Raw genomic sequence first — 144,179 nt, 5'->3', positions numbered from 1 at the left:
GCCGGTGGAAGATGAATATGTGTTTGTTTTTCTAATTTTAGCTCTATCTGCAATTGGCACTTTTCATGCTGTAAGCAAATTTTCCTAACAAGTGCAACATGTAACCTGGCCTATGTCCGCAAGGAGACATCAGATCTGTAAAACTCATGGGTTTTTGTTATTCGCTGATCCGGGGGAACATGAATGTGTGTTTGTTTTTTGTATTTGAGCTCTATCTGCAACGGGCACTTTTCATGCGATATTTCTCCTTACAAATGCAACATAGAACCTGGCCTATCTCCGCAAGGAGACATCAGATTTGCAAAACTCATGGTTTTCTGTTCTTCGTTGAGCCGGGGGAAGATGAATATGTGTTTGTTTTTCGTATTTCAGCTCTATCTGCAATGGGCACTTTTCATGCTATAAGCAATTTTTCCTAACAAATGCAACATATAACCTGGCCTATCTCCGCAAGGAGACATCAGATCTGCAAAACGCATGGTTTTTTGTTCTTCGCTCAGCCGGGGGAAGATGAATATGTGTTTGTTTTTTGAATTTGAGCTCTATCTGCAACGGGCACTTTTCATGCGATAAGCAATTTCTCCTTACAAATGCAACATATGACCTGGGCTATCTCCGCAAGGAGACATCAGATCTGCAAACCTCATGGGTTTTTGTTTTTTGGTGAACCGGGGGAAGATGAATATGTGTTTGCTTTTCGAATATGAGATCTATCTGCAATGGGCAATTTTCATGCTATAAGGAATTTCTCCTTACAAATGCAATATATGACCTGGGCTATCTCCGCAAAGAGACCTCAGATCTGCAAAACTCATGGTTTTCTGTTCTTCGCTGCACCCGGGGAACATGAATATGTGTTTGCTTTTCGAATTTGAGCTCTATCTGCAATGGGCAATTTTCATGCTGTAAGCAATTTTTCCTAACAAATGCAACATAGAACCTGGCCAATCTCCGCAAGGAGACATCAGATCTGCAAAACTCATGGTTTTTTGTTCTTCGCTGCACCCGGGGAACATGAATATGTGTTTGCTTTTCGAATTTGAGCTTGTTCTGCAATGGGCACTTTTCATGCAATAAGCAATTTCTCCTAACTAATGCAATATATAACCTGGCCTATCTCCGGAAGGAGACATCAGATCTGCAAAACTCAAGTTTTTTTGTTCTTCGCTGAGCCCGGGGAACATGAATATGTGTTTGCTTTTCGAATTTGAGGTCTATCTGCAATGGTCACTTTTCATGCTATAAGCAATTTTTTCTAACAAATGCAACATATAACCTGGCCTATCTCCGCAAGGAGACATCAGATCTGCAAAACGCATGGTTTTTTGTTCTTCGCTCAGCCGGGGGAAGATGAATGTGTTTGTTTTTCGAATTTGAGCTCTATCTGCAATGGGCAATTTTCATGCGATAAGCAATTTCTCCTTACAAATGCAACATATGACCTGGCCTATCTTCGCAAGGAGACCTCAGATCTGCAAAACTCATGTTTTTTTGTTCTTCGCTGAGCCCGGGGAACATGAATATGTGTTTGATTTTCGAATATGAGGTCTATCTGCAATGGGCACTTTTCATGCTATAAGCAATTTTTCCTAACAAATGCAACATATAACCTGGCCTATCTCTGCAAGGAGACATCAGATCTGCAAACCTCATGGGTTTTTGTTTTTCGGTGAACCGGGGGAACATGAATAAGTGTTTGGTTTTCTAATTTGAGCTCTATCTGCAACGGGCACTTTTCATGCGATAAGCAATTTCTCCTTAGAAACGCAACATATGACCTGGGCTATCTTCGCAAGGAGACCTCAGATCTGAAAAACTCATGTTTTTTTGTTCTTCGCTGAGCCCGGGGAACATGAATATGTGTTTGCTTTTCGAATATGAGGTCTATCTGCAATGGGCACTTTTCATGCTATAAGCAATTTTTTCTAACAAATGCAACATATAACCTGGCCTATCTCCGCAAGGAGACATCAGATCTGCAAAACTCATGGTTTTCTCTTCTTAGCTGAGCCGGGGGAAGATGAATACGTGTTTGTTTTTCGAATTTGAGCTCTATCTGCAATGGGCAATTTTCATGCTATAAGGAATTTCTCCTTACAAATGCAATATATGACCTGGGCTATCTCCGCAAAGAGACCTCAGATCTGCAAAACTCATGGTTTTCTGTTCTTCGCTGCACCCGGGGAACATGAATATGTGTTTGCTTTTCGAATTTGAGCTCTATCTGCAATGGGCAATTTTCATGCTGTAAGCAATTTTTCCTAACAAATGCAACATAGAACCTGGCCAATCTCCGCAAGGAGACATCAGATCTGCAAAACTCATGGTTTTTTGTTCTTCGCTGCACCCGGGGAACATGAATATGTGTTTGCTTTTCGAATTTGAGCTTGTTCTGCAATGGGCACTTTTCATGCAATAAGCAATTTCTCCTAACTAATGCAATATATAACCTGGCCTATCTCCGGAAGGAGACATCAGATCTGCAAAACTCAAGTTTTTTTGTTCTTCGCTGAGCCCGGGGAACATGAATATGTGTTTGCTTTTCGAATTTGAGGTCTATCTGCAATGGTCACTTTTCATGCTATAAGCAATTTTTTCTAACAAATGCAACATATAACCTGGCCTATCTCCGCAAGGAGACATCAGATCTTGAAAACTCATGGTTTTTTGTTCTTCGCTGCAGCCGGGGAACATGAATATGTGTTTGCTTTTCGAATTTGAGCTTGTTCTGCAATGGGCACTTTTCATGCAATAAGCAATTTCTCCTAACTAATGCAATATATAACCTGGCCTATCTCCGGAAGGAGACATCAGATCTGCAAAACTCAAGGTTTTTTGTTCTTCGCTGAGCCCGGGGAACATGAATATGTGTTTGCTTTTCGAATTTGAGGTATATCTGCAATGGTCACTTTTCATGCAATAAGTAATTTTTTCTAACAAATGCAACATATAACCTGGCCTATCTCCGCAAGGAGACATCAGATCTGCAAAACGCATGGTTTTTTGTTCTTCGCTCAGCCGGGGGAAGATGAATGTGTTTGTTTTTCGAATTTGAGCTCTATCTGCAATGGGCACTTTTCATGCTGTAAGGAATTTCTCCTTACAAATGCAACATATGACGTGGGCTATCTCCGCAAGGAGACATCAGATCTGCAAACCTCATGGGTTTTTGTTTTTCGGTGAACAGGGGGAACATGAATAAGTGTTTGGTTTTCTAATTTGAGCTCTATCTGTAACGGGCACTTTTCATGCAATAAGCAATTTTCCTAACAAATGCAACATAGAACCTGGGCTATCTCCGCAAGGAGACATCAGATCTGCAAAACTCATGTTTTTTTGTTCTTTGCTGCACCCGGGGAACATGAATATGTGTTTGCTTTTCGAATTTGAGCTCTATCTGCAATGGGCACTTTTCATGCTGTAAGCAAATTTTCCTAACAAATGCAACATATAACCTGGCCTATGTCCGTAAGGAGATATCAGATCTGCGAAACTCATGGGTTTATGGTCTTCACTGAGCCGGGGGAATATGAATAAGTGTTTGGTTTTCTAATTTGAGCTCTATCTGCAATGGGCAATTTTCATGCTATAAGGAATTTCTCCTTACAAATGCAACATATGACCTGGCCTGTCTCCGCAAGGAGACATCAGATCTGCAAAACGCATGGTCTTTTGTTCTTCGCTCAGCCGGGGGAAGATGAATGTGTTTGTTTTTCGAATTTGAGCTCTATCTGCAAAGGGCACTTTTCATGCTGTAAGGAATTTCTCGTTACAAATGCAACATATGACTTGGGCTATCTCCGCAAGGAGACATCAGATCTGCAAACCTCATGGGTTTTTGCTTTTTGGTGAACCGGGGGAAGATGAATATGTGTTTGCTTTTCGAATATGAGCTCTATCTGCAACGGGCACTTTTCATGCAATAAGCAATTTCTCCTAACTAATGCAACATATAACCTGTGACAGCTTCGCAAGGAGACCTCAGATCTGCAAAACTCATGGTTTTCTCTTCTTAGCTGAGCTGGGGGAAGATGAATACGTGTTTGTTTTTCGAATTTGAGCTCTATCTGCAATGGGCAATTTTCATGCGATAAGCAATTTCTCCTTACAAATGCAACATATGACCTGGGCTATCTTCGCAAGGAGACCTCAGATCAACAAAACTCATGTTTTTTTGTTCTTCGCTGAGCCCGGGGAACATGAATATGTGTTTGCTTTTCGAATATGAGGTCTATCTGCAATGGGCACTTTTCATGCTATAAGCAATTTTTCCTAACAAATGCAACATATAACCTGGCCTATCTCTGCAAGGATACATCAGATCTGCAAAACTCATGTTTTTTTGTTCTTCGCTGAGCCGGTGGAAGATAAATATGTGTTTGTTTTTTCGAATTTGAGCTCTATCTGCAATTGGCACTTTTCATGCTGTAAGCAAATTTTCCTAAGAAATGCAACATATGACGTGGGCTATCTCCGCAAGGAGACATCAGATCTGCAAACCTCATGGGTTTTTGTTTTTCGGTGAACCGGGGGACACATGAATAAGTGTTTGGTTTTCTAATTTGAGCTCTATCTGAAACGGGCACTTTTCATGCGATAAGCAATTTCTCCTTAGAAACGCAACATATGACCTGGGCTATCTTCGCAAGGAGACCTCAGATCTGAAAAACTCATGTTTTTTTGTTCTTCGCTGAGCCCGGGGAACATGAATATGTGTTTGCTTTTCGAATATGAGGTCTATCTGCAATGGGCACTTTTCATGCTATAAGCAATTTTTTCTAACAAATGCAACATATAACCTGGCCTATCTCCGCAAGGAGACATCAGATCTGCAAAACTCATGGTTTTGTCTTCTTAGCTGAGCCGGGGGAAGATGAATACGTGTTTGTTTTTCGAATTTGAGCTCTATCTGCAATGGGCAATTTTCATGCTATAAGGAATTTCTCCTTACAAATGCAATATATGACCTGGGCTATCTCCGCAAAGAGACCTCAGATCTGCAAAACTCATGGTTTTCGGTTCTTCGCTGCACCCAGGGAACATGAATATGTGTTTGCTTTTCGAATTTGAGCTTGTTCTGCAATGGGCACTTTTCATGCAATAAGCAATTTCTCCTAACTAATGCAATATATAACCTGGCCTATCTCCGGAAGGAGACATCAGATCTGCAAAACTCAAGTTTTTTTGTTCTTCGCTGAGCCCGGGGAACATGAATATGTGTTTGCTTTTCGAATTTGAGGTCTATCTGCAATGGTAACTTTTCATGCTATAAGCAATTTTTTCTAACAAATGCAACATATAACCTGGCCTATCTCCGCAAGGAGACATCAGATCTGCAAAACGCATGGTTTTTTGTTCTTCGCTCAGCCGGGGGAAGATGAATGTGTTTGTTTTTGGAATTTGAGCTCTATCTGCAATGGGCACTTTTCATGCTGTAAGGAATTTCTCCTTACAAATGCAACATATGACGTGGGCTATCTCCGCAAGGAGACATCAGATCTGCAAACCTTATGGGTTTTTGTTTTTCGGTGAACCGGGGGAACATGAATAAGTGTTTGGTTTTCTAATTTGAGCTCTATCTGTAACGGGCACTTTTCATGCAATAAGCAATTTCTCCTAACTAATGCAACATATAACCTGTGCCATCTTCGCAAGGAGACCTCAGATCTGCAAAACTCATGTTTTTTTGTTCTTTGCTGAACCCGGGGAACATGAATATGTGTTTGCTTTTCAAATATGAGGTCTATCTGCAATGGGCACTTTTCACGCTATAAGCAATTTTTCCTAACAAATGCAACATATAACCTGGCCTATCTCCGCAAGGAGACATCAGATCTGCAAAACACATGGTTTTTTGTTCTTCGCTCATCCGGGGGAAGATGAATGTGTTTGTTTTTCGAATTTCTATCTGCAATGGGCACTTTTCATGCTGTAAGCAAATTTTCCTAACAAATGCAACATATAACCTGGCCTATGTCCGCAAGGAGACATCAGATCTGCGAAACTCATGGGTTTATGTTCTTCGCTGAGCCGGGGGAACATGAATAAGTGTTTGGTTTTCTAATTTGAGCTCTATCTGCAACGGGCACTTTTCATGCAATAAGCAATTTCTCCTAACTAATGCAACATATAACCTGGCCTATCTCCGCAAGGAGACATCAGATCTGCAAACCTCATGGGTTTTTGTTCTTCGCTGAGCCGGGGGAACATGAATATGTGTTTGTTTTTTGAATTTGAGCTCTATCTGCAACGGGCACTTTTCATGCGATAAGCAATTTCTCCTTACAAATGCAACATATGACCTGGGCTATCTTCGCAAGGAGACCTCAGATCTCCAAAACTCATGTTTTTTTGTTCTTCGCTGAGCCCGGGGAACATGAATATGTGTTTGCTTTTCGAATATGAGGTCTATCTGCAATGGGCACTTTTCATGCTATAAGCAATTTTTTCTAACAAATGCAACATATAACCTGGCCTGTCTCCGCAAGGAGACATCAGATCTGCAAAACGCATGGTCTTTTGTTCTTCGCTCAGCCGGGGGAAGATGAATGTGTTTGTTTTTCGAATTTGAGCTCTATCTGTAATGGGCACTTTTCATGCTGTAAGGAATTTCTCCTTACAAATGCAACATATGACTTGGGCTATCTCCGCAAGGAGACATCAGATCTGCAAACCTCATGGGTTTTTGTTTTTTGGTGAACCGGGGGAAGATGAATATGTGTTTGCTTTTCGAATATGAGATCTATCTGCAATGGGCACTTTTCATGCTGTAAGGAATTTCTCCTTACAAATGCAACATATGACTTGGGCTATCTCCGCAAGGAGACATCAGATCTGCAAACCTCATGGGTTTTTGTTTTTTGGTGAACCGGGGGAAGATGAATATGTCTTTGCTTTTCAAATATGAGCTCTATCTGCAACGGGCACTTTTCATGCAATAAGCAATTTCTCCTAACTAATGCAACATATAACCTGTGCCAGCTTCGCAAGGAGACCTCAGATCTGCAAAACTCATGGTTTTCTCTTCTTAGCTGAGCTGGGGGAAGATGAATACGTGTTTGTTTTTCGAATTTGAGCTCTATCTGCAATGGGCAATTTTCATGCGATAAGCAATTTCTCCTTACAAATGCAACATATGACCTGGCCTATCTTCGCAAGGAGACCTCAGATCTGCAAAACTCATGTTTTTTTGTTCTTCGCTGAGCCCGGGGAACATGAATATGTGTTTGCTTTTCGAATATGAGGTCTATCTGCAATGGGCACTTTTCATGCTATAAGCAATTTTTCCTAACAAATGCAACATATAACCTGGCCTATCTCTGCAAGGAGACATCAGATCTGCAAACCTCATGGGTTTTTGTTTTTCGGTGAACCGGGGGAACATGAATAAGTGTTTGGTTTTCTAATTTGAGCTCTATCTGCAACGGGCACTTTTCATGCGATAAGCAATTTCTCCTTAGAAACGCAACATATGACCTGGGCTATCTTCGCAAGGAGACCTCAGATCTGAAAAACTCATGTTTTTTTGTTCTTCGCTGAGCCCGGGGAACATGAATATGTGTTTGCTTTTCGAATATGAGGTCTATCTGCAATGGGCACTTTTCATGCTATAAGCATTTTTTTCTAACAAATGCAACATATAACCTGGCCTATCTCCGCAAGGAGACATCAGATCTGCAAAACTCATGGTTTTCTCTTCTTAGCTGAGCCGGGGGAAGATGAATACGTGTTTGTTTTTCGAATTTGAGCTCTATCTGCAATGGGCAATTTTCATGCTATAAGGAATTTCTCCTTACAAATGCAATATATGACCTGGGCTATCTCCGCAAAGAGACCTCAGATCTGCAAAACTCATGGTTTTCTGTTCTTCGCTGCACCCGGGGAACATGAATATGTGTTTGCTTTTCGAATTTGAGCTCTATCTGCAATGGGCAATTTTCATGCTGTAAGCAATTTTTCCTAACAAATGCAACATAGAACCTGGCCAATCTCCGCAAGGAGACATCAGATCTGCAAAACTCATGGTTTTTTGTTCTTCGCTGCACCCGGGGAACATGAATATGTGTTTGCTTTTCGAATTTGAGCTTGTTCTGCAATGGGCACTTTTCATGCAATAAGCAATTTCTCCTAACTAATGCAATATATAACCTGGCCTATCTCCGGAAGGAGACATCAGATCTGCAAAACTCAAGTTTTTTTGTTCTTCGCTGAGCCCAGGGAACATGAATATGTGTTTGCTTTTCAAATATGAGGTCTATCTGCAATGGGCACTTTTCATGCTATAAGCAATTTTTTCTAACAAATGCAACATATAACCTGGCCTATCTCCGCAAGGAGACATCAGATCTGCAAAACGCATGGTTTTTTGTTCTTCGCTCAGCCGGGGGAAGATGAATGTGTTTGTTTTTCGAATTTCTATCTGCAATGGGCAACTTTTCATGCTGTAAGCAATTTTTCCTAACAAATGCAACATAGAACCTGGCCAATCTCCGCAAGGAGACATCAGATCTGCAAAACTCATGGTTTTTTGTTCTTCGCTTCACCCGGGGAACATGAATATGTGTTTGCTTTTCGAATTTGAGCTTGTTCTGCAATGGGCACTTTTCATGCAATAAGCAATTTCTCCTAACTAATGCAATATATAACCTGGCCTATCTCCGGAAGGAGACATCAGATCTGCAAAACTCAAGTTTTTTTGTTCTTCGCTGAGCCCGGGGAACATGAATATGTGTTTGCTTTTCGAATTTGAGGTCTATCTGCAATGGTCACTTTTCATGCTATAAGCAATTTTTTCTAACAAATGCAACATATAACCTGGCCTATCTCCGCAAGGAGACATCAGATCTGCAAAACGCATGGTTTTTTGTTCTTCGCTCAACCGGGGGAAGATGAATGTGTTTGTTTTTCGAATTTGAGCTCTATCTGCAATGGGCACTTTTCATGCAATAAGCAATTTTCCTAACAAATGCAACATAGAACCTGGGCTATCTCCGCAAGGAGACACCAGATCTGAAAAACTCATGTTTTTTTGTTCTTTGCTGCACCCGGGGAACATGAATATGTGTTTGCTTTTCGAATTTGAGCTCTATCTGCAACGGGCACTTTTCATGCTGTAAGCAAATTTTCCTAACAAATGCAACATATAACCTGGCCTATGTCCGCAAGGAGATATCAGATCTGCGAAACTCATGGGTTTATGGTCTTCACTGAGCCGGGGGAACATGAATAAGTGTTTGGTTTTCTAATTTGAGCTCTATCTGCAATGGGCAATTTTCATGCTATAAGGAATTTCTCCTTACAAATGCAACATATGACCTGGGCTGTCTCCGCAATGAGACATCAGATCTGCAAAACGCATGGTCTTTTGTTCTTCGCTCAGCCGGGGGAAGATGAATGTGTTTGTTTTTCGAATATGAGGTCTATCTGCAATGGGCACTTTTCATGCTATAAGCAATTTTTTCTAACAAATGCAACATATAACCTGGCCTATCTCCGCAAGGAGACATCAGATCTGCAAAACTCATGGTTTTCTCTTCTTAGCTGAGCCGGGGGAAGATGAATACGTGTTTGTTTTTCGAATTTGAGCTCTATCTGCAATGGGCAATTTTCATGCTATAAGGAATTTCTCCTTACAAATGCAATATATGACCTGGGCTATCTCCGCAAAGAGACCTCAGATCTGCAAAACTCATGGTTTTCTGTTCTTCGCTGCACCCGGGGAACATGAATATGTGTTTGCTTTTCGAATTTGAGCTCTATCTGCAATGGGCAATTTTCATGCTGTAAGCAATTTTTCCTAACAAATGCAACATAGAACCTGGCCAATCTCTGCAAGGAGACATCAGATCTGCAAAACTCATGGTTTTTTGTTCTTCGCTGCACCCGGGGAACATGAATACGTGTTTGTTTTTCGAATTTGAGCTCTATCTGCAATGGGCAATTTTCATGCGATAAGCAATTTCTCCTTACAAATGCAACATATGACCTGGCCTATCTTCGCAAGGAGACCTCAGATCTGCAAACCTCATGGGTTTTTGTTTTTCGGTGAACCGCGGGAACATGAATAAGTGTTTGGTTTTCTAATTTGAGCTCTATCTGCAACGGGCACTTTTCATGCGATAAGCAATTTCTCCTTAGAAACGCAATATATGACCTGGGCTATCTCCGCAAAGAGACCTCAGATCTGCAAAACTCATGGTTTTCTGTTCTTCGCTGCACCCGGGGAACATGAATATGTGTTTGCTTTTCGAATTTGAGCTCTATCTGCAATGGGCAATTTTCATGCTATAAGCAATTTTTCCTAACAAATGCAACATATAACCTGGCCTATCTCTGCAAGGAGACATCAGATCTGCAAACCTCATGGGTTTTTGTTTTTCGGTGAACCGGGGGAACATGAATAAGTGTTTGGTTTTCTAATTTGAGCTCTATCTGCAACGGGCACTTTTCATGCGATAAGCAATTTCTCCTTAGAAACGCAACATATGACCTGGGCTATCTTCGCAAGGAGACCTCAGATCTGAAAAACTCATGTTTTTTTGTTCTTCGCTGAGCCCGGGGAACATGAATATGTGTTTGCTTTTCGAATATGAGGTCTATCTGCAATGGGCACTTTTCATGCTATAAGCAATTTTTTCTAACAAATGCAACATATAACCTGGCCTATCTCCGCAAGGAGACATCAGATCTGCAAAACTCATGGTTTTCTCTTCTTAGCTGAGCCGGGGGAAGATGAATACGTGTTTGTTTTTCGAATTTGAGCTCTATCTGCAATGGGCAATTTTCATGCTATAAGGAATTTCTCCTTACAAATGCAATATATGACCTGGGCTATCTCCGCAAAGAGACCTCAGATCTGCAAAACTCATGGTTTTCTGTTCTTCGCTGCACCCAGGGAACATGAATATGTGTTTGCTTTTCGAATTTGAGCTCTATCTGCAATGGGCAATTTTCATGCTGCAAGCAATTTTTCCTAACAAATGCAACATAGAACCTGGCCAATCTCTGCAAGGAGACATCAGATCTGCAAAACTCATGGTTTTTTGTTCTTCGCTGCACCCGGGGAACATGAATATGTGTTTGCTTTTCGAATTTGAGCTTGTTCTGCAATGGGCACTTTTCATGCAATAAGCAATTTCTCCTAACTAATGCAATATATAACCTGGCCTATCTCCAGAAGGAGACATCGGATCTGCAAAACTCAAGTTTTTTTGTTCTTCGCTGAGCCCGGGGAACATGAATATGTGTTTGCTTTTCGAATTTGAGGTCTATCTGCAATGGTCACTTTTCATGCTATAAGCAATTTTTTCTAACAAATGCAACATATAACCTGGCCTATCTCCGCAAGGAGACATCAGATCTGCAAAACGCATGGTTTTTTGTTCTTCGCTCAGCCGGGGGAAGATGAATGTGTTTGTTTTTCAAATTTGAGCTCTATCTGCAATGGGCAATTTTCATGCTGTAAGCAATTTTTCCTAACAAATGCAACATAGAACCTGGCCAATCTCCGCAAGGAGACATCAGATCTGCAAAACTCATGGTTTTTTGTTCTTCGCTGCACCCGGGGAACATGAATATGTGTTTGCTTTTCGAATTTGAGCTTGTTCTGCAATGGGCACTTTTCATGCAATAAGCAATTTCTCCTAACTAATGCAATATATAACCTGGCCTATCTCCGGAAGGAGACATCAGATCTGCAAAACTCAAGTTTTTTTGTTCTTCGCTGAGCCCGGGGAACATGAATATGTGTTTGCTTTTCGAATTTGAGGTCTATCTGCAATGCTCACTTTTCATGCTATAAGCAATTTTTTCTAACAAATGCAACATATAACCTGGCCTATCTCCGCAAGGAGACATCAGATCTGCAAAACGCATTGTTTTTTGTTCTTCGCTCAGCCGGGGGAAGATGAATGTGTTTGTTTTTCGAATTTGAGCTCTATCTGCAATGGGCACTTTTCATGCTGTAAGGAATTTCTCCTTACAAATGCAACATATGACGTGGGCTATCTCCGCAAGGAGACATCAGATCTGCAAACCTCATGGGTTTTTGTTTTTCGGTGAACCGGGGGAACATGAATAAGTGTTTGGTTTTCTAATTTGAGCTCTATCTGTAACAGGCACTTTTCATGCAATAAGCAATTTTCCTAACAAATGCAACATAGAACCTGGGCTATCTCCGCAAGGAGACACCAGATCTGAAAAACTCATGTTTTTTTGTTCTTTGCTGCACCCGGGGAACATGAATATGTGTTTGCTTTTCGAATTTGAGCTCTATCTGCAATGGGCACTTTTCATGCTGTAAGCAAATTTTCCTAACAAATGCAACATATAACGTGGCCTATGTCCGCAAGGAGATATCAGATCTGCGAAACTCATGGGTTTATGGTCTTCACTGAGCCGGGGGAACATGAATAAGTGTTTGGTTTTCTAATTTGAGCTCTATCTGCAATGGGCAATTTTCATGCTATAAGGAATTTCTCCTTACAAATGCAACATATGACCTGGGCTGTCTCCGCAAGGAGACATCAGATCTGCAAAACGCATGGTCTTTTGTTCTTCGCTCAGCCGGGGGAAGATGAATGTGTTTGTTTTTCGAATATGAGGGCTATCTGCAATGGGCACTTTTCATGCTATAAGCAATTTTTTCTAACAAATGCAACATATAACCTGGCCTATCTCCGCAAGGAGACATCAGATCTGCAAAACTCATGGTTTTCTCTTCTTAGCTGAGCCGGGGGAAGATGAATACGTGTTTGTTTTTCGAATTTGAGCTCTATCTGCAATGGGCAATTTTCATGCTATAAGGAATTTCTCCTTACAAATGCAATATATGACCTGGGCTATCTCCGCAAGGAGACATCAGATCTGCAAAACTCATGGTTTTCTGTTCTTCGCTGCACCCGGGGAACATGAATATGTGTTTGCTTTTCGAATTTGAGCTCTATCTGCAATGGGCAATTTTCATGCTGTAAGCAATTTTTCCTAACAAATGCAACATAGAACCTGGCCAATCTCTGCAAGGAGACATCAGATCTGCAAAACTCATGGTTTTTTGTTCTTCGCTGCACCCGGGGAACATGAATATGTGTTTGCTTTTCGAATTTGAGCTTGTTCTGCAATGGGCACTTTTCATGCAATAAGCAATTTCTCCTAACTAATGCAATATATAACCTGGCCTATCTCCAGAAGGAGACTTCAGATCTGCAAAACTCAAGTTTTTTTGTTCTTCGCTGAGCCCGGGGAACATGAATATGTGTTTGCTTTTCGAATTTGAGGTCTATCTGCAATGGTCACTTTTCATGCTATAAGCAATTTTTTCTAACAAATGCAACATATAACCTGGCCTATCTCCGCAAGGAGACATCAGATCTGCAAAACGCATGGTTTTTTGTTCTTCGCTCAGCCGGGGGAAGATGAATGTGTTTGTTTTTCAAATTTGAGCTCTATCTGCAATGGGCAATTTTCATGCTGTAAGCAATTTTTCCTAACAAATGCAACATAGAACCTGGCCAATCTCCGCAAGGAGACATCAGATCTGCAAAACTCATGGTTTTTTGTTCTTCGCTGCACCCGGGGAACATGAATATGTGTTTGCTTTTCGAATTTGAGCTTGTTCTGCAATGGGCACTTTTCATGCAATAAGCAATTTCTCCTAACTAATGCAATATATAACCTGGCCTATCTCCGGAAGGAGACATCAGATCTGCAAAACTCAAGTTTTTTTGTTCTTCGCTGAGCCCGGGGAACATGAATATGTGTTTGCTTTTCGAATTTGAGGTCTATCTGCAATGGTCACTTTTCATGCTATAAGCAATTTTTTCTAACAAATGCAACATATAACCCGGCCTATCTCTGCAAGGAGACATCAGATCTGCAAAACGCATGGTTTTTTGTTCTTCGCTCAGCCGGGGGAAGATGAATGTGTTTGTTTTTCGAATTTGAGCTCTATCTGCAATGGGCACTTTTCATGCTGTAAGGAATTTCTCCTTACAAATGCAACATATGACGTGGGCTATCTCCGCAAGGAGACATCAGATCTGCAAACCTCATGGGTTTTTGTTTTTCGGTGAACCGGAGGAACATGAATAAGTGTTTGGTTTTCTAATTTGAGCTCTATCTGCAACAGGCACTTTTCATGCAATAAGCAATTTTCCTAACAAATGCAACATAGAACCTGGGCTATCTCCGCAAGGAGACACCAGATCTGAAAAACTCATGTTTTTTTGTTCTTTGCTGCACCCGGGGAACATGAATATGTGTTTGCTTTTCGAATTTGAGCTCTATCTGCAATGGGCACTTTTCATGCTGTAAGCAAATTTTCCTAACAAATGCAACATATAACCTGGCCTATGTCCGCAAGGAGATATCAGATCTGCGAAACTCATGGGTTTATGGTAATCACTGAGCCGGGGGAACATGAATAAGTGTTTGGTTTTCTAATTTGAGCTCTATCTGCAATGGGCAATTTTCATGCTATAAGGAATTTCTCCTTACAAATGCAACATATGACCTGGGCTGTCTCCGCAAGGAGACATCAGATCTGCAAAACGCATGGTCTTTTGTTCTTCGCTCAGCCGGGGGAAGATGAATGTGTTTGTTTTTCGAATATGAGGTCTATCTGCAATGGGCACTTTTCATGCTATAAGGAATTTCTCCTTACAAATGCAATATATGACCTGGGCTATCTCCGCAAAGAGACCTCAGATCTGCAAAACTCATGGTTTTCTGTTCTTCGCTGCACCCGGGGAACATGAATATGTGTTTGCTTTTTGAATTTGAGCTCTATCTGCAATGGGCAATTTTCATGCTGTAAGCAATTTTTCCTAACAAATGCAACATAGAACCTGGCCAATCTCCGCAAGGAGACATCAGATCTGCAAAACTCATGGTTTTTTGTTCTTCGCTGCACCCGGGGAACATGAATATGTGTTTGCTTTTCGAATTTGAGCTTGTTCTGCAATGGGCACTTTTCATGCAATAAGCAATTTCTCCTAACTAATGCAATATATAACCTGGCCTATCTCCGGAAGGAGACATCAGATCTGCAAAACTCAAGTTTTTTTGTTCTTCGCTGATCCCGGGGAACATGAATATGTGTTTGCTTTTCGAATTTGAGGTCTATCTGCAATGGTCACTTTTCATGCTATAAGCAATTTTTTCTAACAAATGCAACATATAACCTGGCCTATCTCCGCAAGGAGACATCAGATCTGCAAAACGCATGGTTTTTTGTTCTTCGCTCAGCCGGGGGAAGATGAATGTGTTTGTTTTTCGAATTTGAGCTCTATCTGCAATGGGCACTTTTCATGCTGTAAGGAATTTCTCCTTACAAATGCAACATATGACGTGGGCTATCTCCGCAAGGAGACATCAGATCTGCAAACCTCATGGGTTTTTGTTTTTCGGTGAACCGGGGTAACATGAATAAGTGTTTGGTTTTCTAATTTGAGCTCTATCTGTAACGGGCACTTTTCATGCAATAAGCAATTTTCCTAACAAATGCAACATAGAACCTGGGCTATCTCCGCAAGGAGACACCAGATCTGAAAAACTCATGTTTTTTTGTTCTTTGCTGCACCCGGGGAATATGAATATGTGTTTGCTTTTCGAATTTGAGCTCTATCTGCAATGGGCACTTTTCATGCTGTAAGCAAATTTTCCTAACAAATGCAACATATAACCTGGCCTATGTCCGCAAGGAGATATCAGATCTGCGAAACTCATGGGTTTATGGTCTTCACTGAGCCGGGGAAACATGAATAAGTGTTTGGTTTTCTAATTTGAGCTCTATCTGCAATGGGCAATTTTCATGCTATAAGGAATTTCTCCTTACAAATGCAACATATGACCTGGCCTGTCTCCGCAAGGAGACATCAGATCTGCAAAACGCATGGTCTTTTGTTCTTCGCTCAGCCGGGGGAAGATGAATGTGTTTGTTTTTCGAATTTGAGCTCTATCTGCAATGGGCACTTTTCATGCTGTAAGGAATTTCTCCTTACAAATGCAACATATGACTTGGGCTATCTCCGCAAGGAGACATCAGATCTGCAAACCTCATGGGTTTTTGCTTTTTGGTGAACCGGGGGAAGATGAATATGTGTTTGCTTTTCGAATATGAGCTCTATCTGCAACGGGCACTTTTCATGCAATAAGCAATTTCTCCTAACTAATGCAACATATAACCTGTGCCAGCTTCGCAAGGAGACCTCAGATCTGCAAAACTCATGGTTTTCTCTTCTTAGCTGAGCTGGGGGAAGATGAATACGTGTTTGTTTTTCGAATTTGAGCTCTATCTGCAATGGGCAATTTTCATGCGATAAGCAATTTCTCCTTACAAATGCAACATATGACCTGGGCTATCTTCGCAAGGAGACCTCAGATCAACAAAACTCATGTTTTTTTGTTCTTCGCTGAGCCCAGGGAACATGAATATGTGTTTGCTTTTCAAATATGAGGTCTATCTGCAATGGGCACTTTTCATGCTATAAGCAATTTTTCCTAACAAATGCAACATATAACCTGGCCTATCTCTGCAAGGATACATCAGATCTGCAAAACTCATGTTTTTTTGTTCTTCGCTGAGCCGGTGGAAGATAAATATGTGTTTGTTTTTTCGAATTTGAGCTCTATCTGCAATTGGCACTTTTCATGCTGTAAGCAAATTTTCCTAACAAATGCAACATATGACGTGGGCTATCTCCGCAAGGAGACATCAGATCTGCAAACCTCATGGGTTTTTGTTTTTCGGTGAACCGGGGGACACATGAATAAGTGTTTGGTTTTCTAATTTGAGCTCTATCTGCAACGGGCACTTTTCATGCGATAAGCAATTTCTCCTTAGAAACGCAACATATGACCTGGGCTATCTTCGCAAGGAGACCTCAGATCTGCAAAACTCATGGTTTTCTCTTCTTAGCTGAGCCGGGGGAAGATGAATACGTGTTTGTTTTTCGAATTTGAGCTCTATCTGCAATGGGCAATTTTCATGCTATAAGGAATTTCTCCTTACAAATGCAATATATGACCTGGGCTATCTCCGCAAAGAGACCTCAGATCTGCAAAACTCATGGTTTTCTGTTCTTCGCTGCACCCGGGGAACATGAATATGTGTTTGCTTTTCGAATTTGAGCTCTATCTGCAATGGGCACTTTTCATGCTGTAAGGAATTTCTCCTTACAAATGCAACATATGACGTGGGCTATCTCCGCAAGGAGACATCAGATCTGCAAACCTCATGGGTTTTTGTTTTTCGGTGAACCGGAGGAACATGAATAAGTGTTTGGTTTTCTAATTTGAGCTCTATCTGTAACAGGCACTTTTCATGCAATAAGCAATTTTCCTAACAAATGCAACATAGAACCTGGGCTATCTCCGCAAGGAGACACCAGATCTGAAAAACTCATGTTTTTTTGTTCTTTGCTGCACCCGGGGAACATGAATATGTGTTTGCTTTTCGAATTTGAGCTCTATCTGCAATGGGCACTTTTCATGCTGTAAGCAAATTTTCCTAACAAATGCAACATATAACCTGGCCTATGTCCGCAAGGAGATATCAGATCTGCGAAACTCATGGGTTTATGGTCTTCACTGAGCCGGGGGAACATGAATAAGTGTTTGGTTTTCTAATTTGAGCTCTATCTGCAATGGGCAATTTTCATGCTATAAGGAATTTCTCCTTACAAATGCAACATATGACCTGGGCTGTCTCCGCAAGGAGACATCAGATCTGCAAAACGCATGGTCTTTTGTTCTTCGCTCAGCCGGGGGAAGATGAATGTGTTTGTTTTTCGAATATGAGGTCTATCTGCAATGGGCACTTTTCATGCTATAAGCAATTTTTTCTAACAAATGCAACATATAACCTGGCCTATCTCCGCAAGGAGACATCAGATCTGCAAAACTCATGGTTTTCTCTTCTTAGCTGAGCCGGGGGAAGATGAATACGTGTTTGTTTTTCGAATTTGAGCTCTATCTGCAATGGGCAATTTTCATGCTATAAGGAATTTCTCCTTGCAAATGCAATATATGACCTGGGCTATCTCCGCAAAGAGACCTCAGATCTGCAAAACTCATGGTTTTCTGTTCTTCGCTGCACCCGGGGAACATGAATATGTGTTTGCTTTTCGAATTTGAGCTCTATCTGCAATGGGCAATTTTCATGCTGTAAGCAATTTTTCCTAACAAATGCAACATAGAACCTGGCCAATCTCCGCAAGGAGACATCAGATCTGCAAAACTCATGGTTTTTTGTTCTTCGCTGCACCCGGGGAACATGAATATGTGTTTGCTTTTCGAATTTGAGCTTGTTCTGCAATGGGCACTTTTCATGCAATAAGCAATTTCTCCTAACTAATGCAATATATAACCTGGCCTATCTCCGGAAGGAGACATCAGATCTGCAAAACTGAAGTTTTTTTGTTCTTCGCTGAGCCCGGGGAACATGAATATGTGTTTGCTTTTCGAATTTGAGGTCTATCTGCAATGGTCACTTTTCATGCTATAAGCAATTTTTTCTAACAAATGCAACATATAACCTGGCCTATCTCCGCAAGGAGACATCAGATCTGCAAAACGCATGGTTTTTTGTTCTTCGCTCAGCCGGGGGAAGATGAATGTGTTTGTTTTTCGAATTTGAGCTCTATCTGCAATGGGCAATTTTCATGCTGTAAGCAATTTTTCCTAACAAATGCAACATAGAACCTGGCCAATCTCCGCAAGGAGACATCAGATCTGCAAAACTCATGGTTTTTTGTTCTTCGCTGCACCCGGGGAACATGAATATGTGTTTGCTTTTCGAATTTGAGCTTGTTCTGCAATGGGCACTTTTCATGCAATAAGCAATTTCTCCTAACTAATGCAATATATAACCTGGCCTATCTCCGGAAGGAGACATCAGATCTGCAAAACTCAAGTTTTTTTGTTCTTCGCTGAGCCCGGGGAACATGAATATGTGTTTGCTTTTCGAATTTGAGGTCTATCTGCAATGGTCACTTTTCATGCTATAAGCAATTTTTTCTAACAAATGCAACATATAACCTGGCCTATCTCCGCAAGGAGACATCAGATCTGCAAAACGCATGGTTTTTTGTTCTTCGCTCAGCCGGGGGAAGATGAATGTGTTTGTTTTTCGAATTTGAGCTCTATCTGCAATGGGCACTTTTCATGCTGTAAGGAATTTCTCCTTACAAATGCAACATATGACGTGGGCTATCTCCGCAAGGAGACATCAGATCTGCAAACCTCATGGGTTTTTGTTTTTCGGTGAACCGGGGGAACATGAATAAGTGTTTGGTTTTCTAATTTGAGCTCTATCTGTAACGGGCACTTTTCATGCAATAAGCAATTTTCCTAACAAATGCAACATAGAACCTGGGCTATCTCCGCAAGGAGACTCCAGATCTGAAAAACTCATGTTTTTTTGTTCTTTGCTGCACCCGGGGAACATGAATATGTGTTTGCTTTTCGAATTTGAGCTCTATCTGCAATGGGCACTTTTCATGCTGTAAGCAAATTTTCCTAACAAATGCAACATATAACCTGGCCTATGTCCGCAAGGAGATATCAGATCTGCGAAACTCATGGGTTTATGGTCTTCACTGAGCCGGGGGAACATGAATAAGTGTTTGGTTTTCTAATTTGAGCTCTATCTGCAATGGGCAATTTTCATGCTATAAGGAATTTCTCCTTACAAATACAACATATGACATGGCCTGTCTCCGCAAGGAGACATCAGATCTGCAAAACGCATGGTCTTTTGTTCTTCGCTCAGCCGGGGGAAGATGAATGTGTTTGTTTTTCGAATTTGAGCTCTATCTGCAATGGGCACTTTTCATGCTGTAAGGAATTTCTCCTTACAAATGCAACATATGACTTGGGCTATCTCCGCAAGGAGACATCAGATCTGCAAACCTCATGGGTTTTTGCTTTTTGGTGAACCGGGGGAAGATGAATATGTGTTTGCTTTTCGAATATGAGCTCTATCTGCAACGGGCACTTTTCATGCAATAAGCAATTTCTCCTAACTAATGCAACATATAACCTGTGCCAGCTTCGCAAGGAGACCTCAGATCTGCAAAACTCATGGTTTTCTCTTCTTAGCTGAGCTGGGGGAAGATGAATACGTGTTTGTTTTTCGAATTTGAGCTCTATCTGCAATGGGCAATTTTCATGCGATAAGCAATTTCTCCTTACAAATGCAACATATGACCTGGGCTATCTTCGCAAGGAGACCTCAGATCAACAAAACTCATGTTTTTTTGTTCTTCGCTGAGCCCAGGGAACATGAATATGTGTTTGCTTTTTGAATATGAGGTCTATCTGCAATGGGCACTTTTCATGCTATAAGCAATTTTTCCTAACAAATGCAACATATAACCTGGCCTATCTCTGCAAGGATACATCAGATCTGCAAAACTCATGTTTTTTTGTTCTTCGCTGAGCCGGTGGAAGATAAATATGTGTTTGTTTTTTCGAATTTGAGCTCTATCTGCAATTGGCACTTTTCATGCTGTAAGCAAATTTTCCTAAGAAATGCAACATATGACGTGGGCTATCTCCGCAAGGAGACATCAGATCTGCAAACCTCATGGGTTTTTGTTTTTCGGTGAACCGGGGGACACATGAATAAGTGTTTGGTTTTCTAATTTGAGCTCTATCTGCAACGGGCACTTTTCATGCGATAAGCAATTTCTCCTTAGAAACGCAACATATGACCTGGGCTATCTTCGCAAGGAGACCTCAGATCTGAAAAACTCATGTTTTTTTGTTCTTCGCTGAGCCCGGGGAACATGAATATGTGTTTGCTTTTCGAATATGAGGTCTATCTGCAATGGGCACTTTTCATGCTATAAGCAATTTTTTCTAACAAATGCAACATATAACCTGGCCTATCTCCGCAAGGAGACATCAGATCTGCAAAACTCATGGTTTTCTCTTCTTAGCTGAGCCGGGGGAAGATGAATACGTGTTTGTTTTTCGAATTTGAGCTCTATCTGCAATGGGCAATTTTCATGCTATAAGGAATTTCTCCTTACAAATGCAATATATGACCTGGGCTATCTCCGCAAAGAGACCTCAGATCTGCAAAACTCATGGTTTTCTGTTCTTCGCTGCACCCGGGGAACATGAATATGTGTTTGCTTTTCGAATTTGAGCTCTATCTGCAATGGGCAATTTTCATGCTGTAAGCAATTTTTCCTAACAAATGCAACATAGAACCTGGCCAATCTCCGCAAGGAGACATCAGATCTGCAAAACTCATGGTTTTTTGTTCTTCGCTGCACCCGGGGAACATGAATATGTGTTTGCTTTTCGAATTTGAGCTTGTTCTGCAATGGGCACTTTTCATGCAATAAGCAATTTCTCCTAACTAATGCAATATATAACCTGGCCTATCTCCGGAAGGAGACATCAGATCTGCAAAACTCAAGTTTTTTTGTTCTTCGCTGAGCCCGGGGAACATGAATATGTGTTTGCTTTTCGAATTTGAGGTCTATCTGCAATGGGCACTTTTCATGCTATAAGCAATTTTTCCTAACAAATGCAACATATAACCTGGCCTATCTCTGCAAGGATACATCAGATCTGCAAAACTCATGTTTTTTTGTTCTTCGCTGAGCCGGTGGAAGATAAATATGTGGTGTTTTTTTTCGAATTTGAGCTCTATCTGCAATTGGCACTTTTCATGCTGTAAGCAAATTTTCCTAACAAATGCAACATATGACGTGGGCTATCTCCGCAAGGAGACATCAGATCTGCAAACCTCATGGGTTTTTGTTTTTCGGTGAACCGGGGGACACATGAATAAGTGTTTGGTTTTCTAATTTGAGCTCTATCTGCAACGGGCACTTTTCATGCGATAAGCAATTTCTCCTTAGAAACGCAACATATGACCTGGGCTATCTTCGCAAGGAGACCTCAGATCTGAAAAACTCATGTTTTTTTGTTCTTCGCTGAGCCCGGGGAACATGAATATGTGTTTGCTTTTCGAATATGAGGTCTATCTGCAATGGGCACTTTTCATGCTATAAGCAATTTTTTCTAACAAATGCAACATATAACCTGGCCTATCTCCGCAAGGAGACATCAGATCTGCAAAACTCATGGTTTTCTCTTCTTAGCTGAGCCGGGGGAAGATGAATACGTGTTTGTTTTTCGAATTTGAGCTCTATCTGCAATGGGCAATTTTCATGCTATAAGGAATTTCTCCTTACAAATGCAATATATGACCTGGGCTATCTCCGCAAAGAGACCTCAGATCTGCAAAACTCATGGTTTTCTGTTCTTCGCTGCACCCGGGGAACATGAATATGTGTTTGCTTTTCGAATTTGAGCTCTATCTGCAATGGGCAATTTTCATGCTGTAAGCAATTTTTCCTAACAAATGCAACATAGAACCTGGCCAATCTCCGCAAGGAGACATCAGATCTGCAAAACTCATGGTTTTTTGTTCTTCGCTGCACCCGGGGAACATGAATATGTGTTTGCTTTTCGAATTTGAGCTTGTTCTGCAATGGGCACTTTTCATGCAATAAGCAATTTCTCCTAACTAATGCAATATATAACCTGGCCTATCTCCGGAAGGAGACATCAGATCTGCAAAACTCAAGTTTTTTTGTTCTTCGCTGAGCCCGGGGAACATGAATATGTGTTTGCTTTTCGAATTTGAGGTCTATCTGCAATGGTCACTTTTCATGCTATAAGCAATTTTTCCTAACAAATGCAACATATAACCTGGCCTATCTCCGTAAGGAGACATCAGATCTGCAAAACGCATGGTTTTTTGTTCTTCGCTCAGCCGGGGGAAGATGAATGTGTTTGTTTTTGGAATTTGAGCTCTATCTGCAATGGGCACTTTTCATGCTGTAAGGAATTTCTCCTTACAAATGCAACATATGACGTGGGCTATCTCCGCAAGGAGACATCAGATCTGCAAACCTTATGGGTTTTTGTTTTTCGGTGAACCGGGGGAACATGAATAAGTGTTTGGTTTTCTAATTTGAGCTCTATCTGTTACGGGCACTTTTCATGCAATAAGCAATTTCTCCTAACTAATGCAACATATAACCTGTGCCATCTTCGCAAGGAGACCTCAGATCTGCAAAACTCATGGTTTTTTGTTCTTTGCTGAACCCGGGGAACATGAATATGTGTTTGCTTTTCAAATATGAGGTCTATCTGCAATGGGCACTTTTCACGCTATAAGCAATTTTTCCTAACAAATGCAACATATAACCTGGCCTATCTCCGCAAGGAGACATCAGATCTGCAAAACACATGTTTTTTTGTTCTTCGCTCATCCGGGGGAAGATGAATGTGTTTGTTTTTCGAATTTCTATCTGCAATGGGCACTTTTCATGCTGTAAGCAAATTTTCCTAACAAATGCAACATATAACCTGGCCTATGTCCGCAAGGAGACATCAGATCTGCGAAACTCATGGGTTTATGTTCTTCGCTGAGCCGGGGGAAGATGAATAAGTGTTTGGTTTTCTAATTTGAGCTCTATCTGCAACGGGCACTTTTCATGCAATAAGCAATTTCTCCTAACTAATGCAACATATAACCTGGGCCATCTTCGCAAGGAGACCTCAGATCTCCAAAACTCATGGTTTTCTCTTCTTAGCTGAGCCGGGGGAAGATGAATACGTGTTTGTTTTTCGAATTTGAGCTCTATCTGCAATGGGCAATTTTCATGCTGTAAGCAATTTTTCCTAACAAATGCAACATAGAACCTGGCCTATCTCCGCAAGGATACATCAGTTGTGCAAAACTCATGGTTTTTTGTTCTTCGCTGAGCCCGGGGAACATGAATATGTGTTTGCTTTTCGAATTTGAGCTCTATCTGCAATGGGCACTTTTCATCCTATAAGCAATTTTTCCTAACAAATGCAACATATAACCTGGCCTGTCTCCGCAAGGAGACATCAGATCTGCAAAACGCATGGGTTTTTGTTCTTCGCTGAGCCGGGGGAACATGAATATGTGTTTGTTTTTTGAATTTGAGCTCTATCTGCAACGGGCACTTTTCATGCGATAAGCAATTTCTCCTTACAAATGCAACATATGACCTGGGCTATCTTCGCAAGGAGACCTCAGATCTCCAAAACTCATGTTTTTTTGTTCTTTGCTGAGCCCGGGGAACATGAATATGTGTTTGCTTTTCGAATATGAGGTCTATCTGCAATGGTCACTTTTCATGCTATAAGCAATTTTTTCTAACAAATGCAACATATAACCTGGCCTGTCTCCGCAAGGAGACATCAGATCTGCAAAACGCATGGTCTTTTGTTCTTCGCTCAGCCGGGGGAAGATGAATGTGTTTGTTTTTCGAATTTGAGCTCTATCTACAATGGGCACTTTTCATGCTGTAAGGAATTTCTCCTTACAAATGCAACATATGACGTGGGCTATCTCCGCAAGGAGACATCAGATCTGCAAACCTCATGGGTTTTTGTTTTTCGGTGAACCGGGGGAACATGAATAAGTGTTTGGTTTTCTAATTTGAGCTCTATCTGCAACGGGCACTTTTCATGCAATAAGCAATTTCTCCTAACTAATGCAACATATAACCTGTGCCATCTTCGCAAGGAGACCTCAGATCTGCAAAACTCAAGGTTTTTTGTTCTTTGCTGAACCCGGGGAACATGAATATGTGTTTGCTTTTCAAATATGAGGTCTATCTGCAATGGGCACTTTTCATGCTATAAGCAATTTTTCCTAACAAATGCAACATATAACCTGGCCTATCTCCGCAAGGAGATATCAGATCTGCAAAACTCATGGTTTTTTGTTCTTCGCTGAGGCGGTGGAAGATGAATATGCGTTTATTTTTTCAAATTTGAGCTCTATCTGCAATTGGCACTTTTCATCCTATAAGCAATTTTTCCTAACAAATGCAACATATAACCTGGCCTATGTCCGCAAGGAGACATCAGATCTGCAAAACTCATGGGTTTTTGTTCTTCGCTGAGCCGGGGGAACATGAATATGTGTTTGTTTTTTGAATTTGAGCTCTATCTGCAACGGGCACTTTTCATGCGATAAGCAATTTCTCCTTACAAATGCAACATATGACCTGGGCTATCTTCGCAAGGAGACCTCAGATCTCCAAAACTCATGTTTTTTTGTTCTTCGCTGAGCCCGGGGAACATGAATATGTGTTTGCTTTTCGAATATGAGGTCTATCTGCAATGGTCACTTTTCTTGCTATAAGCAATTTTTTCTAACATATGCAACATATAACCTGGCCTATCTCCGCAAGGAGACATCAGATCTGCAAAACGCATGGTCTTTTGTTCTTCGCTCAGCCGGGGGAAGATGAATGTGTTTGTTTTTCGAATTTGAGCTCTATCTGCAATGGGCACTTTTCATGCTGTAAGGAATTTCTCCTTACAAATGCAACATATGACGTGGGCTATCTCCGCAAGGAGACATCAGATCTGCAAACCTCATGGGTTTTTGTTTTTTGGTGAACCGGGGGAACATGAATAAGTGTTTGGTTTTCTAATTTGAGCTCTATCTGCAACGGGCACTTTTCATGCAATAAGCAATTTCTCCTAACTAATGCAACATATAACCTGTGCCATCTTCGCAAGGAGACCTCAGATCTGCAAAACTCATGGTTTTCCCTTCTTAGCTGAGCCGGGGGAAGATGAATACGTGTTTGTTTTTCGAATTTGAGCTCTATCTGCAATGGGCACTTTTCATGCTGTAAGCAATTTTTCCTAACAAATGCAACATAGAACCTGGGCTATCTCCACAAGGAGACATCAGATCTGCAAAACTCACGGTTTTTTGTTTTTCGCTGCACCTGGGGAACATGAATATGTGTTTGTTTTTTGAATTTGAGCTCTATCTGTAACAGGCACTTTTCATGCAATAAACAATTTCTCCTAACAAATGCAACACATAAACTGTGCTATCTTCGCAAGGAGACCTCAGATCTGCAAAACTCAAGGTTTTTTGTTCTTCGCTGATCCCGGGGAACATGAATATGTGTTTGCTTTTCGAATTTGAGGTCTATCTGCAACGGGCACTTTTCATGCAATAAGCAATTTTTCCTAACAAATGCAACATATAACCTGGCCTAGCTCTGCAAGGATATATCAGATCTGCAAAACACATGGTTTTTTGTTCTTCGCTGAGCCGGTGGAAGATGAATATGTGTTTGTTTTTTCGAATTTGAGCTCTATCTGCGATTGGCACTTTTCATGCTGTAAGCAAATTGTCCTAACAAATGCAACATATAACCTGGCCTATGTCCGCAAGGAGACATCAGATCTGCAAAACTCATGGGTTTTTGTTCTTCGCTGAGCCGGGGGAACATGAATATGTGTTTGTTTTTTGAATTTGAGCTCTTTCTGCAACGGGCACTTTTCATGCGATAAGCAATTTCTCCTTACAAATGCAACATATGACCTGGGCTATCTTCGCAAGGAGACCTCAGATCTCCAAAACTCATGTTTTTTTGTTCTTCGCTGAGCCCAGGGAACATGAATATGTGTTTGCTTTTCGAATATGAGGTCTATCTGCAATGGTCACTTTTCATGCTATAAGCAATTTTTTCTAACAAATGCAACATATAACCTGGCCTATCTCCGCAAGGAGACATCAGATCTGCAAAACGCATGGTCTTTTGTTCTTCACTCAGCCGGGGGAAGATGAATGTGTTTGTTTTTCGAATTTGAGCTCTATCTGCAATGGGCACTTTTCATGCTGTAAGGAATTTCTCCTTACAAATGCAACATATGACGTGGGCTATCTCCGCAAGGAGACATCAGATCTGCAAACCTCATGGGTTTTTGTTTTTCGGTGAACCGGGGGAACATGAATAAGTGTTTGGTTTTCTAATTTGAGCTCTATCTGCAACGGGCACTTTTCATGCAATAAGCAATTTCTCCTAACTAATGCAACATATAACCTGTGCCATCTTCGCAAGGAGACCTCAGATCTGCAAAACTCATGGTTTTCTCTTCTTAGCTGAGCTGGGGGAAGATGAATACGTGTTTGTTTTTCGAATTTGAGCTCTATCTGCAATGGGCAATTTTCATGCGATAAGCAATTTCTCCTTACAAATGCAACATATGACCTGGGCTATCTTCGCAAGGAGACCTCAGATCAACAAAACTAATGTTTTTTTGTTCTTCGCTGAGCCCAGGGAACATGAATATGTGTTTGCTTTTTGAATATGAGGTCTATCTGCAATGGGCACTTTTCATGCTATAAGCAATTTTTCCTAACAAATGCAACATATAACCTGGCCTATCTCTGCAAGGATACATCAGATCTGCAAAACTCATGTTTTTTTGTTCTTCGCTGAGCCGGTGGAAGATAAATATGTGTTTGTTTTTTCGAATTTGAGCTCTATCTGCAATTGGCACTTTTCATGCTGTAAGCAAATTTTCCTAAGAAATGCAACATATGACGTGGGCTATCTCCGCAAGGAGACATCAGATCTGCAAACCTCATGGGTTTTTGTTTTTCGGTGAACCGGTGGACACATGAATAAGTGTTTGGTTTTCTAATTTGAGCTCTATCTGCAACGGGCACTTTTCATGCGATAAGCAATTTCTCCTTAGAAACGCAACATATGACCTGGGCTATCTTCGCAAGGAGACCTCAGATCTGAAAAACTCATGTTTTTTTGTTCTTCGCTGAGCCCGGGGAACATGAATATGTGTTTGCTTTTCGAATATGAGGTCTATCTGCAATGGGCACTTTTCATGCTATAAGCAATTTTTTCTAACAAATGCAACATATAACCTGGCCTATCTCCGCAAGGAGACATCAGATCTGCAAAACTCATGGTTTTCTCTTCTTAGCTGAGCCGGGGGAAGATGAATACGTGTTTGTTTTTCGAATTTGAGCTCTATCTGCAATGGGCAATTTTCATGCTATAAGGAATTTCTCCTTACAAATGCAATATATGACCTGGGCTATCTCCGCAAAGAGACCTCAGATCTGCAAAACTCATGGTTTTCTGTTCTTCGCTGCACCCGGGGAACATGAATATGTGTTTGCTTTTCGAATTTGAGCTCTATCTGCAATGGGCAATTTTCATGCTGTAAGCAATTTTTCCTAACAAATGCAACATAGAACCTGGCCAATCTCCGCAAGGAGACATCAGATCTGCAAAACTCATGGTTTTTTGTTCTTCGCTGCACCCGGGGAACATGAATATGTGTTTGCTTTTCGAATTTGAGCTTGTTCTGCAATGGGCACTTTTCATGCAATAAGCAATTTCTCCTAACTAATGCAATATATAACCTGGCCTATCTCCGGAAGGAGACATCAGATCTGCAAAACTCAAGTTTTTTTGTTCTTCGCTGAGCCCGGGGAACATGAATATGTGTTTGCTTTTCGAATTTGAGGTCTATCTGCAATGGGCACTTTTCATGCTATAAGCAATTTTTCCTAACAAATGCAACATATAACCTGGCCTATCTCTGCAAGGATACATCAGATCTGCAAAACTCATGTTTTTTTGTTCTTCGCTGAGCCGGTGGAAGATAAATATGTGGTGTTTTTTTTCGAATTTGAGCTCTATCTGCAATTGGCACTTTTCATGCTGTAAGCAAATTTTCCTAACAAATGCAACATATGACGTGGGCTATCTCCGCAAGGAGACATCAGATCTGCAAACCTCATGGGTTTTTGTTTTTCGGTGAACCGGGGGACACATGAATAAGTGTTTGGTTTTCTAATTTGAGCTCTATCTGCAACGGGCACTTTTCATGCGATAAGCAATTTCTCCTTAGAAACGCAACATATGACCTGGGCTATCTTCGCAAGGAGACCTCAGATCTGAAAAACTCATGTTTTTTTGTTCTTCGCTGAGCCCGGGGAACATGAATATGTGTTTGCTTTTCGAATATGAGGTCTATCTGCAATGGGCACTTTTCATGCTATAAGCAATTTTTTCTAACAAATGCAACATATAACCTGGCCTATCTCCGCAAGGAGACATCAGATCTGCAAAACTCATGGTTTTCTCTTCTTAGCTGAGCCGGGGGAAGATGAATACGTGTTTGTTTTTCGAATTTGAGCTCTATCTGCAATGGGCAATTTTCATGCTATAAGGAATTTCTCCTTACAAATGCAATATATGACCTGGGCTATCTCCGCAAAGAGACCTCAGATCTGCAAAACTCATGGTTTTCTGTTCTTCGCTGCACCCGGGGAACATGAATATGTGTTTGCTTTTCGAATTTGAGCTCTATCTGCAATGGGCAATTTTCATGCTGTAAGCAATTTTTCCTAACAAATGCAACATAGAACCTGGCCAATCTCCGCAAGGAGACATCAGATCTGCAAAACTCATGGTTTTTTGTTCTTCGCTGCACCCGGGGAACATGAATATGTGTTTGCTTTTCGAATTTGAGCTTGTTCTGCAATGGGCACTTTTCATGCAATAAGCAATTTCTCCTAACTAATGCAATATATAACCTGGCCTATCTCCGGAAGGAGACATCAGATCTGCAAAACTCAAGTTTTTTTGTTCTTCGCTGAGCCCGGGGAACATGAATATGTGTTTGCTTTTCGAATTTGAGGTCTATCTGCAATGGTCACTTTTCATGCTATAAGCAATTTTTCCTAACAAATGCAACATATAACCTGGCCTATCTCCGTAAGGAGACATCAGATCTGCAAAACGCATGGTTTTTTGTTCTTCGCTCAGCCGGGGGAAGATGAATGTGTTTGTTTTTGGAATTTGAGCTCTATCTGCAATGGGCACTTTTCATGCTGTAAGGAATTTCTCCTTACAAATGCAACATATGACGTGGGCTATCTCCGCAAGGAGACATCAGATCTGCAAACCTTATGGGTTTTTGTTTTTCGGTGAACCGGGGGAACATGAATAAGTGTTTGGTTTTCTAATTTGAGCTCTATCTGTTACGGGCACTTTTCATGCAATAAGCAATTTCTCCTAACTAATGCAACATATAACCTGTGCCATCTTCGCAAGGAGACCTCAGATCTGCAAAACTCATGGTTTTTTGTTCTTTGCTGAACCCGGGGAACATGAATATGTGTTTGCTTTTCAAATATGAGGTCTATCTGCAATGGGCACTTTTCACGCTATAAGCAATTTTTCCTAACAAATGCAACATATAACCTGGCCTATCTCCGCAAGGAGACATCAGATCTGCAAAACACATGTTTTTTTGTTCTTCGCTCATCCGGGGGAAGATGAATGTGTTTGTTTTTCGAATTTCTATCTGCAATGGGCACTTTTCATGCTGTAAGCAAATTTTCCTAACAAATGCAACATATAACCTGGCCTATGTCCGCAAGGAGACATCAGATCTGCGAAACTCATGGGTTTATGTTCTTCGCTGAGCCGGGGGAAGATGAATAAGTGTTTGGTTTTCTAATTTGAGCTCTATCTGCAACGGGCACTTTTCATGCAATAAGCAATTTCTCCTAACTAATGCAACATATAACCTGGGCCATCTTCGCAAGGAGACCTCAGATCTCCAAAACTCATGGTTTTCTCTTCTTAGCTGAGCCGGGGGAAGATGAATACGTGTTTGTTTTTCGAATTTGAGCTCTATCTGCAATGGGCAATTTTCATGCTGTAAGCAATTTTTCCTAACAAATGCAACATAGAACCTGGCCTATCTCCGCAAGGATACATCAGTTGTGCAAAACTCATGGTTTTTTGTTCTTCGCTGAGCCCGGGGAACATGAATATGTGTTTGCTTTTCGAATTTGAGCTCTATCTGCAATGGGCACTTTTCATCCTATAAGCAATTTTTCCTAACAAATGCAACATATAACCTGGCCTGTCTCCGCAAGGAGACATCAGATCTGCAAAACGCATGGGTTTTTGTTCTTCGCTGAGCCGGGGGAACATGAATATGTGTTTGTTTTTTGAATTTGAGCTCTATCTGCAACGGGCACTTTTCATGCGATAAGCAATTTCTCCTTACAAATGCAACATATGACCTGGGCTATCTTCGCAAGGAGACCTCAGATCTCCAAAACTCATGTTTTTTTGTTCTTTGCTGAGCCCGGGGAACATGAATATGTGTTTGCTTTTCGAATATGAGGTCTATCTGCAATGGTCACTTTTCATGCTATAAGCAATTTTTTCTAACAAATGCAACATATAACCTGGCCTGTCTCCGCAAGGAGACATCAGATCTGCAAAACGCATGGTCTTTTGTTCTTCGCTCAGCCGGGGGAAGATGAATGTGTTTGTTTTTCGAATTTGAGCTCTATCTACAATGGGCACTTTTCATGCTGTAAGGAATTTCTCCTTACAAATGCAACATATGACGTGGGCTATCTCCGCAAGGAGACATCAGATCTGCAAACCTCATGGGTTTTTGTTTTTCGGTGAACCGGGGGAACATGAATAAGTGTTTGGTTTTCTAATTTGAGCTCTATCTGCAACGGGCACTTTTCATGCAATAAGCAATTTCTCCTAACTAATGCAACATATAACCTGTGCCATCTTCGCAAGGAGACCTCAGATCTGCAAAACTCAAGGTTTTTTGTTCTTTGCTGAACCCGGGGAACATGAATATGTGTTTGCTTTTCAAATATGAGGTCTATCTGCAATGGGCACTTTTCATGCTATAAGCAATTTTTCCTAACAAATGCAACATATAACCTGGCCTATCTCCGCAAGGAGATATCAGATCTGCAAAACTCATGGTTTTTTGTTCTTCGCTGAGGCGGTGGAAGATGAATATGCGTTTATTTTTTCAAATTTGAGCTCTATCTGCAATTGGCACTTTTCATCCTATAAGCAATTTTTCCTAACAAATGCAACATATAACCTGGCCTATGTCCGCAAGGAGACATCAGATCTGCAAAACTCATGGGTTTTTGTTCTTCGCTGAGCCGGGGGAACATGAATATGTGTTTGTTTTTTGAATTTGAGCTCTATCTGCAACGGGCACTTTTCATGCGATAAGCAATTTCTCCTTACAAATGCAACATATGACCTGGGCTATCTTCGCAAGGAGACCTCAGATCTCCAAAACTCATGTTTTTTTGTTCTTCGCTGAGCCCGGGGAACATGAATATGTGTTTGCTTTTCGAATATGAGGTCTATCTGCAATGGTCACTTTTCTTGCTATAAGCAATTTTTTCTAACATATGCAACATATAACCTGGCCTATCTCCGCAAGGAGACATCAGATCTGCAAAACGCATGGTCTTTTGTTCTTCGCTCAGCCGGGGGAAGATGAATGTGTTTGTTTTTCGAATTTGAGCTCTATCTGCAATGGGCACTTTTCATGCTGTAAGGAATTTCTCCTTACAAATGCAACATATGACGTGGGCTATCTCCGCAAGGAGACATCAGATCTGCAAACCTCATGGGTTTTTGTTTTTTGGTGAACCGGGGGAACATGAATAAGTGTTTGGTTTTCTAATTTGAGCTCTATCTGCAACGGGCACTTTTCATGCAATAAGCAATTTCTCCTAACTAATGCAACATATAACCTGTGCCATCTTCGCAAGGAGACCTCAGATCTGCAAAACTCATGGTTTTCCCTTCTTAGCTGAGCCGGGGGAAGATGAATACGTGTTTGTTTTTCGAATTTGAGCTCTATCTGCAATGGGCACTTTTCATGCTGTAAGCAATTTTTCCTAACAAATGCAACATAGAACCTGGGCTATCTCCACAAGGAGACATCAGATCTGCAAAACTCACGGTTTTTTGTTTTTCGCTGCACCTGGGGAACATGAATATGTGTTTGTTTTTTGAATTTGAGCTCTATCTGTAACAGGCACTTTTCATGCAATAAACAATTTCTCCTAACAAATGCAACACATAAACTGTGCTATCTTCGCAAGGAGACCTCAGATCTGCAAAACTCAAGGTTTTTTGTTCTTCGCTGATCCCGGGGAACATGAATATGTGTTTGCTTTTCGAATTTGAGGTCTATCTGCAACGGGCACTTTTCATGCAATAAGCAATTTTTCCTAACAAATGCAACATATAACCTGGCCTAGCTCTGCAAGGATATATCAGATCTGCAAAACACATGGTTTTTTGTTCTTCGCTGAGCCGGTGGAAGATGAATATGTGTTTGTTTTTTCGAATTTGAGCTCTATCTGCAATTGGCACTTTTCATGCTGTAAGCAAATTGTCCTAACAAATGCAACATATAACCTGGCCTATGTCCGCAAGGAGACATCAGATCTGCAAAACTCATGGGTTTTTGTTCTTCGCTGAGCCGGGGGAACATGAATATGTGTTTGTTTTTTGAATTTGAGCTCTTTCTGCAACGGGCACTTTTCATGCGATAAGCAATTTCTCCTTACAAATGCAACATATGACCTGGGCTATCTTCGCAAGGAGACCTCAGATCTCCAAAACTCATGTTTTTTTGTTCTTCGCTGAGCCCAGGGAACATGAATATGTGTTTGCTTTTCGAATATGAGGTCTATCTGCAATGGTCACTTTTCATGCTATAAGCAATTTTTTCTAACAAATGCAACATATAACCTGGCCTATCTCCGCAAGGAGACATCAGATCTGCAAAACGCATGGTCTTTTGTTCTTCACTCAGCCGGGGGAAGATGAATGTGTTTGTTTTTCGAATTTGAGCTCTATCTGCAATGGGCACTTTTCATGCTGTAAGGAATTTCTCCTTACAAATGCAACATATGACGTGGGCTATCTCCGCAAGGAGACATCAGATCTGCAAACCTCATGGGTTTTTGTTTTTCGGTGAACCGGGGGAACATGAATAAGTGTTTGGTTTTCTAATTTGAGCTCTATCTGCAACGGGCACTTTTCATGCAATAAGCAATTTCTCCTAACTAATGCAACATATAACCTGTGCCATCTTCGCAAGGAGACCTCAGATCTGCAAAACTCATGGTTTTCTCTTCTTAGCTGAGCCGGGGGAAGATGAATGTGTTTGTTTTTCGAATTTGAGCTCTATCTGCAATGGGCAATTTTCATGCTATAAGGAATTTCTCCTTACAAATGCAACATATGACCTGGGCTATCACCGCAAGGAGACCTCAGATCTGCAAAACTCATGGTTTTCTGTTCTTTGCTGCACCCGGGGAACATGAATATGTGTTTGCTTTTCGAATTTGAGCTCTATCTGCAATGGGCACTTTTCATGCTGTAAGCAATTTTTCCTAACAAATGCAACATAGAACCTGGCCTATCTCCGCAAGGAGACATCAGATCTGCAAAACTCATGGTTTTTTGTTCTTCGCTGCACCCGGGGGAACATGAATATGTGTTTGTTTTTTGAATTTGAGCTTGTTCTGCAATGGGCACTTTTCATGCAATTAGCAATTTCTCCTAACTAATGCAACATATGACCTGGGCTATCTTCGCAAGGAGACATCAGATCTGCAAAACGCATGGTTTTTTGTTCTTCGCTCAGCCGGGGGAAGATGAATGTGTTTGTTTTTCGAATTTGAGCTCTATCTGCAATTGGCACTTTTCATGCTATAAGGAAGTTCTCCTTACAAATGCAACATATAACCTGGCCTATCTCCGCAAAGAGACCTCAGATCTGCAAAACTCATGGTTTTCTGTTCTTCGCTGCACCCGGGGAACATGAATATGTGTTTGCTTTTCGAATTTGAGCTCTATCTGCAATGGGCAATTTTCATGCTGTAAGCAATTTTTCCTAACAAATGCAACATAGAACCTGGCCAATCTCTGCAAGGAGACATCAGATCTGCAAAACTCATGGTTTTTTGTTCTTCGCTGCACCCGGGGAACATGAATATGTGTTTGTTTTTTGAATTTGAGCTCTATCTGCAATGGGCACTTTTCATGCGATAAGCAATTTCTCCTTAGAAACGCAACATATGACCTGGGCTATCTTCGCAAGGAGACCTCAGATCTGGAAAAACTCATGTTTTTTTGTTCTTCGCTGAGCCCGGGGAACATGAATATGTGTTTGCTTTTCGAATATGAGGTCTATCTGCAATGGGCACTTTTCATGCTATAAGCACTTTTTTCTAACAAATGCAACATATAACCTGGCCTATCTCCGCAAGGAGACATCAGATCTGCAAAACGCATGGTTTTTTGTTCTTCGCTCATCCGGGGGAAGGTGAATGTGTTTGTTTTTCGAATTTCTATCTGCAATGGGCACTTTTCATGCTGTAAGGAATTTCTCCTTACAAATGCAACATATGACGTGGGCTATCTCCGCAAGGAGACATCAGATCTGCAAACCTGATGGGTTTTTGTTTTTCGGTGAACCGGGGGAACATGAATAAGTGTTTGCTTTTCGAATTTGAGCTCTATCTGCAACGGACACTTTTCATGCAATAAGCAATTTCTTCTAACTAATGCAACATATAACCTGTGCCATCTTCGCAAGGAGACCTCAGATCTGCAAAACTCATGGTTTTCTCTTCTTAGCTGAGCCGGGGGAAGATGAATACGTGTTTGTTTTTCGAATTTGAGCTCTATCTGCAATGGGCAATTTTCATGCTATAAGGAATTTCTCCTTACAAATGCAACATATGACCTGGGCTATCTCCGCAAGGAGACATCAGATTTGGAAAACTCATGGTTTTCTGTTGTTCGCTGCACCCGGGGAACATGAATATGTGTGCTTTTCGAAATTGAGTTCTATCTGCAATGGGCACTTTTCATGCTGTAAGCAATTTTTCCTAACAAATGCAACATAGAACCTGGGCTATCTCCGCAAGGAGACATCAGATCTGCAAAACTAATGGTTTTTTGTTCTTCGCTGCACCCGGGGAACATGAATATGTGTTTGTTTTTTGAATTTGAGGTCTATCTGTAACAGGCACTTTTCATGCAATAAGCAATTTCTCCTAACAAATGCAACATATAACCTGTGCTATCTTTGCAAGGAGACCTCAGATCTGCAAAACTCAAGGTTTTTTGTTCTTCGCTGAGCCCGGGGAACATGAATATGTGTTTGCTTTTCGAATTTGAGGTCTATCTGCAACGGGCACTTTTCATGCAATAAGCAATTTTTCCTAACTAATGCAACATATAACCTGTGCCATCTTCGCAAGGAGACCTCAGATCTGCAAAACTCATGGTTTTCTCTTCTTAGCTGAGCCGGGGGAAGATGAATATGTGTTTGTTTTTCGAATTTGAGCTCTATCTGCAATGGGCAATTTACATGCTATAAGGAATTTCTCCTTACAAATGCAACATATGACCTGGGCTATCTCCGCAAGGAAACATCAGATCTGCAAAACTCATGGTTTTCTGTTCTTCGCTGCATCCGGGGAACATGAATATGTGTTTGCTTTTCGAATTTGAGCTCTATCTGCAATGGGCACTTTTCATGCTGTAAGCAATTTTTCCTAACAAATGCAACATAGAACCTGGGCTATCTCCGCAAGGAGACATCAGATCTGCAAAACTCATGGTTTTTTGTTTTTCGCTGAGCGCGGGGAACATGAATATATGTTTGCTTTTCGAATTTGAGCTTGATCTGCAATGGGCACTGTTCATGCTATAAGCAATTTTTCCTAACAAATGCAACATAGAACCTGGCCTATCTCCGCAAGGAGACATCAGATCTGCAAAACTCATGGTTTTTTGTTCTTCGCTGCACCCGGGGAACATGAATATGTGTTTGTTTTTTTGAATTTGAGCTCTATGTGTAACAGGCACTTTTCATGCAATAAGCAATTTCTCCTAACAAATGGAACATATGACCTGGGCTATCTTCGCAAGGAGACATCAGATCTGCAAAACGCATGGTTTTTTGTTCTTCGCTCAGCCGGGGGAAGATGAATGTGTTTGTTTTTCGAATTTGAGCTCTATCTGCAATGGGCACTTTTCATGCAATAAGCAATTTCTCCTAACAAATGCAACATATAACCTGTGCTATCTTCGCAAGGGGACCTCAGATCTGCAAAAGTCATGGTTTTTTGTTTTTCGCTGAGCGCGGGGAACATGAATATGTGTTTGCTTTTCGAATTTGAGCTTGATCTGCAATGGGCACTTTTCATGCTATAAGCAATTTTTCCTAACAAATGCAACATATAACCTGTGCTATCTTCGGAAGGAGAACTCAGATCTGCAAAACTTATGGTTTTTTGTTCATCGCTGAGCCGGGGGAACATGAATATGTGTTTGTTTTTTGAAGTTGAGCTCTATCTGCAATGGGCACTTTTCATGCAATAAGGAATTTCTCCTACCAAATGCAACATATAACCTGGGCTGTCTCTACAAGGAGACATCAGATCTGCAAAACTCTTGTTTTTTTGTTCTTCGCTGAGAGAAGCTGTGGAGCCGATTGCCATCCGAACCATCATTTGAACCAGCAAAGCCACAACCCACTGCCAAAAAGACCACCGGTTGCTTTATCTCTGGGAAGGAGAATGTCGGAGAATGGCACCACAGAATTCCATTCGAAGAATCCCCAGCAGAAGTCAGACCGAGCACCAGCCGGAAAATCAAGGAAGTCACCAGCCAAGCCACAAGAGCCAGCTAGGAAAGGTACTGAGGTTTTTAGCAGAGATTTTGGACGAGCTACTGCGTCACCGACCCACAGACTGTGCAATTGAAATTAGGCCAGGAGTAAAGCTCCCAAAACCCAGACTGTATTCTATGAGCCCCGAGGAACTACAAGAAATGCAGAAATTCAGACAAAAATATGGAGTGGGGTTTCATCGAACCAGCTTCCCCTAAGAAAGTAGCAGCCCCAGTCCTATTTAGGGAGAAAAAGGATGGCACCTTGCACTTGTGTGTGGAGTACTGTGCTTTGAATGCAAAGCTATCTGTACCCTCTTCCCCCCAAGAAAGATATGTTGTCCCACATATCAAAGGGGAGAATTTTCACCAAACTGGACTTAAGGGAAGCTTACTACTGCATTAGAATCAAACAAGGGGATGAATGGAAAACCACCTTCAACTGCCCTATGGGATCTACAAGTTTAAAGTCCTGCCATTCAGGCTGCAGGTAGCTCCCGCAGTTTTCATGCAATTGATCAACAATGTACTGAGGGAGCACCTATACAAGGGGGTCTTAGTCTATTTGGGTGACATCCTTATTTTTACAGAAACTAAGGATGAACATATAAAGTTAGTTAGAGCAGTTTTGAGAAAACTGCAAGTCGCCCGCCTCTATGCAAAGCTATCGAAATACAAATTCCACAAGGAAAAGATAGATTATTTAGGCTACTGCATATCACCCGAGGGCATCGAGATGGATCCTGAAAAAATTTGGGCGGTATTAGAATGGGCGCCACCCCGCACGAGAAAGCAATTACAAAGCTTCCTGGGGTTCACCAACTTGTACTGTCAATTCATCCCTTCCTTTGCCAAGATAGCTTTTCCCATTACGAACTTGTTAAAATAAAAGGGGGAGGCTTGATCAAACCTAGCCAGCTGTTAAATTGGACAATGGAATGCCAAGCTGCATTTGAAAGACTAAAGAGGCCAGTCTTAAAACATCCTGATCCAGACAAGCCATTCATGATTCAAGTGGATGCCAGCGACGTGGCCGTAGGGGCTGTGTTACTGCAAGAAAATGACAAGGGGGCATTACAGCTCTGTGCATACACATCCAGAAAACTTTGACATGAAACAACAATGGGCGGTATGGGAAAAGGAGGCGTACGCTGTGAGGTTGGTGCTCCTTACGTGGCAGCATTTTTTGGAAGGGAATAAAATTCACCCCCAAACAGGCCTGGTGGTCACAACATTTCCACTATTTCACTTTCATGATCAAACACTTGCTGGGGGAAAAGAACTTCCTGGCGGACACTCTATCCCACATGCCTCAATATAACAGTGCTCGACTCACCATTTCCAAATTGCTCGTGCCTGAGATGCAAATGTAACAAGTAACCACCAGGGCACAAGCAAAGTTAAAACAGCTGCTAGACAGCCAAGCAGGGATTGAATTCAGGAAAGCTTTAGAAACTGATGAATGGTTCCACAGCGACAAGAACCTATGCACAATCACAGATGGATTACCCTGGGTGGGAGAGAAACTGTATATTCCAAAAACCCAAAGGATTAATTTTATGCCATGACACCAAGCCAGCAGGTTACTTCGGGTTCGTGAAAACATTGCACTTAATCAAAAGGCAATTCTGGTGGCCATCCATGAAAAAAAAAACATTGAAAGCTATGTGGCCAGTTACCCAACCTGCACAGCTGCCAAAAGACTACAAGGGAAATCACCTGAATTACTGCAACCAGTGGCAAGCCCCTCAGCACCATGGAGAGGAATCTCCATGGATTTCATAGTGGAACTACCCGAAAGCAACGGAAACACTGTCATCTGTGTGGTCATGGACTTATTCTCTAAACAAGTACACTTCATCCCTTGCCCACAGATCCCCACCATTAAAGCCTTAGCAAAGCTGTTTGTTCAACACGGTTACAGACTGCATGGGGCCCCGCAACACATAATATCAGATAGGGGGGGTACAATTAACATCTGACTTTTGGAAGGAGTTTTTGTCCCTTTTGGGGAGCATCCAGGGGCTGTCATCTAGTCATCATCCTCAGACAAATGGGGCAATGGAATGTTCTAACTCAGTACTTGAACAATATTTAAGATGCTTTAGAAATTTCCAACAGACAAACTGGACAGATCTGTTCCCTTTCGCAGAGGTGGCATAAACAATGCTGTCCACTCCAGCACAGGCTACACACCATTTCAAGTAGCCACTGGCCAGAGCTTCAATCCCATGCCAGAATTAACTCCCACTGAACCAGCCATCTGGTCACTGAAGGAATGGATCGCACAATTAAGAAATACCTGGCCACTGGTTAGAAATGCATTAGATGAGGCCAGACAAGCTTATAAGTCACAAGCAGATAAGAAGAGTCGAACCAAAACCATTTGCTGTGGGGAAAATGGTGTACCTTTCCACAAAATACCTAAAATCTTTACAACCATCCAAATAGCTAGGACCAAAATATGTGGACCATTCTGAATAAAAAAATCACAAATCCAGTAACAGTAAAATTAGAATTACCAAAAACACTCAGACAAATTCACCCAATTTTCCACTGCAGCCTATTAAAGCGAGAGCAGCAGTCACCCTTATGACCAACCATTCCTCCACCACATCCTCCCATAATGGTCGAGGGGGAACAACATTTTAAAATAAAAGATATCCTAGATTCCAGAAAATACCAAGGTGCAATCCAATAGTAGTAGCATGGAAGCACCTCCCTTCCTCCCAAAATGAGTGGGTTCACAAACGGCACATTAGAGCTCCCAAACTTCATCCCGTGTTTGCTTTACTTTGTAATGTTTAAGGTTAATGCAAAAATATGTATGACTATCTATATGGATTTATCCTCAATGATTATTTACCTATATATATTTGATATGTATTTATAAATTTATATATATTTAGTTTATTAGCTTTGTCAAAGTTAGTTATAGTTAGTTATAATGGACTTGATGCAGTCTATAAAATTTTTGCTGCAGTTTACATCTTTTGCATACATTGGAACAGATATTTATTCCACATAATACATTTGTTGCATGCAAATAATATGATGTGATTTGCTTCATTTGTATGATATCATCAGCAAAATTTAAATACCCAACTATCTAGGTCAATGCTTTATTGAGCGTATTACACAAGAGTTCATTAGTTTTTCAAAATATTTTCTCTTAAGAGTGGGAAGTACTCTTCCTGCTAAAAGTCACATATTCCTTGTGGTAGCTATTTGACAGTAATTTCATGAATCATCTGTATTTTCATAACTTAAAATGTTTTGAAAAGATCTTATTCCTAAATGGGTAAAAACAAATTATTTAAGTCTTATTTCTTTAATTCTTTAATTCTGTGCCGCTGGGGGGGGGAAAGCCCTAATAAGCAGGCATATACATAGAATGAAGGCTACTGCTAAGCACATTTGATTTGTGCTTATATTGTAAGCCGCCCTGAGTCTTCGGAGAAGGGCGGGATATAAATGGGATTAAAAAAAAAATTCCCTTCCCACATTCTCTGCATAATTTTTTTAAAAATATTGTATACATTTAGAAAGACACAGAGAGGAAATTGGTTTCAAAATGGATTTTTAATAGAAAGATAGCATCTTTCCCTTCATTCTTTTTAATTTATTTCAACAACTTGAAGATATGAGCCAGAATTACTTTTCAATTCATGCAAGGGCTGGAATGAAATATTGAAGAGAGACGTCCTCATGAAGCAAGATGAAATGAACAATTCTCTTACTTACAATATCTGCAAGACACAAATCCATATTTTAAAAAATAACAAAACCCAATGTGAAGCATAAAATGTGTCAAGTGCTTCCTATTCAATAAAGAGTGCGTATGACTTATGACTGTAACTGGAACCAGAAATCTGGTCATAAGTCATAATAGTAATAAATCAAAGCAAGCATGTAATTGGAAGTAATTTCCTGACATTTCTACAGGAGTGGGACAACTCGCCGTGGCCAATTCACCACGGGCCAACTTGCCGCAGCACAATTCAATTATTTAACATACTTTGAAAAATAATTTAATTTTTGTTATTCACATTTCATATTGTCCCTCATTTTGCATCCTTTCTTTAATAATAATAACAGAATAACATACTTGGAAGGGATCTTGTAGGTTATCTAGTCCAACCTCCCGCCCAATTCTGACATATGGCAGTCCAGTCTCTTCTTGAAAGCTTCCAGTGATGAAACCCGCATAACAACTGAGGGCAAACTGTTCTATTGGTTGATTGTTCTGTCAGAAAAATTCTCCTTATTTCTAGGTTAAATCTCTCCTTATTCAGTTTCTATTCATTATTCCTTGTCTCATCTTCAGGTGCTCTGGAAAACAGGTTGATCCCCTCTGCTCTGTGATAGCCCCTCAAATATTGGAACATTGCTATCATGTCTCCCCTGGTCCTTCTCTTCACTAGACTAGCCATGCCCAGTTCCTGTAACCATTGTTCATACATTTTAGCCTCTAGTCCGCTAATCATCTTTGTTGCTCTTCTCTGCACTTTTTCTAGTGTCTTAACATCTTTTTTATAGTGTGGAGACCAAAACTGGTTGCAGTTGTAGTCTTACTAAGACTTTATAGAGTGGCATTAGTACCTCACATGATCTTGATTGAACCCCTCTGTTAATGCAACTTAGGACTGCATTGGCTTTTTTTGGCTGCCGCCGCATAGTTGACTCATACTGTATTTAATTAATTGTCCACTAAGACTCCAAGACACACTCAGTTACTGCTATTAAACCTTGTTTCACCCAATCTATATGTGTATTTTTGGTTTTTCTTACCTAAGTGTAAGCCTTTACTTTACATTGAACTTAATTTTGTTAGATCGGGCTCAGTGTTTATCAAGATCCATCTGCATCTTGAGCCTATCATCTAGTATTCCTTCCAGCTTAGTATAATCTCCAAATTTGATAAGTTCCCCTTCTATTCCCTCAACTAAGTCCTTTATGAAGATGTTGAAGAGTACTGGGCCTAGGACAGAACCTTTTTTAAAAAAAATCCCATTTATATCCCGCCCTTCTCCGAAGACTCAGAGCGGGTTACAATCTAAAGCACAAATCAATGTGCTTAGCAATAGCCTTCATTCTATGTATATGCCTGCTTATTAGGGCTTTCGCCCCCCCAAGCAGCATTATTACAAAGTCAGCTTATTGCCCCCAACAATCTGGGTCCTCATTTTACCTACCTCGGAAGGATGGAAGGCTGAGTCAACCTTGAGCCTGGTGGGACTCGAACCTGCACTAATTGCAGGCAGCTGGTGTTACTTAAAGAGGCATTAGCCCACTGCTCCACCAAGGCTCAGAACCTTGTGGTTTCCCACTGCTTACTTCCCTCCATGTAGATATAGTACCATTAAGGACTACTTATTGAGTACAGTTTGTCAGCCTGTTACAAATCCATCTGTTGGTGACCTATCCCACTTTTTTCTAGATTTCCAAGACGTAGGTTGTAGTCTAATTAATTATTTTATTTCACTATTTCTTCAATATTAATGAAAGGCTCCAATATTATATATAATTATATCTACCTAGATAATTAAACTGATTAAAAGACTAGCCAGAAAGGTACACTTACTACATAGTGCTTTTGTAGGGTTGACTTGCTGTCCTGCAAGGAGCTGGAGAAGTCTCTTAATGTCAATGCGTGCCTCAGCCATATTCATAGGGTCTCTTTCCGGAGTAGAATTTTGAGAATCATCCCAAGATACTAAAATTCAAAACAGAAAGTATTTTTTGTTATCTATACCCAGACTTGTAAGGTTAGCTCTAAAGAAATTCCACAAAGTTTAAAACATTATAATTAGCACCTCCTGAGATAAGAGCAACCTGGAAATAACCAAGTAGCTAATAAAGGTAGTCCTTAACTTATGACCACAATTCAGCCCAAAATTTATGTTAAGTGAGACATTTATTAAATGTATTTTGCCTCACTTTATGACCTTTCTTGCCACAGTTATTAAGTGAATCATTCCAGTTGTTAAGTTAGTAACATGATTGTTAGGTGAATCTGGCTTTCCCATTGATTTTACTTTTCAGTAGGTCACAAAAACTGTTCACGTGACCCAGGATCACTGCAACTGTCATAAATATGAATCAGTTGCCAAGCATCTGAACCATGGGGTTGCTGCAACAGTTGTGAGAAAAATAGTAATAAGTCACTTTTCTCAGTGCTGCTGTAACTTTGAATGGTCACTAAAGAAGAGCCTTGGTGGAGCAGTAGGCTAATGCCTCCTTAAGTAACACCAGCTGCCTGCAATTAGTGCAGGTTCGCATCCCACCAGGCTCAAGGTTGACTCAGCCTTCCATCCTTCCGAGGTAGGTAAAATGAGGACCCAGATTGTTGGGGGCAATTAAGCTGACCTTGTAATAATGCCGTTTGGGGTGTGTGTGAAAGCCCTAATAAGCAGGCATATACATAGAATGAAGGCTACTGCTAAGCTTGTAAGCCGCCCTGAGTCTTCGGAGAAGGGCGGGATATAAATGGAATTAAAATAATAAAAAATAAAAAATAAATGAACAGTTGTAAGTCGAGGACTACCTGTACTTCTCACAACAATTCTATTGTTCAATAGTAGTAACTGTGAGAGGGATATTGTAGTCCTAGTGGTCAATCATTAAAAATGAGCCAACAGTGTGCTGCAGCTGCCAAAAGAGCCAACACAGTGCTAGGCTGCATTAACAGAGGGATAGAATCAAGATCACGTGAAGCGTTAATACCACTTTACAATGCCTTGGTAAGGCCACACTGCATCCAGTTTTGGTTACCACGATGTAAAAAATATGTTGATACTCTAAAAAGAATACAGAGAAGAGCAACAAAGATGATTGGGGACTGGAGGCTAAAATATATAAGGAATGGTTGCTGGAATATGTCTAGTTTAGTGAAGAGAAGGACTAGGGGTGACATGATAGCAGTGTTCCAATATCTCAGGGGTTGCCATTCTCCAAAGCACCTGAAGGTAGGACAAGAAGCAACGGATGGAAACTAATCAAACAGAGAAGCAACCTAGAACTAATGAGAAATTTCCTGACAGGACAATTAGTGGAACAACCTGCCTCTAGAAGTTGTGAATACTCCAGCACTGGAAGTTTTTAAAAAGAGACTGGACAGCCATTTGCCTGAAATGATATAGGGTTTCCTGCCTGAGCAGGGGATTGGACTAGATGACCTTCAAGGTCCCTTCCAACTATTATTATTATTATTATTATTATTATTATTATTATTATTATTATTATTATTATTATTATTACATATTGTATGATAAATGGAAATGATGGATACAAGTCAATTATCTAGCTCAGGCAACTTAAACATTTTTGCAAGATGAGAGAAGAAAATAGCTAAAATCAAGTTGTCACAACACATATTCTAAGGGGACTCTTTTCTATCTTTAACTCAAACTCTACTCTCTCTATAATTCTGGATTCTGCCATGCTCCTGAAGGGGAGCGGGGAAAGCGCTGGGGTTTATTGCTGTTTTCTTTCTATCGCTATAGTGTAACATTTTGCTGTTTCTGCATATTTTCCCTGAGAACTATCTCTCCCCTTGATGTCAGCTAAAAAGGGGGGGGGGGGAGAAGAAAGTAATGCGCCTCCGGCACTAGTTTATCTCTGCATTTGGAAAGGGAGGTGTGAAAGCCGACATAACATTGCTGCAAGCCTGAGACAGCCTGGTGTTATCAGCTCACTCCCACAACGGACTTAACACCTGGGGATTGGCCCATGTGAACTGACTGGATGAACTTTGGAGTGGGTTAGGGTTAGCCCTTACCTGGGGACTTAGTAAACCATGTCAGACACTGAAATAGAGAGAGAGGAACCTGCTGCAGTGGGGGAACCCTCCTGCTGGGCAGACCTCTGTAAACAATCCTATATCGGATCCTCAAGCTCTTCGGAAGAGGAGGTGGTGACAGAATGCTGCCAAGGCTAGGTGGTTGATGGGCATTGGGAAGAAGGACGACTGGGAGAAGAAGGCTAGAAAGGTGACACTCAGATGGGGCAGTCACCAACCAGGCTGGAGGGAGGAAATGGAAAGTTCCCTCCATCTTAGCGAGGATGAGGAGGATCGCTCAGGGCATTCCATCTGGATGCTGGAACAGGCAATCGGCATGATGAACATAGACTTTGACTCCATGAAGGAGGAGAAAGCCGAACGCTACTGAGGCACCATCCACCTGGGATGCAGCAAAAAAGGAAATGGGGAGGGGGAGCCTGAACCCAAGGTTCCAGACCCATCCAATGGAAACATCGAACCTGCTGCAGTCGCCGCTGCTGCAGCCACCCCTTGTGGCATGGAAGCCACAGACAAAGATGGGAGATGACACAAATGCTCCATCCAGAAGTTCCTGCCACTAGACGTGAAGTTCTGTGGAGAGCCACAATGCCTGGGATTCTTCCTAACCCAGGTAGTAAACTACATGGAGGAATACGGTTGAGACATCCCCACCGACCGAGTCAGAATTCACATCGTGCAAGCCGCCCTTGATAGCATTGCAGTAGATTGGGTCGTAGATCTCCACGACTCTGACGCCCCAGACTTACTGAATTTCAACCAATTCGTGTTCTCCCTCAGGCGCAGGTTTGAAGACCCACTGTCTGACTGGAAAGCTCAAGAGTAAATAAAGACGGTGAAGCAAGGCAGACGGCCGGTGGCCAAATACACCCAAGAATTCCAAATCCTGGCCAGCAAACTGAACTAGCCAGAGGACATCTTGCTTAGCCATTTGAAAGATGGCATAAACTACAACCTCTGCCTTCCTCAGGGAACCCTCACCAGCTGCAAGATTGGTACGTCTTAACCAAGGAAGCCGTGATTGACTTAGCCAAAAGGCAAAACAGAGGAGGGAGACCATGGAGAAAGTCGCTGCCAGAGCCAACCCGCAAGACAGCAAAGCAGCCATCGACCTCCAAAAGAACCACCAGGTGCTTCAAATGTGCCATGGAAGGGCATTGTGCTGCCAAATGCCCCAGACCGGACCCCGGCCAGGAAGTCCAGAAAACAACCAGTGAAGCCAAAGGAGACAGCCATGAAAAGCACGGAGACCACTGAGTTCCCCGCCTCCACTCAGTGAGGAAAGGAACTCCGGCCTACACAGCAGGAGCATCCAACTCATCCGATGACAACTCCGAGGGTGAACCCCTGATAAATGGACCCATAGCGCCCCTCACCAGAACAGTAACTCTGCTAGCCTGCACCATGCCCGAAGCTGTAGAGGTTAGGGCATTAATAGACTCTGGGTGCACCCGCTGCCTTATCAGCCCAACACTAGTGGGAATTTAGAAATATCGGTGAGGAGGCTGAAGAAAACAATTTCCTTCAGTCAATTGGATGGGTCCATAGCAGCTTCAACTCACCCTGGGGGACCACATACAGACTGTAACGTTCCTGGTAATCCCTGACATGGAATGTCCCATAATCCTAGGCATGGCATGGCTAGCCAAATGGAACCTACGGGTAGACTGGAGAATGGCAGAATGTAGATTCCCAAAAGGGGAATCGATCAAAGAAACAGTTCAGCCTCAATCAGGGGGGACCCTGACCGAGAAAGCTGCAAATGGGGGAGGGAGAAGGAATTACTCGAGATCCTGGAGGAGTACAGAGAAGTTTCTAGCAAAGAGAAATCTGATGAATTGCCGCTGCATCGGCGCACGTATTGTGCAACAGAGATCAGACCCAGTGCAAAACTTCCAAAACCTAGATTATATGAGCCCACAGTAATTGGAAAAAATTTATTATTTATTTATTTATTGAATTTGTATACTGCCGTATTCCCGTAGGACTCAGGGTGGTTTACAGAGCATTTAAAACCATGAAATACAAAAATTAAAATCAATTAAAACAATTAAATTAAATTAAAGCCCCAAGAGTAAATCTAAAACCCAGTTAAATTAACAACCCCACAGTCTGGACCAAACAGATCAAAGAGCCAAGTTTTCAGGTCCCGGCAAAATGAGTGAAGGTTGGGGGCAGTCCTAAGATCCATGGGTAGTTGGTTCCATAGGGCAGGCGCACCCACAGAGAACGCCCTTCCCCTGGGAATAACCCGCCGGCATTCCTTAACCGGTGGTACCCTGAGAAGGCCATCCCTGTGGGGACGCACAGGATGATGGGAAGATGATGCCGGCAGCAGGTGTTCCCTTAGATAGTCTGGACCCAAGCCATTTAGGGCTTTATAGGTCATTACCCGCACCTTGAATCTCACCCGGAGGGCAACCGGAATCCAATGTAGCTCACGGAGAAGAGGTGTTACACGGGAGTATCAGGAAGCTCCCATCAAAACTCGCGTAGCTGAATTCTGCACCAGTTGAAGCCTTCGGGTGGTCCTCAAGGGCAGTCCCATGTAGAAGGCATTGCAGTAGTCTAACCGGGAGGTCACGAGCGCATGAGTGACTGTACGTAGAGCATCTCGGTCCATATAGGGACGCAACTGGCGCACCAGGAGAATCTGGGCAAAAGCTCCCCTGGTCACGGCTCCTATATGATCTTCCAAACTGAGCTGTGAATCCAGGAGGATGCCCAAGTTGCGAGCCCTATCAATGGGGCGTAATACCTCATCCCCTATTGTTAATGATGGAGAAGGCTGGTCAGCCCGAGATGCCGGTATGAACAGCCACTCAGTCTTGTCAGGATTGAGACGAAGCCTGTTTCTCCCCATCCAAACCTGGACTGCCTCCAGGCAATGGGACATCATGGCAAGGGCATTACTGGGTTGATTCGGGGTGGAAAGAAAAAGTTGGGTATCATCAGCATACTGGTGATACCCCATCCCGAAACCACGAATGAGCTCACCCAGCGGCTTCATGTAGATGTTGAACAGGAGGGGAGAGAGGACCGACCCCTGAGGGACTCCACAAACAAGAGATCTCGGGGTGGACCTCTGTCCTCCCGTCAACACTGACTGCAAGTGGCCCAGGAGGTAGGAGGAGAACCACTGTAAAACGGTGCCTCCCACTCCCAGCCCCCTGAGACGCCGCAGTAGGATACCATGGTCGATGGTATCAAAAGCTGCTGAGAGGTCTAATAGGACTAGGATAGAGGAACAACCCCTGTCCCGAGCCCACCAGAGATCATTCACCAGTGCGACCAATGCCGTCTCCGTGCTATGCCCGGGTCTGAAACCTGATTGGTACGGGTCGAGATAATCAGTTTCCTCCAGGAACAGAGGAAGCTGATGCGCTACCACACTCTCAACAACCTTCGCCAAAAAGTGAAGGTTGGAGACAGGACGATAGTTATTCAAAATTGCCAAGTCCAGGGTGGGCTTCTTGAGGAGGGGCATCACCACCACCTCTTTCAAGGCGGCAGGGAAAACACCCTTGATCGAAGAAGCAGTTATTACTGCCTGGAACCAGCCTTGTGTCTTCTCCCGGGCTGCATAAACCAGCCAGGAGAGGCACGGGTCCAATAAACAGGTGGTAGAGCTCAGCCTCCTCATGATCCTGTCCACCTCATCAGGAGTCATAGGATCGAACTCAGTCCAGATAACACTCTCAAGACCGCTCGATTCCTCCCTGTCAGACTGTCCAGTCAGAGTCCAGGCCGGCCCGAATCTGAGCAAATTTATCCGCAAGATGACAACTGAACTCCTTGGCCTGCCCCTGCAAGGGATCCTCCCTCTTCTCCAGATGAAGGAGGGAGCGAGTAACCCGAAACAGGGCGGCCGGGCGATTATCTGCGGATGCAATGAGGGCAGCGAAGTAATTAGACTTCGCCGTCCTCATTGCAGCGAGATAAGACCTTGTAAAGGCTCTTAGCCGCAATCGGTCAGGTTCAGATCAGCTGGATCTCCAACAGCACTTTAGACCCCGTCTCCGATGTTTCATCTCCCGGAGCTCCGAAGAAAACCATGGAGCCCACCGGGATCTGCGTCGGGTTAGGGGTCGCAAGGGGACAACACGATTGAGCACCTCAGTGGCAGCCCTTTCCCAGGCATCCACTAAAGCGTCGGCTGAGCTGTGAGTGAGGGAGATAGGAACAGACCCAAGCGCCATCTGGAACCGATCAGGGTCCATTAGGTGCCTGGGGCAGAACCACCTGGTCGGTTCCGCAGCCCAGTGGTGGGGGATGACATAGCGGAAGACCAGCTGCAGGAGATAATGATCGGACCATGACAGCGGGACAATAGTTGGTAAGCCCCCTCCCAGATCATCCAACCATTGTCTAGTTAAGAAAACCAGGTCGAGAGTGTGATCCCCCCATAAGTCGGACCCTGAATTACTTGAGTCAGGTCCATGGCCGTCATGGAGGCCATGAACTCCCAAGCTAACTCTGACGATACTCCCAGAGAAGGCAGGTTGAAGTCACTGAGAACAATGAGTCTGGGGAACTCCACCGTCAACCCTGAGAGGGTGTCAAGCAGCTCGGGCAGGGCTGTTGCCACACAGCTGGGCACCAGTTATGTTAGCAACAGGCCAAACTGAGCCTGAGGGCCACATCTCAAGAGGAGGGACTCATTCCCGCCTATCTGTACAACGGTGGTCTCCCTCGGACATAAAGTCTCCCGAATAACCACCACCACTCCACCACCCCTGCCCTGAGCCCGCGGCCAGTGTAGTACACAGAAACCCGTAGGGCACAACTCAATCAGAGGGACACCGCCCTCTGGGCCCAACCAGGTCTCTGTAATGCATGCCAGATCCGCGTGTTCCTCCTCGATCAGATCACAGATGAGGGGAGCCTTGTTCGCAACAGATCTGGCATTAAAATACACAAGCCTGAGCCCAGGGTCCTGATCCCCATCAATCCCGGATAAAAGGGGGCCAACCGGAGGGTCGGAGCACGCCATTGCTCGAAGACAGCAGGGGCATGATCCCAGATGTCGATACGGCCCTCCGTGTAACTGCCTGCTGCCATTCCCCATCATTGTGGGGATTTGCAACCCCACCCCAGTACTAATGGAACCAAAAGTCCGTGCCCCCAACCCCATCTCACCGGGAACCGTTATAGGCCCAGACTGACAGCCAGCTGGAGAAACACAGCCCAATTCCCTCCCCTCCCTACCATTCTCCCCCTCCCTAACCCTTTAAAATAACTGGCTAAAAAACATACCAGGAGCCTCTTAATAAATTTACACCAGAGGCCCCTATCTAAGCCCAACCACCTCTTGGGGTCCCAACAATTGGGCCCGTCCTTAAGGGAAGTAAGGGACATGGCAATAGGTCATATCCAGGAGGGAGGAGCCCCCCTGAAAGCAAATAAGTCCATGCTAGAGTACTGAATACGGGTCATGTATAGTAAAAAACCGCATAGGGCAATAAAACCAAATGGATAGTTAGATGACAATAATGATGTTAAATTAAGTCCAGAATATATCTCAGTCCACCAATTCAGTTCAACTCGGCTCTCACCTGAGTCAGCCAGGCAGAGCAACAGCAGCGGCTCTCTCACCGCCACTGAGGGAACCTACCTATGGTGGACTGAGCCCAAAGTACCGGGAAAAACCTATCCCACTGATCTCTCACATCAGTGGGTGGTTGATGACCAATCCAGACCACCCTCTCACCACAGACTGATCCTGGGACCATGCCGGACTGGCAATGGGAAGCCATAGGGGCAGGGACAAATGTTCATATTCTGCCCTTCTCCAACCAACCGGGCATTAAGGAGACAGTCTTGCATATCAAGACAGTGTAAGTCAGCCAATCTAGGGGGCTAAAACCAGGCCCCTCCCAACCAAGCAAAGTATGAAGGCCATGCCACGGAGAGTTCACAAGCCATCTAGAAGGGAATCTCTGCGCCATTGAAAATGGCGCCCACCCGCTTTTCATATCTCCGTGGTGCAGAAAAGTGCCCAGCAGCAATTCAAATGGCAAGGCCACGCCTCTAACGATCTTCAGGCCGGCAGGAAATGGCAGCCTCTAAGCTGTTAAAAACGGCACCTGTCTGCTGATTACATGTTCGTGGTCTAGGAAAGCATCTGGCAGCAGTTCAGACGGCCAGGTCTCCACGCCACTCCAGGAAACCGCCCACTATTGCTGTCTCCATAATGCAAAGCGCCCGGAACGTCGTCGGCAGTTCAAACAGCACGGCCAGGCCTCGGCCGATCTTCAGGCCGGAGAGATTTTCAAGGGGGAGAGGAGAGCCTCCGCGCCGCTGAAAGTGGTGCCCAGCGTTTGCTAGCATCTCCAACCCTCTATCGGGTCACTACGCCGTGGTTGGGCCTCCCAAATATCCCATTTGGGGCCCATCGCAGAGAGCACGGAGCTCAGAAAACAACCGTCACCATCTTGGGCAAAAAAAAAAATGCAGAAATTCATAGACAAAAACTTAGAAAGGGGGTTCATTCAGCCAGCAAAGCCAAAGATGGCCACCCCTGTATTATTTTGAGAGAAAAAAGATGGAACTCTTCACTTCTACATAGATTATAGGGCTTTGAACACCATTTGTTGTTAGCTGCGAAGTCGTGTCCGACTCATCGCGACCCTATGGACAACATTCCTCCAGGCCTTCCTGTCTTCTACCATCTTCTGGAGTCCATTTAAGCTCACGCCTACTGCTTCTGTGACTCCATCCAGCCACCTCATTCTCTGTCGTCCCCTTCTTCTATTGCCCTCGATCTTTCCCAGCATTAGGCTCTTCTCCAGTGAGTCCTTCCTTCTCATTAGGTGGCCAAAGTATTTGAGTTTTAGCTTCAGGATCTGGCCTTCTAAAGAGCAGTCAGGATTGATCTCCTCTAGGACTGACCGGTTTGATCGCCTTGCAGTCCAAGGGACTCGCAGGAGTCTTCTCCAGCACCATAGTTCAAAGGCCTCAATTCTTTGGTGCTCAGCCTTTCTTATGGTCCAACTTTCACTGCCATACATTGCAACTGGGAAGACCATAGCCTTGACTATACGCACTTTTGTTGACAGGGTGATGTCTCTGCTTTTTAGTGTGCTGTCTAGATTTGCCATGGCTTTCCTTCCCAGGAGCAAGCGTCTTTTAATTTCTTGGCTACAGTCCCCATCTGCAGTGATCTTGGAGCCCAGGAAAACAAAATCTGTCACTACCTCCATTTCTTCCCCATCTATTTGCCAGGAATTGAGAGGGCCAGATGCCATGATCTTGGTTTTCTTAATGTTAAGTTTCAACCCAAGTTTTGCACTCTCCTTCTTCACCCGCAACAAGAGGCTCTTTAGTTCTTCTTCACTTTCTGCCATTAGAGTGGTATCATCTGCGTATCTTAGGTTGTTGATATTTCTTCCAGCAATCTTAATTCCAACTTTTGATTCATCTAGCCCTGCCTTTCTCATGATGTGCTCTGCATATAAGTTAAATAGGCAGGGCGACAGTATACAGCCTTGCCGGACTCCTTTCCCAATTTTGAACCAATCAGTGGTTCCGTGTCCAGTTCTCACTGTTGCTTCTTGACCCGCATATAGGTTTCTCAAGAGACAAATAAGATGGTCTGGTACTCCCATCTCTTTAAGAACTTGCCATAGTTTGTTATGATCCACACAATCAAAGGCTTTAGCATAGTCAATGAAGCAGAAGTAGATGTTTTTCTGGAACTCCCTAGCTTTCTCCATGATCCAGCGTATGTTAGCAATTTGATCTCTAGTTCCTCTGCCTCTTCGAAATCCTGCCTGTACTTCTGGTAGTTCTCGATCCACATACTGCTGAAGTCTAGCTTGTAGGATTTTAAGCATGACTTTACTAGCATGAGAAATGAGTGCAATGGTGCGATAGTTTGAACATTCTTTGGCACTGCCTTTCTTTGGAATTGGAATGTAAACTGATCTTTTCCAATCCTGTGGCCACTGTTGAGTTTTCCAAATTTGCTGGCAAATTGAGTGTAGCACTTTTACTGCATCGTCTTTTAAGATTTTGAATAGCTCAGCTGGAATACTGTCACCTCCACTAGCTTTGTTGTTGCTCAGCTTTTCTAAGGCCCACTTCACTTCACATTCTAGGATGTCTGGCTCGAGGTCAGTGACCACCTCATTGTGATTATCTGGGACGTTAAGCTCATTCTTGTATAGTTCTTCTGTGTAATTTTGCCACCTCTTCTTAATCTCTTCTGCCTCTGTTAGGTCCCTGCCATTTTGGTCCTTTATCATGCCCATTTTTGCATGGAATGTTCCCTTCATCTCTCCAATTTTCTTGAAAAGATCTCTGGTCCTCCCTATTCTATTGTTTTCTTCTATTTCTTTGCACTGTTCATTTAAGAAGGCATTCTTATCTCTTCTAGCTATTCTCTGGAATTCTGCATTCAATTGGGCATATCTATGTTTTTCTCCCTTGCCTTTCGCTTTCCTCCTTTCCTCAGCTATTTGCAAAGCTTCCTCAGACAGCCATTTTGCTTTCTTGCATTTCTTTTTCTTTGGGATGGTTTTGGTTGCTACCTGTTGTACAATGTCGCGAACCTCTGTCCATAGTTCTTCAGGCACTCTGTCTATCAGATCTAATTCCTTAAATCTATTTGTCACTTCTACTGTATATTCAACAGGGATATGATTTAATTCATACCTGAGTGGCCTAGTGCTTTTCCCTACTTTCTTCAGTTTAAGCATAAGCGAAAGCAATCTATACCCTCTCCCCCTCATGAAGGACATGCTATCTCACCTTTCAAAGGGGAAGATTTTCACCAAACTAGACCTCAGGGAAGCATACTACCAAATTAGAATTAAGGAAGGAGACGAGTGAAAAACTACTTTTAATTGTCCCTTAGGGTGCTACCAATTCCGAGTTCTACCCTTTGGGTTACAGGGAGCCCCTGCTGTATTCATGCACCTAATAAATGACATACTAAGGGAGCAACTATACAAGGGCGTGCTTGTTTACCTGGATGACATCCTTATATTTACAGAGACCATGGATGAACATGTCAAACTGGTCAGGGCAGACCTACACAAACTGTGAGCATCCCACCTCTATGCCAAACTTTTAAAGTGTGAATTTCATAAGGACAAAATAGACTACCTGGGATACCACATATCTCCAGAGGGCATAGAAATGGACCCTGAGAAATTCCAGACAGTGTTAGAATGGGCGCCACCCCGCACGAGAAAGCAGTTGCAGAGCTTCCTGGGTTTTGCTAACTTCTATTGGCAGTTTATTCGCTCTTTTGCCCAAATAGACTTAAAAAGCTGTTTTCAGTGGAGCCGGTCCTAAGGCACCTTGACATCAACAAGCCTTTCCTGATTCAGGCAGATGCCAGCGATGTAGCAGTGGGAGCGATACTGTTACAAGAAAACGACCAAGGGGCATTACAGCCATGCACGAACATATCAAGTAAACTCACCGAAACTGAGCAAAGGTGGGCGGTCTGGAAAAAGGAGGCATATGCAGTGCGCTGGGCTCTTTTCACACGGCGGCACTTTTTGGAAGGGAACAAAATTCCTTTCCAAGTGTGGACCAACCACAAGAACCTGGAGGCACTAACGACACCCAGAAAACTGGTTCAATTTTCACATTGAAACATCTGCCAGGGGAAAAAGATTTCCTGGCAGATGCATTATCCAGAATGCCACAGTATAATAGCACTCGGGCTAGTGTAACAAAACTGCTCATGCTATAAATGCAACTGGCAGCAGAAGTAACTACCCGAGCACAAGCTAAACTACAAAAACTGCTAGGGAGCCAAGTGGGAATTGAATTCAGAAAAGCACTGGAAACTGATGAATGGTTCCTAGGATATAAGAGCTTGTGCACTATCACAAATGGCCTACCCTAGGTGGGAGAAAAACTATATATACCCAAAAGTCAGAGACTAGTATTCATCCAACTTTGCCACGACTCAAAATCAGCAGGGCATTTTGGGTTTGTCAAAACATTACATCTAGTTAAAATGCAATTTTGGTGGCTATCAATAAAAAATGACATTGAAAGCTATGTAGCCAGCTACCCAATTTGTGCATCAGCAAAAAGATTACAAGGGAAATCACCTAGGCTGCTACAGCCTTAGAAGGAAATTTCTGTGGACTTTATAGTGGAGCTACCAGAGAGCAATGGAAACACTGTCATCTGGGTCGTAATGTACCTGTTCTCAAAGCAACTGCTCAAAAATCCCTACAGCAAAATTCCTACTAGTGAAACTAATTGTTCAACATATCTATCGCTTATAAGGAGCCCCAGAGTGCATCATATCAGACAGAGGAGTGCAATTCACGTTGGGATTTTGGAAGGAGTTTCTGCCTCTTTTAGGGACCATTCAGGAACTGTCATCTAGTCATCATCTGCAAATGAATGGTGGGACTGAACGGTCGAACTCAGTACTAGAACAATAAGGTAAAGGTAAAGGTAAAGGTTCCCCCGCACATGCATGCTAGTCGTTTTCGACTCTAGGGGCCGGTGCTCACCTCCGTTTCAAAGCCGAAGAGCCAGCGCTTGTCCGAGGACGTCTCCGTGGTCATGTGGCCGGCATGACTAGACGCCAAAGGCGCACGGAACGCTGTTACCTTCCCACCGTAGTGGTCCCTATTTCTCTACTTGCATTTTTATGTGCTTTCGAACTGCTAGGTTGGCAGAAGCTGGGACGACTAAGAGGCGCTCACTCTGCTACGCGGCACTCGGGATTCGACCCGCCAAACTGCCGACCTTCCGATCGACAAGCTCAGCGTCCTAACCCACTGAGCCACCACGTCCCTGTGAACAATATCTTTATTAATTACCAGCAGACCAACTGGACTGACCTCCTCCCATTGCCAAGGTTGCCTACAACAATGTCGTTCACTCCAGCATGGGCTACACTCCGTTCCAAGTAGCCACAGGGCAAAGTTTTAACCCAATGCCAGAATTTTCCCCTGCAGAACCTGCCATCCTCTTGTTGAAAGAGTGGATCGCACAACTAAAGAACACCTGGCCAGTAGTTAGGAAAGCCTTGGATGAGGCTAGACAAGCATAAGACCCAAGCAGACAAAAAGAGAGTTGAGCCAAAACCTTTTACAGTAGAGGAAATGGTTTACCTATCCACTAAGTACCTAACCATCTATATAACCCTATAACCATCTAAGAAACCTGGACCCAAATATGTAGGACCTTTTCCCATCATTAGAATTATAAACCCAGTAACAGTGGAATTAGAACTCCCAAAATCCCTCAGGCAAATCCACCCAATCTTCCACTCCAGCCTTTTAAAGCACGAGCAACAGTCACTATTAAGACCAGCTGCTGCTCCCCTCATTATGGTAGAAGGGGAACAACATTTCAAAATTAATGAAATCTTAAGACTCAAGGAAATACCGTGGTTCCACACAATACCTAGTGGCATGGAAACACCTCCCATCCTCCCAAAACGAGTGGGTTCATAAACACATTAAAGCTCCTAACCTGCTTAAGATTTCACACTGAATACCTGAACAAGCCTGATTAACCTATGCATATTGTCTCTGCAGGTGGATCTCTCTCTTTTTTAAGGGAGGCAGGATGTCAGAACCCATATTCTAAGGGGACTCTTTTCTATCTTTAACTCAAACTCTACTCTCTCTATAATTCTGGGTTCTGCCATGCTCCTGGAAGGGAGGGGGGAAAGCGCTGGGGTTTATTGCTCTGTTTTCCTTCTACACTGTAACACTTTGATGTTTCTGCATATTTCCCCTGTGAACTATCTCTCCCCTTGATGTCAGCTAGTAAGGGGGGTGGAAGAAGAAAGGAATATGCCTCCGGCACTGGTTTATCTTCGTGTTTGGATGGGAAGGTGTGAAAGTCAACATAACATCACTGCAACCCTGAGACAGCCTGGCGTTATCAGTTCTTTCCCACAATGGACTTAAAACCTGGGGATTGGCTGATGTGAACTGACCAGATGAACTTTGGGGTGGGGTTTGCTTAGGATGCTTTTAAACTATTGATCTGAGTGGGAAACTGTTTCCATGAGTTCTGCTTTCTTAGGATGAGGTTTTGAGGTGGGCCCTGACAGATGCTTTGTCCTGTCTCTGTTTTCTCTTGTTTTTGGGTCAGGCATTATTTCAGCAGACATAAAATCCAGAATGTTTCAATGGTTCTAAGTTTTGAATGTAACAAAATCTGACCAGGACAAACGCTGGTTTCCAGAGGTTAGGATAGAGCCCAAAGAGCGACTTAAGGAAACGTAAAGCCATGGGCTTCCCTGAATGCTAAAAGGGGACAGAGTAAGCCACCTGAGGAAGAAGCAGAGGTGGAAAACTGTTGCAGGGTGATTGGTTTCACACACTAGCATCCGGAAACAAAACTTCACAGGTGGCCCAGAGGAGCCTTGGTTACCAAGGTCGCACCCACTTGCACAAAGCAGCAGCCCATGTGGGCTGCTTCCGTCCAAGCCGGGAAAGGGAGAAAGGCGGCTTATGGTAACATCCTTTGCTTCACCAGGTGCTTAAGTCTTCCTTCCTTCCTTCCTTCCTTCCTTCCTTCCTTCCTTCCTTCCTTCCTTCCCTCCCTCCCTCTCTTCCTGCAGTGATTGCTGGTCTGAACTTTCTTACTCCCTGCATCGGCCTATGTCTCCCTTCTCTGTTTTAGAAATGGCAGCCCCATTTTCTGCCACTTTCCTCCCAGCAGAAGGGAAGAAAGGAAGGATGCCTTGTATGGAAGGATGCTAAGCTCCAGGAAAACTACAGCAGCTGGAGCTGGGTGGGGAAGGCCAGGCTCCCCTTCCATGATGGTTCTGCAAAGCCTTTGAAAAGTGGGTCTGCTTCACACAGGATTGGCCTCAGCACCCACTTTGGACAGCAAACAGATGAGCTTTGCTTTTTTCTCCAGGAGACCCTTTGAAATTGTCCCCCCCCTTCGCTTTTCTGTCTTAAAATCCAGAGCAGACACGTTTTCCTCTTGATCAGCTGAGGATATTGTAGCTACCAGTATGATTTTTGTAAGAAGCTGATTGTACTGATATGTGTGAGTCCAGCCCCCTTGGCACGGGCCAGCCCTGCGGGAAGCAGATCCACTTCTCAAGGGATCTGAACCATCAGGAAAAAGAACCCTGGCCTTCATCTCCTTGCCCAGCTCCAGCTGGTATAGTTTTCCTGGAGCTTAGCATCTTTCCATAAGAAGCGCCTTTCTTTTCCTTTCTCTGGAAGAAAACAGGGCCATTTCCAGAATGGAGAAGGAAGAGTGGGCCGATGCAAGGCAGCAAGAAAGTGCGGACCAGCAATTATTACAGAGGGAAGGAAGGAAGGAAGGAAGGAAGGAAGGAAGGAAGGAAGGAAGGAAGGAAGGAAGGAAGGCAGGCAGGCTTAAAGACACCTGGGGAGGTGAAGGAGCTACCATAAGCTTGGAAGGGAAATGAAAAGGAAGAGGCGGGCAGGCAGCTGGGTCATTGAATTGGTGGGAAGAGGTCACTGAGCAGGGAGCATAATGCAAACACAAGAAATACAAAATAATCCAACTTCAAAAGAGCTGATTTTAACAAACTCAGAGAGAACCTAGGAAAGATTCCAAGGATGAAAATCCTAAAGGGGAAAACAACCCAAGAAGCATGGGAAACTCTGAAAAATGCAATCATAAAAGCCCAGTTCAGCACAATACCACTGAAAAAAAAACAAGAAAGTCAAGAAGAAACCAGCATGGCTGCACAAAGTTCTCTCTGATAAACTGAAAGATAAAAAGGACAAATACAAAAAATGGAAAAAGGTGCACATAATTAAGGCTGATTATTAGCGGACAACCAGAACATGCAAAGATGAACTCAGGAAAGCAAAGACTCAGAATGAACAAAGACTTGAAACAGAAATCAAGGATAATAAAAAAAATTCTTTCAATATATTAATAACAAAAGAAGCCAAGGAAACTGTAGGTTCAATAAAGAGAGAAAATGGCAAGTAGCAAGCAGTAGGGAGAAAGCAGAGCTGCTTAATTCATTCTTTGCATCAGTCCTCACACAAAAAGAAATTATAGTACAACATACCAAAAAAAACTCCCGCAAAAGACAAACTAGAAACAAAAATTAAAATAAAATAAGCAAGAAAATGGTAAGACCTATCCGACCTTGACAAAAATATATCACTGGGACCTGACAGATTACATCCCAGAGTTCTGAAGGAGCTGGCAGATGTTATCTCAGAACCATTGCACCATATCTTTCAAAAATCACTGCGAAAGTACATGAGGATTGGAAAAGGGCTGATGTGGTTTCCATCTTCAAGAAAGGGGAAAAAAAATTTTTTTGGCACTGGATAAAAAATTGGTTGGAAGAAATATTATTACAAAAATTGATTTAAAACTAGAAACCTTCTTATTAGGGATTATTTATTATTTATTATTAATGATAAACTCAGCAAAGCATCTTTTTACTTACTATTGCACATTTTAACAGCAGCAAGATTGGCCTATGCCCAAAAATGGAAAAGAAAGGAAACCCCTACTGAAGAAGAAATAATAAATAAAAATTTATCCTGCGCTGAAATGGACAGGTTAACTCTAGAGATTAAAAATAAAATTGAAAGAGAATACTATGAAATTTGGAAAAAAATGTACAATTGGTTAGAGATAAGGAAGAACGCTGAGATGACTATCGATTGATTAGTTGATAACATAAAAGACTTCTTAAAGGTAAAGGTAAAGGTTCCCCCTCACATGCGTGCTAGTCATTTCCAACTCTAGGGGCCGGTGTTCGTCTCCATTTTAAAGCCGAAGAGCCAGCGCTTGTCCGAGGACGTCTCTGTGGTCATGTGGCCGGCATGACTAGACACCAAAGGCACATGGAACGTTGTTACCTTCCCACCATAGTGGTCCCTATTTTTCTACTTGCATTTTTACGTGCTTTCAAACTGCTAGGCTGGCAGAAGCTGGAACATGTAACAGGCGCTCACTCTGTTACGCGGCACTCAGGATTTGACCCGCCAAACTGCTGACCATATGATCGACAAGCTCAGCATCCTAACCCACTGAGCCACCAGGTCCCTTAAAGACTTCTTACTAGCACCTATATCAGGACACAATTGAAAGATATTTAAGTACAACACTGACGACCGAAAGATGGTTTACCAGAAAATTTACAGATGTTACATGTACATTTTGTTATACTGTGTCCCATTATAGAATGTATTTTAATTTTCTGTTTTTCTTTCTGTCATATAAGGTAATACTAATGGCAATGTTTTGTTTTTAAATATACATTTAATAAAAAATTTTCCAAAAAAAAGAAAGGGAAAAAACAGATAAAGATAATTAAAAAACAGATCTGTGAACATCTAGAAACAAACAAAAGTTATAACTGGTAGCCAATATAGGTTTGTTAAAAATAGATCATGCCGAACCAATCTTATTTCATTCTTTGATAAAGTGACTAAATTAGTAGACCAGCAAAATGCCACGAACACACTATACTTAGATTTCAGTCAGGCAACTGACAAAGTAGACCACAACATACTGCTTAGTAAGCTATAAAAAGATAGAATAGACAACAACAACACCAGATGAATTTGTAGCTGGCTGACAAACCGTACTCAACGAGTAGTCCTCAATGGTACCACATCCACATGGAGAGAAGTAAGCAGTGGGGTACCACAAGGCTCCGTCTCAGGCCAAGTACTCTTCATAAATGACTTAGATGAGGGAATAGAAAGGGAACTCATCAAATTTGCAGATGATACTAAACTGGCAGGAATAGTTAACACCCCAGAAGACAAGCTCAGAATCCAAAAAGATATTGACAAACTTGAACAATGGGCCCTATCCAACAAAATGAATTTTAATATGCAGAAAAGCAAAGTTTTACATCTAGGCAGGAAAAATCAAAGTTGTAAGTAAAGATTAGGCGACACCTGGTTCAAAAAAGTAACTGTGAGAGGGACCTTGGAGTCCTAGTGGGTGATCACTTGACTATGAGCCAGCAGTGTGCAGCAGTAGCCAAAAAAGTTAATACAATCCTGGATAGTATAAACCAGGGGTGTCAAACTCAATTTCATTGAGGGCCGCATCAGCATTGCGGTTGCCCTCAGGGGGCCGGGTGGGTATGGCCAGGGTGGGCGTGGCCTACTGGGTGGGCGTGGCTAGAGTGCATATGGCCTACTGGCCAGCTCTACATCATTCGCATCAAGGGTGCCTATGGGGGCCTGGGCAGGAGTGGGACAGATCTGAGGGTCTCTGGGCCAGGGTCAAGGCAGTGGGGGCCGTTCCCTCACTGTTTCCAGGATGGCTTCGCGGGCCACATGAAACCACTTTGCGGGCCAGATCCGGCCCCTGGGCCTTGTGTTTGACATGTCTGGTATAAACAGAGGCATAGAATCAAGATCACGTGAAGTAGTAGTACTGCTTTATAAAACCCTAGTAAGACCACACCTGTAATACTACAACCAGTTTTGGTTACCATACTACAAAAAAGATGTTGAGACATTGGAAAAAATTCAGAGAAGAGCAACTAAAATGATCAAAGACCAGGAGATTAAAACTTATGAAGAATGGTTGCAGGACTCGGGTTTGGGTAGTCTAAAGAAAAAAACAAATAGGGGTGACATGGTAGAAGTATTCCAGTATTCGAGAGGCTCCTACCAAGAAGAAGAGGTCACATTATTATTCAAAGTGCAGAGGGCAGGACAAGAAACAATGGTTGGAAAATTATCAAAGAGAGAAGCAACCTGGAATTAAGGAGGAACTTCCTAACAGTGAGGACAATTAACCAGCGGAACAGCTTGCCCTCAGAAATTGTGGGTGCTCCATCACTGGAGGTTTTTAAGAAGAGACTGGACAGTCACTTGTCTGAAATGGTACAGGTTCTCCTGCTTGAGCAGGGAGCTGAAGACCTCAAAGGTCCCTTCCAGCTCTATTGTATTCAAAAGTAGCCTGGATACTGTGTGCCTGAGGTAAATGAGTGCGGGGCACATGGGACAGCTCCAGCCCCCCCCAAAATTAGACATTCCCTAAAAATAAGCCCTAGTGCATTTTTGGTGCCCCCCAAAATATAAGCTTGTGTCTGATTTTTAGGGAAACACGGGGTAGTGGTTCAGTTCTGCTCTCAACCAAATCACAAAATTCCAGAAACTTTAATAATCTGTTGTTGTGAGCTGAATCAAGCCAATTCCACATCATTTAAAACACCTTTCTCTAAGCCAATTCAAATCGGTATTGTAATGCCAAGGTGGCTATTGTATTCACAGTAAGATCATGGATAACATTCAAGAGTATTGAACAAGATAATCTTCGTAGTTTCTGCAATTCTGTGATATGTAGTATAGTGCTATATGCAGATCTGAAGCACTCTCTTTTCAATGGGACTATATTCCCAGTAAAATACCTCTAGTCTCATTGTACTATTTCATTTCTAAACACCTGTGAAATCTCTCCTGGTCTGGAAAAAATAAGTAAAATGCTTACCCCAGGGAGGATTTCCAAGGTCTTTAAAGCGAGTTGTAATACACACTAGATCAGTTTCTATTTTCAAATCCATCTCTCCATTTAGATTTGCTTCTATTACCTACATGGAAAGAAATCAGTTTTGGGAATCATTAATAACATTTTCTAGTTCATTCTGACCATATGCTTATGCATACAACTATACAGCATAAAAACTGCACTGAAACTTGAACTGATCATTTAGCATTTGTGGAGCTACTTTCAGCGTATACCAGTGATGGCGAATCTTTTAGAGAGCAAGTGCCCAAACTGCAAACCAAAACCCACTTATGTATCGTCGGGTGCCTGTTGGGCATGGCCCATTGGGTGGGCATGGCCCATTGGGTGGGCATGGCCCATTGGGTGGGTGTGGCTGCAGTGGTAATGGCAGACTGGGTGGGACTAAAAAGTTCAATCAATCAATTCTAACTTTGCGAAATCTTTTTTTTCCTGCGAGAAGTTGAAATTGATTGAACTTTTTTTTTTTGCACATGGTGGCGTAAAGCAAAAAGATTTTATAAAACCCAGCTGAAGGCCTACTAGGACATAATAGCATACCATAAGTTTGCCACCACAGGCATATACTGCAGTTTTGAAGACAGAATTTCAAAGAATAAGTCTTGGTACTCTGAATAACCATAAAAAGCAGGGTTGCTAATTAAATAGATCTCCTCTTAACATAGATTATTGTCATCCTGGTAAGAGCTGTTTACTTTTAAAATAAGTCTTTTTCACCATCAATACACTCACCCCCTACTAACTAAAAGACTATATTAGTCCAAGCAGTCTGGTAAATATGCAAAAGAAAAAGGTATATATAGAATATTTGTAAGAATTGTAAAGCTGTATACTCTTAAGGTAAAGGTAAAGGTTCCCCCGCACATGCGTGCTAGTCATTTCCGACTCTAGGGGCTGGTGCTCATCTCCGTTTTAAAGCCGAAGAGCCAGCGCTTGTCCGAGGACGTCTCTGTGGTCATGTGGCCGGCATGACTAGACGACAAAGGCGCACAGAACGCCTACGGAACCGTAGTGGGAAGGTAACAGGCTCAGTGGGTTAAGACGCTGAGCTTGTCGATCAGAAGATCGGCAGTTTGGAGGATCGAATCCCTAGTGCCGTGTAACAGAGTGAGCGCCTGTTACTTGTCCCAGCTTCTGCCAACCTAGCAGTTCGAAAGCACATAAAAATGCAAGTAGAAAAATAGGGACCATTACGGTGGGAAGGTAACAGCGTTCCGTGCGCCCTTGGTGTCTAGTCATGCCTTCCATCCTTCTGAGGTAGGTAAAATGAGGACCCAGATTGTTGGGGGCAATAAGCTGACTTTGTAATAATGCCGCTTTGGGGGGGGGGCGAAAGCCCTAATAAGCAGGCATATACATAGAATGAAGGCTATTGCTAAGCACATTGGTTTGTGCTTAAATTGTAAGCTGCCCTGAGTCTTCGGAGAAGGGCGGGATATAAATGGGATTAAAATAAAATAAAAAAAATGCCGGCCACATGACCATGGAGACGTCCTCGGACAAGCGCTGGCTCTTCGGCTTTGAAACAGAGATGAGCACCGGCCCCTAGAGTCGGAAACGACTAGCACGCATGTGCGGGGGAACCTTTACCTTTACCTTTATACTCTTAAATGTATGTTTATTCTTTATTCTATTTTATTCTCTACCCCATTTCCAGGCAAGTCTACAAATATCAATATGCCTATTGGTTCCTTTCTATGTGCCTCCCAAGTTTTTGGATCATTTAATGTTAACTTAAATTCTTTTAATTAAATTTTTTATTATTTCAATTTTCTGTAATTAAGAATCATTTACCAAAAAATGGAGAGAGGAACTGGGTGAAAAAAAGCACCAGTCACTAGGTTCATTTTATTTACACAATATAGCCTTCATAGCATTTTTAAAACATAAACTGGTTGTTTTGAGAGGATGCCCAGTTGCCTGGAAAAATAGATAAAAGAACTGAGAATAAAAGTGGGACTTCCGGTTTTGTTGCGCTGGCAGATGCAACCAAAGCTCCAGTTCCCCCACTCGATTTCAGCCTGCTGTGGGTCCAAAAAGGACCGAAAGTCACCCCATAGAGGTGACTGACCAAGAGGGACCCTTGTAGATTGCAGGAAGGCAATAGCCAACCCACTTGATCCAAGGAGCCCTCCAGAGCAGCAGGAGAAAGACTGGCTCCATCCACGTAGCCAGTCAGAAGCCACTGACTGCAGGGAGGAAAAGCAATTTATTATAAGCACAAGCCACATTTTCAACTGGGGTGAGGCTATTTGCCTTTTTTCCCTCTTCAATTTGAAAACCTGTCTTCAGGAAGAAAAAAAAAACATCCAAAGCAATTTCCCAGAATTGAGGGGTGGGGTGGTCTATCCTCCCTTTTAAAAGGCGGTGGTTTAAGCGTTTGGAAGAAACAGAGGAGTCTACAACGTAATTGTAAATACAACAAACAGAAACAGAAAAAGTCAAAGTTTGGGGATTTTTAACTTTTTTCCTCTTTTTTATATATTATTTTATATTACTTTTGGAGATTATTGGACTAAACTTGGTTTAAACTAACTGGAAAATTACCAAATGACATCTGAGGACATCTAATGGCAAGAGCAAAGACCTACATTAAAATATTTACTGAACTTATCTATATTTTGTCTAGAATAGTAAAAGTTGGCTAGATGCCCAGACATCATTTGAAATTTAAACCCTTTGATGTTTGATGTTCCTGATCTTCATAGTCCTGTGGATTACAGCTGAAAAGAGAAGGCTTTCTCTGGGCTGTTTTCTTTTTTCTTTTTGTTCTGCAGGATGGATTATAACTAAAAGATATAAACTACATTGAAACCATCTAGTCTTTTCTTTGGATTATAAGTACTGTTGGAACTGTATCTTTATAAGCTCCTTAATAGTGTGGATTATAGTGTGGATTATACATTTTTAACATCGGATTGGAGAACTATTTATGGACAATGGAAACTGAAATAGTGAAAAACTTCTTGAAGAAGGCCTAATAGACCACTAATTCAAATAGTAGGTCTTGGTGGATTATAAATTTTGACTGAGGGCAACTTTGGATACAGAATATTTGTCTTTGGAAGTGAATCCTCTCCATTTAGATTATAAATATTGTTTTGAACTGTGATTATTACAGCTACTTAAGGATAGAGTGAGTGAAGGAACTTTCTATAAGCAAGATACTTTGGACTAATTTTTGGCACAGGAATAAAGTTGGACCTTGGGACAATTTTTTTTCTTTTTTTTCTTTTCTCTCTTCATTCTCCATCTCATTGGTTTGGGAGAGTCAAGTGGATTATAAATTATAAATATTGGTTTGTAGAACTACCTATGGACAGTGGAAGTTGAAATAGTGGAGAAGCATTTTGTAGAAGGTTTATGGACTATCAATTTAATCTGCCCTAATGGTTTTTGGAAATGGACTCTATCTTCAGAAGTGAACTATATATTTTTTTCCACTTGTTTGTTTTTGCTCACCTTTTTTCTGAGAGGACTTATAGATCTTGAGACTATAGATATGGGTTATAAGAACTGTTTAAGATAATTTTCAAAGATATACTGTGTTGAATATAATGTTAATGGCTTGGTTGAAGGTGGATGTGGGGGAAAAGCCTTAGAGTTTGAAAAAGGAGTTTTCAGTGATGCTTTGGAAAGGAACTCAGAAAATACTAAGAAGGTCTATGAATAAATCTTTACTAAACGAGAAAGAATTTATACAAATACCAACAAAGAAAATGGAATTCTTTAAAAAAAAGAAGAAATCTCCCTTCAAAATGTGTGGGATACAGCCAAAGCATACTTTAGAGGTTTGGCTAAAACATACATGGCAAAAAAGAATAAAGAAAAAAACAACATTTAAAACTACAGGAAGAACTTAAGAAATTAGAATCAGAACTACAAGCAGACCCACAAAAGAAAATACTTAAAAAACAAGTAGAACTAATAAAACATAAAATAAACTTAGCAGAGGCCAAAAAATGTTGCAACAAATTAAAAGAGACAAACAGCATTTTTTTGAAAATGCTAATAAACCAGGGATGTGGCTAGCATATAAATTGAAAAAAGTGAGAAAAAAGTGATAAATAAACTACAACAGAGCTTTTCAACCATTTCACTCATTGTACCACTTTTAGGATATGGCAACATCCGAGTACTACCAGTAGCCTAGCAAGGTGTCAAAAACTTGATGACCAAAAAAAAGGGGGGAAAAATTGATGAAGTACAGGAAGTCCTTGACTTACAACAGTTCGCTTAGTGACTGTTCAAAGTTACAAGGGCACTGAAAAAAGTGCCCCCCCCAAGCCACAGCCGAGCAAGACACCTGCCTGCCTGCCCAGGGGCGCTCTTCCTCCTGTCCAAGGTTTTCATTGTAGTGAGCATTTCTGTTGAGGTTGGGCAGCAGGGGTGGGGTGGGAGGTGTTTGGTTTTTATTTCCCCCCCCCCGGCTGCTGGGTGGTTGCAGCAGGCTTTGGTCACTTCACATGACCCTGGGAAACTGTGACCATCATAAATATGAATCAATTGCCAAGCATCTGAATGTAAATCATAAGATCTTGAAGATCCTGCAACATTCCAGCTGATTGGTGCTTCTTCTGGGCTCAGCAGAAGCGCCAGGATCAGCACCAAGCTCCACCTGGAGCCTGGTGCTGATCCTGGTGCTTCCGCTGAGCCCTGACAACCCTGCAGCTCCAGCCATCTCTCGCTCAGGCTTGTGTGGTGCTGCCACCAGTTCAGCTCATTCCCCTCCCCTGCTACCATTTTTCTAGGATGGTCATGTACCACCTGCCAGGTGCCAATGTACCACAGGTGGTACCCATACCACCAGTTGAAAAGCCCTCAACTACAAGACTCAAAAGGAGACTTACAGTTTCAAAACGATGCAATTAAAAAATAATCAAAGACTTCTACAAGATACTTTATAATACAGAGGAAACTTCACAAGAGAAAATAAAGCACTATATTAAAAAAAGCAGATTTACCAAAAATTCCAGAGAATATGCAAAATATTTTAAATTAAAAAAAATCAATGATGGAGCTGACGGAGGCTATCGAAAGACAAAAAAATTGATAAGACTCCAACGGTTCACTTAGTATATCTTGTAGGTTTTTGTATAATTCCGCCGGTAGCCCATTTGAACCCAGTGTTTTTCCATTTTTTGCCTTTTTATGGCCTCTGATATTTCCATCATTGTAATTCTTTCCTCTAACATAGTTTTAAATGTCTCTGGGATTTTTGGAAGGTTCTCTCTCTTGGGGTTTCCTCTATATCATACAGTTCCTAGTAATATTCCTTAATTATCTTTTTTATTTCTTCATTTTTAAATTGTAGACAGCCATTTCTATCTACTAAGCTGTATATCCTGGTTTATTTGCATTTTCAAAGAAATTCTGTTTTGCTCTTTATCTGCTGTGCCACTTTTTCTGAGTCTAATAAATTTAGTTTAGTTTATGTTTTATTATTTTATTATTTCTATTTCTCTTTTCAGTCTTTTTCTTTTCCAGCCACATGGATGGAAGCAAACATCACTTTAATACCAAAAGAAGATTCAGACTTGGCACAGATTAAAAACTACAGACTGATTTTGCTGCTTAGTGTGGATTATAAAATTTTCACTTCAATAATGGCAGAGACTGAAAAAATACGTAGTTTAATTCATACATCCAGACCAAATTGGCTTTTTACCAAAGAGATAAATTAAAAATAACTTAAGAGTGATAAAGGACGCATTAGAATACTATGAATTATACCCAGGGAAACAATTGGCACTAGTATTTCTAGATGCCCAAAAAGCATTTGACAACATTTCCAGGCAATTTATAATTCAGCGATTACAAATAATGGACTATGGACAGGATTTTATAAATATGATAAAAACAATATATAACAAACAGACAGCCAAAGTGTTATATCTCTGGTTCCTTAGGCATTAAGTGAGACAAAGTGTTAAAACAGCTAACAAGTTTATTACTCAGAACAGAAGCAAAGCATTTGATAATCTAAACTGGCAATTCATGTTCTAGCAACTTGCCAAAATGGACTTTGGGGAAACTTTATAAATGCAATCCATGCAATTTACGATAAACAGACTGCTAGAATAATTGTAAATGGAGACTATACAGAAAACTTTAATATTAAAAAGGGCACAAGACAGAGATGTCCTTTATCCCCACTACTATTTAAGTTTATTGAATTTATATACCACCCTTTTCCCATAGGACTCAGGGCAGTTTACAAAGTATTTAAAAACGTCAATACAATACAAAAGTTAAAAACAGTTAAAATAATTAAATTTAATCCCTGAAAAAATATAAAACCCCATTTAAAAACTCTCAGCCTGGGCCGGAAAGTTCAAAGAGCCAGGTCTTCAGGTCTCGGCGGAATGACCGAAGGTCGGGGGCAGTCCTAAGCTCCATGGGCAGCTGGTTCCAAAGGGCAGGCACACCCACTGAGAAGGCCCTCCCCCTGGGTGTTATCCGCCGGCAGTCTTTTACTGGCGGCACCCTGAGAAGGCCCTCCATGTAGGAGTGCACAGGACAAAGGGAACATGATGCCGGCAGCAGGTGTTCCCTTAAATATCCCAGACCCAAGCCATTTAGGGCTTTATAGGTCATCACCAGGACCTTGAATCTCACCCGGAGGGCAACCGGAAGCCAATGCAGCTCGTGGAGTAGAGGTGTTACATGGGAGTATTGGGAAACCCCCATCACAACTCACGCAGCAGCATTCTGCACCAGCTGAAGCCTCCGAGTGGTCTTCGAGGGCAGCCCCATATAGAGAGCGTTGCAGTAGTCTAACCGGGAGGTCACGAGCGCATGGGTGACTGTGCGTAGGACATCTCGGTCCAGATAGGAGGTGCCCCTAGAGTCAGAAATGACTAGCACGCAGTATGGGGGAACCTTTACCTTTATCCATTAGATGAAAGGTTGTTTATTCAGCCTACCTGGAGGCCATCATCAAAGACCAGGGAAAGAACCTTTGAACTGAGAAGAACAAAGAAAGAGGCGGGTAGAAGAGATTCTGGTTTGTATCTCCAATTGGAATTTGAAGGGGAAGAAGCAAATGTTGTAAATGCATGGAAGATCCCTTTTCCCATGGAAGGTTTTGACACCTGAAACTTAATTGATCTGGGACTGACCAAATGGAGTGAGGGGAGGGGGTTTTACTTGGGGACACTTTAAAAATATCAATCTGCGACAGTTTCCAGATCCTGTCTAGATTATCCACTGACAATCATGTTTTAGTAAAATTTCCTGCTTGCACAATCCTGTCTCCAAGAGTTCTTCCTTCCTAAGATGTGGATTGGGGTGGGTCCTGACATTAGACAGGATCTTCATTAAGAGTCAACCTGGAAGGAAAAATCTTACCGGGGGACTTTGCAAAAAATACAATGTTTAACAATGAGGCAAGGGGGGAGGAAAGCCCAAAGGAAAGGGAGTTTTCCCCCCAAACGAAACCCCACCAAAGGTCGGAAGCTGAAGCATCATATTCCTCTGGGGAAGAGGTGGTGGAGACGCACAACCGCAAACCACGGTGGTTCATAGGCATTGGAAGGAAAAGCGAGTGGGAAAAGGCATCAAGGAAAGTGACCTTGAGGTGGGGCGGCCACCAACCTGAATAGAGGCAAGAGATGGAGAGCTCCCTGCACGTCAGTGAAGAGGAGTGGAACCTAGAGAGGTCTATTGACCTGATGAAGAAAACCCTTAGCTCACTAAGAGGGGAGAAAGTTGAATACCGCAGCCGCAGCAGCGCCTGGAGCTGCAACTGAAGAGTCAGTGGGGGGGATCCGGAACCTGCAATACTGGGGCCGTCCGCTGGACCAGGAGCTGCTGCCTCAGTAGCACCCCCCCAGAACCACAAACGGGAGTCAGGATGAGGGGCAATACCGCCTGCTGCACAGACAATGATCTATTCAAAGACTACCGCCCTGGAACCAAAATTCAGGGGAGGGCCACCACACTTGGTATTTTTTCCTAACTCAAGTCCTCAACTCTATGGAAGAATACGGACAGGACATCCCCAGTGACAAAGCCTGTATCTGTATCATGCAATCCGCCTTAGATGGACTGGCTGAAGACTGGGTGGTGAACCTGCATGACTCCAACGTCCCAGAACTCAATGACTTCAACCTATTTATGTCATCCTTGAGGAGGAGGTTTGAGGATCCTTTGGATGATCATAAGGTTCAGGAGAGAATCAAAATGTTGAGGCAGGGCAGATGGCAGATCCATGCTTCCGAGGTAGGTAAAATGAGGACCCAGATTGTTGGGGGCAATAAGCTGACTTTGTAATAATGCCACTTGGGGTGTGTGTGTGAAAGCCCTAATAAGCAGGCATATACATAGAATGAAGGCTACTGCTAAGCTTGTAAGCCGCCCTGAGTCTTTGGAGAAGGGTGGGATATAAATGGAATTAAAATAAAAATAAAAATAAATGGCCGGTGGCTGAATATACCAAGAATTCCGAGCCATTGCCAGCAAGCTGAACTGGCCGGAAGACATCCTCCTTAGCCATTTCAAAGACGGGCTAAACTACGACCTGTATGACGCTTGCGTGCCTCGAGGAGACCCACACCATCTCAACGACTGGTATGTCCTGGCAGAGGAGGCGGAGATAGACCTACTAAAGAGGCACCGCTGGGGAAAACCATGGGCCCGCCCGCCACATGAGCAAACACATGAGGGGGAAAAACCACCATCCACAGCTAAGAAATCAACAGGCTGTTTCAAATGCGGGAGAGAGGGCCAACACGCCGCAGAATGCTGCTCAAAAGCCCCTCAGCATAAATCAGAGGCATCTCCCTCCAGGAGACCAGGGAGATCCCAAGGTAACCCAAAAGAACCCTCCATGAAGGGGACAGAGGCTGTAGAGTCCCCAACTACTGCCAAGGACTGGGATTGGATTCCAGCCTACACTGAGGGGGCAGTGGACACCTCATAAGACAGCTCGGAGGGAGAACCATTGGTAAGTGGATCCATTCCACCCAGACTTAAGACAGTGACTATATTAGCTTCCTCTATACCTGAAGCAGTCAAAGTAAAAGCCCTAATAGACTCTGGCTGCACCTGCTGCCTCATCAGCCCGACGCTGGTGGGGAATTTGGGCTTCCCAGTGAGGAGACTAAAACAACCAATCTCCTTTGGCCAGTTAGATGGGTCAATAGGGGGGGCGGTCCCAGCTACCCTAGCCACTTTACCAATTCACCTGTCCCTGGGGACTCATGAGGAAGACATAACTCAATGAGGAAGACAGGACTGGAATGGCTGAAGAAATGGAACCCCGGGATAAATTGGAGGACAACAGAACTCAACTTCCCGGAGGGGGAGCATAGGAGCTTAAAACCTCAAAGCATCCCCCAACCCAAAGAGAGGAGTCAGCATCAGTGGGGGAAGAGAAGGGGTTATCATAGATACTGGAGGAATATAGGGACCTTGCTGAAGTTTTCAGTGAGGAACAGGCAGAGGAGCTTCCCCTCCACCACCCAACAGACTGTGCTATAGAATTCAAACCCGGGGCAAAACTCCCAAAGCCCAGGATGTATGCCATGAGCCCAAAGGAAACGGCAGAGATGGAAAGATTTATAAAGAAAAACTTAGAAAGAGGATTTATTGAGCCTGCCAAACTCAAAGTGACCGCTCTGGTCCTGTTCAGGGAGAAGAAGGATGGCTCTTTTCGTTTGTGCGTGGATTACAGGAATTTAAATACAATTAGTGAATGTAATCTGTACCCCCTACTCCTAATGAAGGATATGCTATCCCATGTAACGAAATGAAGGATTTTTACCAAACTAGTCCTGAGAGAAGCATACTACCGCATTAGGATTAAGGAAGGAGACGAAAGAAAGACTGCGTTCAATTGCCCAATGGGTTGCTACCAGTTCAAAGTACTGCCATTTGGACTGCAAGGGGCCCCCTCGGTTTTTATGCAGTTAATTAATGAAGGGCTAAGTGAGCACCTTATAAGGTTTACCTGGTTTACCTGGATGACATCCTTATCTTCACTGAGACCAAAGGGGAACATATTAACCTAGTCAGAGCAGTCCTGAAAAAGTTGTGGGCCACCCACCTATATGCTAAACTATTAAAATGTGAATTCCACCAGGAAAGAATAGACTACCTGGGGTATTGCATATCCCCAGAGGGCAACGAAATGGACCTGGGAAAATCAGGGCAGTATTAGAATGGACACCCCTCTGCATACGGAAGCAATTGCAAAGTTTCCTGGGATTTGCAAACTTCTACTGTCAATTCATCCCTTCGTTTGCCCAAATAGCCCTGCCACTCACGAACTTGTTGAAAACGAGGTGTGTGTGTGTCCCCAGTGAAACCCAGCCAGCCTCTGAAGTGGACAATGGAATTTGAGAGGCTAAAGAGACTTTTTTCTGCTGAACCTGTCCTGAGACACCCAGATCCCAATAAGCCTTTTGTAATACAGGCAATGTTAGCAATGGGAGCCATATTATTACAGGAAAATGACGAGGGAGCATTGCAACCATGTGCATATACATCCAGGAAACTCACGGAGACAACATTGGCCCGTGTGGGAAAAGGAGGCTTATTCTGTGAGATGGTCATTACTTACATGGTGCCAGTTCCTGGAAGGAAATAAAATCCCCTTCCAGGTCTGGACAGACCACAAAAATTTGGAAGCACTAAAAACACCCAGGAAACTCACTCCTAAGCATGCCCGCTGGTCCCAACATTTTTACCAATTTAATTTCACTCTCAAACACTTACTGGGGGGAAGAATTTCCTGGCAGATACATTATCTCGCATGCCCCAATATAACAGCACATGGGCCATTGACTCCAAACCACTTATGCCTAAACAACAACTGGCAGCACCAATCACCACCAGGTCCCAAGCTAAAATGAAGCCGAAGGTGGATAGCCTAATTGGAATAGAATTCCGAAAGTCTTTGGAAAATAGACATGTGTGCACAATTAAAGATGGACTACCCTGGATGGGTCAGAAGTTATACATACCTGCCACCCAGAGGATCAATTTCATGCAACTGTGCCATGATACAAAATCAGCAGGATATTTCGGGTTTGTAAAAACCTTACACTTAACTAAAAGGCAATTTTGGTGGCCATCCATGAAAAAAGACATAGAAAGCTATGTGGGCAGCAGCCAAATTTGTGCGATGGCTAAGAGGCTGCAAGGGAAATCTCCAGGACTGTTACAGCCAGTGGCAAATCCCTCAGCCCCATGGAAAGAAATAGCCATGGATTTTATAATGGAACTACCAGAAAGCAACGGGAACACTGTAGTCTGGATGGTCACAGACCTGTTTTCCAAACAGGTGCACTTCATCCCTTGCCAAAAGATCCCCACCAGAAAAGCCTTAGCAAAACTTTTCGTGCAGCATATTTACAGATTGCATGGGGCACCACAAACTATCGTATCTGATAGGTGGGTGCAATTTATGTTGGCATTTTGGAAAGAATTTTTATCCCTTTTAGGAACCACCCAAGGACTGACATCTAGTCATCATCCGGAATCGAATGGTCAATGTGAAAAATCTAACTTAGTGTTGTTGTTGTTGTTGTTAGTTGCAAAGTCGTGTCTGACCCATCGCGGCCCTATGGACAATGTTCCTCCAGGCTTTCCTGTCCTCTACCATCTTCTGGAGTCCATTTAAGCTCACGCCTACTGCTTCAGTGACTGTTGTGACTCAGGGCCAGCCTGTGGGTCCGACAGCCGGGTCCGATGTATCGGAGGACTCAGATGTGGGGGAGGAGGGAAACGAACCGGCTGATGATGATTTGGAGACTTTGCAGAGTCCTCAGCCGGGAACCTCTTCTCAGCTGTGTGAGCCCGAGAGTGCGGAGGATGATGACCCACAGCTGGCCCTGTTCAAGGACGCCCGACGCAGGAGGCAGACGAGCAGGGACAAACAAAGAAAGGCTATGGGACTCCTCGGGAGGAGGCACAGGGAGACCACGCCCTGAGCTCTCTATAAAAGAAGTGTTTGGGGAGGGGCTGGTTGCTGAAAGCAACTTTTCCGTTTGAGAAGTCAAGCTCTTGTATTCTTGTAACAGTGTAATTAAAACTTGGCAGAAGCCTTTTGGTCTTGGACGCTTTCCAGACTCTTCTTTTGATTAGGGGTGCGAGAAGAGGGCTGGTTCAGAACAGTTTGCTTTCAGCCACCCACCCCTTAATACTACGATGGAGCAGCTTCTTGCCGAGAATGCCCAGCTCAACCAGCAACTCACCTTGCTGGCCACTCAGGTGGCACAACTGCAGGCTCAGGTACATGCTGCCCCCCCACCCAGGAGGAAATGTCAGATAGCTATGCCGGATAAATTTGCTGGTAAACCAGAACTGTTTCCTGCCTTCCTGGGACAATGCCAGCTTTATATCAGCGTGAGAGCAGCTGATTTCCCCACTGACCGAGATAAGGTGGGATTCGTATTGAGCCTTCTGTCGGGAGATGCAGCTCGTTGGGGCACGCCTCTGTTGGCACAGCCTAGCCCTTTGTTGGATAACTTTGGGGGGTTTTGTGACCATATGCGCCTCATGTACGAGGACCCGATTAAGGCGCAGACGGCCACCCGACGCCTGAAAGCCTTGAGGCAGGGTCAGCGCCCTCTACAGGCCTATATCAGCGATTTCCGGCTGCTTAGCCAGGATTCCGCCTGGAATGAGGCTGCGCTCGTGGATGCCTTTCAGGATGGCTTGTCAGAGGAGATGTTGGATGAGCTGGCCCGCGTGGACATTCCCTCAGACCTGAATGGGCTGATCCATCTTTGTCTGCGGATCGATGCCCGGCTGCAGCAGCGTAAGAGTCGCCGTGCCACCCCACAGACCCCTGCCGCCCCTGTTGTGCGTGAGCCCCCAGTCCAGAGGGAGGAGCCAATGGAGCTGGGTGCCGCCAGGTCCCGTCTATCGGTGACGGAAATGGACAGACGACGATCGGAGGGGTTGTGTTTTTACTGTGGGGACCCTGGACATTTGGCTGCTTCTTGCCCGAAGAAGCGTCAGCGGGCGTCAGTGACCAAGCCTGCCCCGAGAAAGTCCCCTGCTTTGCTATCGGGAAACGGCCCGAGCCCGATCTAGACGGTGTGAAAGATCGGGCGACCCACAACATCCACACCGAGCGACGTTGTTCCGACGGTGCCTGTGAACCTCCACGGCATTTGATTTTGGAGGCACGTCTGATCCTTCCTGGCAAGCCAGAGGGGATTCCGGTCCATGCCTTAATTGACTCTGGGGCTACCACTAACTTTATGGATTCGGCCTTTGTGGCCAAATGGGCTGTTCCCCAGTGTCCAGTGGATCCGCCCATGCTTGTGGAGACCATCGATGGTCGGGTGCTCCTGTCCGGGCCTATCACGGCCGCCACGCAACCCGTGTGTATGGCCATCAGTACCCATGTGGAGGCCATTCAGTTCTACGTCACTTCGGATCTGCACTTCCCCGTGGTCTTGGGACTGGCGTGGCTCCGGGCGCATGATCCACAGATCTATTGGTCTCAGAACTTGGTCACCTTCCCAAGTTTGCAGTGCGTGGACCACACCCGCCATATCTGTGCCGGCCAGGTGGAGGGTTCCCCAGGGGTTTCCTTGCCTCCCGAACTGTCCGACTTTGCTGACGTGTTCAGCGAGTCAGAGGCGGACCAATTACCCCCGCACAGGCCCTACGACTGCTCCATTGACCTAGTCCCTGATGCGCCTCTCCCAGTGGGGCGTTTGTACTCCATGTCGGAGCCCGAGTTGGCTGCATTGCGGGACTTCCTGACGAAGAACTTGGCTCGTGGTTTCATCCGGCCCTCGTCCTCGCCAGTGTCTGCGCCCGTGCTCTTCGTCAAAAAGAAGTCGGGCGAGTTACGGCTTTGCTGTGACTACCGGAAACTCAACGCTATCACGGTGCGTAACCGCTACCCGCTGCCCCTCATCCCCGAGCTCTTGGACCGACTCCGGGAGGCTAAGATCTTCACGAAACTGGACCTGCGTGGAGCTTACAACCTCGTCAGGGTTCGGCCGGGTGATGAGTGGAAGACGGCGTTTGGTACTCGCTATGGACATTTCGAGTACACGGTGATGCCGTTTGGCCTGACCAACGCCCCCGCTGTGTTTCAGCATTTTATGAATGACATCTTTCGGGATCTGTTGGACCAGTTTGTTGTGATTTACCTGGACGACATCCTGATTTACTCCCCGTCGCGTGAAGCGCATCATCAGCATCTCCGTCAGGTCCTGCAGCGCCTCCGGAAACATCGGCTGTTTGCCAAGTTGGAGAAGTGCCAGTTCTACCAGGTGACCATTGATTTCTTGGGTCACCGCATTTCTCCTGAGGGCATCGCCATGGAACCGAGTAAAGTTGAGTCGTTGCAGAGTTGGCAACCCCCGCGTCGCGTGAAGGATATTCAGCGACTTCTTGGATTTGCCAACTACTATCGGACATTCATCCCTGGCTTTGCTGCCTTGACAGCCCCCCTCACCCGGCTCCTGCAGAAGAAGACTCGGTTCCAGTGGAACGCCCCCGAACAACAGGCGTTCCAAGCTTTGAAGGACGCCTTCATGAAGGAGCCCATCTTGAAGCATCCTGACCCGCAACGGCCGTTTGTCGTGGAGGCGGACGCCTCCGACATTGCCATTGGGGCCGTGTTACTCCAGGCAGCGACGCCCAACGGTACCCTTTTCCCTTGCGCGTATCACTCACGGAAATTGAATCCCTCGGAGCGCAACTATACCATCTGGGAGAAGGAGCTGCTGGCCATCAAGGCGGCGTTCGAGGCTTGGAGGCATCATCTGGAGGGGGCGCGGCATCAAATCGAGGTCCGGACGGACCACAAGAATCTGGAAAGCCTGCAGACCGCTCGGAATTTGAACCAACGCCAGATCCGGTGGTCCCTCTTCTTTGCGAGGTTTGACTTCCGGGTGCGGTACATACCAAGCGGGCACAACCAGAGAGCGGATGCTCTGTCCAGGAAGCCCGAGTACACCCGAGTGGAAGACAAGCTTCCGCCCAGGACCGTGATCCCCGTCGAGTCTTTTGCTGCGGTGCGGGAGCCGGTGGATATACGGGCTCGGATCCGGGAGGCGCAGCAGCAGGAGGCGTGGGTGGCTCAGCGGAAGGAAGAGGTGGGGCCAGATTCGCCTTGGTCGGTCACGGATGGACTCCTGTATTATCGTGACCGGCTCTATGTTCCAGGAGGGCCACTCAGGGGACTCGTCCTCAGCCAATGTCATGATAACCCGGCTGCGGGGCATTTTGGCCTGTTCAAGACTCTGAACCTGGTCTCCCGTACATTCTGGTGGCCCCGAGTCCGACACGATGTCCAGTCTTATGTCACCTCCTGCGTCCCATGCAGGCAGGCCAAGTCAGCGACAGGGGCCCCGCCTGGTTTACTGCAGCCTTTGCCAACGCCCAAGAGACCCTGGGGGGCTGTGTCCATGGACTTTCTGACGGATCTACCCCCATCCTCCGGCTTCACGACAGTGTTTGTGGTGGTGGACATGTTGACCAAGATGGCGCACTTCATCCCCTGTCGCGGCTTACCGTCAGCTCGCGCCACTAGTCGCATGTTCATCCAACAGGTGTTCCGGCTGCACGGCCTTCCCGATAGAGTCGTCTCCGATAGGGGGGCCCAGTTTACAGCCCGCTTCTGGCAGGAGTTGATGCGGGCGTTGGACATTAAGGTTTGCCTCTCGTCCGCGCATCATCCTCAGACCGACGGGGGTACCGAGAAGGTCATCGGCATTTTGGAGCAGTATCTGCGCTGCTACGTTAACCTGCAGCAGGACAATTGGGTGGACTATTTGTCCATAGCCGAGTTTGCCTTTAACAACTCGCAGCACACCTCCACGCAGATGACACCGTTCTTGGCCAATGTGGGTTATCACCCTCGGTTTTTCCCCCTTTCTCCCGTGGACTCACCGGAGCCGGCAGCGAACGAATTCATGGCGGAGTTACAGGCGATCCATCGGTTGGTGCGACGGCAGCTGGAGAAGGCCAAGGCCGACTACAAGAGGTTCGCCGATCGGTCGAGAAGGGATACGCCTCCATTATCGGTGGGGGATCGGGTCTGGCTGTCCACCAGGAACCTACCATCCACTCGGCCGGCGAGGAAGCTGGACCACCGTTACCTTGGACCGTTCCCAGTCGAGGCCGTCATCAACCCGGTCGCCTATCGTTTAACACTGCCACGTTCCCTGCGCGTGCACCCCGTCTTCCATCGGTCCTTGTTGGTCCCCGAACAACCGGCTTGTCCACTTCGCCAAGCGGAACCTCCCCCATCAGGACCTCGTGATGGCGACAGCACCCCCGAGTACGAGGTCGCCAGCATCAGGGATTCCCGCTGGCTGAAAGGTCGCTTCCAGTACCTGATCGAGTGGAAAGGGTACGGGCCGGAGGACTTCACATGGGAAGACGCGACCGCCGTTCATGCCCCTGCGTTGGTGACTGCGTTTCACGAACAGTTCCCATCCCGACCGCATCCGGATCGGCAGACCCGGGGGAAGGGCCCTGCGGTGCGGGATAGTGTTGTGACTCAGGGCCAGCCTGTGGGTCCGACAGCCGGGTCCGATGTATCGGAGGACTCAGATGTGGGGGAGGAGGGAAACGAACCGGCTGATGATGATTTGGAGACTTTGCAGAGTCCTCAGCCGGGAACCTCTTCTCAGCTGTGTGAGCCCGAGAGTGCGGAGGATGATGACCCACAGCTGGCCCTGTTCAAGGACGCCCGACGCAGGAGGCAGACGAGCAGGGACAAACAAAGAAAGGCTATGGGACTCCTCGGGAGGAGGCACAGGGAGACCACGCCCTGAGCTCTCTATAAAAGAAGTGTTTGGGGAGGGGCTGGTTGCTGAAAGCAACTTTTCCGTTTGAGAAGTCAAGCTCTTGTATTCTTGTAACAGTGTAATTAAAACTTGGCAGAAGCCTTTTGGTCTTGGATGCTTTCCAGACTCTTCTTTTGATTAGGGGTGCGAGAAGAGGGCTGGTTCAGAACAGTGACTCCATCCAGCCACCTCATTCTCTGTCGTCCCCTTCTTTTATTGCCCTCAATCTTTCCCAGCATTAGGCTCTTCTCCAGTCAGTCCTTCCTTCTCATTAGGTGGTCAAAGTATTTGAGTTTTAGCTTCAGGATCTGGCCTTCTAAAGAGCAGTCAGGGTTGATCTCCTCTAGGACTGACCGGTTTGATCGCCTTGCAGTCCAAGGGACTCGCAGGAGTCTTCTCCAGCACCAGAGTTCAAAGGCCTCAATTCTTTTGCGCTCAGCCTTTCTTATGGTCCAACTTTCACTGCCGTACATTGCAACTGGGAAAACCATAGCCTTGACTATACGCACTTTTGTTGACAGGGTGATGTCTCTGCTTTTTAGTGTGCTGTCTAGATTTGCCATGGCTTTCCTCCCTAGGAGCAAGCGTCTTTTAATTTCTTGACTACAGTCCCCATCTGCAGTGATCTTGGAGCCCAGGAAAATAAAATCTGTCACTACCTCCATTTCTTCCCCATCTATTTGCCAGGAATTGAGAGGGCCGGATGCCATGATCTTGGTTTTCTTAATGTTTAGTTTCAACCCAACTTTTGCATTCTCCTTCTTCACTCGCAACAAGAGACTCTTCAGTTCCTCTTCACTTTCTGCCATTAGAGTGGTATCATCTGCATATCTTAGGTTGTTGATATTTCTTCCAGCAATCTTAATTCCAACTTTTGATTCATCTAGCCCTGCCTTTCTCATGATGTGCTCTGCATATACAGGGAGTGCAGAATTATTAGGCAAATGAGTATTTTGACCACATTATCCTCTTTATGCATGTTGTCTTACTCCAAGCTGTATAGGCTCGAAAGCCTACTACCAATTAAGCATATTAGGTGATGTGCATCTCTGTAATGAGAAGGGGTGTGGTCTAATGACATCAACACCCTGTATCAGGTGTGCATAATTATTAGGCAACTTCCTTTCCTTTGGCAAAATGGGTCAAAAGAAGGACTTGACAGGCTCAGAAAAGTCAAAAATAGTGAGATATCTTGCAGAGGGATGCAGCACTCTTAAAATTGCAAAGCTTCTGAAGCGTGATCATCGAACAATCAAGCGTTTCATTCAAAATAGTCAACAGGGTCGCAAGAAGCGTGTGGAGAAACCAAGGCGCAAAATAACTGCCCATGAACTGAGAAAAGTCAAGCGTGCAGCTGCCAAGATGCCACTTGCCACCAGTTTGGCCATATTTCAGAGCTGCAACATCACTGGAGTGCCCAAAAGCACAAGGTGTGCAATACTCAGAGACATGGCCAAGGGAAGAAAGGCTGAAAGACGACCACCACTGAACAAGACACACAAGCTGAAACGTCAAGACTGGGCCAAGAAATATCTCAAGACTGATTTTTCTAAGGTTTTATGGACTGATGAAATGAGAGTGAGTCTTGATGGGCCAGATGGATGGGCCCGTGGCTGGATTGGTAAAGGGCAGAGAGCTCCAGTCCGACTCAGACGCCAGCAAGGTGGAGGTGGAGTACTGGTTTGGGCTGGTATCATCAAAGATGAGCTTGTGGGGCCTTTTCGGGTTGAGGATGGAGTCAAGCTCAACTCCCAGTCCTACTGCCAGTTTCTGGAAGACACCTTCTTCAAGCAGTGGTACAGGAAGAAGTCTGCATCCTTCAAGAAAAACATGATTTTCATGCAGGACAATGCTCCATCACACACGTCCAAGTACTCCACAGCGTGGCTGGCAAGAAAGGGTATAAAAGAAGGAAATCTAATGACATGGCCTCCTTGTTCACCTGATCTGAACCCCATTGAGAACCTGTGGTCCATCATCAAATGTGAGATTTACAAGGAGGGAAAACAGTACACCTCTCTGAACAGTGTCTGGGAGGCTGTGGTTGCTGCTGCACGCAATGTTGATGGTGAACAGATCAAAACACTGACAGAATCCATGGATGGCAGGCTTTTGAGTGTCCTTGCAAAGAAAGGTGGCTATATTGGTCACTGATTTGTTTTTGTTATGTTTTTGAATGTCAGAAATGTATATTTGTGAATGTTGAGATGTTATATTGGTTTCGCTGGTAAAAATAAATAATTGAAATGGGTATATATTTGTTTTTTGTTAAGTTGCCTAATAATTATGCACAGTAATAGTCACCTGCACACACAGATATCCCCCTAAAATAGCTATAACTAAAAACAAACTAAAAACTACTTCCAAAAATATTCAGCTTTGATATTAATGAGTTTTTTGGGTTCATTGAGAACATGGTTGTTGTTCAATAATAAAATTAATCCTCAAAAATACAACTTGCCTAATAATTCTGCACTCCCTGTAAGTTAAATAGGCAAGGCGACAGTATACAGCCTTGCCGGACTCCTTTCGCAATTTTGAACCAATCAGAGGTTCCGTGTCCAGTTCTCACTGTTGCTTCTTGGCCCGCATATAGGTTTCTCAAGAGACAAATAAGATGTTCTGGTACTCCCATCTCTTTAAGAACTTGCCACAGTTTGTTATGATCCACATAATCAAAGGCTTTAGCATAGTCAATGAAGCAGAAGTAGATGTTTTTCTGGAACACTCTAGCTTTCTCCATGATCCAGCGTATGTTGGCAATTTGATCTCTAGTTCCTCTGCCTCTTCGAAATCCTGCCTGTACTTCTGGTAGTTCTCGATCCACATACTGCTGGAGTCTAGCTTGTAGGATTTTAAGCATAACTTTACTAGCATGAGAAATGAGTGCAATGGTGCGATAGTTTGAACATTCTTTGGCACTGCCTTTCTTTGGAATTGGAATGTAAACTGATCTTTTCCAATCCTGTGGCCACTGTTGAGTTTTCCAAATTTGCTAGCAAATTGAGTGTAGCACTTTTACTGCATCGTCTTTTAAGATTTTGAATAGCTCAGCTGGAATACTGTCACCTCCACTAGCTTTGTTGTTGCTCAGCTTTTCTAAGGCCCACTTCACTTCACATTCTAGGATGTCTGGCTCGAGGTCAGTGACCACCTCATTGTGATTATCAGGGACGTTAAGTTCATTCTTGTATAGATCTTCTGTGTAATTTTGCCACCTCTTCTTAATCTCTTCTGCCTCTGTTAGGTCCCTGCTATTTTGGTCCCTTATCATGCCCATTTTTGCATTGAACGTTCCCTTCATCTGTCCAATTTTCTTGAAAAGATCTCTGGTCCTCCCTATTCTATTGTTTTCTTCTGTTTCTTTGCACTGTTCATTTAAGAAGGTATTCTTATCTCTTCTAGCTATTCTCTGGAATTCTGCATTCAATTGGGCGTATCTTTGTTTTTCTCCCTTGCCTTTTGCTTCCCTCCTTTCCTCAGCTATTTGCAAAGCTTCCTCAGACAGCCATTTTGCTTTCTTGCATTTCTTTTTCTTTGGGATGGTTTTAGTTGCTACCTCTTGTACAATGTTGTGAACCTCTGTCCATAGTTCTTCAGGCACCTTGTCTGTCAGATCTAATTCCTTAAATCTATTTGTCACCTCTACTGTATATTCAACAGGGATATGATTTAATTCATACCTGACTGGCCTGGTGCTTTTCCCTACTTTCTTCAGTTTAAGCCTAAACTTTGCAACGAGAAGCTCATGGTCTGAGCCACAGTCAGCTCCTGGTCTTGTTTTTACTGACTGTATAGAGCTTCTCCATCTTTGGCTGCAGAGCATATAGTCAATCTGATTTCTGTGTTGACCGTCTGGTGATGTCCATGTGTAGAGCCGTCTCTTGGGTTGTTGGAAAAGAGTGTTTGCTATGACCATCGTATTCTCTTGACAAACTTCTATCAGCCTGTGCCCTGCTTCATTTTGTACTCCAAGGCCAAACTTGCCTGTTATTCCGGTTATCTTTTGGCTTCCTGCTTCAGCATTCCAATCCCCCATGATGATAAGGACATCATTTTTTGGTGTTAGCTCTATAAGGTGCTGTAGGGCTTCATAGAACCGGTCAATTTCATCCTCTTCAGCACCGGTGGTTGGGGCATAGACTTGGACTACTGTGATATTGAATGGTTTGCCTTGGATTCGAACTGAGGTCATTCTGTCATTTTGAGGATTGTATCCCAGTATTGCTTTTCCTACTCTTTTATTGACTATGAAGGCTACTCCATTTCTTCTGAGGGATTCTTGCCCGCAGTAGTATACCTGATGGTCATCTGAATTAAATTCACCCATTCCTGTCCATTTTAGTTCGCTGATACCTAAAATGTCGATGTTCAGTCTTCTCATCTCTTGTTTGACCATGTCCAGCTTGCCTTGATTCATGGATCTTACATTCCAGGTTCCTATGGAGAAAAAATCTTTACAGCATCGGACTTTCCTTTCACCACCAGACATATCCACAGTTGAGCGTCCTTTCGGCTTTGGCCCAGTCGCTTCATTCTTTCTGGCGCTACTAGTACTAGCCCTCTGCTCTTCCCCAGTAGCATATTGGACGCCTTCCGACCTGAGGGGCTCATCTTCCAGCGTCATATCATTTTGCCTTTTGGTACTGTCCATAGGGTTTTCATGGCAAAGATACTGGAGTAGTTTGCCATTTCCTTCTCCAGTGGATCACGTTTTGTCAGAACTCTCTGCTATGACTTGTCTGTCTTGGGTGGCCCTGCATGGCATAGCTCATAGCTTCATTGAATTACGCAAGCCCCTTCGCCACGACAAGGCAGTAATCCATGAAGGGGCTAAGTTAGTACTTGAAGAATATTTAAGATGCTTTATTAATTTCCAGCAAATGAATTGTATGGACCTACTGCCTTTCGCAGAAGTGGCATATAATAATGCAGTCCACTCCAGCACAGGTTACACTCCTTTTCAAGTAGCTACCGGTCAAAGTTTCAACCCCATGCCAGAACTAACCCCAAACGAATTGGTAATTCCCAAACTGAAGGAATTACAAAACAATTACAAAACATCTGGCCAATCGTTAGGAAAGCTTTAGACAAAGCTAGACAAGCATACAAGACGCAGGCGGACAAAAAATGAGTCGATCCCAAACTATTCAGTATGGGAGAGATGGTATATTTATCCACAAAATACCTTAAATCACTACAACTCTGTAAAAAACTCGGACCAAAATATATTGGACCTTTTCCAATTAAAAGAATCATAAACCCAGTAACAGTTGAATTAGGACTACCCAAAAATCTTAGGCAGATACACCCAATTTTTCACTGCAGTTTACTAAAAAGAGAATAACAGTCACCCCTACGAACAAAAACCCCACCACCACCACTTCCCATCATGGAGGTGAAGGAAATCCTGGATTCCAGGAAACACCGTAGAGCAATTCAATACCTAGAAGCTTGGAAACACCTCCCCTCCTCAGAAAATGAGTGGGTCAATAAACACATTAGAGCACCAAAGTTGCTGAAGAAGTTTCATGCACAATATCCTAACAAACCGGGCTAACATTTATATTTTATTTCCTCTACAGATGGACCTTTCTTTTAAGAACAGATTGTCAGAATCCATTTATATTCCATTCCTAAACCCCTATCTGTGTAACCCTAAATCTCCCCCCTTACTGGATTCTGCCATTCCCAAGGAGATGTTAATTGGCCATTCCTATCCATTAGATGCAAGGTTGTTTGTTCAGCCTGCCTGGAAGCCATCATCAAAGACCAGGGAAAGAACCTTTGAACTGAGAAGAACAAAGAAAGGGGGGGGGAGAGATTCTGGTTTGTATCTCCAATTGGAATTTTAAGGGGAAGAAGCAAATGTTGTAAATGCATGGAAGATCCCTTTTCCCATGGAAGGTTTTGACACCTGAAACTTAATTGATTCGGGACTGACCAAATGGACTGAGGGTAGGGGGTTTTACTCGGGGATACTTTAAAAATATCAATCTGTGACATAGTTTCCAGATCCTGTCTAGATTATCCACTGACAATCATGTTTTAGTAAAAGTTCCTGCTTGGACAATCCTGTCTCCAAGAGTTCTTCTTTCCTAAGATGTGGACTGGGGTGGATCCTGACGGGCTTTACAATGAACAGACAGAACTCGATCGTATATTGTTAAAAACAGATGAGAAGCTGATTAAAAAAGTCTACAGGTTTCTACTTAATCTAAAGATGGAGGAAGAACAAGTTAAAGAAACAATGATAATTTGGGCAAAAAATGTTGGTCACACTATAGAACTTGAAGAATGGGAAAAGTTATAGGATAGAAATATTAGATTAACTAAAGCTGTATCATATAAAGAAAATTTCTATAAAATGTTTTATAGATGGCACATGACACCAGTGAGACTAGCATGGCACATGTAGCAACCATGTACTTGGGCCTCGACAGCTTTATCTAGCCCTGGCCACCAAAGGTAGCTCCTTGCCAGTGCCTTCATCCGGACTATTCCTGGATGGCCTTCATGCAGAGACTCAAGAACTCTGGGCCTTAAAGAGCTGGGGACTATGACTCTACTTCCCAAAGAACGCACTCTTTATGAGATGAAAGGTCATCTTTCCTCATGAAGAAACTCTGAAATTCTGGCCCTGGACATTTGTCCACTTCTAGGCTTGTGGTCTGTAAAGACCGGGAAATGGCAGCCATGCAAATAGTCATGGAACTTTTTAACCCCAGCCACAATGGCCAAGGCCTCCTTGTCAATCTGCGCGTAATTGCACTCTGCAGATGACAGGGTCCTCGAATAACAGGCGATGGGAGACTGTTTCCCATCAGCCGACAAATGGCTCAACACAGCCCCAACCCCATATGCAGATGCATCACACGCGATGCAGGCTGCTTCTCGTTAAAATGTGTGAGTACAGAGTTCGAGGAGAACAGTGATTTGACTGCCTGGAAACTTCCTTTGTGGACATTAGTCCACTGCCACAAGGGCTCTGCCACTGCGGCCTTATGTGGGAGGAATGCATGATAAAAATTAAGAAGGCCCAAGAAGGCTTGAAGCTCACCTTTGGACCTAGGGCTTGGAGCCTGCTAAATCGCTTTCAGCTTTGAATCCGCAGGATGAATGCCATCAGTATCAATGCAGAACCCAAGGAACTCAGTTGACTCCACCCCAATCTTGCACTTTTCTTTTTTAAAGTCCTGCTGTGCGGAACTGCTGAAGGACGGCTTTAAGCCATTCAGCCAGAATCTCTATAGATTCCCTGGCAATGAGTACATCATCGAAGTAGGGGCAAACCCCTGGAATGCCCTTGAGCAGGGCTTTTCAATCTTTTCACCCATTGTACCACTTTTAGGATATGGCAACATCTGAGTACCACCAGTCACCTAGCAAGGTGTCAAAACTTGACCAAAAAAAAGAGGGAAAAAATGATGAAGTACAGATAATCCTCAACTTACAACTGTTCGCTTAGTGACTGCTTGAAGTTACAATGGCACTGAAAAAAGTGCCCCCCCAAGGCACAGCTGAGCAAGACACCTACCTGCCCGCCCGGCAGTGCTCTTCCTCCTGTCTAAGGTTTTCATTGTTGTGAGCATTTCTGTTGAGGATTGGCAGTAGGGGTGGGAGGTGTTTGGTTTTTATTCCCCCCCGTCTGCTGGGTGGTTGCAGCAGGTTTTGGTCACTTCACATGACCCTGGGACACTGTGACCGTCATAAATATGAATCAGTTCCCAAGCATCTGAATGTAAATCACAAGACCCTGGAGATGCTGCAACATTCAGCAGAAGCGCCAGGATCAGCGCCGAGCTCCAGCTCCACTGGTTCAGCTCATTCCCCTCCCCCACTACCACTTTTCTAGGATGGTCACATACCACCTGCCAGGTGCCAATGTACCACAGGTGGTACCCGTACCAGTGGTTGAAAAGCCCTGCCCTTGAGTGTGCACTCCATTACTCCCTGGAAAATACTGGTGCTACACTCACCCCAAACTGTAGGCATTTGACCTTGAAGGCCCCCTGATGGGTGACAATGGTTTGGGTGACTGTCGTGGCCTTGTCCACCGATAGCTGTTGGTAGGCCTGCGGCAAATCTAATTTGGCGAACATGCGGCCACCTTGCAATGATGGCAAAGTATGGCTGATAACTGGCACTGGGGTACGTGTGCTGTTGAAGTGCCCAGTTAATGGTGCACTTATAGTCAGCACATATGCGTACTTCTCCATTGGCCTTAAGTGGCATTACTATGGGGGTCTCCCACACCCCACTGTCTATGGGCTGCAATATTCTCTGACTGACCAGCTTGTCTAGCTCTGCATCAATTTTGGGTTTTAAAGGGGAAGGCACTTGATGAGGCTTGACCCATATGGGTGTTACCAGGGGATCAAGCTTGAAGGCTATCGGAGGGCCCTTGTACTCTCCTAGGCTTGAACTGAAACATCCGCGAACTCTTGACAGACTGAAGACAAGTCTGCCACCTGTATTCAGTGAATGCCGGTTACTTGGATGCCCAATGTATCAATCTAATTGAGCCCTATGAGGCTTGTGCATTGGCCTTCCACCACAATATCTAGTAGGCCTGCAAACCCCTTGAAATTCACCAGAAGTGTGGCTTCGCCCTTGACCGCCACTCAGGAGTTTTGGAAGTCTGTGAGCAAAAGGTTAGATGGCTGAAGTTTGACCCATCTGTTGCTGCGGTTGCATATGTGCCGGAAGTTTCCTGTGGAGATGATGGACATGGGTGAGCCTGTGTCCAGTTCCATTTTGCAGGGAACTCCCTAAAGCTTGACCTGAAGTCGAAGCTTCTGTTTAAGTGAGCGGTGGGCACCAGTGCGGAACACGCTCCTCTGGCTGGAGCAGAACCTTACTCAGTGTTGCCCTGGGCCCCCGGTACCTCTTATGACTGAGTCATCCTGTGGATGGTCCGTCTGACGACCTCGGCAGATGGTGGCAATGTGGCCTGGTTTGTCACATGCCCAGCACGTTGCTGTTCAGAATTGGCATTCCACGCATTGTTGGCGGCCTCCGCAGCCCATGCATCTAAGGAATGGAACTGCCTTCTCAGCTGGCCGCGGTCCTTTCTCCTGGTGCTTCTGTAGCTTGTTAACCTTGTAGTCAGAGTCGGTGTCTTCCATCCATTTGGCATCCTCGTGGTGGACGACTTCAGTTCTTGAAGTGCTTTTGGAGGGCTGTAGCACTTTAACAGCCCCTCCAGTGGCTTTGTCTGCCATGACCTCCTTCACGGCCTCTTGTAGCGAGACAGTCTCCTTGGCGAACAGTTTTTGTTGGAGCTCTTGGTTCCAGAGTCCACAGACTAAGCGGTCTCTTAGTCTCTCCTCCAAATCCGTGAAATTGCAGAATCAGGACGCTTGATGAAGAGTGGCAATGAATTCTGTGGCCGTCTTGCTGGGCTGTTGCTCCTGCTGCTCAAAAGCATGCCTCCACACTATGACGGATAATTTGGTCTCGAAGTGGTCTCAGAGCTTTTTGTTCAAGTCCGTGTAGGTGATGGACTCAAGCGGCATTGGTGAGACCAGGTTCTTGGCAATGTCGAAGGTGGCTGGGCTGCACACCCAGAGGAGGGTTGCAGCCTTCAACCCGTCTTCGCTGACCTGGTTGGTGCGGAGGTAATTCTCGATGCGGGAAATGTAGGACGCCCATCTCTCTGGGTGTGTGACGTTGAACTCTTCGAGTTTCCCCACTTTTGCCATGGTGAGTTGCTTGCGATTCTTGTTGCTCATGTTGCCTTGTGCTGCTTCTACATAGGCTCTAGGATGGATCCTTAGGGCGCGGTGGTCTCCAGCATGTCTTGCTGGCAGACCGAGGGGGGGGGGAACGCAGTCTCTGCCAGGCTTTATGCTGGCCTCACCCCCTAGTGACTTCAGACTCTTGTGTTGAAGCAGCACATCCCACTATCGTCGCCACTGTTATATCTCTGGTTCTTTAGGCATTAAGTGATACAAAGTGTTGAAACAGCAAACAAGTTTATTAATTCAGAACAGAAGCAAACCATAATGGCTGCTGCACAGCTATTTATACGGTTAGCCTCTAGGCGGTGACCAATAGGTTAAAGTAACAGTTTCCTGCCCCAAACCTCATTATCAGCCTGGAGACAGCAAGTTTGGCTTTCAGTAACAGCAACTGTTACATAACAGAGAAATCTAGGTCAGACATTAAGCAAATGATCAGACATTAAGCAATACATTACATCAAGGATGTCCATTGTTATTAATTTTCACTCTGGAAGTTTTAAACAGAAATATTAGACAAGATATAAAAGGCGAAACATACAAACTACAAGCATTTGCTGATGATTTAGTATTTATCTTAGAAGAACCTTTGGAGATGATTTCTAAATTACTGGGAAAGATAGAATAGTATGGAGAAATGGCAGGAGTAAAAATAAATAGAGAAAAAACTAAAGTAATAGTCACGAATCTCACAGATAAACACAAAAAAACCAAATTTCAGAAAAAATAGTTACAGATAGTGAAAAAAGATTAAATATTTGGGTATACATTTATTGGCAAGACGTTCAACAATAAAAGAAAATAATTACACAAAATTATTGAATCAAATAAAACTGGACTTGGAAAAATGGAAAAAAATTACAGTTGGGGTGGCATGCTTTTTTATGGTATGACAAAAACAGAGTTCATAAGTATTTCAAAATATATAAAAGTGCATTGTTAATAGTATAGGAAAAAATTAAAAGTAAAATATACCTGAGAATTCCAGGGTGGTTGTCAACTATGGAAACATTTGTACACCCAAACCTGGTGGACTTTGAAAAAACCTGGACATATATATTCTAAATGCTGAAGGGAATTTAAAATCTAAACAAGAACTGGAAAACTTGTCATGGTGGGCACATTTACAAATGCAAAATAGATATAAAAAAGATGTTAAACTGTATGGATTTTATAAAGAACGAACAATATTTAATAAGATTTTGTTAATTTCAGAAGAGAAATTAATTAAGAAAATGTATAATTTTTTGTTAATTTTGGAAATGGAAAGTGAACATGTTAAAGAAACAATGATAAAATGGGCAATTTTTTTGGATATAATATAGAACTAGAAAAATGGCACAAGTTATGGGAGAGAAATTATAAATTGAAAATGTCAACTTCTTATAAAGAAAATTTATATAAAATGTTTTATAAATGGCACTTGCCACCAGCAAGATTAGCAAAAATGTTTAAAAATATGTGAGATAGACGTTGGAAATATAAACATAATTCAGGCACGTATTATTATGTTTGGTGGACATGTGACAAAGCAAAGAATTATTGGAAAAAGATACATACTTGGTTAGAAAAGATGATGGGAGAACATGTAGACTTTAAACCTGAACTTTTCTTACTAGGTATAATACCAGAAAAGATTAACAAACAACGCCTATATTTGATTCTACACATCACAACAGCAGCAAGATTAATATTTGCACAATATTGGAAAGACAAAGGAATACCACCAAATGAAGAAATAATTAAAAAAATACTGGAATGCGCAGAGATGGACAGATTGACCAAGAGATTTAAAGAAAAAGAAGAAACAGAATATTATCAAACTTTGGACTTATTTTATCGATGCCTAGAAGAAAGAATGAAGGATTAGGAATTAAATATGTATTAGCGTTTTAAACCCAGACAACACATTGGTTGAAAAATTATTATTGTATGTAAGAAAAAATTAATAAAATTTTGTAAAAAAATGATAAGACTCCAGGCCCAGATTGATTATCTGCAGAGTTTTACAAATCTCTACAAGATATTTTAAATCCTATAATGGAAGAAGTATGTAATGGGTACCTTTAGAGGCTAAAACACCAAATACATGGACAGACAGTAAAATTAATACCTAAAGAAGACTCAGGCTTAATGCAAATAAAGAATTATAGACCATTATCTTTATTAAATGTGGACTATACAATTTTTGCTTCAATAATAGCAGAAAGACTAAAGAAATTTTTGATTGAATTTATACATACAGATCAAAATGGATTTCTACCCAAAAGGGAAATAAAAAATAACTTAAGAATGATTTTAGACATTTTGGAATATTATGAACTCCACTCAGGAAAACAGATGGCATTAATATTTCTAGACGCACAGAAGGCCTTTGACAATATAAATTGGCAATTTATGTTTCAACAACTAGATGAAATGGATTTTGCAAATTTTTTAATAAATATAATTAAAACAATTTATTATACAAACATCCAAAGTAATTGTAAATGGAGATTTTACAGAAAATTTCAATATTAAAAAAGGCACAAGACAAAGATGTCCACTATCTCCACTGCTATTCATATTAACATTGGAGGTATTAAATAGAAATATTAGACAAGATATGGAAATTAAAAAACTGAAAATAAAACTGAAAAATACAAATTACAATCATTTGCAGACAATTTAGTTTTTATACTAGAAGAACCCCTTGAGTCAAGCCTTAAGCTTATGAAAAAGATAGAAGAATTTGGAGAAGTGGCAGGTATGAAAATAAACAGAGAAAAGACCAAAATGTCAACTAAAAATCTTACAGAAAAACAAAAAAAAATAGTTATCAGGAAAAACAGGTCTTCAAATAGTCAAAAAAGTTAAATACCTGGGAATCTACCTGACAGCAAGATGTGCAACAATAAAAGAAGATAACTACGTAAAACTATTAAAACAAATAAAACTAGATTTGGGAAAATGGAAAAATATACAACTTTCAATGCTGGGGAGAATAGCAACGTGAAGATGAGTATTTTACAAAAAATGCTTTTTTTGTTTCAAACCATACATCAACTTCTTTGATGAACTAAACAAATCAATATTAAAATTTATTTGGCAAGGAAAAAAAGCTAGAATAAAATTGAAAATGCTTCAAGAAGCAAAAGAAAATGGAGGATTTGGTTTGCCCAGACTGGAGTTTATATTACCAAGCAGCTGTTCTAACATGGCTAAAAGAATAGATAACCCTTAAAGATAAAAGATTATTAAACTTAGAGGGACACAACCTGCAACTTGGATGGCATGCCTTTTTATAATACGGGAAAAATAAAATTCACAGATACTTTCAACATCATTACATTAAAAACGCACTTCTGCTAGAATGCGAAAAAATAAGTGAAAAACTATATAAAAATACCTGTATAGCTTTCAACAAAGGAACCGTTTGTTCACCCAAACTTAATAAACTATGGCAAAATTGTGACTTATAAAGACATTTTGAACAAAGAAGGAAAATTAAAACATAGAGAAGAATTAGAAGAACAGGGTATAGAGTTATCATGGTGGCCATATTTGCAAATCCAAACAAGATATGAAAAAGATGTTAAAATACCTGGGTTCTATAAAGAACAGAGAGACTTTGATAAGATATTACTGACATCAGATGAAAAATTGATTAAGAAACTTTATAAATATACCCTAAGCTTAAAGACAGAAGAGGAACAAGTCAAAGAAACAATGATAATGTGGGCAAAGAACTTTGGATATAATATAGAACTAGAAAAATGGCAAAATCTTTGGGAAAGAAACTTGAAAATAACAAAAGCGGTAGCATACAAAGAAAATTTATATAAATGTTTTTATAGATGGCATTTAACACCTGCGAGACTAGCAAAAATGTTTAAAGATGTATAGAACAATTGTTGGAAATGTAAACAAAAAACAGGTACTTATTGCCATTTTTGGTGGACATGCTCTAAAGCTAAAAGATTTTGGTTAAGAATACATACATGGTTAGAGAAAATGACAAAAAAACATATAGTGTCAAATGTCATGGTTCCGATTAATGAGACAGTTCAAACAAAATTCAGGCATTGTTTTATCTAAAAAGTCTTAACAATAAAACAAAGCATTGGCACTCATGGATGGATGCCAGAATCTGAAATCTCCTCCCCTCAGCCCATCGTATCATACACAATTCCCACCCTTATTTACACATCATAAATCACATTATCCAATTAGTTTTACATATGAAGTTTCACTTCCTTTCTCTGCGCACGTTATTTCTTATTTTATTAAAACATCCGGTTGACATTCGTCCCCCCTTCAGTGATTCAAATTGAAGCAGTTAAAGAAAAAGGCTGCTTCTTATATTGTCAGTACAAAAACATATCAATGTTTGTAGCATTGACATCAACGCTGCTAACATCGGATGTTCTTGCTTTGACAACAGATGGAAATTTTTCACTCTTAGAGTTAGTTGATGCTGGGGGTGGGGATGTGGATGAGAGTCCAGCTAGTCATAACAATAATAACTCAGCCGTGGGAATCCAAGGTTATTGTGCCCAGAGTTGATAAAGATTTGGTGGGCTGGAGAGCAGGGGAGAAAGCCCAGGCGCTTCAAGCTAATTGGGGAATGTGATTTATGACTGTTAATTGGAGAAGGGAATTATGCTTTGCTACTTTGTGCCCAGGGGAGGGGAATTCAGTTTTTGGCTTCATGTCATGGTTAAGACAGATGAAACTCTTAAAAAAAAAACTTCGAGGCATTGTTTACCTTAAAGAATCTTTTATTCAAGAAACAAAATATAGGCACTACATAGTAGAAGCCAGAATTATTTTTGTTAGGTATAATTGTAGGTGATTATGAGAAAGAGTGTATTTATTTAATTTTACATATATTAACTGCAGCAAGAATTGTATTTGCTCAATATTGGAAAAATGAAGAATTACCAGCAGAGGAAATGTTAATTAAAAAAATCTTAAGAGTGTGCAGAAATGGATAGATTGACATTGATAATGAAAGAGAAAGAAGATTCAATTTATTTTAGAACACAGAATACTTTTTTATAATTGGCTAGATAAACGAGGTAGAGAGAAAGGAACTTAATATGTATTAGTAAATTAGACATTGAAGCCCAGACAATATGTTGCTGATAAATATTTTAAGCACCGTGATTACAAAAAAAAATCTTAATACAAATGTATGTAAAAAAAAGAACTGAGAATAAAGTTGAGTTAAACTGTCTAATAAGCCTTCCAATAAATGTTTTTAAGATGTACCATACTGATTATGTCAGCAGATCTTAGATGGAGAACACCCAAAATTCTTAGCATTTCACAATTTGGTTGCTAGTCCAAAAGTATAATGTGAAATCTGACTCTCCACAAATCATTTGGAACACTATTACCTTAGCCAATATGACAATTATCATAGAGGTGTGATATGAGTTCAAAAAATTGTGAAAAATAGCAAAACTCACTGTCCTTTCTTCACAATTGTTTAGGACTGGTGGGTCTCTCTATATATTTGTATGTTGATGCTACACAGCACTTAAAATTCAAAGGTACTTCACAGTATGCAAAAGGCACTAATATACCATGAAACAACATCTTTCCCAGAATTGCAGGGCTGCCCTCTGCAGCATAATAAAGATACAATTAGTTTAAAGACGTTGCTAGCATGTGCAATTAGTGCAGGTTCACATCCCACCAGGCTCAAGGTTGACTCAGCCTTCCATCCTTCCGAGGTAGGTAAAATGAGGACCCAGACTGTTGGGGGCAATAAGCTGACTTTGTAATAATGCCGCTTGGCAGGGGCCGAATCAGCCTGTGTCATAACTTAAAGAAGAGAAAACAAAAAGATTAATAATTCACTATTCCCACCGTGGTCTAACTTGGAATGGATTTGCTTTATCTGTAATTCATTTTGAGAAAGTGATTTATACAATTACTGATTATATAAACACCATTTTAAAATAGTATGTCCAAAATTCTGCTATAATTAAGTAGAAATGCAACTCAATTATATTTATGTCTCCTGCAAATATGCCTTCACAATTAAATATACTGTAACTTACAACAGAACTGCTGAGATTTTTCATTCTCTCCACAACACTTTTCATGGTTTTCAGCACAGGTAAATAAATACTGACCTGCAAAATAAGATCAGTAGCACTAGATGACCTACGAATATCTTAGTAGTAACACACTTTCCAGAATGATACATTATCCCATGGAGAATGAAGCTAATTTAGAATCAAGTGACATTCCTCGGTTTAGCACAGGATTGAATTGTATATGGTTTGGGGTGAATTTACCCAAATGTAGCTCAGTAAAAAAATATATACAGCTAAACTGTGAACCAGGTCATGCTGATAAAATATATCTCTTTCCTTCCTACATCATTCTTCAAATGGGGATTCTAGGTGTAAGGAAGGACAGCTAGCAGTGTTTAAAAGCCTTCTCTTGTGGCTTTAAAGAAAAGTGACTGTTTTAACTTTGCTTTATAAAACAGAAATTTTGGATGAAGTTGCTCTGGGTCAAAGTAAGTAAGTATTTACATGTAAGTATTTACATGGCCTGAGTTTGGGCCAGCTCCTCAGAGAAGGATTCTACTTAGCTATCTGCATCAATTAAGCTGATTCTGGCTTAAGACTTGAGCCAGAATCAAGACTTGTCTCAATACTCCAAGAAACTATCTAGAACACGTGAAGAAAAGAATCAGGCTGAGCACCTTGGCAATAAAGTCCATTCGAAAATGTTCCAGTTCTCGCTTAATAAGTATTAACTGTATTAAGACTAATAACTTAGTGAGATGAGGCTTAATGAACATCAACTGAGTAATGCAAGGGTTTCTATAGCCCATGTTTGAGAACTGGCTTGTGGTAGGGAATCTTGAACTTAAATGTAGTTTCTCCACTATCTGAGATATTTTTGTTTTGTTCTTTTGTCATAATCTTGACTATGATTAATTTTATGATTTCAAGCTACTCTTCAGTGTCACCTGTAATGTTTAATTAAACCTTGGTCTGCATTACAGTTTTACATTTGAAAGTACCTCTATAATCTGATGCACGGAACCAATGCATAAAAATCAATATGAAAATGACACAAAATACTGGAAAGAGTCCAGATAAAAATGTTCACTGGTATCAAATTGTACAATATAAATGCTAAGAACAAAAAAGGATGCTTGTTTTAACAGCTATGTCAGAAACATAAGAAATTTGCTGCAGTAAAGCTTAAATTTGAGAAGAAACCAAATAAAACAGAATTTTTATTTGTAGTTTAAATTAAACTACCTTCAATTCTCTGAAAATCAAATTACTTACATCAAAGTTGGGCACACTAGGTTCTCTGAAGTCATTCCACAACTTTCTGGGGATAACCCCTACAGGAATGTCATGAATCACAAAGCGGCTACTGGTTGACAAGGAAGACTAGAAGAAAGAAACTTCACATGACCAAGAGTAATTTTGGCTACTGAAAGAATTTTCATATTTCACTGCAATCATCTATATCTATTTTACATCAGTAAGCAACTCCTTCATAACTGCAAGTAACACCATGACTTCAAGCCTGTCAAAATTGGTCCATAGTTATCTCTTCTCTCCAATTATATGTGGATAGTTACAATGAAATATGGTCACCATTAATCAATCATTTCCTTCTCAAAGTTTGCTTGGGCCAGAGGTCTAGACAAATCGTTCAGCCAAATTTCCAAGAAATCAACTTTCAAAGTCCTGGAAATCAAATTTGGAATGATTGCTATCTGGAATCAGAATCAGAATCAGAGAATTGGAAGGGACCTTGTAGGTCATCTAGTCCAACCCCCACCCAAGCAGATATTCTATATCATTTCAGACAGATGGTAGTCCAGTCTCTTCTTAAAAGCTTCCAGTGATGAAACCTCCATAACATCTGAAGGCAAACTGTTCCACTGGTTGATTGTTCTGTCAGAAAATTTCTCCTTATTTGTAGGTTGAATCTCTCCTTGACCAGCTTCCATCCTTTATTCCTTGTCTGGCCCTCAGGTGCTTTGAAAAATAGGTTGATCCCCTCTGCTCTGTGACAGCCCCTCAAATATTGGAACATTGCTATCATGTCTCCCCTGTACCTTCTCTTCACTAGATTAGCCATGCCCAGTTCCTGTAACCATTCTTCATGTTTTAGCCTCCATACCCCTAATCATGTTAAAATCAGCGCTTTTAAAATCTAAGACTCTGATATCATTATGTTCTATTGTTTGTGTTATATTGAATTATATTGAATACTAGTATGACATGGTCACTCTCACCCAAGGTTCCTGCAGTTTCAACTGCCTCTATCCTTTGTTCATGAGAATCAGGTCTCATATGGCTGTCCCTCTAATTCCCTCCACTACCTTTTGGACAACAAACTTGTCAGCTAAGTTGGTCAGGAATCTATTTGATTTCTCACTTGGTGCAGAATTAGTCTTTCAGTTGATGTCAGCGTAATTGAAGTCTCCCATTACTATTGTAGTGTGTTTCCTACATATATTGTTAATTGGTTAGCAAAAAGTACATCTATTTTTTCTGCTTGTTTGGGTAGCCTGTAGTATACACCTATGGCAATGTCATTCTTTTTTTTCTTTTATATTGACCCATATGCATTCTAGGTTTTCGTCTTGTGCATTTCTGTACAAATATAGCGATCTTTCACATATAGTGCAACTCCACCTCCTCTTTTATGGGATCTGGTTTTTTTGTATCCTTCTATCAGTATGTCCCACTCATGGGTTTCATTCCACCAAGTTTTGGTAATTCCAATTATTTCATATCTACCTTCATGTATTAATAATTCTAGTTCACCCTGTTTGTTCCCCAAACTTTATGCATTTGTGCATGCTTCCTATGTCTCCTATTTGGTGTTTGAGTTTGTCTTCCTTCCCATCCCTCCTTACCTCATTGATTTTTTTTCTAGGGGTTTTTGCTTGTAATTAGGTCCTGGAGATCCTAAAGATTGGTCACTCTTCCCCCTCAGTTTTAGTTTAAAGCCCTCCTGAAAAGTTGAGCTAGGTGTTTTCTAAAAACATTCTTCTCAGTTTTTGTGAGGTAAAGCCTGTCCTTGCTAAAAGTCCATCATGGACGTAGTAAAGACCATGGTCCAGGAATCCAGGAAACTTAAGAGGACACACAAATGTGCTTTGAACCCACTATTCACTTCTTCATAGCCCGAATATTCACATGCATATCTCTGTTGTTTAATAAATTAAATCATGCACAAATAAGTAGCAACAGATTTCCCTTGAGTATGTTGTCATTTTATCTGGTTTCTGTGAACTGTAAAAAGTCTGAACTATTCCTAATTCAGAGGTAACATAGTACCATAATTTAGCTGAACTAAAAGTTATTATTTTCCTTTTACTTTGATACTATATAGTGAACATGGGGACTTCAAAAGAGCTAAAATGCCACGATAACAAGAATAACTATATCAGAATGTTCAACAATATGAAGACTCCCCTGTGTAAGTTATGCTGAAAGAAGTTACTGTGTCATGAGCATTTACACAACTGTACATGTTATTAATGGCCAAACACTTGAATACATCACAATTCTCCTTTGATAAGACTGACATTAGACTTAGAATACTTCTCTACTCACCAGCTCCATGGCTACTGTAAGACAAGGACACTGCTTATTAGTCAATTTAATTTTCACTGTCTTGGCATTTTGGGCAGTTTTAAAAGCCCTGGAAAGGTTTTCAGGTGCCAGTTCTAAATAAATTTCATTATTTTCTGCAGAAACACCCTCCATCTGGAATTCATCAAAGAAGTTCATCTAGAACAATTTTAGAAAGCAGAGGTGCTGATAAGGCTAGTGCTATTAATACTGGGCTTTATTTAAATATATTTTGTATGGTATTGGTTTTTCTTTTGCTCTCATAGGTAAGTACATATAAGTAAAGTTGCTGCTATAGTCATGAATGTAATCCTGTGACTTTACTTGGTATGAACTATAAAATAAGTTCAGTATGGTCAAAAGCATTAACTTACATACATCTACAGACCAGATAGTAACAACCCACAGCATATAATAGCTAATTAAACAAACAATACACATGAAAAAAATCATTAACATTTTTATTTGTTAAAATCTTCCAACTCACAATAAAGTCTCACAACAAAATATTATATATCATGACTGTAATTATTTCTATAGTTGAATAGAAGCTATTTTTTTTCAAATAAAGCCTCCAGTTTGAATAAAAGGGAAGTATAATTTATATATTTTATTCAACCCTAAATATATAAAATGTTCACCTCTACTTTGCTGGAAGATGCATAAGTTAAATAAGTCTCTAGATTAGAAATGTATATAATGCAAGCCACTGACCATCAGCTCCCCTTTGAATTTTCTGCAGATGTGCTGCTAACCTGCAGTAACAAAAAATAAATGCTACCATCTGGAGAGAATTAAGAATGGGAGGAGAAAGCTGCTTTAAGTTCAACATTATGTTATCATTGCTTACATGATTTACTGCTATGGACTCAGAATTTGTTACTATCACATAGCAGTTGTCCTGTCTCTCCAAATAAAAGAATAACAGAGTTGGAAAAGGCCTTAGAGGTCTTTTAGTCAAAACTCCTGCTAAAGGAGAAGGCCCTATACCAGGGGTAGGCAACCTCGGCTCTTTTATGACTCATGGACTTGAAGTCCATGAGTCATAAAAGAGCCGAGGTTGCCTACCCCTGCCCTATACCATTCCAGAAAAGTGACAGTCCAGTCTCTTTTTAAAAGTCTTCAGCGATGGACCACCTATAACTTTAAAGGCAAGCCATTCCACTGGTTAATTGTTTCACTGTTACAAAATTTCTCTTTAGCTGTAGGTTGGTTTTCTCCTTGATTAGTTTCCATTGTTTTTTGTCTTCCTTTTTGGCGCTTTGGAAAATAGGTTTACCTCTTCTTTTTGGCAGCCCCTCAAATATTGTAACACTATCATGTCGCCCCTAGTCCATCTTTTCACTAGACTAGACATACCCAATTCCTGTAATCCTTCATGTTTTAGCTTCCAGCCCCCTAATCATCTTTGTTGCTCTTTTCTGCACTCTTTCCAGAGTCTCTACATCTTTTTTATAATATGGTGATCAAAACTGGGTGCACTATTCTAAGTGTGGTCTTACTGGGACTTTATAAAGGGGTACTAATACTTCATGTGATCTCAATTCTATCCCTCCATTAATGCCTTAGGATTGTGTTGGCTTTTTTGACTGCTGCCACACATTGCTATTTGATTATCCATTAGAACTCTGGGATCTCTCTCAGTTAGTGCTATTGAGCCAAGTTTCATCTAATCTGTACCTGCACATTTGGGGTTTTTTTGGCCTAAGTGTAAAACCTTACTTTTTTCTATGTTGAATTTCATTTTTTTAGTTAGGGCCCAGTGTTCAAGTCTGTTAAAATTCATCTGGATCTTGAGCGATCCTTTGGGGTGTAGGCTTTTCCTGCCAGTCTAGTGTCATCTGCATTTTTTAAATTTAAATTTGTTTTTATCATAGAAAATAAAATACAAAACAGTAAAACAAAATGAAACAAAACAAAAACATACATTCAACCCTAACAACAACAAAAAATAGTGTACAACAAAGGAGGAAAAAGTGATCAATTAAATTTAACATTTAACAAGTTTTACAGGACTATATACATGAAGACCAGTGTGGCTTCTTATCTAAAAGACAATTAAAAGATAATGTAAGAGTAATTTTGAATATAATTGAACATTTACAACAATGTAGTGAAAAACAGGTTGCATGAATCTTTCTGGATGCAGAAAAAGCTTTTGACGGTTTGAACTGGGCCTTTGTGTTTATAGTGGAAAAGATGGTTTTTGGATTGGGCTTTATACAGGTTCTAAACAGTCCAGAAAGCTTAAATCATGTTCACAAAACCAGTTGAAATTTACAAAACTGATTTAAAAAACCAGTTGAAATCCAAAAGGGTATTATCCCCTTTATTATTTATTCTAGTATTGGAACTGTTAAATAGAGATATTAAAGAGGATAACAGAGCAAAATGACTATGAATTAAAGCATCATCTGCAAATTTGATGAGTTCCCCTTGGATTCCCTCATCTAAATCATTTATGAAGATGTTGAAAAAGTACTGGGGCTAAAATGGAACCTGAGAGTACCTCAATGCTTATTTCTCTCCATGTAGATCTGGGGTGTCAAACTCGCCGCATCACGTGACGTGTCACAACATATTGACATTTTTCCCCTTGCCAGAGCTGGGATGGACGTTACAATCCGGCCCATGGGCTGGCAGTTTGATACCCATGATGTAGACGTTGTTCCATTAAGGACTACATATTGAGCACTGTTGTCAATCAGTTATAAATTCATCCGGTGATGCTGCTGCCTGTCCCACATTTTTTAAGCTTACCAAGCAGTAGGTTGTGCTCTATTTTGTCAAATGTCTTACTGAAATCCAAATATACTATGTCCATTGCATTTTGCTGGTCCATTAATTTAGTCACTTTGTCAAAGAATGAAATAACCTTTGTTTGGCATGATCTATTTGTTACAAACCCCTGTTGACGTCTGGTTAAAACTTTGCTTGCTTCTAGGTATTCACAGATCTATTGCATATCTTCCCAGGTAACGATGTTAAGCTGATTGGTCTCTGGTTTCCTGGATCTCTTTTTTTCCCCTTTTTTGAAGGTGGGAACTACCTCAGCTCTTTTCCAGTCCTCTGGTAGTTCCCTGGTTCTCCACAATATTTGTAAAATATGATTCAATAATTCTGAAATCACATCTGCTACTCCTTCAGAACTCTGGGATGTAAGCCTTCAGGCCCATTGATCTGAACTCATCTAGATCAGATCATTTTCTTCCTTATTTTAATTTGTATTCTTAAGTTTGTTTTTTACAGTTATGTTTTTGATAGGCTGAGCCATATTATCTTTATGCAAGAAAACAAATGCAAAGAATGAATTAAGTAGCTCTGCTTTCTCTCTGCTTCCCATTACATCCTTGCCATCTTTTCTCATTAGTGGAGCAATTGTCTCCTTGACATTTTTCTTGTTTTTTATATGTTGAAAGAAACTATATTGCCCCTCCCAGCACCTGGATTTCTTTTGCAGCAGGAAGCACATCAGAAATCACTTTTGACTGCTGAGACTAGGATTCCAGCAATCTCCTCCTCTCTGCTTTACCTACATTCATACCGAGAAGCTTGCAAACAGAAAACAGCTATATCAAATATGGGTCAATTCACCTCTACTTATTTGGATGATATTGCACTAAGACAGATGCTAAGCTATTTAACTCTATTCTTTTATATCCCTTCTTAAATTATAACAATTTTCTAACTCTTCTTGAATATCTTTCAGCTCTTATGAGTCTTTAATTACCTCAAATTCAAGTTGAATTTTTGCTTGTCTTCTTTCTTGTTCATTTATTTCTATCTCTAATTTTGATATTTTGTAGGAACATAGGAGAAACTGCTTATTATGTACAATACTGTACAGCACTTCATAGTTTGCTGTTTTTAATATTTTTGCCATTGGACTCTTACCTGGTTAAGCTCACACCACATGCTAACACCGCCATTTGCTACTTTGTCACTGAGGATGAAGTAAAGTTTATCCAAAGTAAGCCGCAGGGTACAGGTTTTAGTTAATTTGGCAATTGTGCTTATCACACCTGTCAAGACAGATTTTACAATATAGTTTCCTTATATCTCTGTATAATGGAATACCTTGAGTCACAGGACCAAAAATAGAGGGTGAAATTTCATTACCAAATAGGCATATTAAGGATTAGTTTGGAAGTTGCATTAAAAATAACAGGAGTCCAGTAATATCCCATCACTAAAATATTAACTTATCACTTCTGTAAGATTAACAAAAAAGCTTTGGCGCCAAAGTTCTAATCACTGTAATAGTTTTTCAACTATCTGCTTACTCATGTGCAATTGTGACTTAATTTTTATAACTGATTTTATTGACATAATTAACAAGCAATTCTTATCTCTCACTCCAAGTCATTGAGAAATAAAAGAAGGGTCTTTGAGTAACATAGTACTAATAGATTCATTACAAATAGGCTGCAACTTTTGAAGTATCCCTGTAAATGAACAACACCTTTTTCCCCCCTGTATATTTCTCCCAACAGCAAAATGAAAACATGACATTCTTCCTGTACTACATACATTGTCCGAGTATTCATATGGGTTGTTTGAGCTTAGCACACTCTGGGAAGCAAATCACTGGAAAGAATATGTATCTGCTTGAATTAATCCAATTCAATTGGCATCTATGAATCTATCATCCCATTTAGCCTACTCGGTAGCGTGGAACAAACAGATGGACTGCCAAATAAATGAAGCACTTTATTTCATATAATCAGTAGCCACGTTTCTATTTCCATTCCCGGCAGAAGGCTTGGTATTTTCCTTTATCCTCACAGGAAGCACGCTCTTTTAATGGAAAAAGAAGCGCCGCTCCTTAAAATTTGCAAATCTGGCGGACAGTTGGTAAAAGAAACCACGGAGGGGAGGACAAAGCTGAGTATGCTCTTTCCAATGTTTTTTTCTTTCCAGCTGAGCTGCAGGCTTTTTCACACGCTCTACTCACGACTGAAATGATTGAGACATCCAACGTCTATAATCTTAGCTCGAAACCGCATGACAGAAACGGCACCAGCATCAACCACCACCTCTTCTTCCCCCATAAAGAAAAAGGGACGCAAATGCACTTCCGGTTCCCGTTTAAGCGTCTTAGGAGCAGGTCGTGAGGAGTTTGTACAAAAATACCACAGAGAGTTGTTGTCTCGCAGTAGCTTTTTTTCCCGCTCCAAGTCGGCAAGTGGAGTTGGTTTTGTAATCTCTCATGGCCAGCCCAATTAAGTGGGAATCAGAAATGTCACAGATCTGAAAAAAGCCAAATTCTGATGCTACAAACATTGTTCATCATTTTTTCGATCTATGGTGAAACCCGGAAACCAAACCAAAGGGTCGCTGCTAACGATGCCTCCGCCCATTTTTGTTTCACTTCCCTTTATTTTGTTACTGGCGGTCCAGACAGGTTACACTTTAAAAGAAGGGGGGCGGGGGGGGCTTGCAGGAAGCGTAACCTAATCAGTTCTTATTATGCCTATTAGCAGAATAATAAGTTGGAAGGGACCTTGGGGTCTTCTAGTCCAAACTCTTCTTGAGCACAACGTTCAGAACTTCTGGAGACAAATCGTTCTGTTATGACCCAGGTGGGTAAGACTAGGCAAGCCTCCAGAGAGTTTATTTCTCTTGGGAAGGGTTAAACAAATGGCTCTTCACCAACCAATCAGACTCCACACTCAGTCCTCCAAACAACAGGCCATAGATTACCTAACAAAGCCTCCAAGGCAGAAGTCCTGGTCTCAGAGCAAGGCAAAGGTCCAAGACGAGCAATTTCCAAAGGGCACAGTGAAACAAAAGACAAATGCAGTTCATAATACAAGGGCACAGTTCAAACCAAAAGGCAAAGAGCACTTTTCAAAACAAGACAAGGCAAGGCAGGTCTGAAGGGAGAATTTTCAGGGCAAGGCAAGAATAGTCCTCAAAGAAAGGCAAGAACAGTCTTCAAAGCAAGGCAAAAGTAGTCAAACCTGAGGGAGTGTAATCTGAAAACAAACATTCCTGGCAAAAGCCCCTCCACATAGCATCTCCTTAAATTCTACTGTCCAGTGAACCTCATAAGGAGGGGCAGGGGGCTCTCCTCCTTGATAAAAATATATTAGTTTAAAAATAAAATAGTTCTTTAAACCCATTCATATCCTATGTTTCCTGGAGGAGAAGGGGGAAGAATGTATTGCCTCCTATGCAAACTATGCTACCACAAAGAAGAGGGAGTCAAGCTATTCTCCGAAGCACCTGAAAGCAGGACAAGAAGCAACGGATGGAAACTAGTCAAGGAGAGAAGCAACCTAGAACTAAGGAGAAACTTCCTGACAGAACAATTAACCAGTGGAACAACCTGCCTCCAGAGGTGGTGAATGCTCCAACACTGGAGGCTTTTAAGAAGAGACTGGACAGCCATTTGCCTGAAATGGTATAGGATGACCTCCAAGGTCTCTTCCAACTTTATATTATTATTATTATTATTATTATTATTATTATTATTATTATTATTATTATTATTATTATTTATTGCTCTTTGATATGTATAACCTTTTTACTATTGTTTGATCTGTATAACCTTTTCTCACCATTGTATCTGCTGAGAGATAGAGACATGTTAATTCTTAAGAAGTACTTAGCAAAACAAATGTAAACCAAAAGGTTTTTTTTTAATGTACTGATTAGGCGATCTGGACAAGAATGTAACCTTTGAAGTCTTTCAAATGGACTGAAAGGGAGGGGAATGGGAAGGCGGCATGATAGGGATGTATATAATGCATTCGAGTGTGGTTTCTGTTTTTAGATGCTTCCTGTTGAAGTATCTCTGAGATTCACCACATTTTGCAAACTGCTTTTTCTATATTCTGCAGAATAAACTCTTTTCTTACCAATCCAATTTTGTTGGTGTTTTAAATGCACTTCTAACAAATTGGCTGCCCAACGTGGGGCATAGGGAGTCTGTTGGTGCATCTTCGGGAGGCGAAATCAGCTGAGGAAGGCATGCCCCATTGATTTCAATGGTCCAAGGTTGCAGTCGCAGGTCGAGGAGGCGGAACAGAACCAGGCCCACGGACCAAATAGTGATTGGTAAGAACTGAGAGAGGGGACCAGAGAATTACCAGAATAAGAACCGGGCAACTTCATGCACAAACCTAGGTGAGTAAAACTTGGGGTAAACCAAGGAGTAAAACCTAGGCAGTTGGGAGAAGGTTGGATAGGACAGTTTGAGTCTGAGATCTGTGAGAGGTGTGTGTGAGATGCCCCGAGGGCCCTAAAGGCTGGCAAGGTGAAGCGAGAGCGGACTCCTAAGTACGCATTTCCATACCTCCATGAGGAGATTGGTCAGAAAAGGAGGAAGTGGCTTGGTGAAGCGAACCATGGTCTCATTAGGTTGGTAAGGAGAACAGAATTGTGCAGTAAACCAACCATGGGTAATTCGGGAGGGTCCCAGGAGAGGAAGTGTGTGAAAAAGATTAGGAATAACCCAAAACTAAAAATAGATCCCCACAGTCCATTAGGGAGATTATTAGAAAACGGGGGAAAAAAACCATATATCAAACTGATCATTAAGTTAAATTTAACAAAAGAAGATATGGTAAATTTGTGCTGCTTCATATGGTGGGAGGATGAAAAAACTGAGTGGCCCCGATTAGGAACTAATGATTATTTCATCTGCTAGAACTTTTTTTTTTATTGAAAAGTTTTAACATACATTTTATCTTTAACAGTCCCCCTCCCCCTCCCTCCCCCTCTCCCCCTCCCCCCCGACTTCCCAGAGCTAAGTACAAGGTATAAAAACAAAAAAAAAAACAATCATAAACATCCATATGCTAACAACCATAAACTCTAAAATCTATCACTCTCTGGCTCATATAGGATAATACACTATTAATATTAAATATATATAGAAAAAAAGGGAAAATAGAAAAAGAAAAGGAAGACTTATTCAAATGCTACATGAAACTTTTTAGTCCTATATTTGTTCTGGATATACTCAATCCATTTTCTCCATTCCATAATATAACGTTCTTGCGAGTGATCTTTCAAATAAGCCGAAATCTTTGCCATCTCTGCCAGGTCAGAAACCTTTAAAGTCCATTCTATGGTCGGCAGTTCCTCCTTCTTCCAATACTGACCTATTAAGAGTCTTGCTGCCGTAATTAAATTCAACATCAACTTAGTGTCCACAACCGTAGCATCTGTAATTATTCCCAACAAAAAAAGTTGCAGACAAAACTTTATCCTTTGCTTGAAAATCTTCTGCATATTCCACCAAATTTTTATCCAAAAGGCCTTAACCTTTTTGTAAGTCCACCATATGTGAAAATATGTTGCATCTTCATCGCCACACCTCCAGAATTTTGGCTGATAATTCGGGTACATACTTGCAAGTTTTTTAGGATCTAAATGCCATCTATAAAACATTTTATAAAAGTTCTCTCTTAAATTTTGAGCTTGTGTAAATTTTACGTTCCTCACCCAAATCTTTTCCCACGTGTCCATTGTAATAACTTCTTGGATGTTTTGGGCCCATTTTATCATACAATCCTTAACAAGTTCTGTTTCTGAGTCAATCTCTATCAATGCAAGATATATCCGTTTAATATGTGCTGGTCCCTGATTTCTCATTTGCTTTATCAGATTTTCATCAGTCATTGTAAAACCAGTTTTCTGGTCTTCTTTCCACCTGGCCCGTAGCTGAATATATTGAAACCAAGTTTGAACAATCTTCTCATCTCGCAAGAGGCTGTATGGTTTCAGACACCAGACATTTCTTTCCAAGCTTAAAATCTCCTTATACGTAGTCACATCATGTTTAAAACCAACATTTATATTTTCTATTGCGTGTTTTGGAATTGCCCACAAAGGTATCTTACAGTCTAACTTATGTCTATACTTCTTCCAAACTCTCAGCAATGCCTGTCTTAAAATATGCACTCTAAACACATTATCTACCTTCTTATCATACAACAAATATGCATGCCAGCCAAACAGCAAATCGTGGCCCTCAAGATTTAATAATCTCTCTTGTGTCAAATTAATCCAATCACTTATACCTGCTAACGCAGCAGCTTCATAATATAATTTAAGATTAGGCATTTTAAGACCACCTCTTTCACGCGTATCCTGCATAATCTTAAGTTTAACTCGTGGCCTTTTCCCTGCCCAGACAAATTTATTGATACCTCGCTGCCATTCCTCCAGATTAGAATCTTTCTTAAGAACCGGTATCATTTGAAATAAAAAAAATTTAGGCAGGACATTCATTTTCACTGCTGCGATTCGCCCCAACAAAGACAATTGCAGTTTTTCCCAACTCTCCATTTCTTTTTGAATTTTTCCCCATAATTTTTCATAGTTATTTTTATATAATTTTGTATTAGAGGGCGACAGAAGCACCCCCAAATATTTGACCCTTTTAACAATCTCAAATCCAGTTAACCCTTCTAAAAGGGCCTTTTGCGATGCTGTCATGTTTTTAGCCAAAATTTTAGTTTTTTGTACATTAACTTTAAATCCAGAAACCTTCCCATATTGCATTATTATCTCCATCAGGTCCACAACAGAGCTCTCCGGCTGGGTCACTGTAACAACCAGATCGTCTGCGAACGCTCTCAATCTATAATCCTGATCTCTAATTTGTATACCCTTAATTCTTTCCGAGTTCCGTATTTTTACCAATAATATCTCCAATGTTAACACAAATAACAAAGGCGATAACGGGCACCCTTGCCTTGTACCCTTCTCAATATTACATGCTTCTGTCAAGCTATTATTAACTATTATTCAGGCTGTTTGTTTTTGATATAATGCCCTAATTGGTTGCAGAAATTTATCCCCAAAATTCATTTTATCTAAAACTTTCATCAAAAATTGCCAGTTCAATTGATCAAAGGCTTTTTCAGCATCTAAAAAAATTAGCGCCGCAGGGATCTGGTTGTTCCTTTCCAAAAATTCCAACACATCAACTATATGCCTCACGTTATTTTTCATTTGCCTACCACTAATAAACCCAGTTTGATCCCCATGAATCACCTGTTGCAGAACCCTCATCAATCTATTAGCCAACACCTTAGCAAATATCTTGTAATCTGTATTTAAAAGTGATATCGGTCTGTAGTTTTTTACTTGAGTAACATCTTGGTCTTCCTTCGGAATCAAAGAAATAAAAGTGTTGCGTCGAGCGACCGATCAGGGTTCTGGCCTCAACTCTTAAAGCCCCGTAACAGGGGTGAGAATTTAGAGGGACCCTCGCAAGAGTGAACACCTTGAATATGGAAGGATTTTGCCCTTTGCCACCGACCCAGTGTGCCGGATGTTCCGACGATCACACTTGGGAACTGCGATAGCGCAGGAACAGGATCCTAGGACAAACTGAGGCACCAACACAAGTTTGTTCAAGGTGAGAGAGCACAGAGTGCCCGGGGGTGGATGGTGTTGCCCCCTGAACAGCTTTGCACAGCACTCTTTTATTGAGCAGTTTCATCAGGGAGGGGGAAGTACACATATGAGAGAGCAACATATGGAAAGTCATAGGAAAACATAACTCATTGCATACAACTGCTAATGAAGAGAGCAAAAGTCATCACAGGAAACAATAAAGCATAGCTTATCGTATACAAATGCTAACAGAGAACTGCTAATGAAGAGGGCAAAGGTCATCACAGGAAACAATAAAGCATAGCTTATCGTATACAAATGCTAACAGAACTGCTAATGAAGAGGGCAAAGGTCATCACAGGAAACAATAAAGCATAGCTTATCGTATACAAATGCTAACAGAGAAGACAAGGGTTGTCACAGGAAGGCATAACTTGAGGCAAGGACAATTACAAGAGACATTATCACAGGAAGGCATAACTTGAGGCAAGGACAATTACAAGAGACAGGAAGCCATATCTTGAGGCAAGGGCAATTACAGGAGACAAGTCTTGTATATACAATTGTAAATGGAGCAGGAGACAGAGGTTTATCACTAGAGACAGGAATGCAGAACTTTATAACTTTCAATATAGAAGGCAAAAAGGTCTTTTGGGAGTCTAGGATAACTACAACTCCTCCTTTTCTGTTTTTTAAGGCCAATTACTGAGAAGGCCCCTCAATGTAGTCCAGAACTTTCTCTTCTAGGACACTTATGCGGGAAAAAGAGAAATCCTTCGATACCTCCTGTGCCGGCGCCAGTGTTCCTTTCAAAGAGTGTTGGTGTGAGGGTTCATCAGAGGTAAATTCTAAAAGAGGATGTTTGCATTCACTGTCAACAGTGTGTTTCATCAACAGAATGTCATCGCTAATGCTGCTCAGCCTTCGTTGTAGAAAATCTAAAAGTTTACCCATAACACATGGGCCAATTGCACATGCAAGTAATAATAAAATTAAAGGACCAGCTATGGCTGAGAAAAGGGTGGTCAGCCAGGGAGAGAAGTTAAACATTCCTTGATACCAAGTATAATGCTGGGAGCATTCCCCTTCTCTGTCTTTCAATCGTTTGTTTAATTCTGCCATGGAGTCAAGCACAATACCTGAGTTATCAGTGTAAATGCAGAATCTGTATGTTCCACCTCAAAGTTGAGGAGGGATGGGTTTTTAGAGGTGCTCCCTCGGGAGAGCCAAGAGGCGAACGAGCCCAAAAGGCATATTTATTTTCCTCTTTAGGAGACAAAGGAGTCTCTAGTTCAAATTGAGCATTAGGCTCTTCTGAATCCTCCTGGGGAAGGGATTGATACTTACTGTGCCATAAGGAATCAATTTGTTTAACAGCTCTCTGTTCAGCTATCAAAGAAATACTGTTAGTAATACTTCTGATAAAAATAGGCAAGACACAAGGTAAAATAATGCATCCTAATACAATCATACCAATTAAAGCTACAATAGCTTGTAAACCAGGTAATTTGGGAAACCAGGAGCCAAGTAATTCCTGAAAGTTGAAACCATTTCAAGTTTGGACAGGAACATGAGCTACAGAGTTCACATAGATGATGATGGTAGACTCGTTGTTAACAACAGGTTGTTCCTTCTGGGTCCATGCGATGGGCAAAAACAGTGTGAAAAGAGTCATTTTTGACTGGAACCAATGTCAAAGGTGTGAGCCATTGTAAAGAACGGGATGGGATAGCTGGTGAAGTGGAGGCACAATGAAATGCTGCAGGCTGAGTAGGCGGCAAAACTTTGACGTCTGGGGTAAGCTTTCAGATGGAATTGTGTTTTAGTGGCATCAGTCAGTGGTGTTAAAGCTGAAAAAAGTCACAAACCATGCTGTCATCTTTAATGGGTTCTGCAGTTGTGTTTGTGGAGGCATGATACAGACGAACGTGGCGACCGGGGATCCACAGCACTTTGTCTGGCAGTTGAGCAGCTGCGTAGCCTCTTCCCCAAGTGAGAAGGTCTGCAGGGCCTTTCCAAGTTAGGTCTGGAAGTTGGCGATACCACACTTTGGGTTTAGGCTGATCTGCAACTGGAGATGAAAAATGCTGCTCTGCAGCTGTGGTTAAGGGATAGCCAGTCAAGTTGGAAAAGTTTAGAGTGTAGAGCAGACATGTCAAACACAAGGCCCGGGGGCTGGATCCGGCCCGCAAAGTGGTTTCATGCGGCCCACGAAGCCATCCTGGAAACAGTGAGGGAACGGCCCCCGCTGCCTTGGCCCTGGCCCAGAGACCCTCCTTCTGCCAGAGACCCTCAGATCTGTCCCACTACTGCCCAGACCCCCATAGGCACCCTTGAGGCGAATGAGGTAGAGCTGGCCACGCCCACCCAGTAGGCCATATGCACTCTAGCCACGCCCACTCAGTAGGCCATGCCCACCCAGTAGGCCACACCCACCCGGCCCCCTGAGGGCAACCGCAATGCTGATGCGGCCCTCAATGAAATTGAGTTTGACACCCCTGGTGTAGAGGCAAAGATTAAGAGTTTCTTGCACTGCTGGGAGGTTGGGGTTTCGTTTTCCCCCGTTCTGATTTTTATAACGATCTAAAGCATGTTTCAAGGTTTGGTTAGCCCTTTCCACCAAGGCTTGGCCTTGGCTATTATATGGAATTCCGAATTTGTGTGTTATTTGCCAATGATGACAAAATTTTGCCATGGCTTGACTGCTGTAGGCAGGGCCATTATCTGTTTTGAGTTCTTTTGGACATCCCAGCACTGCAAAGGTCCAAATACAATGATTAATGACATGTTTGGTAGCTTCTCCCCTTTGGGGGGTAGCCATGATGAATCCTGAAAAGGTATCAATTGAAACATGCAAATACTTCCATGGGGCAAATGGTGCATATTGTGTGACATCCATTTGCCAAATTTGGCAAGGCTCCAATCCCCTTGGATTTACACCCATAGGAATTGCAGTTGCTTGTTTGCTGCATGTTGGGCACTGCTGGCGAATTGCAATTGCTTCTGCAGCGGTGATGCCAAACTGCTTTTGTAAAGCTTTGGAATTTTGATGAAAATATGAATGACTTTCCCAGGGGGTGAGGGGTTGCAAAGAACAGGCTGAAGGTCCGGAGGCAGCCTGATCTGCAACATTGTTTCCCTCTTGCAAAAAACCTGGAAAAGGCTGATAACTACGAATGTGAGCAACAAAAACAGGATGTTGGCGTTCAAAAAGCAAATTTTGCAAGGTTAAAAAAAAAAGTTGCAACAAATCTGGTTGAATGGAGGGGGATAAATAAGATCCATAAATCACTTGAATTGTGTGATAAACATAAAAGCTATCCACAATAAGATTCAAAGGTTGAAATGAAAAAAATTGACAGGCCAAAATTGAAGCAGCCAGTTCAGCTTTTTGAGCTGACCGCTGGGGTGTTGTTTGCTTGGTTCTCCATTGACCATTTTCCAACCAGGCACAGGCGCCACACTCCTTGCTCCCATCTGCAAAAACTGTAACAGCCAAATGTAGGGGGTGAGGAGACAAGGGTGACAACCAGTCAATGGGTACAGTGCGAACAATTTGCATTGCAAACAATAATCGGGTGGTGGGTGGCAAGAAACCTTGCCATGCCAATCAGCTAAGGAAAATTGCAATTCACTTGAGGTTTGAAAAAATGATTCCCAAATTTGCAAAGACATAGGCACAAAAAGAGTGTCTATCTCCAGCCCAATCAAGGCTTTCGTTCGGTGACGGATTTTAAAAATCAATTGAGCTAATTGTGCTTCTCTGGTTAAAACAGAAACTTTGGGCGTGTGGGATAAATGAATCCACTCCAAAATTTTCAATTGGTTAGCACATTAAACAATAGCAGCAGTAAATAGTCCAGGCGTGTTTAAAATAATAGCAGCAAAAGGAACATCCGACTCCCATCATGCAACATCCACCTCTCACATTCACAAATCTGTGCAAACCAATTTAAAAACCACTTTTCTGTTTCTCCCTTCTATATCCATTCATTCACTGCCCTTCTGCCACTCTGGCCTAACTTCTGTCTTTTCTGCTTCCACAGCTTCTATCAACTTTTGCATGAGCCAACTGTTTCTCTTAGCTATTAATCAATCCTCTACATTTCTCTTCTCCAAAAGTATTGAAGATTCCATAATCATATTTGGAGTCAGTGTATATGTTCCTCCTTTCCTGTATTAACAATCTCAGAGCCTGTTGTAAGGTATAAAATCCACAGGCTAGTGCTGATTAAGGGAGGGAAATTCTCCCAGATATCACCTTCTATCAATGTGTCCTGCACACAGACACAAAAACCACAAAAACAAAAAAACAAAAACAAAAAACAACTCCACAAAAAGATCAGAGTAATTTCTTTTGGGTGATGTTTAACTAAAACTCAAAGAATTCAAAAAAACTTGTCCAACAAATAATCTCTCCTCTTTCGAGTAAAAAAAATTGCAAGCTGAAACTGCAAGAGTGGGCATCAAGTTTCACATCCACCCCCCTTTCTCAGACTGGAATTCTAAGCAGAGAAAAAAAATGGTTAAAAGGACCAGCCACCCCCCCTCTTCTGGCTGTCTCTCCCTTTCTCACTCTTAAAGTAACAGAGCGGGGTTGGGGGGGGTAAAAGAAACTTTACAAAAATCTCACCACCAAAAAAAATAGTTTGCTCTCCTTTACATGCATTTTCCATAAATTCTCTCACACATCCTCCATGGCTTTTACAACAATAAAATCTGCAGTTTACTGTTCCTTTCACAGCCTGGGACGGGGTGGGGGGTGGTAGGTGGGTTTGAGGGCTAAAACACTCACATTTACATATCAGCAAATTAACTCATTCACTTCCATTCTGACTGCTTGCATAAACAATTTCACATACAAAAATTTCATTTCATACTTTCTCCAGACAAACCAAACATTGTTAAATAAGGCCTTTTTGTTTGCTGTTATCAGAGAGGATTTTGACCCTCTTCCAAGTCTTGGAAATAACACAGAACAACACAGACAGACATATATACACACATACTATTAAAACAACATTTATTTAAAACAGAACAAAACACACATATCAATTTGGGGTTTTAGGCCAAAACAATAATCCAAAGAGCTAGATTAAAAGAAAAAGATAGAAGAAAAACTTGATTTTATTTCTTTGATTTTTCTTTTCTTTAGGTTTACAACAACTACTTTCCTATTCTTTGATTTGGTAGACCAGAATTGTCAATTTAGCTTGGCTCGGAGCCTGCAATGGGAAGCTAGATCTCAGACAAGTCCAGGCAGTTGAAATCAACAGGCGCGCCCCTGGACTTTACTGAGAACAGCTCGCCCCAAGAGGCTCTTTCAAGCCCCACATAAGCCAATTTTAACAGGAGTTCATTTCGGGCATATTCATAATTGATCCCTATTTACTCCTTGAGGTAATCCAGCAAGAATTTTTTCTCTATTTCTTTTTTATTTATATTCAGATTCCCAAACAAGATATTGTGATAGAGTCAAAACCATGTTAGCTTACCTATACTTATTAAAAATCCTTGCACATAGTTGATCAATTCATGATGCAAGGTTGTATACTCGTGGATTGGTTAACCTCCGGCTGCTGGTGCCGGCAAAAAATTAACAGGATAATAAGGAGGGGGAGCAGGAGAAACTGAAAAGGCTTAATGAAAAAGAGAATCAGTGAAAAGTTCAGAGGGGTTAGAAGCATTAAGAGGAAAAGAAATGTCAGCCTTTGTTGTCGGGCTGGCTGACTGCCCCCCTTCTAGATTCCCTGCTGGGGGCCAGAAGAGGCGTGGCCAAACAGCATGCAATAATCAGCGATGGTCATATGAGTGCCAAGGTAATTCAAACCTGTGATCAGGCCGAGAGTGTATTTAGAATGAAGGCCATATTGAGTCACAGCAGCTTTAATGTCCTTAATAGTTTTTGGAGTCAGAGGAGTATAAACAGGTAGTTCGGGTGGAGGTGGAGGGGGGGCAGCAGCACAAGCTTCTAAATCCTCTGGATCTAATATCCCGGAGGCATGAGCTGCAAGCATAGAGTGAACAAAAGGTGCCCCTTGAGTGGGGCGGGGAGGCGGAGGAGGGAGATTTGGAGAAGGAGGAGGAGGAAAGGGGGGAGGAGGGGGTTTAGAAATAGTAATGGCAACAAGCTCAGAGGCTTTTTCCTCTTTGTCGGGAGCAGAGAGAGGGACAGGCACAGCAGGGCAAAGAGAAGAGGCAGAAGGAAGATTCTCCGGAGGCAGAGCAGAGGGGGGGACAGGCACAGCAATAGGAGGAAGTTTCTCTGATTTTTCATAGGGTGCGGGCGGCACGGATGAAGGCGGAAGATCAGAAGAGTGATCAAGAGGTTTAGAGGTAGAAGATGTCAGATCTAAAGGAGATGGCAAAAGTTTTAATGCTGCCATCACCGCTTGCCATGCGGACAAAATGTCAGCAGGCACCCTGGGATGACTGTGAAGATATTTACCTAGCTTTTCCCAGGTTATAACAGACAAAGTGCCTGATTCCGGATAAGCCGGACAATTTTTGTTAATATATTGTAAAAGTTTTGTTAAAAGTCTCTTTCCTACAGAATGGACCATGGTGCCATTGTGTTTTTGAACAAAATTAGTATTCTGCACTATATTAAAAAGTTCGTCCCTATGACCTGACGAAACTTTGAAATTAGAAGCCTTCTCCGAGGTGCGTGGTAACAGGAGTGCAGGCAGTACACCCCTAGACAGGAGACGTACTGTGGAGTTGAAGCCGCGATCCAACGGACGAGCCCCCAGTTGTTCCGTCGAGCGACCGATCAGGGTCCCGGCCTCAACTCTTAAAGCCCTGTAACAGGGGTGAGAATTTAGAGGGACCCTCGCAAGGGTGAACACCTTGAATATGGAAGGATTTTGCCCTTTGCCACCGACCCAGTGTGCCGGACATTCCGACGGTCACACTTGGGAACTGCGATAGCACAGGAACAGGATCCTAGGACAAACTGAGGCACCAACACAAGTTTGTTCAAGGTGAGAGAGCACAGAGTGCCCGGGGGTGGATGGTGTTGCCCCCCGAACAGCTTTGCACATCACTCTTTTATTGAGCAGTTTCATCAGGGAGGGGGAAGTACACATATGAGAGAGCAACATATGGAAGGTCATAGGAAAACATAACTCATTGCATACAACTGCTAATGAAGAGAGCAAAAGTCATCACAGGAAACAATAAAGCATAGCTTATCGTATACAAATGCTAACAGAGAACTGCTAATGAAGAGGGCAAAGGTCATCACAGGAAACAATAAAGCATAGCTTATCGTATACAAATGCTAACAGAGAAGACAAGGGTTGTCACAGGAAGGCATAACTTGAGGCAAGGACAATTACAAGAGACATTATCACAGGAAGGCATAACTTGAGGCAAGGACAATTACAAGAGACAGGAAGCCATATCTTGAAGCAAGGGCAATTACAGGAGACAAGTCTTGTATATACAATTGTAAATGGAGCAGGAGACAGAGGTTTATCACTAGAGACAGGAATGCAGAACTTTATAACTTTCAATATAGAAGGCAAAAAGGTCTTTTGGGAGTCTAGGATAACTACATAAAAGCAGTTCTCCAAGACAGAGGCACCTTTCCCCCTCTCTGGATTATCTGGAACAATTCCTTTAACGGTTTTATCAACTCTAATTGTAAATTTTTGTAGTAAGCCGCAGTCAGACCATCCGTACCTGGCGCTTTATCCACCTTCAACTCCTTAATTGCTGTAAGAATTTCTTCTTCTGTAATCAATTGATTAATCTCCTCTTTTTGTACTTGCGTAAGAACCGGGATGCTAGCATTCTCCAAATAAACATCAATGTCTTTTTCATTAATCTTCTCCTTAGCATATAATTTAGAATAAAAATCCACAAAGGCTTCCTTAATAAGATCCTGTTGAAACACAACCTTTCCCTTATGTTCAATTTTGTCTATATTAGAAGCCCTTTGCTTTTTCCTTAGTCTGTAAGCTAGCCATCTACCTGGCTTATTAGCATTGCAAAAAGTATTATGCCTGGCAAACCACAGATTGGTTGCCACCTGGTCAGCCATTAGTTTATCAAATTGTCCTCTTAATAGCTTAATAACCTCCTTAGTCTTCACATCCAATGGATTCAGAATCAAGGCCTTCTCTTTTTCCTTAATTTCATTCTCCAATTCTTTCCTTCTAGCTTCCAAAGTACGTCTATGTTTATTATTCATATATATCAACACCCCTCTCATATAGGCCTTGCTAGCATCCCAAACCATGTCCATAGAAATATCCTTATTCATATTAATTTCAAAAAAATCCTTCATCCGCTGTTTACATTCTTCCACATTTTTCTGATTTCTAAACAAGTTCTCATTTACGCGCCACGAGTGCCTATCTCTATTGTCCTTATTGATCTCTAACCATACTGGACTATGGTCAGAAATAGCTCTTGCACAGATCTTTACCTTCTTAATCCTAGAAAAAAAATCGTTAGTCAACAAAATGAAGTCAATCCTGGAAAAAGATTGATGTCTATCAGAAAAAAAAGTATAATCCTTTTCATGCGGGTGTGTGTCATGCCAAATGTCTCGCAGTTCCAAATCATCCTTCATTTCAAAAAAAGATTTAGGCAATCTGGCATGACACGGAACATGCTTAAAAAAACCAGCCTTATCCATCTGTACATCCAAAACACCATTCCAGTCCCCCATAAAAATAAACGATTTGTAATCCAACTGAGTAAGCTTTGTATGAAGTAAACTAAAAAAGTCAGCTTGTTGTTGTTGTTGATTAGGAGCATACAATCCAACTAAAAGCGTTTTTTTGCCTTCTAGCAACAAATCTATCATAACTTAATCTTCCATGCTTATCTGCTTCAATTAAGTCCGCTGTTAAAGCACTTTTAACATAGACAACCACTCCGTTTTTCTTATTCATCGCAGAGGCGACAAATTGCATGCCCAACCTTGAGTTCAATAAAAACTTTTGGTCCATAGCCCTAATATGCATTTCTTGCAAGCATATAACATCAATCTTAAATTGTTTTAAATATTGAAAAACTTTCTTTCTCTTCTGAGGCGAATTTAGTCCATTAACGTTCCAGGTTAGAAATTTAGTCGCCATGCTTGTCATCCCGAAGCTGTTGGAGCACATCTTTAATAGCCCCTCTGTCTCCTTTGGGCTGCGCTCCTCCCACTGCCTCGCTGTAAGTACGCTTTGAAAGTTCCATAAACTTCTGCTGGTCTTGTTCTTTTATTTGTTTTGCTCTTTTTAAAGCAGCACGCGTCACCCTCTGCTCTCCAGCATCAGCCAACGAAGTTATAGTTTGATCCCCTCCAGCACCATTCTCCTCTGTCTGTCCATCTTTGGCCTCTTGAGGTTTTCCTTCTCCAGATCCCTTTGCAGCTTCCAGAAGTGATAGTGGGGTTGCTTTTAAAACATTATTGTAGAAATCACACGCCTGTGTCACAGTAACCAGACGGTATCTTTTACCTTCATGCATCACCACCAATCCAACTGGAATCTCCCATCTGAACCTTATATCACGTTGCTTAAGTTCCTGCACAAGAAATGCAAAGTCCTTCCTTCTCCTTAAAATCTTTGGAGGAATTTCCTTTAAAACCAAAACTTCTTGGTCAGCAACCATTACTTTAGTATCATAGGCGGCTTGAATAACTTCATCTCTAGTTTCTCTCTTTGCAAAATAAACCACCACATCTCTAGGTAGCTTTCTCTGTCTAGCAATCCATGAGTTTACATGAAAGACTTTATCCATGCATCCCTTTATTTCAGATGCTGGCTGACCCAATACTGCTTCCAGAGCCTCAGAAATCAGCTGCTTTAGGTCTTCTTTGATATTTTCTTTTAAGCCTCTGATTCTAACAGCATACTGCATCTGATGATACTGAACAAGACTCAATTCTCTGTCCATTTTGTCTCTTAAATCTTCATTCTCCAATATCTTTACTTCTAATATAGCATTCTTTTGAGTCAGATCTTCCACTTTTTCATCCAAACCTTGCACACATTCAGCCACACTTTCCACTGTAGACAAAATGTCTACCCTCATCGCACTGAATTTCTCTTCCATCCTCTCTTCTATCCTCTCCTCCAGTTTCTCCAGTTTCTCCTCCACCTTTGCCAACTTATCACCCAGTGTTTCTAAGATTACCTGGGCTTGTTTTTCAAGAGCATCTTGTAAATCCTTCGATGTCAATGCAGCAGGAGGAAGCAAAGCTTGCAATGATGTCTGTTGCACCGGGGAAGTTCCAGCACTCCGAAGAGTTTTTGAGGGAGGTTTAGCCGCCATCTTTTTACTTTCACTTGTTGCGCACTTTCACTTTAAGTTTAAAAAGTCCATTAAGCTAGAGAGTAAAAATAAAAGTCCTCTTCACCTTGTCCTCCTGTACCGCTCTGCCTGCTCCTTTTTATTCCAGGGTCTTTCCTTCTGGCAGGGGTGGTCGCAAACGCCTGGCTCTGCTCCAAAAATTCCGGAGCAGAGACGCTGAACAGCTGGGAGCAACCCAGGCTACGGGGGAGTTCAATCCTTCAGCCGCCCAAGCTTTAAGCTCAGGTGGCCCCGGAGAACTCAACCCCTACCTGGGGCCTCACCCCCTCCTCTTCTCCCGGGGAGGGGGCTTCAAATCCACCCGAACTGCTGATCGGTGCTGTTTCGGGTGAAAACAACACAGCTGAGCAGTGGGCAGCCTGAAACGGCTGTCTCTGGCGCCGTGCCGCCACCGGAAGACATCTGCTAGAACTTATATGATTACGTTAAAACTAAGGTTTGTAAATCCCTAGATAATGAGATAGATTATTCCCTGGTCTGGAATCTGGGCAAATGGAGCAAATATATCAGAAAAAAGTCCTTATGTCTTGTTAGAAGATGAAGAAGGGGAAGAAGATGAAAAGAGAAAATATTTACCTCCACCATATAGTCCGGGTCCAATTAACATTGCCCAGGCTTATACTAACAACTATAAATTCTAAAATCCATCACTCTCTAGCTTATATAGGATAAGACACACCTTAGCAATATTAAATATATATAAAAAACTAGAATAGTTTATGATTGCCTTTTTATATATATATATACCTTGTATTTAGCTCTGGGAAGTCGGGGGGGGGAGGTGGGGGGGGGAGCAGGGAGGGGGAAGGGGGTTTTTTTAAAGGAAAACTGTATTTTAAAACTTTTCAATAAACATTGCCCAGGCTTCACCAGGTGCACCATCACCCCCAGGGAGCCCCCAAATAAGACAAAAAGTCAATCAGTATAAAGCCTTATGGAAAGAATTGGAACAATGTATAAAAATTATATAGAGGACTTTCTGTTTAAACCCATAGAGAAAAAGGATACAACGTTTCCCTTGAGAGAGGTTCCTAACGGAATAAACGGCCAAGGTCAACCAATAATAAGTTTTGTAGAGGATCCGCTCCGGGCATCAGAGCTGAGAGCTTTTAGGAAAGAAGTGAAAAAAATGATAGAGGATCCTTTAGGAGCAGCTGAACAGTTAGACAATTTATTAGGACCAAGCATGTATACAGTATGTGGGATGAGTTAATGGCTGTACAAAACACATTGTTCTTGGCGGAAGAGAGGCAATTGATCCAGACCGCTGCGATACGATTTTGGGAGCGGGACCATCCCCCTTTGAATAATAATAATAATAATAATAATAATAATAATAATAATAATAATAATAATAATAATAATAATAATAATAATAATAATAAAATTTATTTTATTTATTAATGGGATTTATATCCCGCTCTATCTCCCGAGGGACTCAGGGCGGCTAACAACAACAAAACTTAAAGGTCTCTGTACAGTAAATTAAAAATAAAAATTTGAAATAAATTAAAATAAATTAAAGAATAGAGTTAGAATTGTAAATATAATTAAAATCCCTGTCAGTCTAGGTCAGCCAGGTGGAAAAGGAGTGTTTTGAGGCTGCGGCGAAAGGACTGGAGATCTTGGCCCATCCGAAGCTCAGGGGGGAGCTGGTTCCACAGGGCTGGCGCTCCCACAGAGAAGGCTCTTCCCCTGGGGGTCGCAAGCCGACATTGTCTAGCCGACGGTACCCTGAGGAGGCCTTCTCTGTGTGAGCGTACTGGGCGATGGGAATTCGTTCCCGGCAGCAGATGGTCCTGCAAGTATCCCGGGCCTAAGCCATGTAGGGCTTTAAAGGTAAGAACCAGCACCTTAAATCTCATTATAATAATATAATATAATATAATATAATATAATATAATATAATATAATATAATATAATATAATATAATATAATATAATATAATATAATATAATATAATAATATTATAATATAATATAATATAATATAATATAATATAATATAATATAATATAATATAATATAATATAATATAATATAATATAATATTATAATAGGGGATGATAAAATTCCCATTGTGAGACCTAATTGGGATAATAACAATCAGGCACATAGGACAAATATGGAAGACATGAGGAACATAATTATAAGGGGAATAAAAGAGGCAGTCCCAAAAACACAAAATATGACAAAGGCTCTAAGCCTTGAGCAGGAAAAGGAGGAATCCCCTGCCGCCTTCTTGCAAAGATTAAAGGACACTATGAGAAGGTATTCAGGATTGGATCCTGATGATGATGCAAATGTGCCGATCATCAGAATCCAGTTTGTGACTAAGGCTTGGCCAGATATTTCAAGGTAATTGCAAAAAATGGAGAATTGGACTACCGAATCTATAGATGATTTATTAAAAGCGGCTCAGAAAGTGTATGTCGAGAGAGACGCAGATAAAGCGAAGCAGAAAGGGAGAGTGATGGTAGCCACAGTTAAAGAGGTAGTGAGACAGCAAGAACCCTCACCTCCCTGAGCTCTGGAAGGAGAACCAGGACATGGGAGAGCAGATTGAGACAGGGGAGGTTGGAATCAGGGATTCAGGGGAAGGACACAGGGAAGTAGGAATGGCATGGGTCGGGAGGAATGCATAAGGAGATGCTTTGGGTTTGGCCAGCCCAGACATTTTAAGAAAGATTGTCCCATGCAACAGTGGGAAATGCAAGTGTACAGGTTAATGGAGGGGGATGAGGAGCAACATTAGGGATGTCAGGGGCACTTTATATTTCAGTCCCATGGAGAGCCCTTGATAAATTACTGGTGGGACCCAGTGAAGAGGAATTAGTATTTCTGATAGATACAGGAGCAGCCCAGACTTCTGCTTCTGTATTAACTCCAGAAATGAAATTGAGTAGGCGAGTGATCAGAGTTTCTGGGGTGAAAGGGGAAGGATTTGAAGTCCCCAAAATCAATTCCCTGGAAATTAAAGTAAAAGATGGGGGACAGAAAATTAAGATTGAGATGTTATATATTCCTGAGACTGGAGTAAACCTATTAGGGTGAGACGCTCTGATGGCATTACAATTAAATTAGAATTCAAACCTGAGACATTCATGAGAAAACTGACTCAGGAGGAGGAGGATAAAATCAACCCATCTGTTGGGTGAAAGAGAGGAACCCGGGGGGGGGGATGTTACAGATTCCCCCTTTGAAAATCAGCTTGAAAGAACCCAATGAAATAATTAGGCAGAAACAATATCCCATTTCAATGGAAGGAAGAAAAGGTCTACACCCAGTGATTGATGCCCTCTTAAAGGATGGTCTTTTGGAATCCTCTATGTAACCTTATAATACTCCAATATTACCAGTAAAGAAACCAGATGGAACTTTCAAAATGGTCCAGAATCTTAGGCTCCTGAACAGAATTGTTCAGACCTGGCACCCCGTTGTGCCAAATCCCTACACTTTAATGGGGAGAATTCCCCCAGACTACCAATGGCTTAGAGTAGTGGACCTGAAGGATGCCTTTTGGCCACATCCTCTAGATCAAGTGTTGAGACCCATGTTTGCATTTGAATGGGAGAATCCTTACACAGGAAGGAAACAACAGTACCAATGGCCTGTACTCCCTCAGGGGTTTACAAAATCTCCCAACTTATTTGGACAGGACTTAGAACAAGTTTTGGAGGCTTTGCAGTTGCCCAAGGGGACCTGTTTAATACAGTATGTGGATGATCTTCTAATCTCTGGAAAAAAGAAAGCAGAAACTATTGATGCTACCAATGCATTACTAAACTTTCTGGGACAACAGGGACTAAGAGTTTCCAAAACCAAATTGCAATATGTGGAAAGGGAGGTGAAATACTTAGGACATTTAATTAGTGAAGGGAGTTGGCAAATCACCCCTGATAGAATAGAAGGGGTAGCCTCACAGCCCCTACCAAAAAACAAAAAGCAACTGAGAAAATTCCTAGGATTGGTGGGATATTGCAGGTTGTGGATTGATGGATATGCAGATTTAACTAAATGCTTATATTCAAATCCTTATATTAATAGAAGCTGAACCATGGGATTTAAAATGGGAGGGCCATGAAATAAGTAACTTTGAAAATCTGAAGCAAGCTTCTGTGTTAACTTTGCCAAATTTAGAAAGACCCTTTCATTTGTTTGTGAATACAGAAAATGGAATAGTACAGGGAGTGTTGACTCAAAACTGGGCTGGCCAAAGAAAGCCAGTCACTTTCCTCTCAAAGATTATGGACCCTGTAATAAGGGGGTGGCCTATATGCGTACAGGCAATAGCAGCCACAGCGCTTTTGGTTCAAGAAAGTAGAAAACTAACCTTTGGGGGAGCTTTTATTGTAAGTACCCCCCATCAAGTCAGAACAATATTTCAACAAAAAGCAGGAAGGTGGCTTACAGATTCTAGAATTCTAAAATATGAAACCATACTAATGCAAATGAATGACCTGGTACTAACCACTGATCACAATTTAAACCCTGCCCAGTTTCTGGCCAACACTAGACAAACAGATCAAGAGGGTTTGGAACAGAGGTGATTGATTTGCAAACAAAAATCAGACCAGATTTGGAAGAAGGTGGGGAGGCATTATTTATAGATGGCTCCTCTCGAGTAGAGGATGGGTTAAAGAGAAATGGGTATGCAATTATAAATGGACACACCAAAGAGTTGGTAGAATCCGGTAACCTGCCAAAGGATTGATCACCCAAACTTGCGAACTCTATGCATTAAATCAGGCCCTAAAAATGTTAGAAAACAAGGTTGGAACTGTTTATACGGATTCAAAATACGCCTTTGGGGTGGTCCATACCTTTGGAAAAATTTGGGTGGAAAGGGGAATGATTAACAGCAAAGGAAAGGAATTGATTCATGAAGGGCTGATCCAACAGATAATGGAAGCCCTCCCTTCCAGTTACCAAAAAGAATTGCCATAACCCATCACATCAGAGGGGCAATTCTTTTGAAAGTGTGGGAAATAGGATTGTGGATGAAGAAGCCAAGAGGGCAGCAAATTAAGAAAGTATAAATGTCTTAATACCCATTGTAGAAACACCAGAAGAGATCCCTGTGTTTTCAGAAACAGAAAAAGAAATAATGCAGATAGGTTGGCAACAAGGAGAGAAGGGTGAATGGTTTCTCCCGGATAGAAGGCAGGTAATCAATAAACCCATAGCATGAGGATTATTGGAGAAGTTACACGAAGGAAGCCACTGGGGGGGTTCAGGCATTGGTGGATGAGCTCCTGAAACATTATGGATGTATTGGAATTTATACCTTGGCCAAACAAGTCACTGAAAAATGTCTCCTATGCAAGAAAACTGACAGACAAGCTATGAGAAAACAGCAACTAGGAGGGAGGCCACCTGCCCTAAGACTCTTTCAATGCATTCAGGTGGATTTCACCGAGCTGCCTAGAATAGGCAAACTGAAGTTTCTGTTGGTTACAACAGACCATCTAACCGGATGGACAGATGCATATCCTTGTAGTATCAAGAGTAATACTAGATCAGATTATTCCTAGATATGGGATGGTCACTCAAATTGATAGCAACCAGGGGAGCCATTTCACAGCAAAGGTATTGCAGAATATTATGGAAGTCTTGGGAATAAGTTGGAAATTTCATACAGCTTGGCTTGCAGCCAGCGGTGGAAAAGTTAAAAGGGCTAATGCAAAGATAAAGGAATCATTAACTAAACTAATTTTAGAGACCCACATGCCCTGAACTAAGTGCCTGCCACTGGCACTGTTAAGAATCAGGACTCAGCCACGAAAAGACATAGGACTGTCTCCCTATGAATTATTATTTGGAGTTGCTTTTACCCCAGGACAAATTTGTATAGACTCACTCTAAACTCGAGACAGAGTACTGAAGCAATATGTACATACACTGTCCAGATATTTTGATTTTCTCAGGAAACAAGGATTGCTGGCACAAACACCTCCCTTGGAGTTTCCAGTCCACAGATTCCAGATCGGAAATTGGGTGCTGATCCGGAGTTGGAAGGACGAAAAGCTGGTTTCAGAGTGGGAAGGCCCTTTCCAGGTGCTGCTGAAATCTGAAACAGCAGTATGAATGGCAGAAAAAGGCTGGACACATTACACTCGTGTGAAAGGACCAGTAGATGTTCCAACTGAATGGAGAAGTGTGCCTCAGCCTGATCCTTTGAAGTTGGTAATAAGAAAAAACAAAATATAGAGACATTAGAAAAAGAGGTTTTTATATGTTGGTTTTGTGACTGTACTGTTGATTGTACCCATTGCCCAGACTGTGCACCAACACACAGAGACTGCAGAGAGAAGTGTGATATAGTGATCATTGATGTCCTGAATACAGATCTCAGCCCCTGTTAAGTACTTTTCCAGGGCTGGACAGAATTGGGATAATGATAGACTTCTATATGGCTCTGATTACAGGAGTAATTAAGATTTAGATGATAGTGGGAATAGTAGGATTTGGAAACACATGCAAAAGTCAAAGTACAGATAACCCTGATAATTGTAATGCTTGTGTCAAAATCACTAAAATGGGTAATAAAATAACCAAAACTCTGACATATCATACTCAGATGAGCTGCAAGTTGGTGGTAGGAATGTATGTTCATAATACTACTCGATTTCTCCTTTGTAATGAAACAGGAAGGATTACATGCGTTGACCCCTCTAGTGTGGAATATCAGACAACCATTCAGGTATTTGCCCTAGAAAATGGAAGGAGCCAAAAGCTATTTTTATTAGGACAAAGTACCAGTACCTCTGCAAATCACAGAAGTAGAATCTGCTTTCATGCCTGCTATGCCATGAAATTTAGTCCTTGGACCACCTGTGGTGACCTGAGTTGGCAGTGGAGTTACCTCACACAAAGGATATATGTTTACAGTGGGGTTTCCCAGACATATTGGTATTCCAATGATAAAGGTCCATCTAGAGTGTGGACAGAGAAGGGCAGTTGGTTTAATTTAACCAAGGGGGTCGGACAATCTGATTGTTTAGAAGACCATTGCACCCCCATCTGTTTATATTTTGTAGATCCCAATGAAGTGTTACAAGAATATGGGCTGGGAATTGAGAGTGTGGGAAAGGACCCCAGCACCCACATCTCCATTAACATAACCAGGAAAAACCTGACCCCAATCGAAAGGAGGTTATTTCATTCCTTTTATGAGGAACTTGAAAAGGCCCATCACCCTGATACTCTGGGACTCACTTTTCTCACCAGAAATCTGTTTATAGATCTAGCTGAATGAATAGCTATGACCCTGGGAGTAAAGAATTGTTATGTATGTGGTGTGATGAATATGGGCAAACAATGGCCCTGCGAAGCCAAAGAGGTTGATATCCAAGATAGCAATATTACGTCTACATGGACTACTAAATTAGCAAAGAGAAGTCAAAAGTGGGCCCTAACTACATCCATTATAGGTTACTTCTGCTTTCAAAGAAACTGCTTCAAAAATCAGGAGGAAGTAGGAATTATGGTATGCGAAGGTCAGAGATCTTACAGGGACTCAAGTATTCAGAATTGGGGAACCATGCATAGTATTGATTATAATCCCTTTAATAATACAGTTTTACAGGGATTATTGAACAATGCATCCCAAGAATGGCCTGCTCCGCAAGGATTTTATTGGATATGTGGAAAGTTTGCATATACCAACTTACCTAACAATTGGTGTGGTTCATGTGTATTGGGAAATATAAAACCCAGCTTTTTCCTACTTCCTGTTCCTCAAGGAGAAAAACTTGGAATAGCAGTATACGAGGATAGGGGAGCTAGGAAAAAGTGATCAGTGAAAATTGGAGAGTGGAAGGATAATGAATGGCCTCCTGAATGCATAATAGCAGTCTACGGGCCGGCCACATGGGCTGAGGATGGATCATGGGGATATAGGACTCCAATTTATATGCTAAATTGTATTATTAGGCTACAAGCAGTTTTGGAAATTATCACTAATGAAACAGCGCTAGCATTAAATAAGTTGGCTAAACAAAGTACCCAAATGATAACTGCAATTTATCAAAATAGGTTAGCATTGGATTATTTAGTGGCAGAAGAAGGGGGAGTTTGTGGAAAATTTAATTTCACCAATTGTTGTCTACAAATAAACGATGAAGGAAAAGCCATTGAGAAAATAACAAATTTATTTATTTATTATTTATTTATTTTATTTATTTGATTTATATACCGCCCTTCTCCTGAAGGACTCAGGGCGGTGTACAGGGCAATAAAAATAAGAATACATTAGTTAAAATAATATTAAAACCCAAATCCATCAGGCCAGGCCGGCTTGTTCGAATAGATAAGTTTTTAGATCACGCCGGAAGGAGCGAAGGTCGGGGGCCATCCGGAATTCAGCCGGTAAGCGGTTCCAAAGGATTGGTGCACCCACCGAGAATGGTCTCCCCCTGGGGGTCACCAGCCGACATTCTCAGACCGGTGGTACCCTGAGGAGGCCCTCTCTGTGGGAACATACAGGACAGAGGGAAGTTGACGCCGGGAGTAGGTGCTCTCGTAGGTAATCCGGACCCATGCCATGTAGGGCTTTGTATGTCATCACCAGCACCTTGAATTTCACCCGGAAGGCAACTGGAAGCCAGTGCAGCTCATGGAGCAGAGGTGTAATATGGGAGTATCGGGAGACCCCCAAAAGAACTCGTGCAGCTGCACTCTGTACCAGCTGAAGCTTCCGAGTGGTTCTCAAGGGCAGCCCCATGTAAAGAGCATTGCAGTAGTCTAGACGAGAGGTCACAAGTGCATGAGTGACTGTACGCAAGGCATCCAGGTCCAGATAGGGTCGCAACTGGCGCACCAGACGAACCTGGGCGAAGGCCCCTCTAGTCACAGCTCCTATATAATCTTCTAAGGAGAGCTGTGAATCTAAGAGGACACCCAAATTGTGAGCCTTATCTACGGGGGGTAATAACTCGCCCCCAATATTAAGAGATGGAATAATCTGAATTTCCTGACATGCCAGTATGTACAGCCATTCAGTCTTGTCCGGGTTGAGTTGAAGCCTATTCCTTCCCATCCAGACCCGGACCGCTTCCAGGCAACGGGACATCACGTCGAGGGCATCACTGGGGTGGTTTGGGGTCGAAATGAAAAGCTGGGTGTCATCAGCATACTAATGATATCCCACTCCAAAACCACGGATGATCTCACCTAGCAGCTTCATATAGATGTTAAACAGGAGAGGTGAGAGGACCGACCCCTGAGGAACTCCATAAATGAAAGGTCTCGGGGTCGATCTCTGCCCACCCACCAACACCCACTGTGAACGTTCCAGAAGGTAGGAGGAGAACCACTGAAGAACAGTGCTTCCCACTCCCAATCTCCTGAGACGCCGCAGTAAGATACCATGGTCGATGGTATCAAAAGCCACTGAGAGGTCTAATAGGACCATGACAGAGGAATAACCCCTGTCCCGAGCTCGCCAGAGATCATTCATCAGAGCGACCAATGCCGTCTCTGTGCTGTGTCCGGGCCTGAAACCCGATTGGTATGGGTCTAGATAATCAGTATCTTCAAGGAACAGAGGAAGCTGATGCGCCACTACGCTCTCAACAACGTTCGCAAGAAAGCGAAGATTGGAGACCAGGCGAAAGTTGTTTAAAACAGCTGGGTCCAGGGAAGGCTTTTTGAGGAGGGGTCTCACCACTGCTTCTTTCAAGGCTGCGGGGAAACTGCCCTCTTTCAATGAAGCAGTTATCACTGCATGGAACCAGCCTCGTGTCCCATCCCGAGCCGCATAAACCAGCCAGGAGGGGCACGGGTCCAATAAGGATGTAGTGGAGCTCAGCTTCCTCATGATCTTGTCTACCTCGTCCAGAGTCACAGGATCGAACTCTTCCCAGATAACATCAACAAGACTGTCCATGTTCTCATCGTCAGATTCTGCCCATTCGGAATCCAGACCGGTCCGGATCCGAGCAATTTTGTCCAGCAGATGTTGGCTAAATTCCTCAGCACGACCCTGTAAGGGATCCTCCTTCACCTCTTGATTAAGGAGGGAGCGGGTCACCCTAAACAGGGCGGTCGGGCGATTGTCTGCGGACACGATAAGGGTAGCAAAGTAATTAGACCTTGCCCTCCTCAACGCCGCGAGATAAGACCTCATAAAGGACCTTAGTCGTGATCGGTCGGATTTGGATCGGCTGGATCTCCAACAGCTCTCTAGGCCCCATCTCCGACGTTTCATCTCCCGGAGCTCCGTAGAAAACCATGGAGCCCACTGGGATCTGCACCGGGTCAGGGGCCGCATGGGTACAACTCGGTCGAGTGCTTCTGTGGCTGCCTTTTCCCAGGCTTCCACCATGGCATCGGCCGAGCTATAAGCAAAGGAGGCAGGTGGGGGCCCAAGTGCTTTTTGGAACCGCCCAGGGTCCATTAGCCGTCTGGGGCGGTACCATTTCGTTGGTTCAGTAACCCCATGTACCAGTCCAAACCTGGACTGGAATACTTGATGATGAGGGATTCATGGGAGGATTTTTTCAGAATTGGAAACAAGCCTTATTTATGTTCAGGGCTTTTTTTCTAAAAAAAAAAAAAGATGCCAGAATTCTTATCTTGGCAGGCACAGGAGGCAGGGGGTGGGGCCAGCGCTGCTGCAGTCACGGGCGTGAGGGGTGTTGGTGGTGGGCTGTCGCCCAGGGCCAGAGCCGACGTGGCTGGTGCAGTGGAAGCAGCGGGGCCTGCTCTATACGGTGGGGCTGTGCGGGGCGGGTGGCGGAGGCATGGTGGGCCAGGCGATGCAGGGTGGCCACTTAGGCGCACAGGGCGAAGCGACGGTGGCACAGGTCCAGCACTGGGTAGGCCACCAGCCTGGCTGACACAGGTGAGCACAAGGAAGGAGTACACATGGACTCGGCAGAACCCACCTCCCACTCCTTGTCCTCTCTTACGTACCTAGTTGAGATGGTGTAGTTGGGCAGCAGGGAGGGATGCAAACTTCCTGCCAACTCACCCTCGCTGCAGACAACTTGCTGGTGCAACGTTTGCCGGCTGGGTCTTTGGCGCTCTCAGCAGCAATTCCTATTGGCTTTCGAGTAGCATAGCTTGTGGGAGGGAGGGAGTAGCATAGCTTGTGCAAAAGCTTTTTTTTTTGTGCAAAAAAAAAGGTGCCAGAATGCCATTCAGAGTGTCCAATGAGAAAAAAAGCCCTGCTTTTATGTTTTAATCGTATGATTTAAAAAATATATATTTTTTCTATTGTAAGTTGCCCCAAACCTCACCATGTGGATTGCATATTATATAATCGGTAAATAAAGGTAGAACATATGTTAAATATACATCAAATGATAATATGCTTCCCTACAAAGTCAATTCTTGCTCAATGACAGACCAAGGAGTTAACTCATAAAGGTAAGAGGAAAATCTAGAAAGGGTCTGTTCAACTTGTAGAAGGGAAAGGCCCACACTGATAAATTAAAAATCTTTGTGGTCTGCAAAGGAATGCTGGTGGGCTAATCAATGATTTGGTGACTAGAGGAGCATCTACAGTGTTGGAGCTCCTAGTCATGGTAAGCCATGGAAACACTAGGCAACATGACTTTTAGGGCAGTGGTGGTGATTTTATTACTTTCTTTTAAAAAAAAAGTCTGTGCTCTGTCCAAGGGTGCTTGGCAGGCTGCATGTACAGGCCTGGTCTAGAATTTATTTTGGAACTTTCAACTATCTAGAGCAGGCATGTCAAACTCATTTTGTTTGAGGCAACTCTTATAAAAGAATTGCCATTAATTTGTTTTAATAAAATAATTTAAATCAATTTTTCACTTGATTTCAAATTAAATGAATTATATTGGTTGACAATGAGATTTTTTTTTAGTACAATTGCCAAATTTTGACAGCAACTTTAGACCATCTCTACTATCCTGGCCTGCCTACCCTTTTTGCCTTGGACATATATATTTATCATCTTCCTGCCTACCCCCCCCTCTCCCCTTGGATTTTGGACACACCTGGGTACCGGCCACAATGGGAGAGTGGCTTGACTTTTCCATCTGCAGCCCCATAGAGGTGGGAGCTCTATGGGATTTGCCTACCCAGAGGATATCTGGTCCACCCCAGGAACAGAGTTGCAACCCGTCATGAGAGGGCGGGGGGCGGCCTGTCTCTGGGGGCACCCAACTGAGTGGCAGTAAAGTTGGGTGGGGACCAGATATCTGTCTCCATGTTTCGATCCTCCCATGGACATAACTAATGGGATGCCTATCCTGGACTTGCTAGACCCATGCGACAATACACCAGCACGGACTTGTACACCCTCAGGGGTGCCCCCCTCTCCTGGGTGCGACCCGCCTCCTTAAACACTCTTAACCTCGATGATGGGCCCGAGTTTTGGGACCCTGAGAGATGGCTGGGCAGGGGCAGGGGCCGCCAACACAAATTTAAATTTAATAGGAGGCCTCTGATTACTTTTTTATCGAAATTTTTTATGGGGTTAGGGAGAGGTGTGGGAGATAGGGGTTGTCTGGCTATGGGGGGTGGCCAATCAACCATGGCTCAGGCCAGACTTGGGTCTGACCGCGCGGGGGGAGAACAGGGTGTGGTTGCCTCCGGCGCTCATGAGCGGGTCGTGGGATTACCAATTCCCACGACGGGGAATGGCAGCAGGTGGATAGACAAAGGGCCGTATCGTTACCGGGAGGGCCGTCTCCGCTATTTGCAAGCGGTGAGGCGCTCCGACCCTCTGCCTCTTCCCCGAGGTTCCGGGAGCGAGGATGTGCAGCCTCCTGAGCTCCGGCTGGTGTACCTGAATGCCAGGTCCGTGGTTAATAAAGCTCCCCTCGTTAGAGATTTAGTTGAGGGTGAGCACGCGGACCTGGCTTGCATCACGGAGACTTGGTTGGGCCCAGAGGGTGGGGTCCCTGTGGTTGACCTTTGCCCACCAGGCTTCCGGGTGCTACACCGGCCACGAGCTCATGGTAGGGGTGGGGGTGTGGCGGTGACTATTAGGGAGACCTTATGTCCGCGGGAGACCACCGTTCCTCAGATAGTCAGGTGTGAGTCTCTCTTTGTGAGATTTGGTTCTGGGGCGCAGTTGGGCTTGCTGCTGGTGTACATTTCGCCTAGTCGCGCAGCGGCAGCCCTGCCCGAGCTGCTCGATATCCTCTCGGGGTTGGTGGTTGAGTTCCCCGAACTGATAGTTTTGGGAGACTTCAATCTACCATCCCTGGGAGGCTCATCTGAGCTAGCTCGGGAGTTCATGGCTTCCATGACGGCCATGGACCTGACACAAGTAATTTCTGAACCAACTCATGAGGGAGGCCACACCCTTGACCTGATTTTCTTATCTGGACGGTGGTTGGATGATCTTGGTGGGGGCTCTCCATTTATTATGCCCCTGTCATGGACCGATCATCACCTCCTGCGGCTGGTCTTCTGTTTTGCCACCCCCCGCCATGGGGGTATGGAGCCAATTAGATGGTACCGCCCCAGACACTTAATGGATCCTGATAGATTCCAAGCGGCGCTGGGGTCCCCACCTGCCTCCATTGCTTCACAACTCGGCGGATGCCTTAGTGGAAGCCTGGGAAAGGGCAGCCACTGAGGCACTTGACCAGGTTGTACCCTTGCGGCCCCTGACCTGGTGCAGATCCCAACGAGCTCCATGGTTCTCCGCGGAGCTCCGGGAGATGAAGTGCCAGAAACGGGGCCTAGAGAGCTGCTGGAGGTCTAGCCGATCTGAATCCGACCGGTTGCGGTTAAGAACCCGTATTAGGTCTTATCTCGCAGCGATGAGGGTGGCGAGGTGTAATTACTTCTCTACCCTCATTGCGTCCGCAGATAATCGCCCGGCCGCCCTGTTTAGGGTGACTCGCTGCCTTCTTAATCAGGAGGTGAGGGAGGATCCCTTGCAGGGTCGTGCCGAGGAATTTAGTCAACATCTGTCGGATAAAATCGCTCGGATTCAGACTGGTTTGGACTCCAGCTGGGCAGAGTCTGGCGATCAGGACACGGGCGGTCTTGTCAATGTTATTTGGGAGGAGTTTGATTCTGTGACCCCTGATGAAGTGGACAGGATTATGGGGAGGCTGAGCTCCACCACATGTTTATTGGATCCATGCCCTTCCTGGCTGGTCTATGCAGCTAGGGAGAGGACACGAGGCTGGCTCCAGGCGGTTTTATCTGCTTCTTTGAGTGAGGGTTATTTCCCCACCGTCTTGAAGGAGGCGGTGGTGAGACCTCTCCTCAAGAAGCCTGCCTTGGACCCAGCTGTATTGAACAACTTTCGTCCAGTCTCCAACCTTCCCTTTCTTGCGAAGGTTGTTGAGAGTGTGGTGGCGCATCAGCTCCCTCTGGTCCTGGATGAAGCGGATTATCTGGACCCTTACCAATCGGGTTTCAGGCCCGGGTACAGCACGGAGACGGCATTGGTCGCTCTGGTGAATGATCTCTGGAGGGCTCGGGATAGGGGATATTCCTCTGTCCTAGTCTGATTAGACCTCTCGGCGGCTTTTGATACCATCGACCATGGTATCTTGCTGCGGCGTCTCAGGGGATTGGGAGTGGGAGGCACAGTTCTTCAGTGGTTCTCCTCCTATCTCCTGGGACGCTCGCAGTCGGTGTTGGCAGGGGGGCAGAGATCGGCCCCTAGGTCTCTCGTTTGTGGAGTTCCTCAGGGGTCGGTTCTCTCGCCTCTCCTGTTCAACATCTACATGAAACCGCTGGGTGAGATCATTTGTGGTTTTGGAGTTGGGTATCATCAATATACCGATGATACCCAACTTTTCATTTCGACCCCAAACCACCCCAGTGATGCCTTCGCTGTGATGTCCCGTTGCCTGGAGGCGGTTCGGGTCTGGATGGGGAGGAACAGACTTCAACTCAACCCTGACAAGACTGAGTGGCTGTACATTCCGGCATCCCGGGGCATTCAAAATGTTCCATCACTTTCTATGGGGGGTGAGCTCTTACCCCCCGTGGATAGGGCTTGCAACTTGGGAGTCCTCCTAGATTCACGACTTACCCTGGAAGACCATATAGTGGCCGTGACTAGGGGGGCTTTCGCCCAGGTTCACCTGGTGCGCCAGTTGCGGCCCTATCTGGACCGGGATGCCCTGTGTACGGTCACTCATGCGCTCGTGACCTCTCGCCTAGACTATTGTAACATAGGAAATAGATTATTTTGTTATCTAATTTTACCTTCCAAAAGACAGAAGCAGATGAAAAATCTGAGGTACTTTCCTGTTGGCTTTTTTGAATTAGCTGCTTTAGATTCTAAAAGTTTAGTTCCTAAAGAAGTAACCCTGTAAATAATTTTAATGTCCTCCTCTAGTGCAGGGATAGGCAACCTTGGCTCTTTTATGACTCGTGGACTTCAACTCCTAGAATTCCTGAGCCAGCATGGCTCAGCTTGGAAACCTCTCCCTTTCCCCTCAGCATGGCTGGCTCAGGATTTCTGGGAGTTGAAGTCCACAAGTCATAAAAAGGAGCCAAGATTGCCTAGCCCTGCAATAGGCTTAGGAAAGCCACTAGAGGGAACTTCTTTTTTTTTTTGCAAAAAAAGGTGCCAGAACGCCGTTCTCAGTGTTCAATGAGTAATGAATATGTTAATAGTAATATTAATAGGATTAATGTGCTTACCCTGCTTGATTCCTATAATAAAAAAGTATTGTACAAAACACTGTGGAAGGAATGATGAATACCATTAGCAAAAGTGACAAGCAAATGATGGTGTTACACAATGGAACTGAACATACTGCAAAAATTGATTTTGAGAATGCTGAGGAGATCCGGGAAAGTTTAAAATTATTTGAAAAACAAAATTTTAAAATTAGTGAAAAAATAGAAAAGGGTGAATTTAATAAAAATACATTAGTTTAAAAATAAAATAGTTCTTTAAATCCATTCCTATCCTATGTTTCCTGGAGGAGAAGGGGGAAGAATGTATTGCCTCCTATGCAAACTATTGTTTATTGCTCTTTGATATGTATAACCTTTTTTTACTATTGTTTATTGCTCTTTGATCTGTATAACCTTTTCTCACCATTGTATCCGCTGAGAGATAGAGACTTATGTTAATTCTTAGGAAGTACTTAGCAAAACAAATGTAAACCAAAAGATTATTTTTTATGTACTCTGATTAGCCCCTTCATGGATTACTGCCTTGTCATGGTGAAGGGGCTTGTGTAATTCAATGAAGCTATGAGCTATGCCCTGCAGGGCCACCCAAAACGGAAAGGTCATAGCAGAGAGTTCTGACAAAACGTGATCCACTGGAGAAGGAAATGGCAACCTACTCCAGTATCTTTGCCATGAAAACCCCATTGACAGTACCAAAAGGCAAAACGATATGACGCTGGAAGATGAGCCACTCAGGTCGGAAGGTGTCCAATATGCCACTGGGGAAGAGCAGAGGGCTAGTACTAAGTAGCGCCAGAAAGAATGAAGTGACTGGGCCAAAGCTGAAAGGACGCTTAGCTGTGGTGAAAGGAAAGTCCAATGCTGTAAAGATTTTTTCTTCATAGGAACCTGGAATGATTCAAGGAAAGCTGGACGTGGTCAAATGAGATGACAAGACTGAACATGGACATCTTAGGTATCAGCAAACTAAAATGGACAGGAATGGGTGAATTTAATTCAGATGACCATCAGGTATACTACTGCGGGCAAGAATCCCTCAGAAGAAATGGAGTAGCCTTCATAGTCAATAAAAGAGTAGGAAAAGCAATACTGGGATACAATCCTCAAAATGACAGAATGATCTCAGTTCAAATCCAAGGCAAAGCATTCAATATCACAGTAGTCCAAGTTTATGCCCCAAATACCGGTGCTGAAGAGGATGAAATTGACCAGTTCTATGAAGCCCTACAGCACTTTATAGAACTAACACCAAAAAATGATGTCCTTATCATTATGAGGGACTGGAATGCTAAAGTAGGAAGCTAAAAGATAACCAGAATAACAGGCAAGTTTGGCCTTGTAGTACAAAATGAAGCAGGGCATAGGCTGATAGAATTTTGTCAAGAGAATGCGATGGTCATAGCAAACACTCTTTTCCAACAACCCAAGAGACGGCTCTACACATGGACATCATCAGACGGTCAACACAGAAATCAGATTGACTATATGCTCTGCAGCCAAAGATGGAGAAGCTCTATACAGTCAGTAAAAACAAGACTAGGAGCTGACTGTGGCTCAGAGCATGAGCTTCTCATTGCAAAGTTTAGGCTTAAACTGAAGAAAGTAGGGAAAAGTACTAGGACAGTCAGGTATGAATTAAATCATATCCCTGTTGAATATACAGTAGAGGTGACAAATAGATTGAAGAATTAGATCTGATAGACAGAGTGCCTGAAGAACTATGGACAGAGGTTTGCAACATTGTACAAGAGGTAGCAACCAAAACCATCCCAAAGAAAAAGAAATGCAAGAAAGCAAAATGGCTGTCTGAGGAAGCTTTGCAAATAGTTGAGGAAAGGAGGGATGTGAAAGGCAAGGGAGAAAAAGAAAGATACGCCCAATTGAATGCAGAATTCCAGAGAATAGCTAGAAGAGATAAGAATGCCTTCTTAAATGAACAGTGCAAAGAAATAGAAGAAAACAATAGAATAGGGAGAACCAGAGATCTTTTCAAGAAAATTGGAGAGATGAAGGGAACGTTTAATGCAAAAATGGGCATGATGAAGGACCAAAATGGCAGGGACCTAACAGAGGCAGAAGAGATTAAGAACAGATGGCAAAATTACACAGAAATACTATACATTCTTGTCATAACGTCCATGATAATCACAATGAGGTGGTTACTGACCTCAAGCCAGACATCCTAGAATGTGAAGTGAAGTGGGCCTTAGAAAAGCTGAGCAACAACAAAGCTAGTGGAGGTGACAGTATTCCAGCTGAGCTATTCAAAATCTTAAAAGACAATGCAGTAAAAGTGCTACACGTAATTTGCCAGCAAATTTGGAAAATTCAACAGTGGCCACAGGATTAGAAAAGATCAGTTTACATTCCAATTTCAAAGAAAGGCAGTGCCAAAGAATGTTCAAACTATCTCACCATTGCACTCATTTCTCATGCTAGTAAATTTTATGCTTAAAATCCTACAAGCTAGACTCCAGCAGTATGTGGATCGAAAACTACCAGAAGTACAGGCAGGATTTCGAAGAGGCAAAGGAACTAGAGATCAAATTGCCAACATATGCTGGATCATGGAGAAAACTAGATGTCAACCCCTCGTCTCCGCCGGGAATAACAGGCACTCAGGAAAAACCACGACGAAGTACGGATGACTGCAGAGAGCACCTTTAATGTCAGGATCTCCAAGCATTAATAAAGTCAGCGTTGAGAGTCATACTCTCCAACGCACCTTTTATTCTATGCCTGTAACAAGGTAGCAGCCCCACCCTTAGGCCCCACCCCTCCCCCGTGCAGACCAGCATCCGCCTGGCCTGCATAAATACTCCACCCCCCTACTTCATTACCTCACGCCCAACTCCCTCCACCGCCACCGTGATTCCCAGCACGGAAAAAAAAACAAGTCCACCCCCCCTAAAGTCCCGGTTGTGCTCCCCTCCACCATTGTAAGCCCTTGCGTCACACCCATGGCCCCTTGGTGGTCCCCAAAGTCCAGGCGCAGCTGTTCAGCACCCCGCGTCGCTGCCGGCGTGTCTGCAGTCGCAGCCGTAGCCGTTTCAAGCCGCCGCTCAGCTTGCAGCCGCCTCCCAGCCGATCGAACTCTACGGGCCCCGGCAACAGCTTCCATCCGCCTCCCAGCTGATTGAGCCGAGACGGACTGTCCCCGGCCGCCAGCACCGGCGCGGCCTCCCGTAGCGCTGCCGTGGATCCGACGCTCGCCCGCTGGACAGCTGGTAGGTGTGGGCGTGGCTGGGCTCCTGGTGCAGCGCGGGCGTCTGCCTTCGCCCGCCGCACAGCTTGCAGCACGCCCGTGGATCCGATGCTCGCCCGCTGGACAGCTGGTAGGTGTGGGCGTGGCTGGGCTCCCGGTGCTGCGTGGGTAACCGCGACCGTGCTCCCCTGGCTCCCCGTGAAGTGTCGAGCCCGTAGGGCTTGACAGTCGGCCCCCCTCACCACGGCTCCTCCTGGAAGGCAAGATACAGGAGTTAGGCATGCACTAACGAGAGCAGTAGTTTCCCTTCGTCTCCCCTCCGAGGGCCTGCCATGATGCGTTCGATGAAATGCTTTAACTAACTTAGCGGCCTGGACGTTCGGTTCTGCCACCCAGGATGCCTCAGTAACCGGGTATCCCTTCCACAGCACCAAGTATTGCAGTCGCCCTCTCCGTATTCTAGAATCTAGAATCTCCTGTATCTCGTATTGATTATCGCCCACGGGCCCCGGGGCCACTGACTCCCCCCGGACAGGAACGGGAGCTGGTTTTAACAAGCTGCCGTGGAACACGGGATGCACCTTGCCCAGGAACTTAGGCAACCGGAGGCGCAACGTGACTGGATTGATGACGTGGGTGACCTGGAAAGGGCCTATGTACTTAGGGCCCAGCTTCTTGCTAGGTACTTGCAACCTCAAGTATTTTGTAGACAAGTACACCCAATCCCCAACCCCCGGGGTGTAGAACGGTTGGCGCTTCTTGTCTGCTTGGGCCTTTACGATACCGGCTTGTTTGGTCAAGGCCTCCTTGGTTTCTGCCCAAGCTTTTCTGATTTGCAGCATCCACTCCTGGGGTTGACAGGGGGAGGTCGAACCTTGGTCGCACTCGGGTACGGGAGGGAAATCGTAGCCAGACACCACCGTGTACGGTGGGAGACCAGTGCTACTGTGCACAGCGTTGTTGTGGGCGATTTCTGCAAACGCCAGTAGATCAGCCCAATCTGCCTGTTGGTACGAGACATAGCTGCGCAGGTATTGCTCCACCGCTGCGTTGGCCCGTTCAGCAGCACCATTCGTGCAGGGATGGTACCCCGAGCTTAATCCCTGAGATGACCCGATGAACTGGAGGAATTCACGCCAAAACCTGGCGGTAAACTGCACTCCCCGGTCCGATATAATGCGTCTAGGCGCCCCGTGTAAGCGGTACACATGGGTTATGAATAGCCAGGCCAGACGCCGGGCCGAGGGTAAACCCCTCAACGGGACAAAATGGGCCTGTTTAGAAAACAGGTCAACCACGGTCCAGATAACAGTGTATCCGCGGCTCTCTGGTAGGTCCACGATGAAATCCATCCCGATGTCCTGCCATGGCCGGTTAGGGTCTGCCACCGTCTGTAAAAGCCCCGCTGGCTTCCCGGGCTGGGGTTTGGCCATAGCACACGTGCGGCAACGCTGGACATAATCTTTGACCTGCCGCCTCATTCCTGGCCACCAGAACTGACGTCTAGCAAGGTGCAGGGTTTTCAGGAATCCAAGGTGTCCGGCCTGTTTGGCGTCATGGCACCTATAAAGCACAGTCTCTCGCAAGGTTTGCGGTACATACACCTTACTCCCATACCAGGCCAGGTCATCCCGTCGGGTTAGGAGTCGCGGGTGTTGCTGTAGCCAGTCATCTTCCACCAGAGCTTTTTTCAGCTGCTGTACAAGGTCCTCCACACCCTTGTTCTGAACAACCTGTACCATCTCTGGGACGAGAGGAGGGATAAGAGCCTGCACCACCTCCTCCCGCTGGTTGTCATACTGCGGAAGCCGCGAGAGGGCATCCGCCAGGAAATTCTTCCCCCCCGGAACGTATTTCAGGGTAAACCTGAACCGCCTGAAATACAGGGCCCACTGTACATGCTTAGGGGCCAACTTACGTGGGGACTGTAGGGCTTCTAAGTTCCTGTGGTCTGTCCACACTTCGAAAGGCTTCTCTGCCCCCTCTAAGAGATGCCGCCATGTCTCCAACGCCCACCGAACGGCGTAGGCCTCCTTTTCCCAGATAGCCCAGGCGCGTTCGGTGGTTGACAGTTTTTTGGACGCATAAGCACAAGGTTGCAATGCACCTTTACTGTTGTGTTGTAATAGAACAGCTCCGACTGCCACGTCACTAGCATCTGCTTGCACAACGTATGGTGCTGCTGGGTCGGGATGCAACAGTATGGGCTCTCGGGTGAACAAACCTTTCAAGGTCTCGAAGGCCCGTTGACACTCTACGGTCCACGTTACACGCAACCCTGGCCGTGGTTTCACCGCTAACTTCTTAGTTTTGAGCAAGTCTGTTAATGGAAGAGCTACTGCAGCAAAAGATGGTATGAATTGGCGGTAAAAATTGGCAAACCCCAGGAAGCTCTGTAGCTGTCGTCTGGTCCCCGGGGCTTGCCACTGCAATATAGCCTCCACTTTCTTGGGATCCATGGCAATCCCGGCCGCTGAGACCCGATAGCCCAAGTAGTCCAGTCGAGACGCGTGGAATTCACATTTTGATAGTTTCACGTACAACCGTGCATCTAGGAGTTTTCGCAAAACCTGACGTACAAGGGCAACGTGCTGGTCCATTGTCTCCGTATATATAAGGATGTCGTCAAGATACACGAGCACCCCCCTATATAAATGTTCATGCAAAACCTGATTTATTAGTTGCATGAACACGGCGGGGGCCCCCTGGAGTCCGAATGGCATTACACGAAATTGATAACTGCCCAATGGGCAGTTAAACGCCGTTTTCCACTCATCTCCTTTCTTGATGCGCACCCGGTAATAGGCCTTGCGTAAGTCCAAGCGGGTAAACACCCTCCCCTTAGCCAGGTGGGACAACATGTCTTTCATTAAAGGCAGTGGATACAAATGTTCAATACACACTGCATTGACCCCCCGGTAGTCCACACAAAGACGCAGGCCCCCATCTTTCTTCTCCCTAAAAAGAACTGGTGCTGCCATCCGCGAGCGAGCTGGTTGTATGAACCCCCGTGCAAGATTCTTATCGATATAATTTCGGAGTTCTGTCATCTCCCGCGGGGTCATGGCATACATCCGGGGCTTAGGAAGCTTGACCCCTGGCTCTAGCTCAATCGCGCAGTCCGTCGGTCGATGGGGTGGCAGGAGATCGCATTCCTGCTCACTGAACACCTCAAGGAATTCGGTATACTCTGGTGGCACGTGTACCTCTGCCCCAGCCCTGCAACTCTCCTCCGGTTTCCCTGGCGGGCCAGAGGTGCTTGGCCGCTCATGATCAGGGGGCTGTGGCCCAATCCCTAAGCGCAGGTGACGACAACCCCCCTCCCACCAAATGGTCGGCCCCCACCTGTCCAGCCATGTTAACCCTAAGATCACCTCCTCCGTCATGGAGGGCACCACGATGAACCGCAACCGCTCCCAGTGCTCCCCCATATCCAGCCGCACAAGTTCTGTGACATGGGTGATAGGCGCCCCCCCCAAAAGAGACCCATCCACCTACTGGAAACGTATTGGACTCCTCAACCGAACCACCCCAACACCCAGTGTGGCCACCACCTTCTGGCTAATAAGACACCTCGTGCTACCCGAATCAATTAAAGCCCTAAACCCCATCACCTCCCCCGTGGCAGGGTTGGTTAACGTAACCGGAACTGAAAATGGGCTAACCGGAGCACTTACCATGGGGTCCTCCTCTGGCCTATCACCATGCTCGTAATACTCCACGTTCACATCGATGGCACCGTCCCCCTCCGTCTGGCCGCTTCCCCCTGTTGTTGGCTCCACAGCTTGCCGAGAAGCCCGGGAACGCTCTGCAAAGCGCCCGGGGGTTGTGCTCCTTGCTGGAGTTGCTGTTGCAACCACCCGAGATGCAGGTATAGGGCAGGCGGCCACGCGATGCCCTGGCTGATCGCATCTGAAGCATCGCAGAACGGACCGTGGTGGCTGGATGGCAGGACCCAGCGACGATGGCGGCGGCTTCTGCACTTGGCCCTGCGATCTCGGCGGGACCTGACGGGAATCTCCTACAGGCCGTACACGCCGTTGACAAACCCGTAAGGCCACATCCAGCTCGACCGTGACCCGCAGCCACTCTTGGAGCCTAGGAGGGATCCCCCGGACGATACAAGCTCGTAGGAGAGAATCGTCCAGTCCGGCCCGGAAATGGTGAACCAACATTCTCTCTGGCCAGGAACTGAGCCTGCCAGCCACTTCACGAAAGTCCTGCACATAGGCTGTAGCTGGACACCCGTTCTGCCGCAAGCCAACGATCTCAGCTTCCGCTCGATGCGTGCGCGTCACATCCTCGAATCGTGTACGCAACGCTTCAAGGAGAAGGCCCACATCCCCCAGTTCACGGGCACGATCACCGTAAAGGTTCGCCACCCAGGCCGCTGCCTCCCCTTGTAAAGCCGTTGTAACAGCCATCACCATTCCCCACTGGGAAGTATACAAAGGACCGTACTGGTCCAGATGGTGGATGGCTTGTCCGAGGAACAGGGCCAAACGATCGGGGTTGCCGTCAAAGGTCACAGGCAGCGGTGGTGGGCCCCAAACCACAGGCCCTCCCCAAGGACCCGCCAGGCCTCCCGGCCTCTGTGCAACCCCTGGTTGTTGCCACCCCAGCCCCCCGGCTGGCACAGCACCCCCGGCCTTGTTCCACCAGGCCCTGCGAGGCCCAAGTCGGGAGCAGCCGCCGGTCCCGGCGATGGAAGGCCTGGGACCTGTGGGGTACCAGGGGCCTGCGGAGCCCGAAAACGGGGACTTGCCAAACGGAACCGGGTTTGACCCCTACGCTCCGGGTCGGTCCGGGGTCGTGCCCATCCACCAGTCTCCAGGTCGGCATCAGTAGGGGTCCATGGCCGGGGTTCTCCAAAATGGTCCCTCAGGACGTCCATAGTATAACTGCCAGGAGCCGTGGTGTAGCTCCACTCCTCTCCGCCCTCATCGGTGGCACGACGCTCTCTCCACTCCCAGAGGGACCCCTTCCCTCTAGATGGTTGGGTTTGTCCAGCCACTGGCTGGATCAAGACAGGACTGAGCCACCATTCTCCAGGCTTCTCCTGGGCAGCCGGTTCTGGAGCCTCAGCTCCCTTTGGTGATGGTCCAAGGTCCCGGACCTTAGGCCGAACCACTGGTGGGGCCTCTGCCAATTCCCCCACCTCAAGAGGCACAGCAACCCCAGCTGGTTCCTCCCCTCCTGCCACGGGCACACCGCCCTGGGTCCCCTCAGCCATGGTGGCAGGCAAAAACCAGAGCCCAGCAAAAAGAGCGCTGTGCTGTTTGAACGCTGACTTACTGTCAACCCCTCATCTCCGCCGGGAATAACAGGCACTCAGGAAAAACCATGACGAAGTACGGATGACTGCAGAGAGCACCTTTAATGTCAGGATCTCCAAGCATTAATAAAGTCAGCGTTGAGAGTCACACTCTCCAACGCGCCTTTTATTCTATGCCTGTAACAAGGTAGCAGCCCCACCCTTAGGCCCCACCCCTCCCCCATGCTGACCAGCATCCGCCTGGCCTGCATAAATACTCCACCCCCCTACTTCATTACCCCACGCCCAACTCCCTCCACCGCCACCGTGATTCCCAGCGCGGAAAAAAAAACAAGTCCACCCCCCCTAAAGTCCCGGTTGTGCTCCCCTCCACCATTGTAAGCCCTTGCGTCACACCCATGGCCCCTTGGTGGTCCCCAAAGTCCGGGCGCAGCTGTTCAGTGCCCCGCGTCGCTGCCGGCGTGTCTGCAGTCGCAGCCGTAGCCGTTTCAAGCCGCCGCTCAGCTTGCAGCCGCCTCCCAGCCGATCGAACTCTACGGGCCCCGGCAACAGCTTCCATCCGCCTCCCAGCTGATTGAGCCGAGACGGACTGTCCCCCGGCCGCCAGCACCGGCGCGGCCTCCCGTAGCGCTGCCGTGGATCCGACGC

The 144,179-nt window shown here is 43.4% G+C and overlaps 1 protein-coding gene and 1 long non-coding RNA gene across 5 annotated transcripts; one reads left to right on the top strand and one right to left on the bottom strand.

Moving 5' to 3' along the window:
• Positions 1–40,972: 40,972 nt before the first annotated feature.
• HUS1 (HUS1 checkpoint clamp component) lies at positions 40,973–104,077 on the bottom strand. Of its 4 annotated transcripts, none has more exons than XM_083377160.1 (8): positions 103,736–104,077; positions 102,676–102,803; positions 98,764–98,940; positions 96,469–96,576; positions 95,215–95,289; positions 62,617–62,716; positions 42,988–43,119; positions 40,973–41,152 (listed from the first exon to the last, which is right to left on the bottom strand). In XM_083377160.1, the coding sequence occupies exons 1-8, from the start codon at positions 103,830–103,832 to the stop codon at positions 41,070–41,072; spliced, it is 900 nt and encodes a 299-aa protein (XP_083233286.1). In that variant the 5' UTR covers positions 103,833–104,077; the 3' UTR covers positions 40,973–41,069. The 4 variants fall into 4 exon arrangements, with proteins under 4 accessions (XP_083233286.1, XP_083233285.1, XP_083233287.1 ...); XM_083377159.1 differs by lacking the exon at positions 40,973–41,152 and adding an exon at positions 41,186–41,649; XM_083377161.1 differs by lacking the exons at positions 40,973–41,152; positions 95,215–95,289 and adding an exon at positions 41,186–41,649.
• A 1,781-nt stretch (positions 104,078–105,858) lies between these two features.
• On the top strand, positions 105,859–126,020 carry LOC310648969. Its single transcript, XR_014494190.1, has 2 exons — positions 105,859–105,912; positions 125,382–126,020. It is a non-coding gene; the product is annotated as an uncharacterized lncRNA (long non-coding RNA).
• The last annotated feature ends 18,159 nt before the right edge of the window (positions 126,021–144,179 follow it).

Source organism: Vipera ursinii (assembly GCF_947247035.1).
Source record: "Vipera ursinii genome assembly, chromosome: Z".
NCBI classification, from domain to species: Eukaryota; Metazoa; Chordata; class Lepidosauria; order Squamata; family Viperidae; genus Vipera; species Vipera ursinii.
Note: the sequence above shows the minus strand (reverse complement) of the source record. Positions and strands in the feature narration are given on the sequence as shown.

Coding starts and splice junctions, on each gene's coding strand:
- HUS1 (XM_083377159.1), bottom strand. CDS start 103,832: ATGGGGGAAGAAGAGGTGGTGGTTGATGCTGGTGCCGTTTCTGTCATG. Junction 96,577..98,763: donor TTACAGTAGCCATGGAGCTG/GTGAGTAGAGAA, acceptor TCTTTCTTCTAG/TCTTCCTTGTCAACCAGTAG. Junction 62,717..95,214: donor AAAATCTCAGCAGTTCTGTT/GTAAGTTACAGT, acceptor CTTTCCATGTAG/GTAATAGAAGCAAATCTAAA.